Genomic DNA, 144,179 nt, shown 5'->3' with positions numbered 1-144,179 from the left:
GACTTTAATTGGTGATTGTATGAGGAACAAGTAGTTTAATATTATTTCCATTGGGTCTCAGTTTTTCCACTGCCAAAGCAACAGATTTCATGACCTGTTGTTTGCGTACATGAAGTATTGCCGAGGTGAGGGAGAGACTTACACCAGGATTGGCAGCAAGTTCTTTTCTCAATATGAAATTGGAGGGTACAAGCGTCAGTTTTATATCCACCTTAACATTGTGCGGCAACCATTGGGGTATATTAAATATTTCATGATATATTTTTCCAACTAGATGTAATTCGCTAGTTGTAGCATTTTTAAGTGCATCTGTACTATCAGTATTAGTAATATATTCATATCCATTGGAGGTGCCTCTCAATTCCTTGTATGACGTGGGTGTCATCAACATGATTTGCATATAGCTTGTATAATTTGAGAGATTGTTGCTTGTGCTCACCAGCGTGCCATTGATGTAGACACTGATTTGACGAAATAAATTATATAATATACAATTTTCATAGGATATTCCATCGGCCCAAATTGGCATTGTATTATCGGATTTCCGGACTTTTATTTGTAAATCTATAAATGATGAAGACATGTCCATAAAGTAGTCTTCATTGGAATAAATTTGAAAGTGGATATTATCGGAGAGAGGTTGTTGTGGATAAAATTGTTCATAGTATCCATGCTTGACACTCACATCAACATTTTCTGCATTGAATAGATTCAATGATGAGGTGATTGAAGGTTGGGAATCCTTATGTTGTAGGTAGGACATCTTAAGAGAAGAAATCTAGTTTCGATCTAACAATTCTCTTCCTGGGGCTTCTTCTTCTGTTTACACTACGTGTCGGCTTTTTCCTTCTTCTTCTTTGACAAGAGGGATGATGTCTTTCGTTTCTGACCTGAGTGGAGACTGATGAGTGATGCATTGTTTCTCGACCTTTTTAAACCTTTTCCATTTTGTTTTAATTTCTCGCCAAGGGTTCGCGCACTGGACCTGAGATTTTCCGAAGCACTTTTTTAAAATCCTTGCCAGAGCCCTAATCATAAAGTGTAGAAGATGCAAAATCTGTCACAGTCAGTACAGGATATTTTATAGCCAGATGTAGTGGAGAGCGAAAGAACTTGGCAAACCAACTGCCAAGACCGTAGCCATAAATTGACGAACGACCTTTTTAATATTCCATTCTATTGCCCTTTTGTCTTGGGCCGAGAGTATTAATATTGCACTCAATATCAGGATAAATGAATACCACTTTTCTATTAGATATCTTGTTGTTGAACGATAGGATAGAAATTACATGTAATCATAGCCAAACCTTTTGAAATTGCTAGGGGATCACCCAATTCAGTTCTTAGTGTTAACTGACAGAGTTTCAAATAGGAAGTGTTTACGGGAATATACTGAAGATGCTTTATATTGTAGTGGTGAATATGTTCTTGGCGCTAAGTCTAGTAGAACACTGCCTTCGGGAGTGATTTCCCAATGGGTATCATATTGGTTTAGTGAGATTAGTGCAATATTCTCAGTCAAAGGGTCGGCAAATGTACACTCTAAACGCACACTCCCCGTACGTACTATGCTCATATCCTGTGTGCCAGACAAATCCATAGCAAACATTTCTTCGGTTATATCATTTTCAAATAGTTGAGAGTCATGATCTAGGGTTTGCATGGTCAACTCATACAATGTTCTATAGGATTTATCAATAGATAGATTGTAGAGTGGGATACCGTTTACTTTGCACACAAGAGATGAAAGTCCAAACATCTCGAATTTGTGTGGGCATTCAGTCCACGATCCTAGTGCACTGGTAAATTGGACCAATACCGAAGTGAGCTTCGATAGAATTTTACACCTGATAAGCGATGAATCGATGAAGGTTGCGTAACCCCACGACACTATAGAAGTCTTTGGTGACTGTCTTAGGGCCGATAAGTTGAATATTGATCCTATTGGGTCTCAGTTTTTCCACTGCCAAAGCAACAGATTTCATGACCTGTTGTTTGCGTACATGAAGTATTGCCGAGGTGAGGGAGAGACTTACACCAGGATTGGCAGCAAGTTCTTTTCTCAATATGAAATTGGAGGGTGCAAGCGTCAGTTTTATATCCACTTTAACATTGGGCGGCAGCCATTGGGGTATATTAAATATTTCATGATGTATTTTTTCAACTAGATGTAATTCGTTAGTTGTAGCATTTTTAAGTGCACCTTTACTATCAGTATTATTAATATATACATATCCATTGGAGGTGTCGCTCAATTCCTTTCATGACTTGGGTTTCATAAAAATGAATTGCAAATAGCTTGGATAATTTGAGAGATTGTTGCTTGTGCTCACCAGCGTTCCATTGATGTAGACACTGATTTGACTAAATAATTATATAATATACTATTTTCATAGGCTATTCCATCGGCACGACTTTGCAATGTGTTATCGGATTTCCAGACTTTCATTTGTAAATCTATAAATGTTGAAGACATGTCCATAAAGTAGTCTTCATTGGAATACATTTGAAAGTTGATATTATTGGAGAGGGGTTGTTGAGGATAAAATTGTTCATAGTATCCATGCTTGACACACACATCAACATTTTCTGCATTGAATAGATCCAATGATGAGGTGATTGAGGGTTGCGAATCCTTATGTGGTAGGTAGGACATCTTAAGAGAAGAAATCTAATTTCGATCTAACAATTCTCTTCTTGGGGCTTCTTCTTCTGTTTACACTACGTGTCGGCCTTTTCCTTCTTTTCTTTGACAAGAGGGATGATGTCTTTCGTTTCCGACCTGAGTGGAGACTGATGAGTGATGCGGTGTTTCTAGACCTTTTAAACCTGTACCATCTTGTTTTAATTTCTCGCCAAGGGTTCGCGCACTGGACCTGAGATTGTCCGAAACACTTTTTGTAAAATCCTTGCCAGAGCCCCAATCGTGTAGTGCAGATGATGCAAAATCTGTCGCAGCCGGTACAAGGTATTTTCTAGCCAGAGGTAGTGCAGAGCGAAAGAGCTTAGCAAACCGGCTGCCAAGACCGTAGCCAGAAATTGACGAGCGACCTTTGTAATAGTCCATTCCATTGCCCTGTTGTCTTGGGCCAAGAGTATTAACATTGCAGTCAATATCAGGACAAATGAATACCACTTTTTTATTAGACATCTTGTTGTTGAACAATGGGAGGAAAATGGCATGTAATCACAGCCAAACCTTTTGAAATTGCTATGGGATCACCTAATTCAGTTCTTATTGTTAACTGACAGAGTTCCAAATAGGAAGTGTTTACGTGGATATACTGAAGATGCTTTATATTGTAGTTGTGAATATGTTCTTGATTGGTTTTTCGTTCAAGAACTCGTAGGAGGGGAACATTTGAATTACCAACCCGAGATGTTTCCACAAATGAAGCGTAGAGAAATATACAAGTGTCCGTGGAGAAGGCAGGTGGGTAGTCAGCGAAACTGAAATTAGTGTTTCCGGCACTTTTACCATTGATTATATTGAGCTTAAAGCCAAGAACATCCTTTAGGTTATCATTGAGAATAACCTTTTCGCTGGCAATAGGTGAACTAATGTAGATCTTACCCTCCTCCTTTGAATAGTTGAAATGAAAAGCTCCTTATTTACGAGCAGAAATTCTTTTATTTATAGAACGAAATAAATCAGTCATACAGGTGAGTTGCTCATAGGGTATTTCAATGTATGGATAGTCCATCCAATTGGTATTTTGAATCTGTTCTTGATCACTTGAGAATGGTGGTGGCAAATCGTAGGGTATAATTTTTATTTCATATTTACGATCCTTTCTCAGGATATCATAAGTCTTATTGAGAATACAGTCGACAAGAGCCACTTCATACTTTCCATCGAATTTGATGGTGGGGGAGAGTTTCGTCCAAAAATCACTTGTTCTATTCAAGTCATTGTAGAGAGGATCGGAAACATTGGACATGAAAGTCACATAGAAATCATTGGGCATTGTTAATATCTTCAGGACTGATCCAAGAATCAAAACCTGAGTTGTATCTTAGCCAACTAACAAGCACCTGTCTCTTGCACCTGCGAGTACAGCTCTTTAATATCTTTTCAATTTGATAATTTTCAACACTGTTTCTACCTTTTTGCAGTAAATATTCAGAAGAGCCGCCGAGAATATTATCATCTTTGATGTCTCGCAGTCGATATGTCGTGGGCTCGGTGTCCAAATTTTGGACACTTTAAAAAGTTCGGTGCTCCATAAATAATTCCCCTTTTCAAAAATATTGGTGGTTCTATTTATTCAAACAGTGTCACCAACATTGAATTTAATCTCCACATTTTTTTTCTTTTTCACCGTTGGAATATTGCTTTAGAAAAGCATCAAATTTATTTTCACTGTAATGAACTTCCCGAGGGCTTGAGTTGGACAGAGATCGATGAGGTCGATGGTTTTATATCCGCATGATTTTATCTAAATCATGAATAAAAGCCGATGTATTTTTCAGTGTACAATATCTTGAAATTAATAGACGAATCGTTCTTATTAATTGTTCAGCCAATGCAGCCTTTATCGGGCTGTGACTATGATAAAGTGTTGTATTATATTTCAATAGAACCTTTTGCACATGGGGATTAACAAATTCACTACCACGATCCGATTGAATACGAATCCTGTTCAAGGATACTTTCAATGGCTTGAGCAACTTCAACACCTCTCTTTGACCGTAATGGAATGGCACAGGCATAGCGACTAAAGACACTGATTGCCACCATAATATATTTGTTTGGTGCATTGTGATGCCACTGAATCGCGTCTAAAGTTAAAAGATCCGTTTGCATTATATGCAGAGGGAAAAAGGCTTTAGTTGGTTGATATTGTTTGCCACGAAGCCTGTGATTCCGATGCAGTGTATAACTCGGTTCATTCTCTAGATACTCTTTTGCTTTTTTCAATGTGCTGCCGGAGACAACTTTAGAAAGCGTTTTGGGGGAACTTAAACTTCCCGCTTCACCAATCTTTTCATAGACAACTTTCAGAACTTCATCCATTTTGAACGTAAACACGTAGTGTAATGTCCACTCCCCATTTGCACACTGGAGGGTGAATTAATTCGTCTTCGCTTTTGACTAGCAGCCACAGGTATTATAAAATCATTGCTGCTGCTGCTGCTGCTAGTATTTTCCAATATTGAATCTTCTTCTTTTTTAAATGGTGTTAGCGCTGGTGTTGTTGGAGGACTATATTCTCTTAGTTTCTTAAGAATTTGCTTATTGCCAATAAGACTTTTGGGAAAGTTTGATACACTTAGAAAGGTGTATAGATTATTGTCAAATGATAAAAGTCCTTTACGATTCGTCACCATATCACAAATTAAATCAACTAGATTATAACTTTTTCCCTGAATTACAATTCGTTTCCCTGTGCTGTTGACTTGAACTTGATCACCACCAGTTTCCAACATGAAATATGTTAATACTCTTTTACTCTGTTCTCCATAGGTCACTGGAAATAGGTTTCCAATTTTCGATACAATTGAATTCAATTCCTTCTCCTTTGATTGTGCAGAATCTTGAGATGTTTCCTGTTTGGAGGGATCGGTAACAGCGACAGCGACGGGTCTCTCACGATAAGGTTTATGTTTGTCCACACGTCTCAATGCATCTTGAAGTAAAAGCAGTTTTTTGTCATCGGCAATATTCCCATCATTACTGAATTTGCTTAGATTGTCTTCAAAATGTTCGACGGGCAAGGAGACAAGTTCAAATGGTGTCAACTTATTGGGTTTTGCCATCTAGAGGAAACTGTTTACAAGTCCTGCAATTATTGGCAGTAAAAGTGTGGAAAAGCTACCGCCCGCTTGAAGGAGGCGTGTTGTTCTTAAATATTTTACCTTGTTTTTAAAATCCAAGGCTTGTACAGTGCAAAGATGTTACTTTGTCCGTTGTCTAACATCTTCTGGCAGTTGAATAGTACCCTCGGTTAAATTTAAACAAAGTTCAGATACTAGATCAATGAAATCGTTTACAACACCATACTTGAGTGTAACTTTTCTAAGAAAGGGTTTTGAAGTGCTTAAAACGGAAAATAAATGCCGTTGTTCCTGTAGCTTCTTCATTGTCATAACGTCAACTAATAGCCTTTTCTACTGTTCACCGGATTATATACTGTAATTTCATTGTTGAAAATGTCGGTGACTACACGTAGCTCCTCGGGCGTGCTCTGATTAAGATCCAACAATATGTAACCGTAAGCTTTATTAGTCACCAGAATGTACGCTGACAGCAAAAATTTAGGAGTACTTGTATATATCTGTTTATTTAGATTAATTAACAGTCTAGAATCCAGAACAAATCGAGGGAAAACACTTACGGCGCCGTTCAATGGAAAATTTCGCATGCGTTTGCTCTGATGAAATAGATTGTGTAGAACTAGGGCAATGGAAATGTTCTCATGGTCAGAGACAACGGTGAATAGCTGTAGCATGTCCTGTGAGACCTGTTCAATGGATTCAGCCGAATCATCAATAATCAACCACGAGTTCGATTCAATACTATTGAAAACATCAAGCCCCCGTATGAATTGTATTGGTATGGTTGTGGCAATAGCTTTTATTTGATCATAGGACTCCTGCCAAATACTATAGCAATAGTAGATTTTTTTCGGCTTGTCCAAAAACATTTTTTGACAATTTTTAATTATTTTAGCTAAGAGTGTTGTTTTGCCCGACATTGAGGGACCACACAGAAATGATCTGAAGGGTGTTTTAAATTGATACATGTTGCTGCTGCTGCTGTTGACAACAGTCGGACTATAACTAACTGTAAATCATACGTGTCCAATGAATAAGTAGTAGCAATAATTTTCCCATAGATCTATCTACGTTAACAAGAGTAACAACAAAAAAACAATATTTCATGGTCATTTATTTGCAACATGAAAACTATTTGTTCAGCATGAACAACGATAAAAATAACACTTGTTCAACAAGAACTTGACAATATTTCATGGTCATTTACTTCGGCAATATAAAAACTATATTGTTCAAAATAACCAACGATAAGAATAACACTTGTTCAAAAAGAACATGACAACAATATTTTACGATACTTTAATTGCAACATGAAAACTCTATTTGTTGAACATGAACAATGATAAACAATGACAATGTATGTACAACATAAATAAAAACCCTTTTTGTCCATCAACAGCAAGAACAACACTTATTGTCTTTAAAAACACTTTTTTTGTCCAGCAAGAACACTTTTCTGTACAACAACAACACTTTTTTGTACAACAACAACACTTGAAAACAACACTTGAAAAAACACTTGAAAATTGATAGCACAGTTGAACATTATGAATATAAAAGGGGGCCCCCCGGGACTGCGGGGCCAAAGGCCGGCCGCGGGCGGGAACCCCCACCCCCCGGGGCAAAAGTCCGGCCGCGGGCGGGACCCCCCACCCCCCGGGAGCGGCTGCGGGAAGGGCCCCCCACCCCCCGGGAGCCGCGGTGGAAAAAAAACTGTATACAATAGTTGTCGTCACTGCTGCTGCTGCTACAGGTTAGGTTGGGTTAGGTCAATTTATGAAAGGGTTGGGTTAGTTAATTTATGAACGGGTTTGGTGGTTGGTTAATTTATGAACGGGTTGAGTGGTGGTGGTTAGGCTAGTTGGTGGTGGTTAGGCTAGTTGGTGGTTAGTTGGTTAGTCAGGTTCGGTTAATTTATCCAGACCAAGTTGATTGCGATAGTCTATGCATTCAACTCGGTCTGAAATACGGTAGTGGCCATGAGGCAGGACACTCACACCATTCTCGAGCACATAGACTTTGTTGGATATACACGACATTGCATTTTTTTTTCCACTCTTAAAGTATAATTTCTATACTGTAGAGAGCGAATTGCATGCACTTGTGCTCTCAGCACTAGGCTACTTTCTACACGGTCTCTGTACACGCTCTTGTTGAAATTGCTCTTTACAAAATGTGTAGGCACCCCTTTACACGCCTGCTTTTTATCCCCATTATGAGTTTTAACGCAATAAACTTTAGGACCCGTGAACACCCCCTGGATATCAAATCACTCCCCGTCTCTGATTTTAACATTGATAGTTGGTTGGGGGCTTGACGTTTCACCAACTCGGGGTAGAGGGACAGATTCCAGTTGGTGAAATCCATCCGCAAGCTGATGTGTTCCACCTTTTCCAGATCACCCAATAGCTCCTCGGTTTTTACCTTTAACAGCAGAAAATATTTATCCCCACAGTAAACTTGAACCTCCCCCTCCCGTGGCCATTGCACCTTGCACACATTGTAAAAAACGACAACATGAGCTTTTTGGAAATTTCTAGTACTGAAATACCTCCTGCTATATTCTTGTTCAGTACCACATTTCGCTTTTTCCTGTGTAGAAGAACCATGCCAGCCTCTATACTCGTGAACGATGTAAAATTGGGATCGGAAATAATTCTTGCACACTCTAGAGGATCAGTCATAACATCGCAGAGAGACCTTTTGCTTACGCTTTCACATATTTAGACAAAGACTGAATTTAGAATAAGTTTATAAATTTTCTTCTCTCCCCTGGAGTTTGCCCTTGATTGTATATCGACAAAAGTTTTTATCCATGTTTTCAAGTTTGGTTTCTGATCGAATTGTAGCCCTCTCAATATTCTGGTAACCTTGAAGCCCTTGCCTTCCATCCAACGAACAATCAAAATATCGACAAAAACTTTCTCCCTAAAGTTGAAATCCGCGATCAGTTTTTCCCTAGAATGAAGCCAATGAAGTTCTTACTCCCCGAAAAATGATTAATTGTTGGGGCTTAATGAGTTCCTGCTCACTGGTCGAGTGATTCAGGGACAAACAAAATCTCTGACTGAATCAGGAAGCGCAAAAGGAATGTGCCCATCGATTTCAAAGAACCATCCTTATGGCCCATTGTCCTCGACATTGGTACTGTTGAGAGACTTACAATAATTTCCAATCTCTTTCTAGCCACCGCCCACAACAGAGTAGTCAGACATTGCCAAGGTGTACAATGAGTTCATGTCCAAGAACACTGCATTTGACTTTGCACCGGTGCTTTGTCCACTCGGATCGGTTAACAAGACGCGGTCCCAATGAAAAACATACCCTCCCCTCATTGAACGCTCTACAAAAAGGTGCTGATCTACATCGGTGATTAGGCCTATTTCCTCCCTAGTAATTTTTAAAATCGAATCCATCACCAAATGTGGTGTGGAAAAATAGTATCCTATATCTAACCCGAACTCTGAATAGATTTGGTCTGTGTTCTTGCAGACTTTATCCAACAGAGTTAAAACGTCACTGGCCAAGTACAGTCTACAATAATCCCACCCATTTTTACAATTCCCCTTAGCCCACACCTTCTTGGCAAACTCATAGTCCCCGACTGTGCATTAACTACTGGTGAGTGAATTGTAAAAAGCTTCAATTGGAGGTAGTTTCACCTCGCTTAAGCGAGCGCCAGAACAGTAATAGTCGTATGTGTACACTCCTCTGCAGGTCAACAGGTCATACACGTAACAGTCTGGAAAGTGCTGGTTAAGCAAGGGAAAGCTATAAAAATTGTCGCTTTTCTGCACTTGAATCAATTGACTCAATGCCTTGGGAAGAAAAAACTAAAGAAATCTAAAAACCTGATTTTATTTCAACACGTATGCCCATTATTTACTACCTGCCATTTCAGCTCGAGAAGCAACAACTTTTCGGCCGATTTGGGAATAAAGTTATAGGTAAATGAATTATTTACCCATGGACTATCTACTCCCCCTCCCTCCCTGTGCATACGTGCCAGTGCCGGTAAAATAAATTTTAAGTCGTAATTTGCATTGTGAATAAAAACTGGAATAAAAAACTGCTGGCTAACATTTAAGTTACACGATTGATGCGCTACCCCTCTAAAATTACTACCCCCAGATGATATTTCCTGCCCCACGTGATTATGGTCTCTGACTTTCCCCCCTCCCTCTTTTCCCTTTAGTCCCTTTATCCCCCTCTACAAACTCCCCCTTACAAACCCAACATATTTTTTGATTTTTATTCTTGAGACGATCCTTTGCAGAAAACACCATTGGATAATGCGTATTTCTTAAACGAGAAATAGTGTCATAAGCTGTGCCAATTAATTTGGTCAGTGCTTTGACCATGCACTTCCCATCATCCAATGTTTCAACTATTTCTAACAACCGCATGGTGTTAGACTTGTCTCTTTGGGTAGGTACATAGGCGACTGCAATAGCTTGGTGTTCTTTAGTTCGGTTCGGAAATCGAGGATCGTTCAGCTCCACCAGCTTAGCTTCACAATCTAAAGATATTTTGTTGCACTGGAGGAGGGTATTTTGGAAATTTTTAAAACGTTAAATGACCCTCTCCCCTGAAACCGTTTCTACTACCTGGTAGCCATGCCGTCTGAAGTGCCCCATGGGATTTCGTAGCTTTAATTCAGTCCAAAATCTAGACAGGCATGTAGGACAGTAGAAACGTGTCCCCCTATTCTTACGCTCCCCCAGAACTCTACTGATGTCTGTGATCGGGTTAAAATGGACAATTGAATTGGCCAGGTCACTAGATGGTGGTGTGTACAACAACCAAACCCAGTGTTTGACCAAATCAATTGACGGGCCCTTTACAGGGAATACCACCCTCTTCTTTTTTGAACAAACCCCATCTTCAAATTCAGTTTCAAACTGAACCACAGTGACGGCGATATTTAAATGAGCATTATCCCTTCAAAAATATCAATAGATCTTAGCGTTACTGGGTATTTTCCCTCTAAACAAGAAAAATCTACAATGGGAAAATTGGACCCTTCCTTCCCATGTACAGCCCAATCGTCTAAATTCGTCTTGGTAGCGTCATCTGCTAGAGGCTGAAATACTGATATGAGGAAACCATACTTGAAACATTTTTGACCTGTTTCAAAACAGATCTTCTGGACACCACGACAACCTACTAAATCTGGATTATAATTTAAAACTATACCCTTATCCCAATGCCCCCCTCTTAAAATAAAATCTTTCTTAAATTTACAAATATTAACGATTAAATTTTCAACGAATAAAACTACAGAGCTGCTCCCAATTTCATTGAAATTCTCAAGATGCGCAATAATATGACCTATCCACTCGCAAAAAACACCCTCAAAATTTTCTAAATTCGGATAAATCAAACGCATCTCGGAGTGTATATAATGATGGTAAACTTCACTTTTCCCCTCATTTAAATAAAACATCTTTAAAGAAAATAGACGCCTTAATTGTATCCCTCCCCCCTCTCCATCCTTAAATTTGGTTTTCCAGCAATGCACGAATTTTATCTAAATGGTGATGCAAAATTTCTACGGGATCAAAAACCCAATTTTCCCCCATAAGTAAATTAAACAGGTCCCCAAAAGTTACAGTGTAGACAGCTATTGCATTTAAAATTGTATTAGATAATTGAAAATCGGGAAAAGTCGTAAATTGGACATTACCCCTCCCCCTCTTGTATATTATAAACAATTCTTCCCCTTTGTTCAATATTGGGGCTATGCGAATCCGCTTTAATCGTTTGAAGCAGAAGTATTTAATTATTGGGGGGAGGGTTCCCAGTTAATTCATTTATGACATAATTCAAAGGTTGCAGCGTATTTTGAGTCAAGTCTCCCTGCTCAAATGCGTTATAATCAACATTTAAAAGAAAATCATTTAAAAAATCATCGATATTGTCTGGTATTTCATTAACGATACCACTCCATGGCGAATTGTTGGAGAGCCCCATAGGTACGTCCACTCCTTCTCCAACTGATGAAGAGTGCGACAAGGAATGAGGGATAAATGGTCCAACCTATAAATGAAAAATAGCTTATTTTCAAAGTGTTCAAATCACCCCTACTGTTAATATTTACGTATTATTTAAAACATGCTTAGTAGTAGTAGTAGCAGTATGCACATAGTAGCATTTGGTTAATTCATTGTTCCCTACTCCATTGTTATTCTGAAAGCTCCAATTTTCAACTTAATATAAGATATTTACAATCTAAAGGATTTTAAATAGAATGGAATTTGATTTTGTTCAAATAGCTCCCCCCCTCCCAATTTCCACTATTTAATGCCCCCCCCCTCCGAGCTGTCCAGCGGGCCACCGGGCCCACAGCGCTTCCCGGGCTCCGCGGCTCCCGGCCGTTTACATAATGTCCAAAAAAAATTATTGTTAGACCATAAGTCGTTTCTCTAATTCCCTACAGGTTGTGAACTCATTAGCTTAATTATTGTAAGCCGCGTCTGTTCTGTTCCAAGACTGTTCAGCAGGAAAATACAATTAAATGGGAAACCGTTAACTCTTATTGAATGTTTCCCCCTAAAATCTTGGCAAGTTGTAAGGTTGAAAGCTGTCAAAAATATTACGCAAATTAGTATCCCTATGTGCAATAGATAAATGGGATAATCTCTGTCCTTCAAATTGAGTGGGGAGAAAACATCTTTATCGAAAAAAAATATCTTTTAATATCTCTGACACAATTTTACAGTGTTGAAAAAAAAGCGAAAAGAAAAGGCCTAAAAAGATGGAAGAAATAGGTAGAAACTAGAGGGGTAAATGCTTACATTTGCAAACTCTGGCTGTATTTGGGTACCGGATGGACCTGGCATAGCATGCTGGAGGGCAACCTCCTGACCTAGCGTTGGTGGGGCAGCTATTAAAGGTCCACGGAGAGCGGATGGGCAAGCGAGCGCAGATTGGGCTGCGGCTTGGGCAGGCAACACTTGTTTGGGGGGCTTCGGCCAGTGGCCGTATTGGACAACTGTTGCCTTCGCAGGGGTTTTATCTTGGACCCTAGCTCTCTTACTGGGAGGTGGCGGGCATTCTTCACAATTGGCCTTAAAAGAAGAGAAAAAAGTTAGTATGGAAAACAATTTCCCCCTTTTTTTACAGAAGAAAATTAGTACTCATAACCTAACCATAATTTTGTCTAGAAAAGCATTTATCACTAAGAAACCCCCTAAGCCAAAAGCAAAGCAAAAAGTAAAAATATACTAAACTCAGAAATCAAATGCTATTTTAATTAATTAAAAAAGCTTATTCATAGACATCCCAGCCCCTTACTTTTCACGCAAAGAAACACTTTGTTTTTCATTTTACAATGATGGCGATAGAATTGAGGCATGTTCCCCTCCCCCCTTTGACCAATGTCCTAAAAATATTGTTAGTAATTATTTTTGGAAATAATCCCGTTTCACTTCTCCAAATAGAGATTGCGTAGGCCTGCGCTTAATTATTGCAATTGTCTGAAAAACCGTTTTAATTTGATGGAGAAAAACAATCCCCCTCCCCCCTTTCAGCAAAGCAAAAAGTAAAATTTCGCGAGAAATGTACTAGGCTTAGAAATCAAACGTTTTTATTACACAACTTGTGAAAAAATAAATCTTGACAATCAGTAGTCTATAGCCTTAGGATAGAAATCAATGCTTCTATTTTTACCATTTAGAAAAAATATTTGAGTGTTCCAGTCTATAGGCTTTAAGTAAGATAAAAAAGATTGTTAACACACAGCTTAAAGGCCTAAAATTTGTAATCATAAGTTAAAAATGCTATTCAATTTCCGCATAATATAAGCTTCATGCAACTCCTAAAGACTTTTCTTTCTAGCCTTGCATATCAAATTTAAAAACCATAGTTTTCACACCCCCCCTCCTGGGAATATAAAAGAAACTTTATCGAAAGAAAGCTTGAAAAAAATTAAAAACATACGTAGAGACGCAACGCATATATTTACAAATTATTTTTTATGTCAAAGTGTGTACATGTCTACACAAAGAATCCCCCCTTACTTTTCATGCAATAATTAATTATTGCAATTTTCTGAAAGTGTTTTAATTTGACGGAGAAAAACAATCCCTTTGGCTAAGCCACAAACGTAAATACACAGGAAAAGGGGTGACAAAACTATTTATAATCTTGCGCGGAGCTTTATGTCAAAACAGAGCGACATAATGCCTTAAGAATTGACAGAAGTCAGTTACAGAAAAGATCACAATAACGAAAAGCAAGAATTTTATTGAAAAAACAGAAATATTTCAATTGGAAGAATTATACTTGTAAAAATAGTGGAGGGTTTTGAGGGGGGGGGTGATGTAGTAAAAAGAACATATTTTATGTTTTCTATCGAGTATAAAGATAGCATAGTGGAGTTTGTATTGTGGAGGAGGGGGGACTTACCTAAATATACTGGAGGGTGACCAAGGAAAGTAATTTTATTTGAAAATAAAAATGACAATGTACTCACATTGCTAATTGTGGCTGCCAAGGCTTCAAGCCCATCAATAATATTCATTCTTGTTCTTTCAACTGTGTCACAATACTTTTTGATAACTTAATCACATTGCATGTCCGTTATATACGAAATCTCAAGGGCGAATTGGTATGCAAAGGGAAAATCATATGTAAGCGATCCTCTGATTGGCTGAGAAGGAGATGTATCCGAGTCTCTGATTGGCTGAGAAGGAAACACGTGATCCTGTTTCCTATTTCTGGATCATAACATTCGCCCCGAGCGTGCACTTGGCCAAACAACAACAACAACAAATAAGACCGTTTATCCCTCAGACCTAAGATCAAAGAAGCCATATTTGTTTCTTAATTCTCCTTTCGTAAATCAATACATTCTCCCCACCGATTATGTAAATCAAGTTCTCGGAAATTCACTTCCCCCTCGAGTCCTAGATCAATACATTGCCCCTAGCGTGCATCTGGACGAACAATAACAACAACAACAACAAATAAATCGACCTGGAAACATCCATCAAAGTGAGAAAAATGCTGTTTTTCCATTCTCACTGACAAAAACCTTAAAACATCCATAAATTGCTGTACTCGTCGCTGTTTTTTTCATTCTCACTGACAAAAACCATAAAACAGACATAAATTGCTGCTGACATCCATGAAAAACAACAAATAAATTGACTAACACACATAACCGTCCAAGAAACATCCAAAAAAGTGAGAAAATCCCTGTTTTTTCAAGTGAGAAAAATCCTGTTTTTTCATTCTCAGTGAGAAAACCATCTCCCTAGGGACTCTATGCCCAAATAAGGAGTCCCGGTGGGACCTTTAGGGTCATTTCTACTCGTGATATGTATTCTGGCAAAAATAGCAAAATTCCACATTTTTGCAGATATGAGCGTGAAACTTCTACAGTAGGGTTCTATGGTACTCTGAATCTGATGGTATGATTTTCATTAAGATTCCTGTAATTTTAGGGGGTGTTTTCCTCCTATTTCAAAAATCATGCAAATTTTCTCGTAACTTTTGATGGGTAGCATTAAACTTGATGAATATTATATACTTGGAATCAGCATAATAAGCTGACTCTTTTGTTGTATCTTTTGATATTAAAATTCCGTTTTTTAGAGTTTCAGTTACTATTGAGCCGATTCGCTCCTTACTTACAGTTCGTTACCACGAACTGTTTGAAGATGAACTGAGAAAATACTAGCTTAAAGGGTTTGAACCGAAGAAATTAACTTAACCCGACAATTTTCCGGGTAGAACTTAGGCTGTGATTGTCTTTAGAGACAATCGTAGGCTGTTTAGCGTTTTTTATTGCAGCTATTTTTCAATAGACTAGGGCTATACTAAAAATCATTCAGGAGCCCTGGGATACAGATAGGTTAATAAATTTAAACCAATAGGATTTTTTCAGTCCTCTGTAATCGATTTGTTAGGGATGCATCTAGGAATATTAGTGAAAAGGCTTTATGTTTCACACAGAGGATGCTGGAATTGCAAAAAATGTCTAAGTGATAGATCATATGAAAATAAAAGGAGCGTAAAGAAAGTGGAGAAAGTGTTAAAATATGAGCTAAGAAGATATGAAGTGGAGACCATGGACAAAGTTGCCGAGGATCTGGAAGATGCAGCTAAATGGTATAATAGTAAAGTATTGCACTGACATGCTAATAAATTGAGAGGGAGTAGTCAATCTGGAATTGCCCCAGTAAAAAATAGGAATGGGGGCACACGTATTGTTAAGGAAAGAGTTAAAGAGAGATGGGTTCAATATTTTGAGAATGTGCTAAACCGAGATAGAGTTGCAGTAAAATATATAGAGGAGACACCTTGGATGTGAAAATTAGCGACAGTACTAAAAGGATTAAGAAGTAGCAAGACCCTAGGTGCTGATAGTGTGGTAAATGAGTTTCTTAAACATGGTGGCTATGATGTTAGAAATAAATTACTAAAGATTATGAATATGATTTTTGAGAAAGGGGAAGTACCTAGCGATTTTAGGAAAACCCTAATTAAACCCTGTATAAGGAAGGTGATGAGAGTAAGTGTGGTAATTATAGATTCAATAGTCTGGTCTCTGTACGTTCCAAGTTACTTAGTGTGATGATACTATTTAGACTGAGAGATGCTGTAGACCAAGTTTTAAGAGAACAGTGTGGTTTTAGGATAAATAGAGGATGTGTCAACCACAGTTTCTATCTTAGGTTAATAGTTGAAAAATGCCTGACTCATCAAGCATCTTTAATTCTCAGTTTGATATATTATGAGCTAGTGTTCGATTCAGCTGATAGAAGAGCTTTGGAGAAGGTCTTATCCCTGTATGGTGTACCAGACAAATACATTAAGATGATTAGTGCTATGTACGAAAATAACACTTCTGCGGTTAGGGTAGGAAATGAGGTTAGTAGCTGGTTTCGTATTAAATCAGGAGTAAAGCACGGTTGGGTTTTATCCCCATTTATTTGGATCATTTTGCTGGACTTTTTCTTAAAGAGTATAGGAAAGGCAATGGGAGAACACAAAATCAAATGGGGAAAAAACTTTCCTGGACCTAGATTATGCTGATGGTTTAAGCATTCTAGATGAAAATGTGTTCAAAATCAATAAATTTTTAGAGCTTTTGCGAGTTTAGGGTGCTAGAATAGGTTGAAAATTAATGTTAAGCAGACTAAGTCGCCACAGCCAGGAATAAATAAAGATGCAAAGGTGACATTGGGAAACGAAAAGATCGATCAAGTGGTAATTTCACGTACCTTGGTAGTATTATTTGTAAAGACGGTGGGAGTTGTGAAGATGTTAAAAGTAGAATAGATAAGGCTCAGGGTGTTTTTTTCGAAGTTGAAAAAAACCTTGGAAGAATAGGAAGATAAGTCTGTGAACCAAGATTAGAATAATGGAAGCTACAGTGATGACAGGAGTCAAACATGGTTTTGAAGCATGGGCGCTGTGAAAAGTGGAGGAAGATTTACAAGATGTTTTCCAGTGAAAATACCTACGAATTGTTTTGGGTTCCCGACTGACTGACCGTATTTCAAACAGTAGGCTTTACATAAAGTGTGGTTCAATCTGTCTCTCTAGGGCTATAATAAGAGGAAGGTTGAGATGGCTAGGGCACGTTCTGCAGATGAAAGATGACAGCTTGCCAAAGATTGTCCTTTTCGGCCAACTGTATGGGGCTAAACGAAAAGCAAGTCATCCGCGGTTTGGGTGGGAGGATGTTGTAAAGAAAAATATAATGCAAATGAAAACTTCCTGGGGGATGTAGAGGGAGGTTTTGAATAGATTAGGATGGAGGAGGATCGTGCGTAGCTGTGCTAGCCTTTGGCAGCTTGGTGCTGTGATGAGTTGTTAGTAATAGTAGTAGTAATCGATTTACACAGGAAGCCAACGCGGTACGCTTTTACGTCAGGTATCTATGCAACGACTATTTACCTTGATAAGCACCGAGCCACTCTTGTGATATTCAGCTAGCCATCGTTGATGGGGGGCATGGGCGCCCATAGGCTGAATTTTAGGGGGGGCTTACCTGGTCTAATCGGCACTTCTAGTACTGTATGATTGAAATTTCAAGACAAAATATCATAAGCAGCATGATAGCGCTGCCTAAGTAAAGACCAATGTGGGCCCAATATATTGTTTTGTTCTTTAGACCAGGGTACTTCTTACAGAAAGAAATATCATAGGAACTTAAAAAAGAGCTTATGGAGGGCAACCAGTTATAGTTCCTTTTTAAGTTATAGTGTTGCTTATAGTATTTTTAAAATTCAAAGTGATCGGAAGGCAAATAACCCCCCCCCCCCACACACACACGTTGCATTTTCCCAAAACGCATCTGATAGAAATTTTAATTTCTATCAGATGCGTCGTCGGTTCAGTCGGTTGGTAATTGAGAGGGCTAGTGCCCTCTTTAATAGTGAAAAGCGATTGGAGGGCAACCATCACCCCTCCCGCGGCCCATCATTTCCCCAAACACTTCCACTCAAAAATTTCGAGATAGTTGTTTTGTTTGACGTAGTTTAAAAGTCCAGAAATGATGTCTGAGGATGAGAACCCCCTCACAGGCCTCAGGGTAAGGGTTGTAAGGTATGCCCCGAGGGCATTTAAGGTTTTTATGGAAACGGTGGTCGTATAAACTTCGGAGGGGGCTCATTGGATTGGAAATCGGAAGTTGAAGAGCTATTTTAAGAGTCAAATTTATCGGAGGGCAGCTATATCCCTCTCACGTCATATTTTCCCCAAATGCATCCGATAGAAATTTTAAGATAGCCATTTGTTCAAAAATAGTCCAAAGATCTGCTAACACGGTCTTTGGGGTTGACACAACCCCCCAGAGTATAGGTGTAAGGGTTTTAAGTTATGCCCCGGGGGGATGTAAGGTTTTTAGGAAGAGATGGTCTTGAGAACTTTACAGGAGGCTCATTTGATTTGAAATGCATAGTTCTTGTTCCATTTTAAGAGTCAAGCTTGATGGAGAGAAAAAAGCCCCCCCCCCCCTGATATACTTTTTTCCCCAAACATATTCGATCGAAATTGGGAGATAGCCATTTTGTGTTCTCATATAACAAAGTCTTCAGTAAACAAATATAAGAAATATTTAGGCGGACGTTGAACTAAATAAAAAAAAAAAACTATTAGCATGTATACTTTCAAAAAGATGACAAAGCAATATCTCAAGAACAACTTATATTATTAAGTTAGATCTTTAAGAGTAAGTTGTGGGGGATTTTGAACTAGCCAGAATTTACTATGTGTATACTTTTAGTACTACAACTACGGTTACTGTAACTAATGACACCAAGAGTATTAAGGTAAAACTTCTAGGAAGTGTTTAGGGGGTATCGCAATTAAACGAAAAAACTGTATACATGCAGGTTTTCAAGAAGACATATAAGAAATATCATAGGCAGCACAACTCTATAATAGCTAGAAATATCATTGAAACATTTAAAGAAGCTAGCTCGATTTAAAATTAAAAGTTCTAGGGTCCTTTCTAAGACTAAAAAGAGATTGGAAGACAATCAGCCCGCCTCTCAAGCACAAATCTAGTCAAAATCTTAAGACAACTATTTTTTTCAGCATAGTAGAACGGTCCAGCAACTATTTCTTTAGGGATATTGGGCATGTCAAATCCTCACAATTATGCAAAACTATAGATTATTATACAAAGACGAAAACCAAAAAGATATAAAAAAAATTTTTCATGAAAATGACTGTATATAAAAAACGGACAGAAATTCATCTAAAAAAACTTTTTCCACAAAACAAGTTTTTCAAAGAAAACTGAAGTGCTCTATTAAGCCAAAAGTGGGCAGAAATGAAGTCAAGTAATCATCCGAGCGTAAAACTAATACAAATCACTATCAATAAATAAATGAAACTCACAATGAAAAAAAATTAGAATAAATAGCCTAGTCAAACTCGAAACGAGCAAACACTATCATTAGTAGCGCTGATAACCCCCATGCTTTCTCAAGAACAGAACACAATTTGCGCTTTACTGAAAACAATATATGTTTAAATGTTTTCACTTTTTCTACTTAAATAAGTGAAAAACTTATTTTACTCACTTTTTTTTACCCTTTTTTTATTTCAAGGAATAAATATCAGTATAGGTATATTAAACTGACAATCAACGGTCATTTATTATTTTTTTTTTTTTCAGTAAAGCCTAAGTTATGTTCTGGTCTTGACAAGGCATGAAGATTGTCAGCCCTAGTAATGTTAATTTTTCCTCGTTTTGAGTTTGACTAGGCTATGTATTATAATTTCTGTTCGCTTTGAATTTCATTTAATTGTTGATATCGATTTGTGGTAGTTTTACTCTTGGAAGATTATTTGACTTTATTTCTACCCATTTTTGGCTTAATAGAGCTCTTTAATTTCCTTTAAAAACTTATTCGGTGGAAATTTTTTTTTAAATTAATACGAATGTATGACACCTTTATTCAGCCAGGAGGGGGTGCTGGCCCCCCCCTTATGGGTGCCCATGATGGGGGGCTCAGGGGTACGGTCTCTGAATCATAAATGTTTCTTCAGTTTCTGGGCACTTTTTATTCAGCTTACAAATTAAAATTATTTTTATTATTGGTCCCCCTAGCCCTTCCTCCCCCTAAAAAACCTAATTATTGGTCCTCACCCCACCCCGAAAAAAATCATTTGTACGTGCCTCGGCCCAGGGTATGATAATCTTTTAGCTAGCAAATTAACCAATAAAATGAAAAATTTACCAATAAGATGGTTTTGCTCAAAAATTTCAAGATGAAATAATGCTACCTGTAATTCAGTATTGTCAATGCTTTTTTTGTTGTTTTTACTTGGGGTTTGACGCGTTCGACCAATCGGTCATAAGCAATCTCATATGTCATTCATTTTATACAAATTTCAATAAATTTCTTCCGACACAATCAGTTTAATTAAAATCCAACATTCGTTGGGATTCTTCGAGCATTTAAAACACTAAAAAGTGCCTTAAAAAAAACAAAATTAAATCGAAAGCCGCAGATGTTAATCTAAGAATTACCTTTTTCCTTTCTCTAACCTTAATTAGTTTTGTGATTGATTATTTCCCTTGAAGTTTTTGAAAAATAAATAATACGCTGTTCAAACAACACATCTGTTTCAGCAAAGCGGAAATCACAATGACCTTTGAGAGGTTTTGAAACGACTTCAGCCCTAATTTTATTTGAAACCTGACCTTGACTAGGATCCTGATTTTATATTTTTGTTGTTGCTCATGCTATTCTAATAAAATAAAAAAGTGTTCGAAATAGGTATCGTTTTTTGTGTAGTGCAAATAATGCTCTAAACTTAGAAAGTTTAAACATTTAGAATTCACTGCTCTTGTTTGTGGGAATCTCTACTCGTTCTAGTTGGATTTGACTGTTCATTTTTATTTCAGTCCTTTTCAGTTTCATTTATTATTCTGTAGAAACATATTTTATTCTAAGTTAACATGAATATTCGTTTAGTTCCTTTTTTCTAGCTCTGACTAATTTCTGTTTGTTGCAACTTTCAGTTTTTATATTACTTTTTTGACCTTTTAAGTTTTAATATCGCTATTATTCTCTCCAATTCAAAGGCAAATATGCTGAAGTGGTAATGCTAACTCTGGAAAAGCCATCTTTTTACTTCTGAAAAGACTCACAAGTTTTCTTGATACAAATAATTCCTTCGTGAATTTTAGTTTTGGTTTTGTACTGGTTATTTGATTCAGCAGGCATACATACCCCTTTATAGTATCATTGATTCGGCCTTAGATTCTGGGTTATTCCCAGCTGTTTTATTTTTGGATTGAAAGAATGTATTCGATTCCTCATCAAATTCTTTTTGAAAACTTGGCAACCTCGGACTGCAAGCAATTGTTCACTCTTGATTCCGTTTACTCCTTTCGAGTAGGAAGATTTTGTTAACGAGAACCCTTCAAGTTTCATAAGGATCTATCCTGGCCCCAAATCTTTTTGATTTATATAGATTACGTTTATATCCAGTAAAAACTTGCACTTCTAGGATTTGTTGTCATCTGTGTAGTCCTTTTCGTGCTGGTGAACTTGTATTCTAGTCAGATTCTGATGACAACAAAGTTTTATTCAATGATGACAGTACTTTATCTACGGTAGCATTTGACCAAGCTTTGTTATAGAAAAGTCTTCTTGCTTAATTTTAGACAGTTCTTTCATGGTTTCCTATGAACTATTTCGATCGTGTTGTTTCCAAGTCTTAACTTTGGTTTTCTTAGATTTTCTACGACTTTTCCGGGTATTCATGACACATGCACAATACTCTCTTTAAGATTAGAAATAAATAGGTTATCCTAACTGCCTTGGAATTCTTCCTGATGAGAATTTGTCTTACAAATTTCACATTAATGCAATGAAAGCAAATGATGTGTGCTCCCTCCATTTTCTGAAAGCGATAATTTTTAAACCGCACAATAAATAAGTAAATATTTAGAAAGAGAATAAGGTCTCTCATCTAGGATTTTAGGTTAAGACCACTGAAAAGTAACCGAATTAACAGGTAAGGCTAATCTATTAGGGTAGCCATGAGGCACGTTAGTTAACGCTGTTGTTTTTTGTTGTGACATCTATATTTCTGTTCATCAGCCGCTTATGAAAATCGAAAAAATTTAAATATTCAAAACCTGTTCCTGTAATGTGCGAAAATGGAACATACTATCCAGCCCATCATTGCAGTAACAAAGCCAAAACCAAAAAAGGGAGAAATTCGACATTAAGGAAGAGAGGCCTTTGTTGGACTCGTTGCTGGATCTTTCGGTAGCCTTAGTTTAATTTTGAATGCAATACCCCTTAAACACCTAGGGTTTTCTCTTATGATAAGTTTGTTTTCTATGCTAAGAAGGAAAAGAAAATTGAAAGGAGTGTGTTTAATGTGGTTTCATTTTGAATATACCATGTGAAAGTTTTTTTGGCATGTATATTTGCTAAAGTACCTTTTTTATAACTTGAGCTGGGGCTCACTATAAATAGTAATTAATTGTAAATATGTAAGAATATATACTAGTATCTGAGCAATAAACAGTAGTAAAGCCCTATAAGGTCCTACTGATACATTGTATAAGGCAACCACAACATTTTCTGCACCCCTATATTCCGACCATGAATATATATTTACAGGTGAACGTGACTCGAAACTAGATCTACGCAATAGCTTTTGACGTTTATCCACTTATGTAAGAAACTAGATCTAAAAATCGGTATCATAACGGGATTTAGAATGTGATATGACAGAAATTCTTACATAATAGGACTTAGAATATGTTATGATAGAAATTCTATTTTTAATAAGGTGACCAGAACAGCGTCACCACCCTATATTCCGGCCATGATTATATATTTACAGGTGAACGGGACTCCTAACCTAGACCTGCGCAATAGCCTATGACGAAAATCTACTCACGTAAGAAACTAGATCTAAAAATCGATAACATAACGGGATTTAGAATGCGATATGATGAGGGAGTTAGAATTCAAGTGACAAATTAAAGATTATTTCTTGCAAGGAATTTTGACATGAGATTTTTACGTGCACATAGAATTGGAAATAATTATTTTAAAAAGAAAAAAGGGTTGGAGTATTAATTGTTTTATCAACTATGGGATAAATCTCAGGGAATAGTAAGTCCATTAAGATACATATTATATTTTATTTTGGAGGAATGTTTTGATTCAAATTTCCAAATATATTTAACGTGGGAATTTTAAATGTATAAGTCTAGTCAGTATAATACACAACTACCAGACGGGGGGTATGGTCAACATTTATTTAAAGAGAGAGAAAGGCTTGAATTATTATTTGCTTATAAACTAAGCTATCTATGAGGGAATAGTGGCTCCATTAAGAGATACATATTATTTTTTATTTTGGAGGGATATTTTGATTTGGCGAACGAATATTCTTACGTGCATATAGAATTGGAAATAACTATTTAAAAAAAGGAAAAGGGTTGGAATATTAATTGTTTTATCAACTATGGGATAAATCTCAGGGAATGGTAAGTCCATTAAGATAGTGGTTTAGTTATGTGGTGGTTGAGTTGTTTTATGGTTGAATCTAAAGCGGTCGAGTTCAAGCTGATTGAGTTATTTGGTGGTTTACTTGTGTGGGGACCTTTCAAAGTCACGTAATAATATAAAAGAATATCTAACATAAAATGTTGCATATATTCAAACAAAATAGCCATCAATAGAGAAAGATCGTTAAATGAACTTTAATGCGTATATACAAGAAGGCTGCAGTTAGAAAAAATAACTTCCAAGCATTGCAAGTCACAACTAACACGCTAGAGCTATAAGCAAAAGAAGAAAAATCGGTATACTTTTTCTTCATACACATTTTCACACCTGAGCAATATTCCAATTTATTTGCGACTAAAGCAATTTTAGTTGCTTAGTCAAACAGTTTATGGAGTTGGCAAAATCCAACTTTATTGAGCAATTATATTATGTTTTTTTTTTACCTCGACAGCACCAGTTCCAAGATTTCTGAACAATTTAAAATTATATAAATTAAACTAATTTAATTAAGGAAATTAATTATCTATTAATAATATTAAATGTAATTAATTTATAAGGAACTCCAACAGCTGTTTCAGCAAGCTTTTTAAGTCCAGAACGATATTAAGTTCAATTCAGACCTATCGACTGGAGAGTTTGTTTGAACTTCTTGATTATCCTGGTTTGTGCAAATTAGCCATTGTTATAACTGCAGAACCTTGTAAAGTATAAAGCGAGTTTTTTTTAAAGAGAATTTTATATGATATCCTGACGTCATCATAGGTTCAATACGTTCACCCTTGAGAAATAAAAACGAATTTTCCCAATGTCGTGACCTATCTACATCGTTTTTTTCTAAGTAAGAAAATCGTCGCTTTGAAAAGTGCATAAATATTTGTCCTTTTTTTTAAAACTTCGGAATAGATTTTTTAGACATGTGATTTTTATTTAAATTTCATTTTTGACTAAATAAAGTGGAGGCTTCTAAACAGGTTTATTAAACCTCATTGTAAAGGACACAAGATTTAATAAGTTACGATGGTAAGTACAACACGTGTCGATGGAAACGAGTGTCGAATTTGTTTTGGTTCAGAAACTAAAGAGAATTTAATAAGTCCTTGCAATTGCAAAGGAAGCATAAGATATGTCCACGAAAGCTGCTTGACTAACTGGCTACAAATATCAAAACAAAATCACTGTAATTTGTGTCAGCTCGAATTAGGGAAGTGGACTATTACTTATAGCTATTATGTATATAAAGTGCGCTATATTCTGATAATCTTCCAGGGATTGTTGATGTCGTACATGGATTGGCGGTCTCTAGTAGATATTTCGAAACCATTACCATGGTTAGTTTGCAATATTTATATCCGTATTGACAATGTTATTGAAGAAAAGTTTTGGGAGTTTTTTGGAGTCGAAAGTTTTGTTTTCAACCAAAAAGGGGAATTGGCCTCGCAAAAGTATGTACAGTTCGATGAAAAATCTATTATCCCTGTAAAAAGATTCCTTAAGACTTGGCTCACAACCACAACTTTTGATTCAGCCAAAACTAAACAGCAACAACAAGAACACATCAAGAACTTTCTACTACGATTTGGACTTTTTCGACTATTTTTGATTGCCAAGGTTTTGGTTGTTATAATAAATCCACTTTTTCTGGCCTCTTATTTAATACTTCTAATTGGGGCTTTTTATTTATTTTAACACCCACTCAACATTCCCCGAAAGTTTCAAGTAAATTTCCTCAACCATCCCCATGCCCGAATACCCTATACATGAGACTTACAATTCCCTGACTTGAACAACAAGAAATATCACGTTTTTGCATGGGAGACACGTATGTGGCCCATTTCTCCGGTTTTTTTTTCCTCCATAAAATATTACAAAGAAGACTTTTTTTTTAGCTTATTGACGCTTTACAAGTTCAATTCAGAACAATCGACTGAAAAAAGTTCTTTTGAACATCCTGATTTGTGCAAATTATTCATTATTATAACTGCAAAACCCTGTAAAGAATGAGCATTCTGGTGTGTGCCAATAGTGTGAACCAGAAATTTTTTTCCCAATTTTCAGAATATATTATCAAGCCATTGAATTAAAGAATGAGCAAATGAACGAACTTTTAGAGGTTTTTTAAGTTCAGGGTGCTAGAATAAGTTTGAAAATAAATGTTAAGAAGACTAAGTCGCATAAGCTAGGAACAAGTTAAGATGAAAAGGTGATGTTGGGTAAAGAAAAGATCGATCAAGTGGACAGCTTCACTTACCTTGGTAGTATTATTAGTAAAGACGTTGGGAGCCTTGAAGATGTTAAAAGTAGAATAGCCAAGGCTAAGGGTATTTTTTCACAGTTGAAATTTTTTTGGAAGAATAGGAAAATAATGCAAAACTCGATTAGAATATTCGAAGCTACAGTGATGACAGCGGTCAATTGTGGTTCTGAGCTTAGGCTCTCCGAAAAACAGAGGATGATATGCTAGATGTTTCAAACAATTCGTGGTAACGAAATATAAATAAGGAGCGACTTGGCTCAATAGTAATCGAAACTCTAAAAAGACGGAGTTTTGATACCAATAGATACATCAAAAGAATCAAATTTTTATGCTGATTTCAAATATAAAGTTTCATCAAGTTTAATCATACCCATCAAAAGTTACGCATCTGAGAAACTTTGCCTTATTTTCGAAAAAAGGAGGAAACAACCCCTAAAAGTCATAGAATCTTAATGAAACCCTCACCATCAGATTCAGCGATCAGAGAACTTTGCTATAGAAGTTTCAAGCTCCTATCTGCAAAAATGTGGAATTTTATATTTTTTGCCAAAAGAAAGTTCACGGATTCGTGTTTATTTGTTGTTGTTTTTTCCCAGGGGTGATCATATCAATCCATTAGTCTTAGAATATCGTGAGAGGGCTCATTTAAACGGAAATTATAAGTTCTAGTGCCGTTTTCTAGGGACCAACAAAATTGGAGGGCAACTTGGCCCCCTCCCACGCTCATTTTTCTCCCAAAGTCACCCAATCAAAATTTTGAGATAGCTATTTTGTTCAGCATAGTCGAAAATCTAACAAATATGTCTTTGAGGATAACTTAATACCCCACATTTCCCGGGGGAAGGGCTGCAAGCTATGAACTTTGCCCATTGTTTATATATAGCATTGGTTAATGGGAAATATACAGACGATTTCAGGAGGGATTTTATTCTGGTGTGGGGGTCGGAGGAGGGGGTTACGGGGGAGGATCTTTCCATTGAGGATGTTTCCGAGGGGGAAGGGACATTTCTATGAAGGGGGCGCCGGATTTCCCAGCATTATTTGAAAAAGTTTTTTCCACTGAAGGTAAGGAGCCACATTAAAACTTAAACCGAACAGAAATTAATACTTATATCAATACCTCGCTCTTAACTGCTTTCACAGGGCTAATAAAAGATCTAAAGCCGAACTGGCCAGCCGTGACAAAAAAAAACAACAACAAAGAAACGAATATGAAGACGAAAAACGCATGGGCGCCCATAAAGGGGGGAGGGGGGGCCGCCCCCCTGGCTGAATGATGCCGCCTTATTTTTATATTTTTGTTCTGAAATTTCTATTATATAGCATTAAAAGTGCCAATTAGACGAGGTTTTCCCTCCCCTGAAATTCAGCTTATGGGCGCCTATGGAAAAACGGGTGTATGACCAGTAAATGAAGATACAGAGAACAAAAAAAATCAAATGAATATTTCACCCGTATACAACAAGGCATCTTCAGCGTAGAAATAAAAAGAACTAGAAAAGCTACAACTAAAAATGTAACTAAAAAATATATACATAACTAAAATAGACTACCATAAAATATATAATATACAATTACTTACATAGACAATTGGCAGCTACCTTCATGAAAGTTGTGTGGTTGCATGAAGATAGCTGCCAATTGTATATTTAAGTAAATGTATTTTATATATTTTATGTTAGCCTATTTTAGTTGCACATATATATTTTTAGTTATACTTTTTAGTTTTAGTTGTTCTCTTCGTCTTAATTTACTGGCCATAGACCCGTTTGTCGTCTTTATATTCGTTTTTTTGTTTGTTTTTTCACAGGGTTAGAAAAAGAACCGTCTAACGCTTCAGAATTGCCACGTTTCATAATTGTAATGTTATTCATTGACTCGAATTCTATGACTCGATTCAGGAACACCGATTTGTCTAAAGGTGGTAGCAGGTACTTACAGTGGGAATCATAATCTGACAATGGTGATGATAAGTTGGCTGGTTTTTCGCCGATAGTAACAAAATGCTGATTTAAAACATCGGCAATTTATTTTTCATCCTGTACGATAATCCCATCTTGGCCAATCATTTCACTTGGTTGTAAAGGCTTCTTCTGGTCTCCAACTAACGAATTAATTAACCTCTCTGTTGTTTTTGTCCCCTTGTGATTGCAAAAATGAGCCTTAAAATACAGCTTTTTTGCATTACGAGTCAATTTTTACAATGTGTTTTTATAATTACTAAAAATTGATTTATTCTCCTGATTCGGTTCTGAAACATATTTTTTTAAATAGTAAATTTTTTACCTATTTCAATCTCAAAATACCGGACGAAATCCACGGCTTAGTAGGCGTATCGTACTGTTTACACCAACGACACATGAACGAACATTCTTCGTTTAAAGTATTTTAGAATATTTCGAGGAACATCACTGTAGACTCTTCAGGGCACTTTGATTCTAGAATATGATTCCTATCCATTCCTGACAACTTATTTTTAAGATTAAAAATATCAACTTTACTAAAATTTCTCTTTCTAACGTTCACAACGTTTTTAGGGCGATTTTTAAGCATTGATCAGACACTACATTGATCACTCTCATGACTTAGAAGAACTCGTGTTTGGAAAAAATTAATTGATGTAAAAATATTATCTAATAACGTTGCAGTTTGTTCTGCTATTCTTCTAGGAATTCTACATGACGGAACCAACGACTTCGCAAAATTTTAACACAGAAAATCTAGCAACTTTTCTTGAGTGTATTGATTACCCAGCTCAGTATTATCCCAAGACAGGATATTAAAATTAGAATATCCCGTAATCGCAACCTGATATCCATTTTCATCAATCTTTCTAAAAACTGTTCATTCAAAAATTCAGGGACTGATGCAGAGGGCCGCTATTATGTTGAAGAATATTTTTTTTTTTTTTTAAGTATTGGCCATAATCTTAATTGACAGATTATCAAAGAACATTTCCCTGTTAAAACTAGACAATTCGTTATTAAATCCCCAAGAGATCCCGTTCTGAACAAAAAATGCTAGCCCTCCACCTATTGCTGTAAGGAACCACACTTTACAAGGTTTTCTCTTCTATTTATAAGAAAGGTTTAACATAAACCTAAAATTAAATATAAATTAAAAATAAAAATAAACCTTAAAAAGCAAAGGACTCTGAAAGATAGAAGGACTTCGTTCATAAGACCTCCGTACGGGACAACCTCCTGTCCCGTACGGCGCAGATCCCACATGTCCCGGCAAGCTGCGCAACTCACACTAAGGTGGTATGGCCACCTCTTCGGAATGCTAGAAAAAATACCTTGTCGCATCGTATGTGATTTCAAGTTTTCAACCCTGTCGCCGCTGGATGGAAACGGCCACACGGTTACCCAAGAGCAAGATAGTCCGGTAGTTTATATAATTTCCTATGCAATGCAAGAATAAGACTTGAAGATACACCTGCGACAGCTGAAGACGGAGTTTGCTGGTGGAGAATGGTATCTGCTCTCTCGACGCTGGTGCCAAGTTAGCAGGAGAATTAAGTTAAGGCCTATAAAAAAAGAAGAAGAAAGGGATGAAAAAGTACTAGTGACATTCCTCGTGACAGATTGATAGTTTCACACTGCACCTTATTCTGATATCAGACCGATCTGATATCAGACCGAACTGTTTCATAAACAACGCACAAACTTAATTGTCGAAGAATAAAATACGTTATCTGCATTTCTCCTAGTTGAGATTGGTGTCCTTTTTTATTTAGTCAGATTTTTGCATCCCTTTGTTTAACACGGTCATTAGGACATCACCTCTTTCACTTAATTTTTTCCCTTTAAGTGGGGGGCTGCTGCGGAGGTTTTTTTTAGCACTGGAGATAGGTCTGTTGAGATACATATCCTGGATCCTTTAAGCTTCGAAGCAGATTTAAAAACGCTTTGGATCTCAACTTCATTACCTAATGGGATCAGGACAGGTCTTCTTTGGGCCTTCTATGCATGGTAACTCCCATTGCTGATTTATCAGGAAGACGGTAACATTTTGTCATATGGACACTATCGGCTGCTAGGCCTAACATTTTTTTTTTTAATATTAGAACATTTGGTTCTTGTCACACCACACAGCGCTTTCTATTGAACTAATTTTTTTCGATAGATGATGCTAAGACTAAAAACCAAGATTTCTGCTTTAGAAAACTGGCTCAAAGAAAGCAGCTTCAAACTGCTGCACAGTCTGGTCACAAAATGGGCAAAGGTTTTTCTTTATTGTGTCGGCGAAGTTCTTAAAGTTTTTGTGCGCATAATTTAAGCCTTTTTCTGCAGGGATTTTGGCTTTATACAATGGTCTGGGACCGACGTTAGTACGGACCTTTCCTGCCACCGGGGCTTTGATTTTAACCTATGAAACAACGAAAAAATACATGAATGAAGCTATTGACACTTTGTAAGGGTTTACAGGTGGGAGTTGTCTTTTGAATGCGTACTTTCTCAATTTAGGGAGTTTTAGTTTTGAACTTTTATGGAATTAGTTAGAATTTTTAAAAGATTGGTAGGATCTATAAAGTCTTATTGTACTTACCAAAGACGGACTGAAAAATAGCTTGATATTTTATTTTTTCATTTAAAACTAGGGATTATTCCCTTGGATAGGAAATCATTTTTTCTTGAGACAGATATTGAAAAAAGGACATGACATAATAACATGATTATTTTTGTTTACTAATGCAGTATAGGTAGTTGCTAAAAAGTCATGTGAACAAATATAAAAGTCTTATATAGCAGTATTTTTTATAATAAAGTCAAATAAAAGTACAAAAAAAGTCATAAATGTGTATAAAGTCACATACATAAAAAGTCTGTATTTATGTAGCAAATGAAAAATAAAGTAAAATTTCCACCTTTAAATCCTCTCTTTGAAGACTACGGTGCCAAAACCTATAAATAGTGCTTTGTATTAGCCGTTATATGTACTTTCTTTTAACCTAAACTTTCGAATATGATTATGAGATGCTATTAAAAATAGAGGTAATATAAGAATTAATCAAAGAATTTGGGGACAGTACCCCTTGTCTGAAATCTCATGATGGCTCTAACACAAAAGTGCAGAAGCAAATAAATGAAATTAAAGAACTTTTTGCCCTAAAACTACAGGAAAATAGTATCTCTAGCTACAGGAAATATGAAATTAAAGAACTCTTTGCCCTAGAATTACAGGAAAATAGTATCTTCGGAATTACAGGAAAATAGTATCTATTTAACTTAGTCGAGTCTGAAAATTTTAATATTCATAAATATATAGCCTATCCATAAAATTAACAGCGTAATACAAAATACGAATAATAATATTAGTATTATTAAAAAACGAATTACCAGTTTCCTTCTATTTATTATAATATTATATATTTATTAAAATAGTATATGTTTTTAATATATATTTGTTTAAATGTTTCTTTGGAAAGATCATTTTAGGTTTTTAATAATTTATCTTTTTAGATCATTTAAAAAGATCTAAAATATTATCAGATTCTATAGTGTGTCCTATGATCTTTCTTTAGCACGGGAGAATCTCGCTTAGCTTTCTCTGGTAGGATCTAGTCAATAAAGTGGTTAGTTATTTTGCTATAAAACATTAGGTTTTTACTTTCCTGGCTAATTTTTTAATTTTGTCTAGAATAGCTATAATTTTATTTTGATGTTTACATGTTTTAAAAATATACAAGTTAATCTTATTTGTTTGTTTTTCACGGCTTGAATCTTCTCGATTTTGTCCAAGGCTTATGGAATGGCAGTCCAAAAGAAGAGGGAAAAACAACAAATAAGTGAGCCTACCATATTATATATACTAGTATGTATGTATGTATGTATAAATTTATTGCCCATCATAAATGTAAAATACAACACTGATGGAGTATAAAGAAAGAAAATGGAAAGAAACAAATAAATTCTGACAAATACAAACAAAACCAAAACAAGGAAGAACAGACAAAACAAAGAGGGAAAAACAACAAATAAGTGAGCCTACCATATTATATATACTAGTGGGAATAGGTATTATTCAATGCCTTGGGAATATTATGACGATTAATTAAAGCTGGCGATATGACTAGTAAAGATTGAATCTTAGCCTATAGTATCCAAAATTTAAAAGAATAAATTTGATAAAATTTCAAGATCCAAAATTTGAAGAAATTTTTTCATATTAAGTATTTATTTAGAATAGAATAGAATACGCTTTATTCTTAAAACTTTTCATAAGAGATAAATCACCTAATATAATTTCGTTTCATACAAAAAAAAAAAAAAAATGAAGTAAACAACAACCATCACAACCACTTCAATGAATTTATAATCAGGGACACCAAAACATTGAGAAATATAAACAGACAAAATACAGACAAATAGAAATTAAACACTTAAGAAAAATATTAAAGTAGCTAAAATAATATCATATCAAGCAGGCCATACATTAAAGGTAAAATAAAGTCATAAAACGGCATATAATAAAATAAGTCATAAATAAATAAAATAAGAGTGTCAGTAGAGTAAAAAAAAGAAGAATTCATTTAGAGGTATTGGAGGTGTTAAGGATTTGAGTGAAGGTTAGTATAAAGCTATCTAAATATCTTTTTGTTTTTAGTCTTTACAAAAACAAAAGTTTTTTTTGTTTTTAGTTCCTAGTTATATATTTTCCTTTCTAGTACTACTAATTGATTACAGAAATTCATTTCGGAAAAAAACAATGTAAGGCCCAATGTGCGGTATATTTTGAATAATATAAGAATTAGCTTTGTTCACGTTTGTACCGAAGCATTTAGCAGGTAAGTTTGAACTTATTGACACACGATCTTAAATAAACGATGTCAATAAAGCTCTGCGTAAGAGAACTTGAAAGTTTTATTGTTTTAAAAAGTAGAGTTGTGACAAAGAGTCAAACTTTAGCGTAAAGAGCTAAATTATTCCGTGTATAAAAGACAGCCCCTTTTATACACGGAATCATTTCTGTTCGTTTTAAGTTTTAATGTCGTTCCTTACTTTCATTTAAAAAAATAGTTTTTTTTAAATTTAATTTCTTAACGTTTTTCAACTAATGCAGGTTCGAATTTGGCTACCGTACATACAAAATAAAAAAAAATTGCATATTAATTTTGGCATATTTTATTCCGTATATGAAGGGTTGCCCCCTCGTCAATACCTTGCTCTTTACGCTAAAGTTGTTAGCACTTTTAAAAAAGCTTCCTATTCTAATTAAACGGCCCCCGTGTTTCAATAGACCCTCTTAAATAATTGGGACAAACAGTCAAACTTTAGCGTAAATGGAAAAGTATTGAGGAGGGGGTAACCCTTCATATATGGAATAATTTCTGTTCGTTTTTTAAATAATGCCGGTAAATCTTTCTTACCCTCTATGAAATATACCTCTCCCCCCACGGAAAACTTCACCGTGGAAATTTCATCCAACGTAAAGTGCACCCCTCGTCAAATTTTTCCAAAAAGTTCCATCCTCGCTGAGAATTCCCCCCCCCCTGTAAAATTGTGTGCCGACGATTCAGCCTGAAAAATTTTCCTTAGCATTCTTTCATTTGAATAACACTTCAGTCTCTAATCGGTTTCTTGATCACTCCAGAAATGTCCCCTTCCTTGGAAATTATTTCCCGGAAATCCAAACACGCTGAAAAAGTCCCCTGGATAATTCCACCGGAACATTTCCACATGAAAATTTGGCAAAGATAATATAAGAGGATTAAAAAGGATTTCGAATAGTAATTATGTCAAATCCCCCCAGTGTAACATTTCCACTGGAATATTCAGCCCCCATAAATTCCCCTCCCCTAAGGAAGATTCTCCTTATAGAAATCCACCCCAAGCACCCCCCCCCCAAAAAAAAAAATCTGTGTACTTCCCAATAAGAAATACTATACGTAAACAATAGGCGAATTTCATAACTTATAGGCCAGCCCCGACGGACTGTGGGGGGTCATTTTACACCTAGAGACATAACTATTTGATCTTTCAACTATTCTGAACAAAATGGCTATCTCAAAATTTTGATCAGATAATTTTGGGGAAAAATGGGCGTGTGAGGGGGCCCAGTTACCCTTCAATCTTTTCGGTCGCTTATAAAGGGCACTAGAACTTTTAATTTTCGTTCGAATGCACCCTCTCCCAATCTTCTTGGACTATTATTCTGATACAAATCACCCCTGGGAAAAAAAAAATAATAAACACGCATCAGTTATCTGTATTCTAGCAAAAAAAGCAAAATTCTACATTTTTGCAGATATGAGCTTGAAACTTCTACAGTAGGGTTCTATGATACTCTGAATATGATGGTATGATTTTCATTAAGATTCCTTTAATTTTAGGAGGTGTTTCCCTCCTATTTCGAAAATCATGCAAATATTCTCAGGCTCGTAACTTTTGATGGGTAGCACTAAACTTGATGAATTTTATATAGCTGGAATTAGCGTAATAAGCTGATTCTTTTGATGTATCTGTTGATATTAAAATTTCGTTTTTTAGGGTTTCAGTTACTATTGAGCCGATAAGGAAAGAGATAAAGAGAGATGGGCAGAACATTTTGAGAATGTGATAAACAAGGATAGGGTTGCAGGAGAAAATATAGAGAAGACACCTTGGGTGTCAAGGAAGATATAGTTTGTGAGGAAAAATTAGTGACAGTACTAAAAGGATTAAAAAGTAGCAAGACCCTAGGTGTTGATAGTGTGGTAAATGAGTTGATTAAACATGATGCCTATGATGTTAAAAATAAGTTACTAAAGATTATGAATATAATTTTTGAGAAAGGGAAAGTACCTAGCGATTTAAGGAAAACCCTAATTAGCCCCTGTATAAGGAAGGTGATAAGAGTGAGTGCGGCAATTATAGAGCCAATAGCCTGGTCTCTGTAGGTACCAAATTACTTAGTGTGATGATACTTTTTAGACTGAGAGATGCTGTAGACCAAGTTTCAAGAGAACAGTGCGGTTTTAGGAAGAATAGAGGATGTGTCAACCGCAGTTTCAATCCTAGGTTAATAATTGAAAAGTGCCTAATTCGTCAAATACCTTTAGTCCTAAGTTATATAGATTATGAGCAAGTGATCAATTCAGCTGATAGAAGAGCTTTAGAGAAGTTGTTATCCTTGTATGGTATACCAGACAAATACATTAAAGTGATTAGTGCTATGTACTGGAATAACACTGCTACGATTAGGGTAGGAAATGAGGTTAGTAGCTGGCTTCGTATTAAATCAGGAGTTAAGCAGGGTTATGTTCTATTCCCATTTATATAGATCATTTTTATGGACTTTGTCCTAAGGAGCACAGCAAAGGCAATGGGAGAACACGGAATCAAATGGGGAGAAAAAAGTCTCCTAGACTTTGATTATGCTGATGATTTAAGCATACTAGATGAAAGTGTGATCAAAATAAACAAACTTTTAGAGGTTATGTGAGTTTAGGGTGCTAGATTAGGGCTTGAAAATTAATGTTAAGCAGACTAAGTCGCCACGGCTAGGAATAAGTGAAGATACAAAGGTGACGCTGGGAAACGAGAAGATCGATCAAGTGGTAGTTTCACGTACCTTGGTAGTATTATTTGTAAAGACGGTGGGAGTTGTGAAGATGTTAAAAGTAGAATAGCCAAGGCTCAGGGTGTTTTTTTCGCAGTTGAAAAAACTTTTGAAAAGTAAGAAGATGAATTTGGGAACCAAGATTAGAATAATGGAAGCTACAGTGATGACAGGAGTCAAACATGGTTTTGAAGCATGGGCGCTGTGAAAAGTGGAGGAAGATTTACAAGATGTTTTCAGCGAAAATGCCTACGGATTGTTTTGGGTACCTGACTGACTGACCGTATTTCAAACAGTAGGCTTTACATAAAGTTTGGTTCAATCTGTCTCTCTAGGGCTATAATAAGAGAAAGGTTGAGATGGCTAGGGCACGTTCTGCGGATGAGAGATGACAGCTTTCTAAATATTGTCCTTTTCGGACAACTGTCTAGGGCTAAACGGAAAGCAAGTAATCCACGGTTGGTGTGGGAGGATGCTGTAAAAAAAGATATAAGGAAAATGGGAACTTCCTGGGGGGTGTGGAGGGTGTTTTTTTTTTAATAGATTAGGATGGAAGAGGAGCCTGCATAGCTGTGCTGGTCTCTGGCAGCTTGGTGCTGTGGTGAGTTGTTTGTAATAGTAGTAGTAATCAATTTGCAGAGGAAGCCAACACGGAACGCTTTTACTTCAGGTATCTATGGAAAGAATATTTATCTTGATAAGCAGCGGGCTTCTCTTGTAATATTCAGCTAGCCGTCGTTGATGGGGGGCCCAGGGGGTACGGTCTCTGAATCATAAATGTTTCTTGAGTTTCTGGGCACTTCTTATTCATCTTACAAATTAAAATTATTTTTATTATTGGTCCCCTAGCCCTCCCCCCCCAAAAAAAAAACGTAATTATTGGTCCTCACCCCACCCCGAAAAAATCATGTGTACGTGCTTTGACCAAGCAAACAAATTGACCAAGAAAATGAAAAATTTACCAGCAAGTTGGTTTTGCTCAAAAATTTCAAGATGAAATAATAATACCTGTAATTCAGTATTGTCAATGCTTTTGTTATTGTTGTTACTTGGGGTTTGACGCGTTGGACAAATAGGTCATAAGCAATCTCACATGTCATTGATTTTATTCGAATTTCAATAAATTTCTTCCGAAAACATTCAGTTTAATTAAAATCCAACATTGGTTGGGATTCTTCGAGCATTTAAAACACTAAAAAGTGCCTTTAAAAAGACAAAATTAAATCAAAAGCTGCAGATGTTAATCTAAGAATTACCTTCTTCCTTTCTCTAACCTTAATTAGTTTTGTGATTGATTATTTCCCTTGAAGTTTTTGAAAAATAAATAATACGCTGTTCAAACAACACATCCGTTTCAGCAAAGCGTAACCTAACAATGACCTTTGAGAGGTTTTGAAACGACTTGAGCCCTAGTTTTATTTGAAACCTGACCTTGACTAGGACCAAGATTTTATATTTTTGTTGTTGCTCATGCTATTCTAATAAAATAAAAAAGTGTTCGAAATAGGTATCGTTTTTTGTGTAGTGCAAATAATGCTCTAAACTTAGAAAGTTTAAACATTTAGAATTCACTGCTCTTGTTTGTGGGAATCTCTACTCGTTCTAGTTGGATTTGACTGTTCATTTTAATTTCAGTCCTTTTCAGTTTCATTTATTATCCTGTAGAAACATATTTTATTCTAAGTTAACATGAATATTCGTTTAGTTCCTTTTTTCTAGCTCTGACTAATTTCTGTTTGTTGCAACTTCCACTTTTTATATTACTTCTATTTTTGACCGTTTAAGTCTTAATATCGCTATTATCCTCTCCAATTCAAAGCCAAGTATGCTGAAATGGTAATGCTAACTCTCAAAAGCGCATCCAAGATTTTTGTTCAGGGTGGGGGGGGGGGTTACTAATTTTTTTCATTTTAGGGGGGGGGGGTACATAAAAACCTCAAAAAACGCATACAAAATTTGTTTATGTCCATTTTGTTTTGTTTTACGAGTCAAATAAACATTTCGGGGGGGGGGGTTGGTTCAAACCGGGTAACCCCCCTCCCCTGGTTACGGCCTTGCTAACTCTGGAAAAGCCATCTTTTTACTTCTGAAAAGACTCACAAGTTTTCTTGATACAAATAATTACTTCGTGAATTTTAGTTTTGGTTTTGTACTGGTTATTTGATTCAGCAGGCATGCATGCCCCTTTATAGTATTGATTCGGTCTTAGATTCTGGGTTATTCCCAGCTGTTTTATTTTTGGATCGAAAGAATGTATTCGATTCCTCATCAAATTCTTTTTGAAAAACTTGGCAACCTCGGACTGCAAGCAATTGTTCACTCTTGATTCCGTTTACTCCTTTTGAGTAGGAAGATTTTGTTGACAAGAACCCTTCAATTTTCATAAGGATCTATCCTGGCCCCAAATCTTTTTGATTTATATAGATGACGTTTATATCCAGTAAAAACTTGCACTTCAAGGATTTGTTGTCATTTGTGTAGCCCCTTTCGTGCTGATGAACTTGTATTCTAGTCAGATTCTGATGACAGCAAAGTTTTATTTAATGATGACATTACTTTATCTACGGTAGCATTTGACCAAGCTTTGTTATAGAAAAGTCTTCTTGCTTAATTTTAGACAGTTCTTTCATGGTTTCCTATGAACTATTTCGATCGTGTTGTTTCCAAGTCTTAACTTTGGTTTTCTTAGATTTTCTACGACTTTTCCGGGTATTCATGACACATGCGCAATACTCTCTTTAAGATTAGAAATAAATAGGTTATCCTAACTGCCTTGGAATTCTTCCTGATGAGAATTTGTCTTACAAATTTCACATTAATGCAATGAAAGCAAATGATGTGTGCTCCCTCCATTTTCTGAAAGCGATAATTTTTAAACAGCACAATCAATAAGTAAATGTTTAGAAAGAGCACAAGGTCTCTCATCTAGGATTTTAGGTTAAGACCACTGAAAAGTGACCGAATTAACAGGCAAGGCTATTCTATTAGGGTAGCCATGAGGCACGTTAGTTAACGCTGTTGGTTTTTGTTGTGACATCTATATTTCTGTTCATCAGCCGCTTATGAAAATCGAAAAAAATTTAAATATTCGAAACCTGTTCCTGTAATGTGTGAAAATGGAAAATACTATCCAGCCCATCATTGCAGTAACAAAGCCAAAACCAAAAAAGGAAGAAATTCGAAATAAAGGAAGAGAGGCCTTTGTTGGACTCGTTGCTGGATCTTTTGGTAGCCTTAGTTTATTTTTGAGTGCAATACCCCTTAAAGACCTAGTGTATTTCTCTTATGATAAGTTTGTTTTCTATGCCAAGAAGGACTTCCAAGCCTCTAGGCTATGACCCTTGGAGTCTGAAAAATGTTTTTTTTTCTCATGAAAATTGATTTATATGCTCATTGTATTCTAACTAGCCTAAAGATATAAATTTACAATTTCTTACCTTAAATTGCATGTCCAGCAAGATAAAGAGGTGATGAACCTCCTGTAGAACATCTTGCTGGTGGTGTGACATGATAATGGTTTGGCACCCCAGGTCAGCCTGCACTCTGCATTGGCCCAATCATAATCAACTCCTTTCTTGAATGTATCTATGGTTTGGGACTGATAGTGGATTTTTAGAGGCTGTTACAGTGAGGGACAGTGAAGACAGAGAAGAAGTACCAACACATCATTGACAGCTATAGGGGGCTTGCAACTTCTTTGTGTGACTTCTTGCTGTAGCCTACTTGCAAGGGATGAGGAGAAGACTTGACTTGAGAGATTGTTCCCAAGTAGTGATTGCATCTCCTCTCTTCCTTCAATAAACTAGGGTGGGGAGTTCTTGAAAATTTTACCTTTCACAAAATCTTCCTATCTAACCTAGCCAGTTAGATGTTAGGGCTTCTTGCAGGGCTGCAGTGCAAGTTATCCATCCCCAAATTTGTTTTCTGCTTGGTAATTTATAAAAAAAAGCTGGTGATTTTACTAGGCATATGTTTGAACTACCACTGTTTATGTTTGTCTAGTGCTGATGTCACTTCCCCACTCCACTGCCTCTGTAGAGAGACAATTTTATCTGCTGATGCTATTAAGTGCCTTCTAAGAAGTATTTTGGATCCAAGGACCATTTTTGTCTTATGCATGTACATAGGTTTGTGATGGATGCATCATTAGACATACCAGATGTCCTGATGCACTTGTCTCAAAGGTGAGAAAATGGAAATTGGAGAAGCTAAAGAAGATTAGAGATTAATACTCATGGAACTCAAGCATTTGTTTACATAATTAAATAAAATCATTGTTTTGTTGTCAATTCAAAAATTGTAGCCTAGTTTGCCATTTTTCCCTTCAGTTGCTTTCAATTTGAGAAGAAGTTGAAAAGTCTTATTTTACTCTTAATCTGTCAGGTCAAGAAGAAGTAGGAAAGTTATGGACATAAGGCACATCCTCTTTCATGCCCCCTTTAAAAAGTTCTAATTTTCTTCCATGAAAAAGAAATGATGTCTAGGTGATGATCTGTGAATCCTTCCTTTAGCCACTCATTCATTAGTTTATTTTTGTATAAAAGACAAGAAATATTTAAAACAAAATTGTGTAGAAAATCATGAGTTTATAATATTTTATTATTTGGATATCCCTCTATTTTTAAGCCATGACAGATTCTTTTGGCCAAAAAGAAATGATAGAATAAGGGAATAATATCTCTTTAAGTTTGCACCTGAATGTTTACCAAATTCTATTTATTTAGGATAATTGTCCAAGTTACTTCTAAGCAGTAATATAGCTAATGGATAGTTATTGGCAAGAAAAAAAACTTCACTTTTTATTTTCACATCTCTAAAACAAGGGAATTTAGGTGGTAAAAATGGCTCCAAGGTAAGATAATATGTTTATTTAGATGAAACATAAATGTTTTCAAGCACATAGAAGATCCATAAACACAATGTCCTATACCCCCCACAAGACTCTATGGCAGGGAATGCAGGCAGAAAAAAAACATTAAAGAGGAAAATGAGAGGCAGCCAGAGTTGAGGCTATATTTGTTGGGGATTATCACCATGCCAATCATTTTGTATAAACCTGGGTGAGGGGGTGGGGTATACTTTTAATCTTAAAAACTGACATGGCTTTAAATAAAAGGCTGAAACTTGTCACCTAATATCTTTCTGTAACTTGATATGTATGCTTAAAATTTGGACTGTAATTTATGCTAAAGGCAAAATTTGTGTATGTCTACCTCTTTTAGAGCTTTTGGTACAAAATAATGATAAAAACCAGTGTAGTCAGGGACATTTTTCTTAACCAATTTTCTCTATGCCTATGAGGTCAAAAAGTCTGAAGAATTGATAAATGGGGACTGTAATTAGTGCTGTAGACAGAATCTGTGTGAATGTATTATTTTAAGAGAATTGGTATTAAAAATGCTTCTCTTTGTTCTGGAGACCAGTGACAGACATACATTAATTTACATAAACATGCAAATATCAATAGCAAGCATAAGTTCACTTAAAAAAACAGGTTCAAAATGCATCCACTGGATAGTAATATAAAACATTACTCACTTTGGCATTTTTGAGCTGAAATTTGATTAACCTTAGAAAAAAAGGGTTGATAATTGTCTTTAAATGTCTTTAAAATAATTAAGGTCTTTAACACACAAAAAATCCTCATGTTGAAACATTTTTACTCAGCTATCAGAATGTTGAGGTAACTTGTGTGATGTTTGTACTCCTGTAGATGTTAGCACATGCATAACTACAGGCAAGTTCTACTCTTTTTAAATACTACCTTTTGTATTTTCAAGTGAAGATGCTCATTCCATTCCAGTAAACCTTACTGCATGGGGCTTAGATAATGAGGGCAACAGTATTAGCATCTGATAAATTACTACCAGTTACTAGACATAAATACCACTATCCTAATTGATTTACTTGAAAGATATGGATGTATTTGCTATACAGAGGTTTTTCACTGCTAATTTGTGTTTTGGTGTTTTTTTTTCTAAAAGTCAATGGTGTTTTTTTTCCTTTGGAGGCAACCCTGGGTGCAGAGTATCTGCTGCATCCTATTATTTAAGCCATAGGTTTATCTCACAATTCTTGTCAAGATTGAATTTGAACCTGTCTGCAGTTTTTGAACTTAAAGTTGTCTTGCTTAGACCATTCCACATGCTTACAATACAGCTGGAGAAAAATTGTTGGGTAAAATTCTAGTTTAGGGGCTTTTGTTGATATTGGAATGTAGTTAAGTTAGGTGATTAAAACTTTCAGGAATGGATCCAGGGTCTAATACATAAATCAGGAAGGTAGCATTGTTTACTGCTGACTTTTACACCATATCCAGAGTTGTTTCATATGCCTAAGAATATTTTCTTAGGTAGTTTATAACCTACTTACATAAAACTTAGGTTTCTTCTTCCATGTTGACTCTAAGGGAACCTAAAAAAATATCAAATATTATTCATCTGTTTAGGAATATTTTATTTTAAATAATTTATAACTTTACGTGAAACTGAAACTGTTTTCTTCCATGTTAGTTCAAAGGGAACCTGAAAAAGTAAAATATCAAATATTATTCATATGCTGAAGAAACAGCTTTTTCAAATTATTAATTTAAAAAACTTTCCAAAAAGAAGTTTTTCAAAGAAACATAAAGGCCATTTTAAATTAAGATCAGCAGATGCAAATACCTGTTAAAATTCAAGCTCAAAATGACCAGAAATTACTATTAAAGAATAAATGAAACCCAAAATGAACAGAAATTAAATAAACAATCATAGCAAAAAATAGAAGTAATAATAAAATGAATCAATAAATCTTAAAGTGAGTAATGCAAATCAAGCTTAAAACAAAGGAAAATGTTTTGCTATTGAAGTTTAAATGAAACCCAAAACAAACAGAAATTAAATAAACAATCAATGCAAATAAACATACAATAAATACTAATATAAATGCACAAATCAATCTTAAAACGAGTGAAACTTAAATTGAATATGCAAATTAAGCTTGAAACAAACAAAAATCACTGCAAACAAGAGTTTGGGTATTTCCTCCTTCTCTTGCTGTAAAAGTCTAAAACCTACTGCGTCATTGGCGCTTTACTGAAAACTATGTTTGTCTTGAACAGTCTTGGAAAGTATAAACAAAATCAAATTGAATGTTTGATATATAATTATATTAATTGTTGAAACATCCATCACTTCAAGATTTTTTTCACTGAAATTTTATTTTCATGTTCAATGCTGTAAGAACTGGAAAAGAAAATATTTGTAATATAATTCGTTTTCAGTGAAGTGCCAATGACACAGCAGGCTTTAGGTATTTACAGTTAAGGAAGGGGGCAGTATCCAGACTCTTGTTTGTAGTGAAACTATATTTGTCTTGAACAATCTTGAAAAGAACTAATAAATTAAACTGAACATTTGATGTATAATGAATTTAATTGCTGAAAGCTCATCAGTTCAAAATTTTATTGTAATTTTAATATTTATTTTCAATATTAAGTACAAAAGAACATATTTGTAATATAATTCACTATCAGTGAAGCGCCAATGATGAAGTAGGCTTTAGGTTTTTTGTGTCGACCCTGGAGCATGGGTGCCCATAAGCTGAATTCCAGGGGGGGGGGGGCAAACCGCGTCTAATTGGCACTTTTAATGCTATATAATAGAAATGTCAGAACAAAAATATAAAAATAAGGTAACATCTTTCAGCCAGGGGGAAGGGCAGGCGCCCCCCCTCTTATGGGTGCTCATGCCCCGGAGTTTTTGTTATATGATCTTTGAACTATTTTTAACAAAATGGCTACCACAAAGTTTTATCTGATGTATTTGTGGGAAAAAGGGCGTGGGGGGGGGGCTAGCTGCCCTTTGATCAGTTTTGACTCTTAAAAAGTGAAATAGAACTTTTAGTGTCCAATCAAATGAGCCCTCTCTGAAGTTCCCTTCAAGTTCGAGCATTCCTTCCAGAAGAACCTTATATGCCCCCAGGGCATAACTTACAACACCTGCCCCAGGGTCTGGGCAGTTGTGTTGTCATTGGAGTTTTGCTATCTGAGCTTTGAACTATTTTTAACAAAATGTCCATCTCAAAATTTTTATTTGATGCATTTGGGGAAAAGAGAGCATGTGGGACAGGGGGGGGGATAGTTGCCCTCTGATCTCTTTAGACTCTTAAAAAGTGAACTAAAACATTAAATTTCCATTTAAATGAGCCCTCTCTGAAGCTTATAAAAGCATCCCTTCTAGAAGAGCCATATTTACCCCCAGGGCAAAACTTACAACACCTGTCCCGGGCCCTGGGGGGTTGTGTCGACTCCGGATTTTTGTTATACGATTGTTGAACTATTTTTAACAAAATGGCTATCTCAAAATTATTATTGTATGTATTTGGGAAAAAAGGGCTTGGGGGGGGGGGGCTAGTTGCCCTCAAATTATTTTTGAATCTTAAAAAGGGCACTAGAACTCCCAATTGGATGAGCCCCCTCCAAAGTTAATGCAACAACCCCTTCCATATGAAGTGCCTCTGTGAAGAAAAATAATAATAAATAAATAAATAATAAAACATTGGAGCGGTATGGCCTTTACTGTAGGCAACGCTATAGCTTTGCCTCTGATTTAAAACCTATTTACGTGAAAGTTATTACGTGATGTGGTTAAGAACAATCTTTTTCAAATAATATATAACTTACTTACATGAAACTGAAGTTGTTTTCTTCCATTTTGACTCAAGGGGAACCCAAAAAAGAAAAACATCAAATAATACGTATGCGTAAGAACAATCTTTTTCAAATAATTTATAACTTACTTATGTGAAATTGAAGTTTTTTTCTTGCATGTTGACTCAAAGGGAACCTGATAAAAAAAAAATAGCAAATATTGGTCATATGCTTAAGAACAATCTTTTTTGAATAATTTATAACTTACTCATGTGTAACTAAAGTTGTTTTCTTCCATGTTGACTCAGAGGGAACCAGAAAACAAAAATCAAATGTTAGTCATATGCTTAAGAATAATCTTTTTCAAATAATTTATAACTTACTTACGTGACACTAAAGTTGTTTTCTTCCATGTTGACTCAGAGGCAACCTGAAAAAGAAAAATATGTTAGTCATATGCTTAAGAACATTCTTTTTCAAATAATTTATGACTTGTTTACGTGGAACTAAAGCTGTTTTGTTCTATGTTGACTCAGAGGGAATCTGAAAAAGAAAAATATGCAATAATAGTCATATGCTTAAGACCATTCTTTCTTAACTAATTTATAACCTGCTGAACTGAAATAGAAGTTTTCTTCCATGTTAACCTAAAGTGAACCAGAAAAAGAAAAATTTCAAATATTATTCATATGCTTAAGAACAATTGATTTCAAATAATTAATAGCCTATGTGAAACTAAAGTTGCTTTCTTCCATGTTGACTCAGAGGGAACCTGACAAAGAAAAATATAAAATATTAGTCATATAATTAAGAACAATCTTTTTTAAATAATTTATAACTTACCTAAGTGAAACTCGAGTTTTTTTCTTCCATGTTTGACTCAAAAGAGAACCTAAAAACGACAAATATCAAATATTAGTCATATGCTTAAGAACAATTTGTTTCAAATAATTTATAACTTACTTACGTGGAACTAAAGTTATTTTCTTCCATGTTGACTCAGAGGGAACCTGAAAAAGAAAAGTATCAAATATTAGTAAATGGTTAATAACAATCTGTTTGAAATAATTTATAATTTACTTGACTCAAAGCTATTGACTCAAAGGGAACCTGAAAAAGAAAATTATCAAATATTAGTCATATGCTTAAGAACAATTGATTTCAAATAATTTATAGCTTATGTGAAAATAAAGCTGTTTTCTTCCATGTTGACTCAGAGGGAACCTGAAAAGAAAAATATCAAATATTAGTTATATACTCAAGAACAATATTTTTCAAGCAATTTATAAACTTACTTACTTGAAAATAAAGTTGTTTTCTTCCATGTTGTCTCAAAGGGAACCTGACAAAGAAAAATATAAAAACTTAGTCATATGCTTAAGAACAATCTTTTTGAAATAATTTATAACTTACCTAAGTGAAACTCGAGTTTTTTTCTTCCATGTTTGACTCAAAAGAGAACCTAAAAACAGCAAATGTCAAATATTAGTCAAATGCTTCAGAACAATCTTTTTCAAATAATTAATAACTTGCGTGAAATTGAAGTTCCATGTTGACTCAAAGGGAAAATGAAAAAGAAAATATCAAATATTAGTCATTTGCTTAAAAACAATCTTTTTCAAATAATTTATAATTTACTAACGTGAAACTTAAGTTGTTTTCTTCCATGTTGACTTGCAGGGAACTTGAAACAAAAATTTAAAATATTAGTCAAATGCTTAAGAACAATCTCTTTGAAATAATTTATAACTTAGTAACGTGAAATTGAAGTTGTTTTCTTTGTGTTGACTTAAAGTGAACCTGTAAAAGAAAACATAAAATATTATTCATATGCTTAAGAATAGTTTCTTTAATTAGTTTTAACTTACTTACGTGAAACTGAGGTTTTTTCTTCCGTGATAGCTCAAAGGAAACCCGAAAAAGAAAAATATCATATATTATTCATATGCTTAAGAATAGTCTTTTTCAAATCTTTTATAACTTACTTATGTGAAACTGCGTGAAACTGATTAAGAACAATCTTTTCAAATAACTTCTAACTTATTTACTTAAAACTAATGTTGTTTTCATCCATGTTGACTCAAAGGGAACCTGAAAAAGAAAAATATCGAATATTAGTTATATGCTTAAGAACAATCTTTTTCAAATAATTTATAACTTACTTACGTGAAACTAAAGTTGTTTTCTTCCATGTTGACTCAGACCCAACTAATATTGGTCATATACTTAAGAATAATCTTTTCAAATAATTTCTATCCTACTTACGGGACGCTAAAGTTGTCTTCTTCCATGTTAACTCAGACGGAACCTGAAAAAGAAAAATACCTAATATTAGTCATATGCTTAAGAACATTCTTCGTGAAATAATTTATAACTTACTTACGTGAAACTAAAGTCATTTTATAACATGTTACCCAGAAAGAAACCGATTAAGCAAAATATCGAATATTAGATATATGTCTAAGAACAATATTTTTCAAACAATTTATAACTTACTTACGTGACGCTGAAGTTGTTTTCTTCAATTTTGACTCAAAAGGAACCTGAAAAAGAAAATATCAAATATTAGTCATGTTTTTAAGAACAATCTTTTTCAAATAATTTATAACTTATTTTAAACTAAGTTTTTTTCTTCCATGTTGAATCAGAGGGAACCTGAAAATGAAAAATATCAAATATTAGTCATCAACTTAAGAACAATCTTTTTCAAACAATACTTACTTACTTGAAATTAAAGTTATTTTCTTTCATGTTGACTCAGAGGGAACCTGAAAAACAAAAATGTCAAACATTAGTCATATGCTTAAGACCATTTTTCTTGAAATAATTTATAACTTACTGAAATAAAACTTAAGTTGTTTTTCTTCCATTGTTGACTCAAAGGGAACCTAAAAATGAGAAATATCGATTATTAGTCGTATGCTTAAGAACAATCTTTTTCAAATAATTTATAACTGACGTGAAATTGAAGTTGTTTTCTTCCATGTTGACTCAAAGGGAACCTGAGTCAGAAAATATCGTTTGCTTAGAAACAATCGATTTATAACTTACTTACGCGAAACTAAAGTTGTTTCCTTCCGTGTTGACTTAGAGGGAACTTGAAATAAATATAAGACATTATGCTTAAGACTAATCTTTTTCAAATAATTTATAACTTACTTACGTGAAACTAAAGTTGTTTTCTGCCATGTTGACCCAGAGGAAACATGAAAAAGAAAAATTCAAATATTAGTCATATTCTTAAGAACAATATTTTCCAAATAATTTCTAACCTACTTGCGTGACACTAAAGCTGTTTTCTTCCATGTTAACTCAGAGGGAACCAGAAAAAAATATCAAATATTAGTCACATGCTTAAGACTAATCTTTTCCAATACTTTCTAACCTGCTTATGTGATTCTAAAGTTGTTTTCTTCCATGTTGACTCAGAGGGAACCTGAAAAAGATAAATATCAAAGACTAGTCATATGCTTAAGAACAATCTTTTCAAATAATTTCTAACCTACTTATGTGACTAACCTGCTTAAGAACAATATTATTGGAATAATTTCTAACCTACAAAAAATATCAACTATTAGTCATATACTCGAGAACAATTGTTTTCAAATAATTTATAACTTATTTGAAAGTAAAGTTGTTTTCTTTCATGTTGACTCAGAGGGAACCTGATATAGAAAATTATCAAATATTAGTCATATGCTTAAGAACAATCTTTTTGAAATAATTTATAACTTACTTACATGAAAATCAAGTTTTTTCTTCCATGTTTGACTGAAAAGAGAACCTAAAAATGACAAATATCAAATATTAGTCATGTTCTTAAGAAGAATATTTTTCAAATAAGTTATAACTAACGTGAAATTGAAGTTATTTTCTTCCATGTTGACTCAAAGGGAACCTGAAAAAAAAAACATCAAATATTAGTCATTTGCTCAGAAACAGTCTTTTTCAATTGATATATAACCTTCTGGCGTGAAACTAAAGTCGTTTTCTTCGATGTTGGCTTGGAGGGAACTTGAAAAAATTATAAAAAATTAGGCTTAAGAATAATCTGTTTGAAATAATTTATAACTTGCTTACGTGAAATTGAAGTTGTTTTCTTCCGTGTTGACTTAAAGCGAACCAAAAGGAAAATATCAAATATTATTCGCATGCTTAAGAACAATTTTTTTTTAAATCGTTTTAGATTACTTACGTGAAACTGAGGTTTTTTATCTACCATGATGACTCAAAGGGAGCCTGAAAAGAAATATATCAAATATTATTTATATGCTTAAGAATATTTTTTGCTTAAAATACTTTAAAACCTGCTTACGTGAAACAGGTTTCTTTTCCCATGTTGACACAAAGGGAACCTGAAAAAACATCAAATATCTTTCATATGTTTAAGAATATGTTTTTTTTGATAATTTATAACTTACTTACGTGAAACTGAAACTGTGTTCTTCCATGTTGATTCAAAGGGAATCTGAAAAAGAAAAATATTAAATATTAGTCATATATTTAAGAACAATCTATTTGAAAAAATTTATAACTTACTCACGTGAAACTAAAGTTGTTTTCTTCCAAGTTGACTCAGAGGGAACCGGGAAAAACAATATCGAATATTGGTCGTATACTTAAGAACAATCTTTTCAAATAATTTCTAACCTACTTACGGGATACTGAAGTTGTTCTCTTCCATGTTGACTCAGTGGGAACTTGAAAAAGAAAAATGTAAAATTTTAGTCATATGCTTAAGAACATTCTTTTCGAAATAATGGATAACTCACTTAGATAAAATTTAAGTTGTTCTATTACATGTTTACTCAAAAAGAAACAGAATAAGAAATTATCAATTACTAGGAATATGCCTAATAACAAACTTTCTGAAATAATTTATAGATTACTTACGTGAAACTAAAGTCGTTTTTTTTAGTTGATTAAGAAAGAACATGAAAAAGAAAAAAAATTAAATATTTGGCATATGCTTAAAAATAATCTTTTTGAAATAATTTATAACTTACTTACGTTAAACTAAAGTTGTTTTCTTCCATAAAAAAGTTTTCCTCCTTTCTCAGAGGGAACCTAAAAAAGAAAAATATCAAATATTAGTCATATGCTTAAGAATAATCTTTTTAAAATAGGCCTAATTTATAACTTACTAACATGAAACTAAAGTCGCTTTCTTTAAGGTTGACTCAGGAGGAACCCGAAAAAGAAAATATCAAATATTAGTTATATGATTAAGAACAATCTTTTCAAATAATTTATAGCTCAATTACTTAAAAAAAAATTTTGTTTTCTTCCAATATGACTGAGAGGGACCCTGAAAAAGAAAAATATCAAATATTAGTCATATGCGTAAAAAAATCTTTTTAAAATATTTTATATATTACTTACGTGAACTTAAAGTTTTTATCTTCCATGTTATCTCAGAGGGAACCTGAAAAAGAAAAATATCAAATATTATTCATATGCTTAAGAACAATCTTTTTCAAATAATTTCTAACCTGCTTACGTGACACTAAATTTGTTTTCTTCTTTGGTGACTTAGAGGGAACCTCTGAGTCAATATGGAAAAAGAAAAATATCAAACATTTGCCCTATGCTTAAGAATAATCTTTTTAAAATAATGTATAACCGTTAAACTAAAGTCGTTTTCTTTAATGTTGACTCAGAAGGAAACTGAAATAGAAAAGTATTAAATATTAGTCATATGCTTAAGAACAATCTTTTTAAAATATTTTATAACTTACGTGAAACTAAAGTTGTTTTCTTCCATATTGACTCAGAGGGAACCTGAAAAATATCAAATATTAGTCATATGATTGAGGACAATCTTTTCAAATAACTTATAACTTATTTAGCTAAAACTAATGTTGTTTTCCTCCACGTTGACTCAGAGGGAACCTGAAAAAGAAAAATACCAAATATTAGTCATATTCTTAAAAATGTTTTTGAAATAACTTATAAATTACTTACTTGAAACTAAAGTTGTTTTCTTCCATATTCACTCATAGTGAAGCTGAAAAAGAAAAAAATATCAAATATTAGTCATATGCTTAAGAACAACCTTTTTCAAATAATGTGTAACCTATTTACGTGAAACTAAAGTAGATTTCTTCCATGTTGATTCAGAGGGAACCTGAAAAAGAAAAATTTCAAACATTAGTCATATGCTTAAGAACAATCTTTTAAGATAAGATAAGATAAGGGTTTATTCCAAAAACAACACAACGCAAAAAAACAAATGACCTTCCATAAGCTAACACTTGTTCGGAAGTATTTACCCTCTTAAAATTAACACTTATAATAACATAATAAAGAGAAAGAAGAGAAAAAGAAGAAAGAAAGAAAAAAAGAAGAAAAAATGAAAATCCTACACTCACTCAGCTCCTGGTTGCAAAAAAACAAAAATCAATACTTCACATACTCCAAAATTTCCTGCCTCCATCCCATAAATAATAAATAAACGAAAAAAAAAAAAAAAAAAAATATATAGGAAAAACGGGAAAAACGGGTTCCGGGCAAACCTGATAGTGACTCAACTAAACCACCCATTAAAAAAATTTATACACATTCATACCTATGGAAACGAAGGGTTTTAAGGTCCCGGCGGAATTCACATAGATTCGCTGAACTTTTTAAAGAAACAGGCATATTATTCCTGACAACTGGCCCCACATGACGTATTGAAAATAGCGATCTAGTACTAGTAACTTGAGGTGTCCGTATATCTCTAGCATGACGAGTAGGATAATTGTGTACATCATCACCAGAAATAAATAAATTTAAAAAACATTTGGGAACCAAATTAGAAAAATACTTAAACATAAATAACCCATGGTAAAATTTTCCAAGACCTGACACAGGGATAATATTTACCTGTACATATTGGGATCTAACCGAGGTTCTCCGATTATCTCCGGACAACACTCGCAGTGCCATATTTTGTATCACACGTAACTGCTGGAAATGCAATGAAAATGTGCTAGACCATATACTCACGCAATATACTAAATACGGGTGAACCAACGAAAAATAAATCAATCTCAAAATAGAATCATAGAATATGTTTTTTAACTTTCTCATCATTCCAACATTTCTAGCAATCTTACTACTAATAAAAGAAACATGAATTTTAAAACTAAGGCATTCATCCACAATAAGACCAAGGTATCGTATAGTATTTGTACGCTTAATTACATAATTCTCCATTTGCAAATCCAGAACCCAAGGGTAAAAATTTGATGATCTACCATATATAATAAAACCTGATTTACTATGGTTTAACAATAGCTTATTCACTCTCATCCACTTATCTATACCCAACATACCTCTTCTCATTATCTCTATTAAATCAGATTCAGTCTTTGCTGCGGCAATAAAATGGTTATCATCTGCAAAACTAGGAATAATCACACTACAATTGGAATGTGAACTATCTAATAAATCCAAAACAGAAAATCGTAAGTCATTGATATAAACCAAGAATAAAAGCGGACCTAAAACAGAACCCTGTGGAACACCATAATCAACCATTCTTTCACCAGACCTCACATTAGAAATTTCAACGCACTGGATCCTACATCTCAAAAAAGTTTCAAATAACTTCAACGCATTTCCTCTAATTCCACAATTTTCTAGCTTCATAATTAAAATTTCATGGTCAACTGAATCGAACGCTTTAACAATATCTAAAAAAATAGACGCCACCTTAAAACCTTGGTCCAAAGCATCATGCACAAACGTCGTCAAAAATAAAACTGCCTGCTTGGTAGACATCTCCTTACGAAAACCGAACTGATTAGAATGGAAAAAGGAAATATTCTCCAAAAACTCAGATACTCTAGAATTAATAAGTTGTTCTATTAGCCTAGATATAACAGAAAGGAGGGATTTCGATCGATAATGATTCACATTTTTCCTATCACCCCCTTTAAATAAAGGTATTACTCTGGCACTTTTAAGACACTCCGGATATATACCACATTTAAAACTAGCATTAACCAGGTACAAAATTTGTTGCAATATCACAGGAAAAATTGACTTAAAAACCTTTGTTGTAATAAAGTCTGCCCGGATGCACTATTTCGCATACCTTTTACCACATCACACAATTCTTTTTCAGTAACCAGTCGCAAGTACATAGAAACGTCACTACTTTCAGGCAAAAACTGAGTAAAATCACCATCACTTGCATGCTGCTGAACAGACGACGCTAACCGGCCCCCTACACTAGAAAAGTGCTCACACATACGTTCAGTAGTTTGGCGAATATTTTCACCATCAACAAGACTACTAACAATTTCAGGCTTATTCGGTTTAATAACAGAATTTATAACATTCCAAGTCTTTCTCGGGTTACCCTCCGCATTTTTAAAACTATCACTCAGGTAATCTAACTTAGCTTTACGAAGTATACTATTCAACTTATTACTATACGCTTTATAAATATTTACATCGCTAATACTATTACTTAATGCGGACTTTTTATACAATTGCTGTCGCCTAGCTAGAGAAACTAGAATACTCTTCGTAACCCAAGGCTTCTTCGACGAATCAAAAGACTTACGTTTCTTCCTAACTTGACTACAAGCAACTACCGTATCCTTAATCATCGAATACCAAAGTGTAAATTTATCATTCACATCCATATCATTACTATATAAGAAATCACAATTTTTTCCTCCAAGCTGATTTTTTAACTTCGGTACATTAATAACAGGAAAACAAGTTTTTGGTACTTCAGAACGTTCTGATCTTGGCCGGTTCAAAAGAGAAGGAATAGATACCAACAGATCGAAATGATCCGAAACGTCGTTTACAATGACACTCGCACTACTATATCCAGTATTTAAGTAAATGTTATCAATCAACGTAGCAGAATCATGGCTCACTCTTGTACATATATTAATAGAAGGCTGTAGTCCATAACCTAGCATAGTGTTTAGAAACTCCCTAGCTCTAAGGTTACTATTCACAGTTCTTAAATCCAAGTTGAAATCACCACAAATAAAACAAGGTCTAGTTGAAATTGGTAACTTATCCAATTGCTCTTCTAAAAGTGAGCTAAACTCACCTATATTATACGAAGGGGGTCTATAAACGACAATCATAAAACACTTAAAATTAAGACACTGCAATTCTAACACCATACTTTCAAACATCATTTCTCGATTAACTTATATCATCTCTCACCTTAACCTCAAAATCATTACGCATGTAAATTGCTAAGCCGACATGTTGATGCATCTCTCTATTTTTAATATACAGCTTATAATTACCAATCTCTAACAGAGAAGAACTATGGTTCTTCAACCAAGTTTCCGTTAAAGCTAAAAAATGAGGGGTTGATTGCAGACATAACTCATTCAAAAACTGTTATGAACTTCCAATCCCTTGACAATTTAAATGAAAAATATTAAACTCATTTTGACAACTAATAGAACTCAAATCACACAGAAACTTATAACGGGAATCAGGATTAACCTCATGAAACTCACCCACATCAAAACCTCTGTGAAGTACCCCTACCCCCAAATCATTCAATTTCATCGAGTCACTCTCAAGAAAACCCAGCTGGTCCCTACCTAAACTTGACATTCAAAATAATCAATCCGAAGGGATGGAAACCGGAATTTTGGAATGCGAAAAAATAGTAACCTTAACATGCAATGAGTGAAACGACCAAGAACCGAGAAGATCCAGACCAACAAATCCTGAAAGAAAACAAAAGATAAGAAAACATGGACCAAAAATACTAACACAAAAATAATCGCCAACATAGGGGACATAAATAACAAAAACAATAAATACTTCATAGCACACAAAAAAAAATGAATAAGTTAATATGTTAATAATAAACGCAACAACCGCTTATTTTAAATTTCATTACTGACACTAAACAATACTCACACGATTACAAACCATCCGTTCACAAGATTACCATATTGTCCAATAGGGACCCATATTAAACTCCTTCTTTACCTTCACCATCGCGTATACCTCTTCCCCTCGTTTGTCTACGCGGATGCACAGTGCTATCACTGCATTGTGACTTAAGTTCCGGAAGTATATCACTAGGTCAGAATTTGGCTCGCGAACGATTAGGACGATCAAAATAAAGAAAAGGTGGAACGGTTTTAGACACCCAAGCAGAAATACCTATATCCTTTAGCTTAGCCTTCTTCTCAAAAAGACTTTTTCATGCCTCCCGGACAGAAAGAGGGGCATCATCACTAATATAAATCTCTTTCAGATTCCTCGCAGATTTCCCTTTCAAATTCTTGCTAACTTTTAGTAAATCAATTTTCTTTTCCCTCGAAAAAACATTAACTTTGAAAAATTTCCGGTCTTTCATGTTTTGTAGCACTGTAAACTTGGGAACCTCACTTACTTCAAGCCCAGACAGACATACTTGCTTAAACGCTTCACTAGCGTCCTTACTGTCACAAGGCAAATTCCAAACAATAATGTTACTGTCAGATACCTGGTATTCACACATCATTAACCGACTTGCCAGATCAATATTGTTTTTCCTCAGTAAAGGTAAAAAGGTAAAGGATGCGGCACTAGACCCTTAAGGTCCAAACCGGCGGTGCTGATCTCCGTTTCGTGGCCCTTCAGCCAGGAAGTGCAATGGGGGGCTGGGGGCCAGCTAACCTATGCTTTCGCAAACCCTTCCTGTTTTACCTTCCCCAGATTTCTCCAGGTACCCATTTAGAGCTGGGTTGACTCTGGCTAAGCTTACAGGGTCACACCACTGACCCGCGTCCCAAACTAAGAAACTGACCACACCAGGGATCGAACCCGAATTCACGGATTCACGGAATTCACGGATTCACGGATTCACGTTTTTCCTCAGTGCCATTGCTTCACTCGTGATAACGCTTATCTGCTTTTTTAGGCTATCAGTTTCGCTTTCAACTGATACTACACGGGCTTGAACTTCCGTAACCGATGCGTGAAACTCAAGCTGCGCTTTTTCCACCGATATAACCCTTTGTTCCAGAGATCTCATACATCCATCAATAGAGTCTAACTTAGATCCGTTTTCTTTCACGATTGCCAGCATCGTAACAAAATCTTCGGACAATTTTAACAATGGTGACTAGGACTCCTCGCTAGAAGTGGCCGAAACATCTAAAACTGCTCCAGTTCCATCAGCTCCAGCACGCTGGACTTTACGCCAACGTCCCATCTTAGAAGTAATTAAACAAGACACGGCTTACCTCACTGGGCAACAAATATTTATCCACGGAGCTGCCAACGTGCGTTAAGCGTTAGCCGTTACAAGGGCACGGCAAACGCCAACTCCGAACTCAGCTCCAAGAACGACTCCTAACGCCAATCTCGAACTCAGCTCCAAAAACAACTTGAAATTTAAGCCAATAAGTCAACAACAATTCCTCTTCGGGATAATGCACCAAATTTTAACGAATAATTATAATTTGAACACTCGATCAAAAATCAGAATCACAGTTCAGAATGGTTTACATTCGGAATAAACTTGTAACCGTCACTGGATAGAAAAATAAGCGGCTCTCGCGTAATAGGTCTTACTCAATCATAAGACAAAACATTACAAATGTTAATTTGTTCCAAACTAACCAACTTGGCAATTCAAAAACTAGTCAGTAATAGATCGTAAATCATAATCCATTATTACAATTTGAGTTAAAATGTTCACTCATTCACTTCTATCGAACAAACACACCTTATTCCATTTAAGATTATTAACTCAGATAATTTTTTTTTAAATACACGAGTATCCAAACAATTCAAATTATAAGCAATCTTCAAAATTCAGGTGCATAACTAATCAGTGACGTCACCGATCCAGTAAAAAAAGTTCAATCTCTGATATTTGAGTGCATTCAGGTAATTGCGTAAGATTTAATCCATTACAAAATTGTGTCACTCTTTAATCCTTTATAAAATATATGTGACCTTCACTGGCGGATGCTGAATGAGAACTGAATTGAGAACTGAGAAATTATTTTCAAATAATTACTAACCTACTCACGTGACACTAAAGTTGTTTTCTTCCATGATGACTCAGGGGGAAACTGAAAAAGAAAAATATCAAATATTAATATTAGTCATATGAATATCAGTCATATGCTTAAGAACATTCTTTTTGAAATAGTTTATAACTTACTTTCGTGAAACTAAAGTTTTTTTCTTCCATTTTGACTCAGAGGAAACCTGAAAATATAAAAATATAAAATATTAGTCTTCCATGTTGCAACGGTAGCTGGCAACCTAGTAAGAGACAATCAGAAGAGACTGCAGTCTTTTCAAAGATATGTGATTTTTGAAGCAATCAAACAGTTCGTGGTAAAGTTATATTAAAACTATATATTCCATAGTCTGGGTTGCAGCGGTAGCTAGCAACCTAGTAAGAGACGATCACGTCCAATGTTAAGAAATATAAAAACCCATAACTCCGGGTTGCAGCTGTAGCTAGCAACCTAGTAAGAGACGATCACGTCCAATGTTAAGAAATATGAAAACCCATAACTCCTAAAAAAAAGAGTCAGATCAAAATAGAAAGTACACCATTAGAACCGCCTTGTCTGAAACCCCGGTATAGGAAACTTTCTGTCCCTTGGCTTGAACAGCAAGGGATATATATTGGCTTGAAAATCAAGAAAAGTGGCAGCTACTACAACATTCTGCCTAAATGGCATATTTTTTTTCGTTCTTTTCCACTGATAAAGCGACACTGGAACATCGTAGAGAGTTGTTCAATGGCTCATTTTAAAGTAAATTAATTGGGTTAAAAATCTTTGGTAACTAAAATAAATTATTTTTAAAAGAGAATAAATTTTTCCACTAAAAACTGCATTTTTGGTGTCTTTTCATACTGCAGTCTTTTCAAAGATATTTGATTTTTGTACATAAATCATAATCGTATAACAGCGGTAAGATTTAAACCCACGTCTCCGAAGACACTGGTGGCTAACACCAGCGCCTTGGACCACTCGGCCACGCTGCCTCTCATAGCTATATATGTGAATCCGGGCTGCAGCAGTAGCTAGCAATCTAGTAAGAGACGATCAGTCCAATGCTAAGAAATATAAAAACCAAGAACTCCTAAAAAAAGAGTCAGATCATCCGGGTTGCAGCGGTAGCTAGCAACCTAGTAAGAGACGGTCACATCCAATGTTGAGAAATATAAAAACCCATAGCCCCTAAAAAAGAGTCAGATCAGAACAAAAAGTACACCATTAGAACCGTCTTGTCCGAAATACCTGAATAGGAAACTTTCTGTCTCTTGGCTTGAATAGCAAGGGAAATATATTGGCTTGAAAATCAAGAAAAGTGGCAGCTACTACAGCGTTCTGCCTAAACGGCATCTGTTTTTCTTTTCTTTTCCACAGATAGCTTAGCTCTGGAACATCGTAGAGAGTTGTTCAATGGGTCATTTTAATGGAAATTAATGGGGTTAAAAACCTTTTGTAACTTAAAGAAATTATTTTAAAAACAGAATACATTTTTCCACTAAAAACTGCATTTTTGACGTCTTTTCATACTGCAGTCTTTTCAAAGATATTTGATTTTTGAATTATCCGGGTTGCACCGGTAGCTAGCAACCTAGTAAGAGACGTTACGTCCAATGTTAAGAAATATAAAAACCCATAACTCCTAAAAAAAAGAGTCAGATCAGAACAAAAAGTACAGCATTAGAAGCGCCTTGTCTGAAATACCTGTATAGGAAACTTTCTGTCCCTTGGCTTGAACAACAAGGGAAATATATTGGCTTGAAAATCAAGAAAAGTGGCAGCTACTACAGCATTCTGCCTAAATGCCATCTTTTTTTTTATCTGGGTTGCAGCGGTAGCTAGCAACCTAGTAAGAGACGATCACGTCCAATGTTAAGAAATATAAAAACCCATAGTTCCTAACAAAGGAGTCAAATCAAAACAAAAAGTACACCATTAGAACTGCCTTGTCCGAAACCCCTGTATAGGAAACTTTCTGTCCCTTGGCTTGAACAGCAAGGGAAATATATTGGCTTGAAAATCAAGAAAATTGACTTTAACCACGTTATTCTCCACAAACGGTATATTTTTTTCTTTTTTTCTTTTTTTTTGTATCCAGAGATAGCTTGGCACTGGAACATCGTAGAGGGTTGTTCAATAGCTCATTTTAAAGGAAATTAATTGGGTTAAAAATCTATAGTAACTAAAATAAATTATTTCTAAAAGAGAATGAATTTTTCACCAAAAACTGCATTTTTGATGTCTTTTCACACTGCAGTCTTTCAAACATAATCGTATACCAGCGGTAAGATTTGAACCCACGCCTCCGAAGAGAATGGTGGCTAACACCAGTGCCTTGGACCACTCGGCCAGGCTGCCTCTCATAAATAAATATGTATGTGAGTTTGGGTTGCAGCAGTAGCTAGCAACCTAGTATTACATTAAAAGACGATCATTGGAATAACAAACATTTGCATACATTGAAATTAGCTAGCTACTAGATGGTTTGAGGCTTGTCTCTTACTATTTCAAAGAAGAAAAAGCCGTAGGCTTTTTCCTGTTTGTAATCAGTTTTTATAATAAAGAACGACCTCTTGCCAATACTAAATTTTATAGGCCACTTAACTATTGTATAGGTTAGTAAAGTTTACATAAAGGACCAATATAGTTTATCATAAATGGTGTTTGTCAATACGGTTTCATTTTATAAAAATTTATTTGTTAACTGAAACTAGAATAATTTCTGAAAATTTTCCGGGATCCGGGTTGCAGCGGTAGCTAGTAACCTAGTAAGAAACGATCACGTCCAATGTTAAGAAATGTAAAAACCCATAGTTCCTATAAAAGGAGTCAGATCAAAACAAAAAGTACACCATTAGAACTGCCTTGTCCGAAACCCCTGTATAGGAAACTTTCTGTCATTTGGCTTGAACAGCAAGGGAAATATATTGGCTTGAAAATCTGGAAAAGTGGCAGCTACTACAACATTCTGCCTAAACGGGATATTTTTTTCTTTCTTTCTTGTTATCCAGAGATAGCTTTGCACTGGAACATCGTAGAAAGTTGTTCAATGGCTCATTTTAAAGGAAATTAATTGGGTTAAAAACCTTTTGAAACTAAAACAAATTATTTTAAAACAGGATAAATTTTTTCACTAAAAACTGTATTTTTAATGTCTTTCCATACTGCTGTCTTTTCAAAGACATTTGATTTTTGAAGCAATCAAACAGTTCGTGGTAAGGTTGTATTTTAAACTTTATATTCCATAGCTAGCTTAGCAGTGGAACATCGTAGAGAGTTGTTCAATGGATCATTTTAAAGTAAATTAATAACATCCAAGGACGTATCCAAAGGTTTTAGTGGGTTTGAACCCCCCTTCCCCAAAATGTTTTTCAGATTCATAATAACGATTACAATAATGAACGATCTCTCTCCCATAGTAACTGATGTGTTACATTAAAAGACGATCATTGGAATTAAAAGTTATTACATGCATTGGACTTAGTTAGCTACTTGATCGTTTGAGGTTCGTCTCTTACTATTTCAAAGAAGAAAAAGCCGTAGGCTTTTTCCTGTTTGTAATATTTTCCTGTTTGTTATCAGGGTTACAGTGGTATCTGGGTTGCAGTGTTATAGTAAGAGACGATCACACCCAATAGTAAGAAATAAAATAGTCCATAGCTTCTAAAACTAGAATCAGAAAAAAAAAGTACACTATTAGAACCCCATTGTCCAGTACCCCTATATAGGAGACTCGCCGTTCCTTAGCATGAAAAACAAGGAAAATATATTGGCTTGAAAATCAAAAACAGTGGCTGAAACCACGATATTCTGCATTGACAGCAGGTTCGTTTTTCTGTTTTTTCTCCTCAGCTAGCTCACCACTAGAAAATCCTAGAAATCTATGTAAAGGCTCATTTTAAAGGAAATCGATGTATTTAAAAACCTTTTATAATTAATCCGGGTTGCAGCGGTAGCTAGCAACCTAGTCAGAGACGGATCACGCCCCATAGTAAAAACTAAAGTAACCCATAACTCCTGAAAAAAAATTCAGATCAAAACAAGAAGTACACTATTAGAACAGCCTTGTTCAAAACTTCCATATATAAAACTTACCGTCTTTTGGCTTGAATAACAAAGAAAATATATTGACTTGAAAATCAAGAAAATTGACTTCAGCCACGATATTCTCCACAAACGGCATCTTTTTTTCTTTCCGCTTTTTCTTCCTCCTGATCTAGATGGGCACTAGAAAATCATAAAGCGCTGTATAATGGCTCATATTAAAGGAAATTGCTACATCTAGTGCCTTTTGTAATTAAAAATAAAATAGATTTTAATATAGAATCAATTTTGTCAAAAAACTGCATTTTTGATGTATTTTCGTACTGCAGTCTTTTCAAAGATATTTGAATTTGAAGCAGTCAAACAGTTCATGGTAATTAACTCTGTAATAATAATAGCTACTTGTCTCAATAGTAACCGAAACTCTAAAGAACGAAATTTTGATACCAATAGATACATCAAAGCAAACAATTCGTGATAACGAACTGCGTGTTGTATAGTAAGAGCGACTCGTCTCAATAGTACATCTAGTTCCTTCTCTAATTCAAGATAAAATATCTTTTTAATATAATAAAGAACGACCTCTTGCCTATACTAAATTTTATACGTTACATTAAAAGACGATCATTGGAATAACAAATTATTGTATCCATTCGATTTAGTTATCTACTTGATTGCTTGATCCGGGTTGCAGCGGTAGCTAGCAACCTAGTAAGAGACGATCACGCCCCATAGTAAAAACTAAAGTAACCCATAACTCCTGCAAAAAGATTTAGATCAAAACTAGAAGTACACTATTAGAACAACCTTGTCCAAAACTTCTATATAGCAAACTTACTGTCCTTTGGCTTGAATAACAAAGAAAATATATTGGCTTGAAAATCAAGAAATCTGAGCTCGGCCACGATATTCTCCAGAAACGGCTTCTTTTTTTCTTTCCGTTTTTTCTTTCTCCTGAGATGGATGGCCACTGAAAAATTTCAAAGAGCTATATAACAGCTAATATCAAAAGAAATTGCTACATCTAGTGCCTTTTGTAATTAAAAATAAAATAGTTTTTAAAGTAGAATCAATTTTGTCAAATAACTTCATTTTTGATGTATTTTCATATTGCAGACGTTTCAAAGATATTTGAATTTTGAAGCAATCCAACAGTTCATGGTAATGAACTCTATAGTAATAATAGCTACTTGTCTCAATAGTAACCGAAAATCGAAAGAAAAACGAAATTTTTATATCAATATATACATCAAAGAAAACAATTCTTGATAACGAACTTTTTGTTTTTTGTATAGTAACAGCGACTCGTCTCAATATTGTTACATCTAGTTCCTTCTGTAATTAAAGATAAAATATTTTTTTAATAGTTCCGGGTTTTTTCCGGGTTGCAGCGGTAGCTAGCAACCTAGTAAGAGATTTACATTAAAGAACGATCTTTAGTCCATAGTAACTGAAGTTATATTTAAAAAACGATCATTAGGAGATCATACATAAGGGATTGATACTGTAAATTGGAATTTTGTAAGTATCGGCGGTATTATGTTTTTATTGATAGCGGAATTACAAACTGAAAGAAATCGATCCCGTCTGGCTTTGAACACCAATTATATTAAAATTATAATAAAGAACGAGCTCTTGCCTAAACTAAATTTTATAGGCCACTTAACTATATCCGGGGGGCAGTGGTAGCTAGCCACCTAGTAAGAGACGATCATGTCCAATTTTAAGAAATATAAAACCCATAACTCCTTAAAAAGAGTTAGATCAAAACAAAGAGTACACCATTGGAACCGCCTTGTCCGAAACCCCTGTATAGGTAACATTCTGTCCCTTGCTATGAACAGCAACGGAAATATATTGGCTTGAAAATCAAGAAAAGTGGCAGCTACTACAGCATTCTGTCTAAACGGCATCTTTTTTTCTTTTTCTTTTCCACAGATAGCTTGTCACTGGAACTTCGTAGATAATCGTTCAACGGCTCATTTTAAAGGAAATTAATTAAAGTAAAGAACGACATACAGCCGATCTTAACTGGAAAATAAATGGGGATTATGTTTTACATTAAAGGACGAACTATAGCCGTCCGACTCAATATTTAGGAGTTATTTACATTAAACCATAGTAACTGGAATCCGGGTTGCGGCGGTAGCTAGAAACATAGTAAGAGACGATCACGCCCCATAGTAAAAAATGAAATAGTTAAATTAAAAGACGGTCATTGGAATAAAAACCATTGCATACATTGGAGTTAGTTAGTTACATGAAAGAACAAACTCTAAAACTTGGTTATTGCGGCATCCGGGTTGGAGCGGTAGCTAGCAACCTAGTAAGAGACGATCAGAAGAGACTGCAGTCTTTTCAAAGATATTTGATTTTTGAAGCAATCAAACTATTCGTGGTAAAGTTATATTAGAACTATATATTCCATAGTCCGGGTTGCAGCGGTAGCTAGCAACCTAGTAAGAGACGATCACGTCCAATTTTGAGAAATATAAAAACCCATAACTCCTAAACAAAAAGTCGGATCAAAACAAAGAGTATAGCATTAGAGCTGCCTTGTCCAAAAGCCCTATATAGGAAACTTTCTGTCATTTGGCTTGAACAGCAACGGAAATATATTGGCTTGAAAATCAAGAAAAGTAGCTGCTACTATAGCATTCTGCCTAAACGGCATTTTTTTTCTTTCTCTTTTCTTTCTTTTCCACAGATAGCTTGGTACTATAACATCGTAGAGAGTTATTCAACGGTAAATATAAAGAGCGACATAATGTTTGCGCTAACAGTTACTTATCTGGGCTATGATGTCATTTTCTCTCACAGACGAGCTACTTATTACTCATCATATATATTTTGAATATCCAAATTAAATACCTTGTAACAGCCAAGTGGATACTGCCACGTCTGGAAAAATTATCCAGGACTGAGGTTCGATCCCAGCTGTTGCAAGTTATGCAATCATACATAGCCTCATGAATGCCACAAAATTTCATACCAAGGAAGGTTTATTACGAAGGATTTCTCTTTTGTCAGTGATGGTAATAAATATTGCTCATTTATTATTTTTTCCAAATAATTAGTCAAATTTCGACCAGCAAGATTGAAGCTCAAACATGCATGTTATGGGGGCACACAAGGTGTTCATTGAAAGCTTTGTAGTAGAAGCTTGAAAAAGGGCTCATTTGATAGGAAATTCAAAGGGCTAGTGCCTTTTTTAATAGTCGAAAGTGATTGGAGGGCAGTTAACCCCTTTCATGCCCACCATTTTATCCAAACAGATGCAGTAAAAATTTTGAGATAGCCATTTTGTTCAACTTAGTTGTAAGTTCTGGAAATTAGGTATTTGAGGATTACAACCCCTCCCCCTCAGAGCCCTCGGGACAAGGGTTACAAGTTATGCCCTGGGAGAATATAAGGTTTTTATTAAAAGCTTTGTCGTAGAAACTTGAAAATGCGTGCATTCGATTGGAAACTCAAAGGGCTAGTGTCCTTTTTAATAGTCGAAAGTGATTGGAGGACAACTAATCCTCCTCCCACGCCCACCTTTTCCCCAAACATATCCAATAAACATTTTTAGATAGTCATTTTGTTCAATGTAGTTGAAAGTTTTGTAAATTAGTTCTTTAAGGATGACAAGTTATGTCCTTTCAAGTTAGGGTCTTTAAGGATTATAAGTTATGCCCTGGGGGCATATAAGGTTTTTATAGAAAGCATTGTCATAGAAACTTCAAAAAGGGCTTATTCGATTGGGAATTGAAATGGGTAGTGCCCTTTTTAGTAGTCGATAGTAATTGGAGGGCAACTAATCCCCCTCTCACGCCCACCATTTACCCAAACACATACAATCAAAATTTTGAGATAGCCATTTTTTCTACGTAGTTCTGGAAATTATGTCTTTGTGCATGACAACCCCCCCAGCCCTCAGGGCAAGGGTTGTAAGTTATGCCCTAGGGGCATATGATGTTTTTATAGAAATATTTGTCGTAGAAACTTCAAAAGGAGCTCATTTGATTTGAATTTGAAACGGGTTAAGCTCTTTATAATAGTCGAAAGTGATTGAAAAGCAACTGACCTCCCTCTCATGCCCACCATTTTCCCAAACACTTCGGATCATAATTTTGAGATATTAAATTTGTTTAACATAGTTGGACGTGCGGGAAAGTGGGTCTATGAGAATGACAACCTCCCCCTCCCTACAACCCTCAGGGCAAATGTTGTAAGTTATGCTCTGGAGGCATATAAAGCTTTTTTAAAAAGTTTTGTCGTAGAAACTTCAAAAGGGCTCATTCGATTGGAAATTGAAAGAGCTAGTAGCCTTTTTAATAGTCGAAAGTGATTGAAGGGCAACTAACCCCCCTCTCACACCCACCATTTCCCCAAACACTTCCAATCAAAATTTTGAGATAACTGTTTTGTTTAACGTAGTTGAAAGTTCTGGAAATTAATTCTTTGAGCATGGCAACCCCCCACGGCCCTCAGGGCAAGGGTTGTAAGTTGTGCCGTGGGGGTATAACTTACTCGCAAGGGGCGGTATATGGAACATTCTTCCATGTTTACTCATAGTGAACCTGAAAGAGAAAAATATCAAATATTAGTCATATGCTTAAGAACAACCTTTTTCAAATAATGTGTAACCTATTTACGTGAAACTAAAGTAGATTTCTTCCATTTTGACTCAGAGGGAACCTGAAAATGAAAAATTTCGAACATTAGTCATATGCTTAAGAACAATCTTTCAAATAATTACTAACCTACTCACGTGGCACTAAAGCTGTTTTCTTCCATGTTGACTCAGAGGGAAACTGAAAAAGAAAAATATCAAATATTAAATTAGTCATATGAATATCAGTGATAAGAAAAATATCAGTCCATATGCTTAAGAACAGTCTTTTAGAAAAAATTTATAACTTATTTACGTGAAACTAAAGTTTTTTTCTTCCATTTTGACTCGAGGGTACCTGGAAAATAAAATATAAAATATTAGTCATATGATTAAGAACAATGTTTTGAAATAATATATAACTTACTTACGTGAAACTGATTTTGTTTTCTTCCATATTGACTCAGAGGGAACCTAAAAACGACAAATATCAAATATAAGTTATATCCTTGCAAAATTTTTTAAAATAATTTATAACTTACTTACATTAAACTAATGTTGTTTTCTTCCATATTGACTCAGAGGGAACCTAAAAAAGAAAAATATCAAATATTTGTCCTATGCTTAAGAATAATCTTTTGAAATAATTTATAATTACGTGAAACTAAAGTCGTTTTATTACATGTTGACTCAGAAGAAAACTAAAAAAGAAAAGTATAAAACAATAGTCATATCCTTAAGAACAATCTTTTTAAATATTTTATAACTTTCGTGAAACTAAAGTTGTTTTCTTCCATATTGACTCAGAGGGAACCTGAATTAGAAAAAATATCAAATATTAGTCACATTGTTATGAACAATGTTTTCAAATAACTTATAACTTTTTTAAAACTAATGTTTTCTTCTTCTATGTTGACTCAGAGGGAACCTTAAAAAGGAAATATCAAATATTAGTCATATGGTTAAGAACAATCTCTTCAAATAATTTATAACTTAATTACTGAAAACTAAAGTTGTTTTCTTCCATGTTGACTCAGAGGGATCATGAAAAAGAAAAATATCAAATATTAGTCATAAGCTTAAAAAAATCTTTTTGAAATAATTTATAAAAACCTACGTGAAACTAAAGTTGTTTTTTTCCATTCTTATTTAATGGCAACTTGAAAAAGACAAATATGGGGTATTTGTTTTAAGTTTCAGAACAATATTTTCCAAATAGTAGATAACCTATACATGTCAAATTACCTTTGTTTTCTTCTATGGAGATTCAGAAGGAGCCTGAAAAAGAAAAATATAAAATTTTAGTCTTATGATTTAGAAAAGTCTTCTTCAAGTAGTTAATAGCTTATATATGGGACACTGAAGCTGTTTTCTTCAATGTTGACTCAGAGGGAACCTGAAAAAGAAAAATATCAGATATTAGTCATGAAAAAAAAATATCAAGTATTAGTCAAATGCTTTAGAACACTCTTTTTAAAATAATTTATAATTTACTTACGTGAAACTACAGTAGTTTTTCTTCCATTTTAACTCAGAAGGAATCTGGAAAAACAGAAATCAAATATTAGTCATATGCTTAAGAACAATCTTCAACATTGACTCAGAGGGAACCTAAAAAAGAAAAATATCAAATATTAGTCATATGTTTAAGAACAATCGTTTGGAAATAATTTATGACTTACTTACATTTAACTAAAGTCGTTTTCTTCAATGTTGACTCGGAAGGAACCTGAACAAGAAAAATATCAAATATTAGTCATATGCTTCAAAAAATCTTTTTGACATATTTTATATATTACTTACATGAAGCTAAAGTTGTTTTCTTCCATGTTTTCTCAGAGGGAAACTGAAAAAAATTACAAATATTAATCATATGCTTAAGAACAATTTTTTTCAAATAATTTCTAACCTGCTTACGTGACACTAATGTTGTTATCTTCCATGTTGACTCAGAGGGAACCTCTGAGTCAATATGGAAAAAGAAAAATATCAAACATTTGCCCTATGCTTAAGAATAATCTTTTTAAAATAATGTATAACCGTTAAACTAAAGTCGTTTTCTTCAATGTTGACTCACAAGGAAACTGAAAAAGAAAAGTATGAAATATTAGTCATATGCTTAAGAACAATCTTTTTCAAATATTTTATAACTTAAGTGAAACTAAAGTTGTTTTCTTCCATATTGACTCAGAGTGAACCTGAAAAAGAAAAATATCAAATATTAGTCATGTCGTTAAGGACAATCTTTTCAAATAATTTTTAACTTAACTACTTAAAACTAAAATTGTTTTATTCAATTCTAACTCAAAGAAAATCTGAAAAAGAAAAACATCTAACGTCAGTCAAAAGAGTAAGAACAATCTTTTTGAAATAATTCGTAACTTACCTCTATGAAACTAAAGTCGTTCTTTTCTTTGTTTACTTGAAAGAATTCCGAAAAGGAAAAATTTCAAACAAAAGTATTATCCTGAATAGTAATCTTTTCAAATAATTTATAACTTACTTACTTAAAACTAATGTTGTTTTCTTCCTCGTTGACTCAGAGGAAACCTAAAAGAGAAAATTTTCAAATATTAGTCATATGTTACAATCATATGTAACAATCTTTTTGAAAGAATTTATGACTTACTTACATGCATCTAAAGTCGTTTTCTTCAATTTTGACTCGGAAGGAACCTGAAAAAGAGATATATCCAATATTAGCTGTATGCTTAGAACAGTCTTTTTGAAATAATTAATAACTTATTTTCGTGAAACTAGAGTTGTTTTCTTCCATTTTAAAAATAATTTATAAATTACTTACTTGAAACTAAAATTGTTTTCTTTCATGTTTACTCAGAGGGAACCTTAAAAAGAAAAATTAAAATATTAGTCATATGATTAAGAAAAATAATTTTTCAAATAATTTCTAAACTACTTACGTGACACTAAAGTTGTTTTCTTCCATGTTGATGCAGAGGGAACCTGAAAAAGAAAAACATAAATTATTAATCATATGATTAAAAATAATATTTTTCAAATAATTTCTAACCTACTTACGTGACACTAAAGTTGTTTGCTTCCATGTTGACTCAGAGGGAACCTGGGAAAGAAAAATATCAAATATTAGTTATATGTTTAAAACCAATCTTTTTGAAATAATTTTTATCATACTGACGTGAAAGTCAAGTTTTTATCTTCCATGTTTGACTCAAAAGAGAACCCAAAAACGACAAATATCAACTATTAGTTATACGCTTAAGAACAATCTATTTCAAATAATTTATAACTTACTTACGTGAAACTAAATTTGTTTTCTTCCATGCTGACTCAGAGGGAAATTGGTAAAGAAAAATATCAAATATTAGTCATAAGGTTTAGAACAATCTTTTTCAAATAATTTATAACTTACTTACATGAAACTAAATTTTTTTCTTCCATGTTGACTGAGAGGGAATCTGAAAAAGAAAAATATCAAATATTAATCATTTGCTTAAGAACATTCTTTGTGAAATAATTTATAACATACTTGCCTGAAACTAAAGTTGGTTTCTTCCAGGTTGACTCGAAGGGATCCTGGAATACAAAAATATCAAATATTAGTCATATGCTTACAAACAATCTTTTTTAAATAATTTATAAATTACTTACGTGAAACTAAAGTTGTTTTTTTTCATGTTTACTCAGAGGGAACCTGAAAAAGAAAAATATAAAATATTATTCATATAATTAATAAAAATCTTTTTCAAATAATTTATAACTTACTTAATTGATACTAAAGTTGTTTTATTCTATGTTGACTCAAAGGGAACCTGAAAAAGAAAAATATTAGTCATATGCCTAACAACATTCTTTTCTAAATAATTTATAACTTACTTACGTCAAACTAAAGTTGTTTTCTTCCATTTTGATCCAGAGGGAATCTGAAAAAGAAAAATATCAATTATTTGTCATATGCTTAAGAATTACCTTTATGAAATAATTTATAGATAAATTAGTTGAAACTAAAGTCGTTTTCTTCAATGTTGACTCAGAAAGAAACTGAAAAGAAAAGTATGAAATATTAGTCATATGCTTAATAACAATCTTTTTCAAATGATGTATAACTTACGTGAAACTAAAGTTGTTTTCTTACATGTTGACTCAGAGGGAACCTGAAAAAATAAAAATATCAAATATTAGTTATGTGGTTAAGAACAATTTTTTCAAATAATATATATTTTACTTACGTGAAAATAAAGTTGTTTTCTTCCATCTTGACTCAGAGGGAACCTGAAAAAATAAAAATATCAAATATTAGTTATGTGGTTAAGAACAATTTTTTCAAATAATAAATATTTCACTTACGTTAAACTAAAGCTGTTTTCTTCCATGCTGACTCAGAGGGAACCTGAAAAAGAAAAATATCAAATATTAGTCATAAGTTACAAATAATCTTTTAATTAATTTATAACTTACTTAAGTGAAACTGAAGTTGTTGTTTTCCATATTGACTCAGAGGGAACCTAAAAAAGAAAAATATCAAATATTTGTCCTATGCTTAAGAATAATCTTTTGAAATGATTTATAATTACGTGGAACTAAAGTCGTTTTCTTCCATGTTTACTCAAAAGAAACCTGACAAATAAAAGTACGAAATATAATTAATATGCTTAAAAACAATCTTTTTGAAACATTTTATAATTTACGTGAAACTAAAGTTGTTTTCTTCCATGTTTTCTCAAAGGGAACCTGAAAAAGAAAAATATCAAAAATTAATCATATGCTTAAGAACAATTTTTTTCAAATTATTTCTAACTTACTTACGTGACACTAATGTTGTTTTCTTCCATGTCGACTCAGAGGGAACCTCTGAGTCAATATGGAAAATGAAAAATATCAAACATTTGCCCTATCCTTAAGAATAGTCTTTTTAAAATAATTTATAACCGTTAAACTAAAGTCGTTTTATTCAATGTTGACTCAGAAAGAAACTGAAAAAGAAAAGTATGAAATATTATTCATATGCTTAAGAACAATCTTTTTCAAATAATTTATAGCTTAATGACGTGAAACTAGAGTTTTTTTCTTCCATATTGACTCAAAGGTAACCTGAAAAAGAAAAATATCAAACATTAATCTTAAGCTTAAAAACAATATTTTCCAAATAGTTTATAAGTTACTTACATCAAACTAACGTTGTCTTCTTCCATATTGACTCAAAGGGAACCTGAAAATAAAAATATCAAATATTATGCGTATGCTTAAAAAAATGTTTATGAAATCACTTACGTGAAACTAAAGTTATTTTCTTCCATATTGACTCAGAGGGAACCTAAAAAAGAAAAATATCAAATTAGTCATATGAGTAAGAACAATCTTTTCAAATAACTTATAACTTATTTACTTAAAACTAATGTTGTTTTCTTCCACGTTGACTCAGAGGGAACCTGAAAAAGAAAAATATTAAATATTAGTCATACGCTTAAAAAATGTTTTTGAAATAATTTATAAATTACTTACTTGAAACTAAATTTGTTTTCTTCCATGTTGACTCAGAGGGAACCTGAAAAAGAAAAATATCAAATATTAAATTAGTCATATGAATATCAGTGATAAGAAAAATATCAGTCATATGCTTAAGAACATTCTTTTTGAAATAGTTTATAACTTACATACGTGAAACTAAAGTTTTTTTTCTTCCATTTTGATTCATAGAGAACCTGAAAAATAAAAATAGAAAATATTAGTCATATGATTAAGAAAAATCTTTTCAAATAATTTCTAACCTACTTACGTGACACTAAAGTTGTTTTCTTCCATATTGACTCAAAGGGAACCTAAAAACGACAAATATCAAATATTAGTTGTATCCTTGCAAAAATCTTTTTAAATAATTTATAACTTACTTACGTTAAACTAATGTTGTTTTCTTTCATATTGACTCAGAGGGAACCTAAAAAAGAAAAATATCAAATATTTGTCCTATGCTTAAGAATAATCTTTTGAAATAATTTATAATTACATGAAACTAAAGCCGTTTTCTTCCATGTTGACTCAGAAGAAAACTAAAAAAGAAAAGTATAAAAAATTAGTCATATTCTTAAGAACAATCTTTTTCAAATATTTTATAACTTTCGTGAAACTAAAGTTGTTTTCTTCCATATTGACTCAGAGGGAACCTGAAAAAGAAAAATATCAAATATTAGTCATATGGTTAAGAACAATGTGACTTATAACTTACTTATTATAAGTTATAAGTTTATAAGTTATAAGTTATAATAACTTATAACTTACTTAAAACTAACGTTTTATTCTTCCATCTTGACTCAGAGGGAACCTGAAAAATTAAATATCAAATATTTGTCCTACGGTTAAGAACAATCTTCAATAATTTATAACTTTACTTAAAACTAATGTTGTTTTCTTCCATGTTGACTCAGAGGGACCCTGAAAAAGAAAAATATCAAAGATTAGACATATGCTTAACAAAATCTTTTTGAAATAATTTATAAACATTTACGTGAAACTAAAGTTGTTTTCTTCCATTTTGACTCAGTTGGAACCTGAAAAAGAAAAATATCAAATTTTAGTCACATGCTTGAGAACAATCTTTTTAAAATAATTTATAACTTACTTATACGAAACTAAAGTTGTTGTCATCAACGTTGACCCAGAGGGAACCTGGAAAAGAAAAATATAAATTATTAGTCATATGTTTAAGAATAATCTTTTTCAAATAGTTTACACCTTACATACGTGAAACTAAAGTTATTTGCTTTCACGTTGATTCAACGAGAACCTGACAAAGAAAAATATCAAGTATTAGTCATGAAAAAAAAAAATCAAATATTAGTCATATGCTTAAGAACAATCGCTTTCAAATAATTTATAATTTACTTACGTGAAACTAAAGTCGTTTTCTTCCATGTATGCTCGGGGGGAACCTGAAGAAAAAAATCAAATATAAGTCATATGCATAAGAACATTCTTTTTAAAATAATTTATAAGTTACTTACGTGAAACTAAATTTGGTTTCTTCCAGGTTTACTCAGAGGGATCCTGGAATACAAAAAGATCAAATATTAGTCATATGCTTAAGAACAATATTTTTCAACTAATTCTAACCTATTTACGCGACACTAAAGTTGTTTTCTTCCATGTTAACTCAGTGGGAACCTGAAAAAGAAAAGTATAAAATATTAGTCACATGATTAAGAACAATCTTCCATATTGACTCAGAGGGAACCTAAAAAAGAAAAATATCAAATATTAGTCATATGCTTAAGAACAATCTTTTTGAAATAATTTATAACTTAATTACATGCAACTAAAGTCTTTTTATTAAAAGTTGACTAAGAAGGAACCTGAAAAAGAGAAATATCAAATATTATTTGTATGCTTAGAACAGTCTTTTTGAAATAATTAATAAATTATTTTAGTGAAACTAAAGTTGCTTACTTCCATTTTTAAAATAATTTATAATTACTTACTTGAAACTAAAGTTGTTTTATTTCATGTTTACTCAGAGGGAACCTTAAAAAGAAAAATCAAAATATTAGTCATATGATTAAGAACAATCTTTTTGAAATAATTTATAACTTACTTACGTGAAACTAAAGTTGTTGTCATCAACGTTGATGCAGAGGGAACCTGGAAAAGAAAAACATAAATTATTAATCATATGATTAAGAATAATGTTTTTCAAATAATTTCTAACCTACTTACGTGACACTAAGGTTGTTTTCTTCCATGTCGACTCAGAAGCTACCTCGAAATAAAAATATTAAATATTAGTCATATGTTTAAAACCAATCTTTTTTAAGTAATTTAAATCATACTGACGTTAAACTCAAGTTTTTATCTTCCATGTTTGACTCTAAAGAGAACCTAAAAACGACAATAGATAATTTCGGAGACCACAATGCATTTCCATGACGAGAAAATAAAAGTCCAAAATAGGGATAAAATTCTTCTTAATAGACAGTGCATAATAAATTTCACAAAAAATACCAGATATTTCGGTCACATATACAGTGACCGTCATCAGTAGTAAAACAGTTTATAGACAGTCATCAGTAGAGTTTTACTAATTTATAAGTTACTTACGTGAAACTAAAGTTGTTTCCTTCCATTTTTAAAATAATTTATGACTTACTTACGTGAACTTAAAGTTGTTTTCTTCCATGTTTACTCATAGGGAACCTGAAAAAGAAATATCAAAATATTATTCATATGCTTAAGAACAATCTTTTTCAAATAATTTCTAACCTACTTACGTGACACTAAAGTTGTTTTCTTCCATGTTGATGCAGAGGGAACCTGAAAAAGAAAAACATAAATTATTAATCATAGGATTAAGAATAATGTTTTTCAAATAATTTCTAACCTACTTACGTGACACTAAGGTTGTTTTCTTCCATGTTGACTCAGAGGGTACCTGGGAAGAAAAATATTAAATATTAGTCATATGTTTAAAACCAATCTTTTTGAAATAATTTAAATCATACTGACGTGAAACTCAAGTTTTTATCTTCCATGTTTGACTCTAAAGAGAACCTAAAAACAACAATAGATAATTTCGGAGACCACGCTGCCTTTCCATGACGATAAAATAAAAGTCCAAAATAGGGATAAAATTCTTTTTAATAGACAGTGTATAATAAATTTCACAAAAAATACCAGATATTTCGGTCACATATACAGTGGCCGTCATCAGTAGTAAAATAGTTTATAGACAGTCATCAGTAGAGTTTTACTAATTTATAAGTTACTTACGTGAAACTAAAGTTGTTTCCTTCCATTTTTAAAATAATTTATAATGACTTACTTGAAACTAAAGTTGTTTTCTTTCATGTTTACTCAGAGGGAACCTTAAAAAGAAAAATCAAAATATTAGTCATATGATTAAGAACAATCTTTTTCAAATAATTTCTAACCTACTTACGTGACACTAAAGTTGTTTTCTTCCATGTTGATGCAGAGGGAACCTGAAAAATAAAAACATAAATTATTAATCATATGATTAAGAATAATGTTTTTCAAATAATTTCTAACCTACTTACGGGACACTAAGGTTGTTTTCTTCCATGTTGACTCAGAAGCTACCTGGAAAGAAAAATATTAAATATTAGTCATGTGTTTAAAACCAATCTTTTTGAATTAATTTAAATCATACTGACGTGAAACTCAAGTTTTTATCTTCCATGTTTGACTCAAAAGAGAACCTAAAAACGACAATAGATAATTTCGGAGACCACAATGCCTTTCCATGACGATAAAATAAAAGTCCAAAATAGGGATAAAATTCTTTTTAATAGACAGTGTATAATAAATTTCACAAAAAATACCAGATATTTCGGTCACATATACAGTGACCGTCATCAGTAGTAAAACAGTTTATAAACAGTCATCAGTAGAGTTTTAATAATTTATAACTTACTTATGTGAAACTAAGTTGTTTCCTTCCATGTTGACTCAGAGGGAACCTGAAAAAATCAAACATTAGTCAAATGCTTGAGGACAATATTTTTTAATAATTTATAAATTACTTACTTGAAATTGAAGTTTTTTTTCTTCCATGTTGACCCAATGGGAACCTGAAAAAGAAAAATATCAAATATTAGCCATATATCTTTTTTAAATAATTTATAAATTACTTACGTGAAACTAAAGTTGTTTTCTTCCATGTTGACTCAGAGGGAATCTGAAAAAGAAAAATATCAATTATTTTTCATATACTTTAAAATAATCTTTATGAAATAATTTATAACTAAATTAGGTGAAACTAAAGTCGTTTTCTTCCATGTTGACTCAGAGGGAACCTGAATTAGAAAAAAAATCAAATATTATTAACAATGTTATGAACAATTTTTTCAAATAACTTATAACTTTTTTAAAACTAATGTTTTCTTCTTCCATGTTGACTCAGAGGGAACCTGAAAAAGGAAATATCAAATATTAGTCATATGGTTAAGAACAATCTTCAAATAATTTATAACTTAATTACTGAAAATTAATGTTGTTTTCTTCCATGTTGACTCAGAGGGACCAAGAAAAAGAAAAATATCAAATATTAGTCATAAGCTTAAAAAAATCTTTTTGAAATAATTTATAAAAACCTACGTGAAACTAAAGTTGTTTTCCTTTATTCTTATTTAAATAGAGCTTGAAAAAGACGAACGTGGGGTATCTGTTTTAATTTGCAGAACAATATTGTCGAAGCAGTATATAGCTTACACCTGTGAAACTAAAGTTGTTTTCTTCCATGGTGATTCAGAGGGAGCCTGAATAAGAAAAATATAAAATTTTAGTCTTATGATTTAGAAAAATCTTTTTCAAATAGTTAATAGCTTATATGTGGAACACTGAAGCCGTTTTCTTCCATATTGATTCAGAGGGAACTTGAAAAAGAAAAATATCAAATATTAGTCATGAAAAAAAAATCAAATATTAGTCTAATGATTAAGAACAATCATTTTAAAATAATTTATAATTTAATTAAGTGAAACTAAAGTTGTTTTCTTCCATGTTAACTCAGAGGGAACCTGAAAAAGAAAAATATAAAATATTAGTCATATGATTAAGAACAATCTTCAACATTGACTCAGAGGGAACCTAAAAAAGAAAAATATCAAATATTAGTCATATGTTTAAGAACAATCGTTTGGAAATAATTTATGACTTACTTACATTTAACTAAAGTTGTTTTCTTCAATGTTGACTCGGAAGGAACCTGAACAAGAAAAATATCAAATATTAGTGATATGCTTCAAAAAATCTTTTTGACATATTTTATATATTACTTACATAAAGCTAAAGTTGTTTTCTTCCATGTTTTCTCAGTGGCAACCTGAAAAAGAAAAATATCAAATATTATTCATATGCTTAAGAACAATCTTTTTGAAATAATTTCTAACCTTCTTACTTGACACTAAAGTTGTTTTCTTCTATGGTGACTTAGAATGAACCTGAAAAAGAAAAAATATGAAATATTAGTATCATTATTTAGAAAAGTCTTTTTCAAATAGTTAATAGCTTATATATGGTACACTGAAATCGTTTTCTTCAATGTTGACTCAGAGGGAACTTGAAAAAGAAAAATATCAAATATTAGTCATGAAAAAAAAATCAAATATTAGTCTAATGCTTAAGAACAATCGTTTTCAAATAATTTATAATTTACTTACGTGAAACTAATGTTGTTTTCTTCAATGTTAACTCAGAGGGAACCTGAAAAAGAAAAATATAAAATATTAGTCATATGATTAAGAACAATCTTCAACATTGACTCAGAGGGAACCTAAAAAAGAAAAATATCAAATATTAGTCATATGTTTAAGAACAATCGTTTGGAAATAATTTATGACTTACTTACATTTAACTAAAGTTGTTTTCTTCAATGTTGACTCGGAAGGAACCTGAACAAGAAAAATATCAAATATTAGTGATATGCTTCAAAAAATCTTTTTGACATATTTTATATATTACTTACATGAAGCTAAAGTTGTTTTCTTCCATGTTTTCTCAGAGGGAACCTGAAAAAGAAAAATATCAAATATTAGTCATATGCATTATAACAATTTTATTCAAATAATTTATAACCTACTTAGGTGACACTAAAGTTGTTTTCTTCCATGTTGACTCAGAGGGAACCTCTGAGTCAATATGGAAAAAGAAAAATATCAAAGATTTGCCCTATGCTTAAGAATAATCTTTTTAAAATAATTTATAACCGTTAAACTAAAGTCGTTTTCTTCAATGTTGACTCACAAGGAAACTGAAAAAGAAAAGTATGAAATATTAGTCATATGCTTAAGAACAATCTTTTTCAAATATTTTATAACTTACGTGGAACTAAAGTTGTATTCTTCCATGTTGACTCACAAGTAATCTGAAAAAAAAAAATATCAAATATTAGTCATATGCTTAAGAACAATCTTTTCAATTAATTTATAAATTACTTACGTGAAACTAATGTTGTTTTCTTCTATGTTTACTCAGAGAGATCCTGAAAAAGAAAAATATCAAATATTATTCATATGCTTAAAAAAATGTTTATGAAATCACTTACGTGAAACTAAAGTTATTTTCTTCCATATTGACTCAGAGGGAACCTAAAAAAGAAAAATATCAAATTTTAGTCACATGATTGAGAACAATCCTTTTGAAATAATTTATAACTTACTTACTTGAAACTAAAGTTGCTGTCATCAACGTTGACCCAGAGGAAAGCTGGAAAAGAAAAACATGAATTATTAGTCATACGCTTTAAAATAATGTTTTTGAAATGATTTATAATTTACTTACTTGAAACTAAGGGTGTTTTCTTCCATGTTGACTCAAAGGTAACCTGAAAAAGAAAATATCAAGTATTAATATCAGTCATATGAATATCAGTCATAAGAAAAATATCAGTCATATGCTTAAGAACATTCTTTTTGAAATAGTTTATAACTTACATACGAGAAACTAAAGTTTTTTTTCTTCCATTTTGATTCATAGAGAACCTGAAAAATAAAAATAGAAAATATTAGTCATATGATTAAGAAAAATCTTTTCAAATAATTTCTAACCTACTTACGTGACACTAAAGTTGTTTTCTTCCATATTGACTCAAAGGGAACCTAAAAACGACAAATATCAAATATTAGTTGTATCCTTGCAAAAATCTTTTTAAATAATTTATAACTTGCATACGTAAAACTAAAGTTGTTTTCTTTCATATTGACTCAGAGGGTACCTAAAAAAGAAAAATATCAAATATTTGTCCTATGCTTAAGAATAATCTTTTGAAATAATTTATAATTACGTGAAACTAAAGCTGTTTTCTTCCATCTTGACTTAAAGGGAACCTGAAAAAGAAAATATAAAATATTAGTCATATGCTTAAGAACAATCTTTTTCAAATATTTTATAACTTACGTGAAACTAAAGTTGTTTTCTTCCATATTGACTCAGAGGGAACCTGAAAAAGAAAAACATCAAATATTAGTCATATTGTTAAGAACAATGTGACTTATAACTTACTTATTATAAGTTATAAGTTTATAAGTTATAAGTTATAATAACTTATAACTTACTTAAAACTAACGTTTTATTCTTCCAACTTGACTCAGAGGGAACCTGAAAAATTAAATATCAAATATTTGTCCTATGGTTAAGAACAATCTTCAAATAATTTATAACTTTACTTAAAACTAATGTTGTTTTCTTCCATGTTGACTCAGAGGGACCCTGAAAAAGAAAAATATCAAAGATTAGACATATGCTTAACAAAATCTTTTTGAAATAATTTATAAACATTTACGTGAAACTAAAGTTGTTTTCTTCCATTTTGACTCAATGGCAACCTGAAAAAGAAATATGTCCAATTTTATTTACATGCTTAAGAACAATCCTTTTGAAATAATTTATAACTTACTTATGTGAAACTAAAGTTGCTGTCATCAACGTTGACACAGAGGGAACCTGGAAAAGAAAAATATCAATTATTAGTCATATGTTTAAGAATAATCTTTTTCAAATAGTTTACAACTTACTTATGTGAAACTAAAGTTGTTTTCTTCCGCGTTGACTCAGAGGGAACCTGAAAAAGAAAAATATCAAATATTAGTCATTAAAAAAAAATATCAAATATTAGTCAAATGCTTAAGAACAATCTCTTTCAAATAATTTATAATTTACTTACGTGAAACTAAAGTTGTTTTCTTCCATGTATGCTCGGGGGGAACCTGAAAAAAAATCAAATATAAGTCATATGCATAAGAACATTCTTTTTAAAATAATTTATAAGTTACTTACGTGAAACTAAATTTGGTTTCTTCCAGGTTTACTCAGAGGGATCCTGGAATACAAAAAGATCAAATATTAGTCATATGCTTAAGAACAATATTTTTCAACTAATTCTAACCTATTTACGCGACACTAAAGTTGTTTTCTTCCATGTTAACTCAGTGGGAACCTGAAAAAGAAAAGTATAAAATATTAGTCACATGATTAAGAACAATCTTCCATATTGACTCAGAGGGAACCTAAAAAAGAAAAATATCAAATATTAGTCATATGTTTAAGAACAATCTTTTTAAAATAATTTATGACTTAATTACATGCAACTAAAGTCGTTTTATTCAATGTTGGCTCGGAAGGAACCAGAAAAAGAGAAATATAAAATATTATTTGTATGCTTAGAACAGTCTTTTTGAAATAATTAATAAATTATTTTAGTGAAACTAAAGTTGCTTCCTTCCATTTTTAAAATAATTTATAATTACTTACTTGAAACTAAAGTTGTTTTCTTTCATTTTTACTCAGAGGGAACCTTAAAAAGAAAAATCAAAATATTAGTCATATGATTAAGAACAATCTTTTTCAAATAATTTCTAACCTACTTACGTGACACTAAAGTTGTTTTCTTCCATGTTGATGCAGAGGGAACCTGAAAAAGAAACACATAAATTATTGATCATATGATTTAGAATAATGTTTTTCAAATAATTTCTAACCTACTTACGGGACACTAAGGTTGTTTTCTTCCATGTTGACTCAGAAGCTACCTGGAAATAAAAATATTAAATATTAGTCATATTTTTAAAACAAATATTTTTTAAATAATTTAAATCATACTGACTTTAAACTAAATTTTTTATCTTCCATTTTTGAATCAAAAGATAACCTAAAAACGACAATAGATAATTTCGGAGACCATACTGCCTTTCCATGACGATAAAATAAAAGTCCAAAATAGGGATAAAATTCTTCTTAATAGACAGTGCATAATAAATTTCACAAAAAATACCAGATATTTCGGTCACATATACAGTGACCGTCATCAGTAGTAAAACAGTTTATAGACAGTCATCAGTAGAGTTTTACTAATTTATAAACTACTTACGTGAAACTAAAGTTGTTTCCTTTAATTTATAATTACTTACGTGAACTTAAAGTTGTTTTCTTCCATGTTTACTCAGAGGGAACCTGAAAAAGAAATATAAAAATATTATTCATATGATTAAGAACAATCTTTTTCAAATAATCTCTAACCTACTTATGTGACACTAAAGTTGTTTTCTTCTACGTTGATGCAAAGGGAACCTGAAAAAGAAAAACATAAATTATTAATCATAGGATTAAGAATAATGTTTTTCAAATAATTTCTAACCTACTTACGTGACACTAAGGTTGTTTTCTTCCATGTTGACTCAGAGGGTACCTGGGAAGAAAAATATGAAATATTAGTCATATGTTTAAAACCAATCTTTTTGAAATAATTTAAATCATACTGACGTGTGAAACTCAAGTTTTTATCTTCCATGTTTGACTCAAAAGAGAACCTAAAAACAACAATAGATAATTTCGGAGACCACACTGCCTTTCCATGACGATAAAATAGAAGTCCAAAATATGGATAAAATTCTTTTTAATAGACAGTGTATAATAAATTTCACAAAAAATACCAGATATTTCGGTCACATATACAGTGACCGTCATCAGTAGTAAAATAGTTTATAGACAGTCATCAGTAGAGTTTTACTAATTTATAAGTTACTTACGTGAAACTAAAGTTGTTTCCTTCCATTTTTAAAATAATTTATAATGACTTACTTGAAACTAAAGTTGTTTTCTTTCATGTTTACTCAGAGGGAACCTTAAAAAGAAAAATATCAATTATTTGTCATATACTTTAGAATAATCCTTATGAAATAATTTATAACTAAATTAGGTGAAACTAAAGTCGTTTTCTTCCATGTTGACTCAGAGGGAATCTGAAAAAGAAAAATATCAATTATTTGTCATATACTTTAGAATAATCCTTATGAAATAATTTATAACTAAATTAGGTGAAACTAAAGTCGTTTTCTTCCATGTTGACTCGAAGGGAACCGGAAAAAGAAAAATATCAAATATTAGTCATATGATTAACAACAATCTTTTTGAAATAAATTATAACTTACTTACGTGAAACTAAAGTTGTTTTCTTCCTTATTGATTCAGAGGGAACTTGAAAAAGAAAAATATCAAATATTAGTCATACGATTAAGAACAATCTTTTCAAATAGCTTATAACTTATTTACTTAAAACTAATGTTGTTTTCTTCCTCGTTGACTCAGAGGGAACCTAAAAGAGAAAAATTTCAAATATTAGTCATATGTTTAACAACAATCTTTTTGAAATAATTTATGACTTACTTACATGCATCTGAAGTCGTTTTCTTCAATTTTGACTCGGAAGGAACCTGAAAAAGAGATATATCCAATATTATCTGTATGCTTAGAACAGTCTTTTTGAAATAATTAATAACTTATTTTCGTGAAACTAAAGTTGTTTCCTTCCATTTTAAAAATAATTTATAAATTACTTACTTGAAACTAAAATTGTTTTCTTTCATGTTTACTCAGAGGGAACCTTAAAAAGAAAAATTAAAATATTAGTCATATGATTAAGAACAATCTTTTTCAAATAATTTCTAAACTACTTACGTGACACTAAAGTTGTTTTCTTCCATGTTGATGCAGAGGGAACCTGAAAAAGAAAAACATAAATTATTAATCATATGATAAAAAATAATATTTTTCAAATAATTTCTAACCTACTTACGTGACACTAAAGTTGTTTGCTTCCATGTTGACTCAGAGGGAACCTTGGAAAGAAAAATATCAAATATTAGTTATATGTTTAAAACCAATCTTTTTGAAATAACTTATAACTTACTTACGTGAAATTCAGGTTTTTATCTTCCCTGTTTGACTCAAAAGAGAACCCAAAAACGACAAATATCAAATATTAGTCATATGCTTAAGAACAGTCTTTTTCAAATAATTTATAACTTACTTACGTGAAACTAAATTTGTTTTCTTTCATGTTGACTCAGAGGGAACCTGAAAAAGAAAAATATCAAATATTAGTCAAATGCTTTTGAACAATCTTTTTCAATAATTTATAACTTACTTACGTGAAATTGAAGTTGTTTTCTTCCATGTTGACTGAGAGGGAATCTGAAAAAGAAAAATATCAAATATTAATCATTTGCTTAAGAACATTCTTTGTGAAATAATTTATAACATACTTGCCTGAAACTAAAGTTGGTTTCTTCCAGGTTGACTCGGAGGGATCCTGGAATACAAAAATATCAAATATTAGTCATATGCTTAAGAACAATATTTTTCAACTAATTCTAACCTATTTACGCGACACTAAAGTTGTTTTCTTCCATGTTAACTCAGTGGGAACCTGAAAAAGAAAAATATAAAATATTAGTCACGTGATTAAGAACAATCTTCCATATTGACTCAGAGGGAACCTAAAAAAGAAAAATATCAAATATTAGTCATATGTTTAAGAACAATCTTTTTAAAATAATTTATGACTTAATTACATGCAACTAAAGTCGTTTTCTTCAATGTTGGCTCGGAAGGAACCAGAAAAAGAGAAATATCAAATATTAGTTGTATGCTTAGAACAGTCTTTTTGAAATAATTAATAACTTATTTTCGTGAAACTAAAGTTGCTTCCTTCCATTTTTAAAATAATTTATAATTACTTACTTGAAACTAAAGTTGTTTTCTTTCATGTTTACTCAGAGGGAACCTTAAAAAGAAAAATCAAAATATTAGTCATATGATTAAGAACAATCTTTTTCAAATAATTTCTAACCTACTTACGTGACACTAAAGTTGTTTTCTTCCATGTTGATGCAGAGGGAACCTGAAAAAGAAAAACATAAATTATTAATCATATGATTAAGAATAATGTTTTTCAAATAATTTCTAACCTACTTACGGGACACTAAGGTTGTTTTCTTCCATGTTGACTCAGAAGCTACCTCGAAAGAAAAATATGAAATATTAGTCATATGTTTAAAACCAATCTTTTTTAAATAATTTAAATCATACTGATGTTAAACTCAATTTTTTATCTTCCATGTTTGACTAAAAAGATAACCTAAAAACGACAATAGATAATTTCGGAGACCACACTGCCTTTCCATGACGAGAAAATAAAAGTCCAAAATAGGGATAAAATTCTTTTTAATAGATAGTGCATAATAAATTTCACAAAAAATACCAGATATTTCGGTCACATATACAGTGACCGTCATCAGTAGTAAAACAGTTTATAGACAGTCATCAGTAGAGTTTTACTAATTTATAAGTTACTTACGTGAAACTAAAGTTGTTTCCTTCCATTTTTCAAATAATTTATAACTTACTTACGTGAAACTAAAGTTGTTTTTTTCCATGTTGTTTCAAAGGGAACTTGACAAAAATAAATAAAAAATTAGTCATATGCTTAAGAACAATCTTTTTCAAATAATTACTAACCTACTCAAGTGACACTAAAGTTGTTTTCTTGCATGTTGATGCAGAGGGAACCTGAAAAAGAAAAACATAAATTATTAATCATAGGATTAAGAATAATGTTTTTCAAATAATTTCTAACCTACTTACGTGACACTAAGGTTGTTTTCTTCCATGTTGACTCAGAGGGTACCTGGGAAGAAAAATATTAAATATTAGTCATATTTTTAAAACCAATCTTTTTGAAATAATTTAAATCATACTGACGTGAAACTCAACTTTTTATCTTCCTTGTTTGACTCTAAAGAGAACCTAAAAACGACAATAGATAATTTCGGAGACCACACTGCCTTTCCATGACGAGAAAATAAAAGTCCAAAATAGGGATAAAATTCTTTTTAATAGACAGTGTATAATAAATTTCACAAAAAATACCAGATATTTCGGTCACATATACAGTGACCGTCATCAGTAGTAAAACAGTTTATAGACAGTCATCAGTAGAGTTTTACTAATTTATAAGTTACTTACGTGAAACTAAAGTTGTTTCCTTCCATTTTTAAAATAATTTATAATTACTTACTTGAAACTAAAGTTGTTTTCTTTCATGTTTACTCAGAGGGAACCTTAAAAAGAAAAATCAAAATATTAGTCATATGATTAAGAACAATCTTTTTCAAATAATCTCTAACCTACTTATGTGACACTAAAGTTGTTTTCTTCCACGTTGATGCAAAGGGAACCTGAAAAAGAAAAACATAAATTATTAATCATAGGATTAAGAATAATGTTTTTCAAATAATTTCTAACCTACTTACGTGACACTAAGGTTGTTTTCTTCCATGTTGACTCAGAGGGTACCTGGAAAGAAAAATATGAAATATTAGTCATATGTTTAAAACCAATCTTTTTTAAATAATTTAAATCATACTTACGTGTTAAACTAAACTTTTTATCTTCCATGTTTGACTCAAAAGAGAACCTAAAAACGACAATAGATAATTTCGGAGACCACACTGCCTTTCCATGACGATAAAATAAAAGTCCAAAATAGGGATAAAATTCTTTTTAATAGACAGTGTATAAAAAATTTCACAAAAAATACCAGATATTTCGGTCACATATACAGTGACCGTCATCAGTAGTAAAACAGTTTATAGACAGTCATCAGTAGAGTTTTACTAATTTATAAGTTACTTACGTGAAACTAAAGTTGTTTCCTTCCATTTTTAAAATAATTTATAATGACTTACTTGAAACTAAAGTTTTTTTCTTTCATGTTTACTCAGAGGGAACCTTAAAAAGAAAAATCAAAATATTAGTCATATGATTAAGAACAATCTTTTCCAAATAATTTCTAACCTACTTACGTGACACTAAAGTTGTTTTCTTCCATGTTGATGCAAAGGGAACCTGAAAAAGAAAAACATAAATTATTAATCATATGATTAAGAATAATGTTTTTCAAATAATTTCTAACCTACTTACGTGACACTAAGGTTGTTTTCTTCCATGTTGACTCAGAGGGTACCTGGAAATAAAAATATTAAATATTAGTCATGTGTTTAAAACCAATCTTTTTGAAGTAATTTAAATCATACTGACGTGAAACTCAAGTTTTTATCTTCCATGTTTTACTAAAAAGAGAACATAAAAACGACAATAGATAATTTCGGAGACCACAATGCCTGTCCATGACGATAAAATAAAAGTCCAAAATAGGGATAAAATTCTTTTTAATAGACAGTGTATAATAAATTTCACAAAAAATACCAGATATTTCGGTCACATATACAGTGACCGTCATCAGTAGTAAAACAGTTTATAAACAGTCATCAGTAGAGTTTTACTAATTTATAAGTTACTTACGTGAAACTAAAGTTGTTTCCTTCCATGTTGACTCAGAGGGAACCTGAAAAAATCAAACATTAGTCAAATGCTTGAGGACAATATTTTTTAATAATTTATTACTTACTTAAGTGAAACTGAAGTTGTTTTCATCCATGTTGACTCAGTGGGAACCTTAAAAAGAAAAATATCAAATATTAGCCATATATCTTTTTTAAATAATTTATAAATTACTTACGTGAAACTCCAGTTGTTTTCTTCCATGTTGACTCAGAGGGAATCTGAAAAAGAAAAATATCAATTATTTGTCATATACTTTAGAATAATCCTTATGAAATAATTTATAACTTAGTTACGTGGAACTAATGTTGTTTTCTTCCATGTTGACTCAGAGGGAACCTGAATAAGAAAAAATATCAAATATTATTCACATTGTTATGAACAATGTTTTCAAATAACTTATAACTTTTTTAAAACTAATGTTTTATTCTTACATGTTGACTCAGAGGGAACCTGAAAAAGGAAATATCAAATATTAGTCATATGGTTAAGAACAATCTTCAAATAATTTATAACTTAATTACTGAAAATTAATGTTGTTTTCTTCCATGTTGACTCAGAGGGACCAAGAAAAAGAAAAATATCAAATATTAGTCATAAGCTTAAAAAAATCTTTTTGAAATAATTTATAAAAACTTACGTGAAACTAAAGTTCTTTTCCTCAATTTTTATTTAGAGAGAACTCGAAAAAGAAATTTGTGAGGTATTTTTTTTATGCTGAAGAACAATATTTTCGAAATAGTAGATAACTTACTCGCGTCAAACCGCAGTTGTTTTCTTCTATGGAGACTCAGAAGGAGCCCGAAAAAGAAAAAATATGAAATTTTAGTCTCATGATTTAGAAAAGTCTTTTTCAAATAGCTAATAGCTTATATACGGCACACTGAAGCTGTTTTCTTCATTATTGATTCAGAGGGAACTTGAAAAAGAAAAATATCAAATATTAGTCATGAAAAAAAATCAAATATTAGTCTAATGCTTAAGAACAATCGTTTTGAAAAAATTTATAATTTACTCACTTGAAGCTACAGCAGTTTTCTTCCATGTTAACCCAAAGTGAAGCTGGAAAATAAAAATATCAAATATTAGTCATATGATTAAGAACAATCTTCAACATTGACTCAGAGGGAACCTAAAAAAGAAAAATATCAAATATTAGTCATATGTTTAAGAACAATCGTTTGGAAATAATTTATGACTTACTTACATTTAACTAAAGTCGTTTTCTTCAATGTTGACTCGGAAGGAACCTGAACAAGAAAAATATCAAATATTAGTCATATGCGTAAAAAAATCTTTTTAAAATATTTTATATATTACTTACATAAAGCTAAAGTAGTTATCTTTCATGTTTTCTCAAAGAGACACGGGAAAAGAAAAATATCAGAAATTAGTCATATGCATTATAACAATCTTATTTAAATAATCTATAACCTGCTTACGTGACACTAAAGTTATTATCTTCGATGTCGACTCAGAGGGAACCTCTGAGTCAATATGGAAAATGAAAAATATCAAACATTTGCCCTATGCTTAAGAATAATCTTTTTAAAATAATTTATAACCGTTAAACTAAAGTCGTTTTCTTAAATGTTGACTCACAAGGAAACTGAAAAAGAAAAGTATGAAATATTAGTCATATGCTTAAGAACAATCTTTTTCAAATATTTTATAACTTAAGTGAAACTAAAGTTGTTTTCTTACATATTGACTCAGAGGGAACCTGAAAAAGAAAAATATCAAATATTAGTCATGTCGTTAAGGACAATCTTTTCAAATAATTTTTAACTTAACTACTTAAAACTAAAATCGTTTTCTTCCATGTTGACTCGAAGGGAACCTGAATAAGAAAAATAAAAAATATTAGTCATATGATTAAAAAAATCTTTTTCAAATCATTTAGAACTTGATGACTTACGTGAAACTAAATCTGTTTTTTTTCATGTTGATTCAGAGGGAACTTGAAAAAGAAAAATAATCAAATATTAGTCATATCCTTAATAACAATCTTTTTCAAATAGCTTATAACTTATTTACTTAAAACTAATGTTGTTTTCTTCCTCGTTGACTCAGAGGGAACCTAAAAGAGAAAAATTTCAAATATTAGTCATATGTTTAACAACAATCTTTTTGAAATAATTTATGACTTACTTACATGCATCTAAAGTCGTTTTCTTCAATTTTGACTCGGAAGGAACCTGAAAAAGAGATATATCAAATATTAGCTGTATGCTTAGAACAGTCTTTTTGAAATAATTAATAACTTATTTTCGTGAAACTAAAGTTGTTTCCTTCCATTTTAAAAATAATTTATAAATTACTTACTTGAAACTAAAATTGTTTTCTTTCATGTTTACTCAGAGGGAACCTTAAAAAGAAAAATTAAAATATTAGTCATATGATTAAGAACAATCTTTTTCAAATAATTTCTAAACTACTTACGTGACACTAAAGTTGTTTTCTTCCATGTTGATGCAGAGGGAACCTGAAAAAGAAAAACATAAATTATTAATCATATGATTAAAAATAATATTTTTCAAATAATTTCTAACCTACTTACGTGACACTAAAGTTGTTTGCTTCCATGTTGACTCAGAGGGAACCTTGGAAACAAAAATATCAAATATTAGTTATATGTTTAAAACCAATCTTTTTGAAATAATTTATATCATACTGACGTGAAAGTCAAGTTTTTATCTTCCATGTTTGACTCAAAAGAGAACCTAAAAACGACAAATATCAAATATTAGTCATATGTTTAAGAACAATATTTTTCAAATAGTTTATAGCTTATTTATATGGGAAACTAAAGTTGTTTTCTTCCATATTGGCTCAGAGGGAACTTGAAAAAGAAAAATATCAGATATTAGACATATGCTTTTGAATAATATATTTCAAATAATGTATAACTTACTTACGTGAAATTGAAGTTGATTTCTCCCATGTTGACTCAAATGGAACCTGAAAAAGAAAATATCAAATATTAGTCATATGCTTAGGAACAATCTTTTTCAAATAATTTATAACTTACTTACGTGAAACTAAAGTTGGTTTCTTCCAGGTTGACTCGAAGGGATCCTGGAATACAAAAATATCAAATATTAGTCATATGCTTACAAACAATCTTTTTTAAATAATTTATAAATTACTTACGTGAAACTACAGTTGTTTTTCTTCATGTTTAATCAGAGGGAACCTGAAAAAGAAAAATATAAAATATTAGTCATCTAATTAAGAACAATATTTTTCAAATAATTTCTAACCTACTTACGTGACATTAAAGTTGTTTTCTTCTGTGTTGACTCAGAGGGAACCTGAAAAAGAAAAATATTAGTCATATGACTAAGAACAATCTTTTTGAAATAATTTATAACTTACTTACGTGAAACTAAAGTTGTTTTCTTCCATGTTGACCCAGAGGGAATCTGAAAAAGAAAAATATCAATTATTTGTCATATGCTTAAGAATAATCTTTATGAAATAATTTATAAATAAATTAGTTGAAACTAAAGTCGTTTTCTTCAATGTTGACTCAGAAAGAACCTGAAAAAAAAAGTATGAAATATTAGTCATATGCTTAATAACAATCTTTTTCAAATGATGTATAACTTACGTGAAACTAAAGTTGTTTTCTTCCATGCTGACTCAGAGGGAACCTGAAAAAATAAAAATATCAAATATTAGTTATGTGGTTAAGAACAATTTTTTCAAATAATAAATATTTCACTTACGTGAAACTAAAGTTGTTTTCTTCCTTGTTGACTCAGCGGGAACCTGAAAAATAAAAATATCAAATATTAGTCATATGCTAACAAACAATCTTTTTGAAATAATTTATAACTCACTTACGTGAAACTAAATTTGTTGTTTTCCATATTGACTCAGAGGGAACCTAAAAAAGAAAAATATCAAATATCTGTCCTATGCTTAAGAATAATCTTTTGAAATGATTTATAATTACGTGGAACTAAAGTCGTTTTCTTCCAAGTTTACTCAAAAGAAACCAGACAAAGAAAAGTACCAAATATAATTAATATTCTTAAGAACAATCTTTTTGAAACATTTTATAATTTACGTGAAACTAAAGTTGTTTTCTTCCATGTTTTCTCAAATGGAACCTGAAAAAGAAAAATATCAAAAATTAATCATATGCTTAAGAACAATTTTTTTCAAATAATTTCTAACCTACTTACGTGACACTAATGTTGTTTTCTTCCATATCGACTCAGAGGGAACCTCTGAGTCAATATGGAAAATGAAAAATATCAAACATTTGTCCTATGCTTAAGAATAATCTTTTTAAAATAATGTATAACCGTTAAACTAAAGTCGTTTTATTTAATGTTGACTCACAAGGAAACTGAAATAGAAAAGTATTAAATATTAGTCATATGCTTAAGAACAATCTTTTTCAAATAATTTATTACTTAAGTGAAACTAACGTTTTTTTCTCCATTCTGACCTAAGGGGAACCTGAAGTATAGTAGTATATACTAAGAATCATAAGCATATGAGAAATATTTGCATAATGTTTATAAGTTACTTGCACAGATACGGAGTTGTCTACTTCGATTTTGAATCAGAGATAATATGAAAATAAAACTATCTCTCATTATTCATATTCTTAAGAAAAATGTTTATGAAATCACTTACGTGAAACTAAAGTTGTTTTCTTCCATATTGACTCAGAGGGAACCTAAAAAAGAAAAATATCATATTAGTCATATGAGTAAGAACAATCTTTTCAAATAACTTATAACTTATTTACTTAAAACTAATGTTGTTTTCTTCCAGGTTGACTCAGAGGGAACCTGAAAAAGAAAAATATTAAATATTAGTCATACGCTTAAAAAATGTTTTTGAAATAATTTATAAATTACTTACTTGAAACTAAAGTTGTTTTCTTCCATGTTGACTCAGAGGGAAATTGGAAAAGAAAAATATCAAATATTAATATCAGTCATATGAATATCAGTCATAAGAAAAATATCAGTCATATGCTTAAGAACATTCTTTTTGAAATAGTTTATAACTTGCTTACGTGAAACTAAAGTTTTTTTTCTTCCATTTTGATTCATAGAGAACCTGAAAAATAAAAATAGAAAATATTAGTCATATGATAAAGAATAATCTTTTCAAATAATTTCTAACCTTCTTACGTGACACTAAAGTTGTTTTCTTCCATATTGACTTAAAGGGAACCTAAAAACGACAAATATCAAATATTAGTTGTATCCTTGCAAAAATCTTTTTAAATAATTTATAACTTACTTACGTTAAACTAATGTTGTTTTCTTTCATATTGGCTCAGAGGGAACCTAAAAAAGAAAAATATCAAATATTTGTCCTATGCTTAAGAATAAACTTTTGAAATAATTTATAATTAGATGAAACTAAAGTCGTTTTCTTCCATGTTGACTCAGAAGAAAACTAAAAAAGAAAAGTATAAAACATTAGTCATATGCTTAAGAACAATCTTTTTCAAATATTTTATAACTTACGTGAAACTAAAGTTGTTTTATTACATATTGACCCATTGGGAACCTGAAAAAGAAAAACATCAAATATTAGTCACATTGTTAAGAACAATGTGACTTATAACTTACTTATTATAAGTTATAAGTTTATAAGTTATAAGTTATAATAACTTATAACTTACTTAAAACTAACGTTTTATTCTTCCATCTTGACTCAGAGGGAACCTGAAAAATTAAATATCAAATATTTGTCCTATGGTTAAGAACAATCTTCAAATAATTTATAACTTTACTTAAAACTAATGTTGTTTTCTTCCATGTTGACTCAGAGGGACCCTGAAAAAGAAAAATATCAAAGATTAGACATATGCTTAACAAAATCTTTTTGAAATAATTTATAAAAATCTTCTTTAAACTGAAGTTGTTTTTATCTATATTGACTCAAAAAGAGCCCGAAAAAGAGAAATACCAAATATTTGTCATATGATTATTAACAATGTGTTTAAAATACTTTATAACTTACTTACGTGAAACTAAAGTTGTTTTATTACGCGTTAACTCAGAGGGAACCTGAAAAAGAAAAATATAAAATATTAGTCATATGATTAACAACAATCTTTTTGAAATAATTTATACCTTACTTACGTGAAACTAAAGTTGTTTTATTCCATGTTGACTCAGAGGGAACCTGAAAAAGAAAAATATCAAATATTAGTCATGAAAAAAAAATATAAAATATTAGTCATAGATTTAGAACAATCACTATCAAATATTTTTTAACTTACTTACGTGAAACTAAAGTCGTTTTCTTCCATGTTGACTCGGGGGGAACCTGAAGAAAAAAATCAAATATAAGTCATATGCATAAGAACATTCTTTTTAAAATAATTTATAAGTTACTTACGTGAAACTAAATTTGGTTTCTTCCAGGTTGACTCAGAGGAACCCTGGAATACAAAAATATCAAATATTAGTCATATGCTTAAGAACAATATTTTTCAACTAATTCTAGCCTATTTTCGCGACACTAAAGTTGTTTTCTTCCATGTTAACTCAGTGGGAACCTGAAAAAGAAAAATATAAAATATTAGTCACATGATTAAGAACAATCTTCCATATTGACTCAGAGGGAACCTAAAAAAGAAAAATATCAAATATTAGTCATATGTTTAAGAACAATCTTTTTAAAATAATTTATGACTTAATTACATGCAACTAAAGTAGTTTTCTTCAATGTTGGCTCGGAAGGAACCTGAAAAAGAGAAATATCAAATATTAGTTGTATGCTTAGAACAGTCTTTTTGAAATAATTAATAACTTATTTTCGTGAAACTAAAGTTGCTTCCTTCCATTTTTAAAATAATTTATAATTACTTACTTGAAACTAAAGTTGTTTTCTTTCATGTTTACTCAGAGGGAACCTTAAAAAGAAAAATCAAAATATTAGTCATATGATTAAGAACAATCTTTTTCAAATAATTTCTAACCTACTTACGTGACACTAAAGTTGTTTTCTTCCATGTTGATGCAGAGGGACCCTGAAAAAGAAAAACATAAATTATTAATCATATGATTAAGAATAATGTTTTTCAAATAATTTCTAACCTACTTACGGGACACTAAGGTTGTTTTCTTCCATGTTGACTCAGAGGGTACCTGGGAAGAAAAATATGAAATATTAGTCATGTTTAAAACCAATCTTTTTGAAATAATTTAAATCATACTGACGTGAAACTCAAGTTTTTATCTTCCATGTTTGACTCTAAAGAGAACCTAAAAACGACAATAGATAATTTCGGAGACCACAATGCCTTTCCATGACGATAAAATAAAAGTCCAAAATAGGGATAAAATTCTTTTTAATAGACAGTGTATAATAAATTTCACAAAAAATACCAGATATTTCGGTCACATATACAGTGACCGTCATCAGTAGTAAAACAGTTTATAAACAGTCATCAGTAGAGTTTTACTAATTTATAAGTTACTTACGTGAAACTAAAGTTGTTTCCTTCCATGTTGACTCAGAGGGAACCTGAAAAATATCAAAAAATTAGTCAAATGCTTGAGGACAATATTTTTTAATAATTTATAAATTACTTACTTGAAATTGAAGTTTTTTTTCTTCCATGTTGACCCAATGGGAACCTGAAAAAGAAAAATATCAAATATTAGCCATATATCTTTTTTAAATAATTTATAATTAACTTACGTTAAGCTATAGTTGTTTTCTTCCTTCTTTACTCAAAGGGAATCTGAAAAAGAAAAATATCAATTATTTGTCATATACTTTAGAATAATCCTTATGAAATAATTTATAACTAAATTAGGTGAAACTAAAGTCGTTTTCTTCCATGTTGACTCAGAGGGAACCTGAAAAAGAAAAATATCAAATATTAGTCATGTGGTTAAGAACTATCTTTTTCAAATAAAATATAACTTACTTACGTGAAACTAAAGTTGTTTTCTTCCATGTTGACTCAGAGGGAACCTGAAATACAAAAATTTCAAATATTAGTCATATGCTTACAAACAATCTTTTTGAAATAATTTATAACTTACTTAAGTGAAACTAAATTTGTTGTTTTCCATATTGACTCAGAGGGAACCTTAAAAAAATCAAATATTTGTCCTATGCTTAAGAATAATTTTTTTGAAATGATTTATAATTTACCTACATGAAACTAAAAATTTTTTCTTCCATATTGACTCAAAGGGAACCTGAAAAAGAAAAATATCCAATATTAATAATATGGCTAAGAACAACTTTTTCAAATTATTTATAACTTACATACTTAAAACGAACTAATGTTGTTTTCTTACATGTTGGCTCAGAGTTAACCTGAAAAGGAAAAATATCAACCATGAGTCATTTGCTTAAAAAAAATCTCTTTAAAAAATTTATAACTTACTTACATGAAACTAAATTTGTTTTCTTTCATGTTGACTCAGAAGGACCCTGAAAAAGAAAAGTATGGAATATTTGTCATATGCTTAAGAACAATCTTTTCAAATATATTCTAACCTACTTACTTGATACTAAAGTTGTTTTCTTCTATACTGACTCAGAGGGAACCTGAAAAAGAAAATATTAAATATTAATCACATTATTTAGAAAAATATTTTTCAATTAGCGGATAGGTCATATACATGAAACTGGCGTAGTTTACTTTCATGTTGACTCAAAATGAATCTGAAAAGCAACAATATCAAGTTTTAGCCTTATGCTTAAGATAAATTTTTTTTAAATAATGTATAACTTAATTACGTGAAAGTAAAGTTGTTTTCTTCCATTTTGACTCAGGTGGAACCTGAAAAAGAAAAAGAATATCAAATATTATTCATATTCTTAAGAACAATCTTTTTCAAATAATTTATAACCTACTTACATGAAACTAAAGTTGTTTTCTTCTATGTTGACTCAGAGGGAACCGGAAAAGGAAAAATATCAAATATTAGTCATATGCTTAAGACAATCTTCTTTAAATAATTTATACCTTAATTACATGCAACTAAAGTCGTTTTCTATCCATTTTGACTCAGGTGAAACCTGAAAAAGAAAAAAATATTAAATATTATTCATATGCTTAAGAACAATTTTTTTTAAATAATTTCAAACCTACTTACGTGACAGTAAAGCTGTTTTCTTGAATGTTGACTCCGAGGGAACCTGAAAAAAATCAAATATTAGACATATGCTTAAGAACAATCTTTTCAAATAATTTGGATCCTACTTACGTGAAACTAAAGTTGTTTTTTTCCATGTTGACTCAGAGGGAACCTGAAAAAGAAAATTATCAAATATTAGTCATACGGCTAAGAACAATCTTTTCAAATAATTTACAACTTACTTACTTAAAAAAAACTAATGTTGTTTTCTTCCATGTTGACTCAGAGGGAATCTGAAAAATAAAAATATCACATATTATTCATATGCTTAAAAAAATCTTCTTGAAATAATTTATAAATTTTTTAAAATTACAACTAAAGATGTTTTCTTTCATGTTTACTCAGAGGGAACCTGAAAAAAAATCAAATATTATTTATATGCCTAAGATGAATCTATTTCAAATAATTTCTAACCTACTTAAGTGATATTAAAGTTGTTTTCTTGCATGTTGACTCAGAGGGAACCTGGAAAAGAAAAATAAAAAATATTAGTCATATGCTTAAGAACAATCTTTTTGAAATAATTTACGACTTACTTACGTGAACTAAAGTTGTTTTTTTCCATAATATTTGAAAGTTGAAAAATTTCAAATATTAGTCATATGCTTAAGAACAAAATTTTTCAAATAATTTCTAACCTACTTGCGTGACACTAAAGTTATTTTCTTCCATGGTGACTCAGAAGGAACCTGAAAAAGAAAGATATGAAATATTAGTCACATGATTAAGAACCGTCTTTTTCAAATAATTTATATCTTACTTACATGAAACTAAAGTTTTTGTCTTCCATGTTGACTCAGAGGGAACCTGAAAAAGAAAAATATCAATCATTTTTCATATTCTGAAGAATAATCTTTATGAATTAATTTATGACTAAATTAGGTGAAACTAAAGTCGTTTTCTTCCATGTTGACTCAGAAGGAACCTGAAAAAGAAAATTATGAAATATTAGTCATATGCTTACAAACAATCTTGAAATAATTTATAACTTACTTAAGTAAAACTAAATTTGTTGTTTTCCATGTTGACTCAGAGGGAACCTGAAAAAGAAAAAATATCAAATATTTGTCTTATGCTTAAGAATAATATTTTTCAAATAATTTATAACTTCCTTACGTGAAACTAAAGTCGTTTTCTTCCATGTTGACTCATAAGAAACCCAAAAAAGAAAATTAAAAAGACAAAAGAAAAATATCAAATATTAGTCATATGGTTAAGAACAATATTTTCGTAATAATTTATAACTTACTTACTTAAAACGAACTAATGTTGTTTTCTTCCATGTTGACTCAGAGGGAACCTGAAAAAATATCAAATATTAGTCATATACTTAAAAATAATTTTTTTGAAAAATTTATAAATTACTTGTGTGAAACTAAATTTTTTTTCTTTCATGTTTACTCAGAGGGAACCTGAAAAAGAAAAAAAATATGAAATATTGGTCATATGCTTAAGAACAATCTTTTCAAATATATTCTAACCTACTTACGTGATACTAAAGTTGTTTTCTTCCATTTTGACTCAGAGGGAACCAGAAAAAGAAAAACATCAAATATTAGTCATATGCTTAAGAACATTTTTTTTCAAATAATTTATAACTTACTTACGTGAAAGTGAAGTTGTTTTCTTCCATGTTGACTCAGAGGGAACCTGAAAAGCAAAAATATCAAATATTAGTCATATGCTTAAAATCAATCTTTTTGAAATAATTCATAACTTATTGACGTGAAACTAAAGTTGTTTCCTTCCGTGTTGATTCAGAGGGAACCTGAAAAAGAAAAATGTCAAATATTAGTTAAATGCTTGAGAATAATCTTTTTCAAATAATTTATAACTTACGTGAAATTGAAGTTTTTGTTCTTCCATGTTGACTCAAAGGGATCCAGAAAAAGAAAAATAATGGTTTCTTTCAGGTTGACTCAGAGGGATCCTGAAATACAAAAATAGTCGTATGCTCACAGACAATCCATTTAAAGTAATTTATAAATTACTTACGTGAAACTAAAGTTGTTTTCTTTCATGTTTACACAGAAAAATATAAAATATTAGTCATACGATTAAGAACAATCTTTTTCAAATAATTTTTAACCTACTTACGTGACATTAAAGTTGTTTTCATTCATGTTGACGCAGAGGGAACCGTAAAAAGAAAAACATAAAATATTAATCATATGATTAAGAATAATGTTTTTCAAATAATTTCTAACCTACTTCCGCACTAAAGTTGTTTTCTTCCATGTTGGCCCAGAGGGAACCCGAAAAAGAAAAAATAGAATATTAGTGATATGCTTAAAAAAAATCTTTTTCAAATAATTTATAACTTACTTACGTGAAACTCAAGTTTTTATCTTCCATATTTGACTCAAAAGAGAACCCAAAAACGACAAATATCAAATATTAGTCATATGCTTAAGAAAAAGTTGTTTTCTTCCATGTTGACTGAGAGGGAATTTGAAAAAGAAAAATATCAAATATTAGTCTTTTGCTTAAGAACATTATTTTTGAAATAATTTATAACATACTTACGTGAAAACACAGTTGTTTTCCTTCATGTTTACTACGAGGGAACCCGAAAAAGAAAAATATGAAATATTAGTCATCTAATTAAGAACAATCTATTTGAAATAATTTCTAACCTTCTTACGTGACACTAAAGTTGTTTTCTTCCATGTTGACTCAAAGGGAACCTGGAATACAAAAATATCAAATATTAGTCATATGCTTACAAACAATCTTTTTTAAGTAATTTATAAATTACTTACGTGAAACTAAAGTTGTTTTCTTTCATGTTTACTCAGAAAAATATAAAATATTAGTCATACGATTAAGAACAATCTTTTTCAAATAGTTTTTAACCTACTTACGTGACATTAAAGTTGTTTTCATTCATGTTGACGCAGAGGGAACCTGAAAAAGAAAAACATAAAATATTAATCATATGATTAAGAATAATGTTTTTCAAATAATTTCTAACCTACTTCCGCACTAAAGTTGTTTTCTTCCATATTGGCTCAGATGGAACCTGAAAAGAAAAAAAAAATCAAATATTAGTCATATGTTTAAAAACAATCTTTTTGAAATAATTTATAACATACTTACGTGAAACTCAAGTTTTTATCTTCCATGTTTGACTCAAAAGAGAACCCAAAAACGACAAATATCAAATGTTAGTTATATGCTTAAGAAAAAGTTGTTTTCTTCCATGTTGACTGAGAGGGAATTTGAAAAAGAAAAATATCAAATATTAGTCTTTTGCTTAAGAACATTGTTTTTGGAATAATTTATAACATACTTACGTGAAACCACAGTTGTTTTCCTTCGTGTTTACAACGAGGGAACCCGAAAAAGAAAAATATGAAATATTAGTCATCTAATTAAGAACAATCTATTTCAAATAATTTCTAACCTACTTACGTGACACTAAAGTTGTTTTATTGCATGTTGACTAAGAGGGATCCTGAAAAAGAAAAATATCATATATTAGTCATATGCTTACAAACAATCTTTTTCAAATAATTTATAAATTACTTACGTGAAAACACAGTTGTTTTCCTTCATGTTTACTACGAGGGAACCCGAAAAAGAAAAATATGAAATATTAGTCATCTAATTAAGAACAATCTTTTTCAAATAATTTCTAACCTACTTACTTTACACTATCGTTGTTTTCTAGTTTGTTGACTAAGAGGGAAACTTAAAAAGAAAATATCAAATATTATGCATATGACTAAGAAAAATTTTTTTAAAATAATTTATAACTTACTTACGTGAAACTAAAGTTGTTTTCTTCCATGTTGACTCACAGTTAATCTGAAAAAGAAAAATATCAATCATTTGTCATATGCTTAAGAACAATATTTATGAAATAATTTATAACTGAATTAGGTGAAACTAAAGTCGTTTTCTTCCGTGTTCACTCAGAAGGAACCTGAAAAAAATATGAACTATTAGTCATATGCTTAAGAACCATCTTTTCAAATAATCTATAACTTACGTGAATCTAAAGTTGTTTTCTTCCGTGTTGACTCAGAGGGAACCTGAGCAAACAAAAATATCAAATATTAATCATATGGTTAAAAACAATCTTTTTCAAATAAATTATAATTTAGTTACACAAAAGTAAAGTTGTTTTCTGTTGTTCTGACCGACAGAGATGCTTATATAGAAAAATATCAAACATTAGTCATGTGCTTAAGAGCAATTTCCTTTAAATAATTTATAACTTACTTAAATAAAACTAAATTTGTTGTTTTCCATATTGACTCAGAGGGAACCTTAAAAAAATCAAATATTTGTCCTATGCTTAAGAATAATTTTTTTGAAATGATTTATAATTTACTGACATGAAACTAAAGTTGTTTTCTTCTATATTTAGTCAGAGGGAACCTGAAAAAGAAAAATAACAAATATTAATAATATGGCTAAGAACAATCTTTTCAAATTATTTATAACTTACATACTTAAAACAAACTAATGTTGTTTTCTTCCATGTTGACTCAGAGGGAACCTGAAAAAGAAAAATATCCAACTTTATTCTTTTTGTTAAAAAAAATCTCCTTCAAATAATGTATAACTTACTCATGTGAAACTAAAGTTGTTTTCTTTCGTGTTTACTCAGAGGGAACCTGAAAAAGATGAAATATGAAATATTGGTCATATGCTTAAGAACAATCTTTTCAAATATATTCTAACCTACTTACGTGATACTAAAGTTGTTTTCTTCCATGTTTACCCAAAGAGATCCTGGAAAAGAAATATATAAATCATTAGTCATATATTTTAAAATAATGTCTTTCAAAAACTTTATAAGTTACGTAAAACAACAGTTTTTTTCTTCGATCGTGACTCAGAGGGAACCTGAAAAGGAAAAATATCAAATATTAGTCATATGCTTAAGACAATCTTTTTTAAATAATTTATACCTTACTTACATGCAACTAAAGTCGTTTTCTTCCATTTTGACTCAGGTGGAACCTGAAAAATAAAAAAATATAAAATATTAGTCATATGCTTAAGAACAATATTTTTGAAATAATTTCTAACTTTCTTACGTGACACTAAAGTTGTTTTCTTCCATGTTGACTTAGAGGGAACCTGGAAAGGAAAAATATAAATTGTTAGTCATATGCTTACAAACACTCTTTATTAAATAATTTATAACTTATTTACGTCAAACTAAAGTTGTTTTCTTCCATATTGACTCAGAGGGAACCTGAAAAAGAAAAAATATCAAATATTATTCATATGGTTAAGAACAATCTTTTCAAATAACTTATAACTTATTTACTTAAAACTAATGTTGTTTTCTTCCACGTTGACTCAGAGGGAACCTGAAAAAGAAAAATATCAAATATTATTCATATGCCTAAAAACAGTCTTTTTCAAATAATTTATAGCTTACTTACGTGAAACTAAACTTGTTTTCTTCCATGTTGACTCAGAGGGAACCAGAAAAATAAAAATAATAAATATTAGTCATTTGCTTAAGAAAAATCTTTTTGAAATATCGTATAACTTACTTACATAAACTAAAGTTGTTTATTTCCATGTTGACCCAAAGGCAACCAGAAAAAAAAAAGTATCAAATATTAGTCATATGCTTAAGAACAATCTTTTTAAAATAATTTCTAGCCTACTTACGTGACACTAAAGTTGTTATCTTGCATGTTGACTCAGAGGGAACCTGAAAAAGAAAAATATAAAATATTACTCGTTTGCTTAAGAACAATCTTTTCAAATAATTTCTAACCTACTTACGTAAACATATTGACTCAGAGGGAACCTGAAAAAGAAAAAATATCAAATATTATTCATATGGTTAAGAACAATCTTTTCAAATAACTTATAACTTATTTACTTAAAACTAATGTTGTTTTCTTCCATTTTGACTCAGAGGGAACGTGAAAAAGAAAAATATCAAATATTATTCATATGCTTAAGAACATTCTTTTTTAGCTAATTTATAACTTACTTACGTGGAACTAAGGTCGCTCTCTCCCATGTTGACTCAGAAAGAACCTGTAAAAGACAAATATCAAATATTAGTCATATTCTTAAGAACAATCTTTTTGAAATAATTTATAACTTACTTAAGTGAAACTAAAATTGTTTTCTTCCAAATTGACTCAGAGGGGACCTAAAAAAGAAAAAAATCAAATATTAGTCATATCCTTAAGAACAATCTTTTTTTAAATAATTTATAACTTACTTAAGCGAAACTAAAGTTGTTTTCTTCCATGTTGACTCAGAGGGAACCTGAAAAAGAAAAATCTCAAATATTAGTCATATGCTTAAGAACAATCTTTTTAAAATAATTTCTAGCCTACTTACGTGACACTAAAGTTGTATCTTTTTCAAATAATTTATAACTTATTTCCGTAAACTAAAGTTGTTTTCTTCCATTTTGATTCAGATGGAACCTGAAAATGAAAAATATCGGATATTTGTCATATGCTTAAGAACAATCTTTTCAAATAATTACTAACCTACTCGCGTGACACTAAAGCTGTTTTCTTCCATGTTGACTCAGAGGGAATGTGAAAAAGAAAAATATCAAATATTAGTCATATGCTTAAGAACATTCTTTTTTAAATAATTTATAACTTACTTACGTGGAACTAAGGTCGCTCTCTTCCATGTTGACTCAGAAGGAGCATGAAAAAGAAAAATATCAAATATTAGTTATATGCTTAATAACAGTTCTTTTGAAGTAATTTATAACTTTCTTACGTGAAACTAAAGTTGTTTCCTTCCAAATTGACTCAGAGGGGACCTAAAAAAGAAAAATTTCAAATAATATTCGTATGCTGAAGAATAGTCTTTTTTTAAATAATTTATAACCCACTGGCGTGAAACAAAAATCCTTTTCTTACTTGCTACTCTAAAGGGAAGTAGAAAAAGAAAAATAACAAATTTTTAACTCATAGCTACAAAATTTTCCCTGCGTATAATAGGTAAGTCGCTTATGGGAAACTAAAGTCGTTTTATTACACGTTGACTCAGAAGGAACCTGAAAAAGAGAAATATCGAATATTATTTATATGTTTAAAAACGATCTTTTTTAAATAATTTATAACTTACTTACTTGAAACTTAAGTTGTTTTCTTCCATGTTGACTCAGAGGGAATCTGAAAAAGAAAAATGTCAAATATTAGTCATTTGCTTAAAAACTATATTTTTGAAATAACTTATAACTTACTTACGTGAAATTCAGGTTTTTATCTTCCCTGTTTGACTCAAAAGAGAACCTAAAAACGACAAAGTAACGAACATCAGTCACGTGTTTTAAAAAATCGACTCGATAAAGAATACGGCTTACTTATATCAAGCTAGCGTTGTTTTCCTCCATGTTAACCGAAAAAAAATCATAAAAAGAAAAATATCATGCGCTTGTCGCGGGCATTGGTACAATCTCCTTTAAGTGGCGTATAGCTTAAGTGAGTGAAATTGAAGTTGGTTTTCTTCCGTGTTGACTCAAAGTGAACCTGAAAAAGAAAATGTCAAATATTTTTCATGTGCTTAAGAATAATTTTCTTTAATTGTTTATAACTTATTTACGTGAATCTGAGGTTTTTTCTTCCATGATAGCTCACAGGGAACCTAATAAAGAAAAATATAAAATATTATACATATGTTTTAAGTCTTTTTTTTTAATTATAACTTACTTACGTGAAACTGAAGCTATTTTCTTCCATGTTAGCTCAAAGGGAACTTGAAAAAGAAAAATGTCAAATACTATTTATTTGCTTAAGAAAAATCTTTTTTAAATAATTTATAACTTACGTTAAACTAAAGTTGTTTTCTTCCATATTGTACCAGAGGGAACCTAAAAAAGAAAAATATCAAATGTTACCTATGTGCTTAAGAACAATCTTTTTTAAATAATTTATAGTTTGCTTACGTGAAATTGAAGTTGTTTTTTTCCATGTTGACTTAAAATGAACCTGAAAAAGAAAATTTCAAATATTATTCATATACTTAAGAATATTTTTTTTAAAATTTTTTATAACCTACTTTCGTGAAACTGAGGTTTTTTCTTCCATGATAGCTCACAGGGAACCTAATAAAGAAAAATATAAAATATTATACATATGTTTTAAGTCTTTTTTTTTAAATTATAACTTACTTACGTGAAACTGAAGCTGTTTTCTTCCATTTTAGCTCAAAGGGAACTTGACAAAGAAAAATGTCAAATACTATTTATTTGCTTAAGAAAAATCTTTTTTAAATAATTTATAACTTACGTTAAACTAAAGTTGTTTTCTTCCATGTTGACTCAAAGGGAACCTGAAATAAAAAATAGCATCATATAGGTCATATGCTTAAGAACAATCTTTTTCAAATAATGTATAACTTAGCTACGTCAAACTCAAGTTTTTATCTTCCAAGTTTGACTCAAAAGAGAACCTAAGAACGACAAATATCAAATATTAGTCATATGCTTATTAGAATTTTTCTTTAAATAATTTATACCTTAATTACGTGAAACTAATGTCTTTTTCTTCCATGTTGACTCAGAAAGAACCTGAATAAGATAAAGAATATCGAATATTAGTCATATTCTAAGAACGATCTTTTTGAAATAATTAATAGGTTACTTACTTGAAACTTAAGTTGTTTTCTTCCATTTTGACTCAGAGGGAACCTGAAAAAGAAAATTATCAAATATTAGTCATATGCTTAAGAACAATCTTTTTGAAATAATTTAACTTACTTACATGGAACTAAACTCGTTTTCTTCCATGCTGAATCAGAAGGAACCTGAAAAAGAAAAATATCAAATATTAGTTAAATGCAATCTTTTTGAAAAGATTGCAATCTTTTTGAAATAATTAATAACTTACTTCTTAATAAAAAACAATCTTTTTGAAATAATTAATTAATTACTTACTTGAAACTAAAGTTGTTTTCTTCCACATTGCCTCAGAGGGAACCCGAAAAAGAAAAATATCAAATATTAGTGATATGCTTAAAAACAATCTTTATCAAATTATTTGTGACTCTCTGACGTGAAACTCAAGTTTTTATCTTCCATATTTGACTCAAAAGAGAACATAAAAACGACAAATATCAAATATTAGTCATATGCTTAAAAACAGTCTTTTTCAAATAATCTATAACTTACTTTTGTGAAACTTAAGTTGTTTTTTTCCTTGTTGACTTTCTTCCAAAGAAAATATCAAATATTAGTCTTATGCTTAAGAATAATCTTTTTCGAATAATTTATAATTTACTTAACTAAATTTGTTTTCTTCCATGTTGACTTAAAGGGAACTTGAAAAAAAACTAAAATCAAATATTAGTCATGTGCTTAAGAACAATCTTTTTAAAATAATTTGTATCTTACTTATGTGACATTGAAGTTGTTTTCTTCCATGATGACTTAAAGTTAACCTGAAAAAGCACATATCAAATATTAGCCAAATGCTTAAGAACAATCTTTTTTAGATTGTTTATAACTAAGTGGTATATAATCTACTTACGTGAAACTTGGGTTTCTTCTTCCATGCTTACTTAAAGGCTACCTGAAAAAAAAAAAATCAAATATTATCATTGAAGTTATTTTCTTCCGTGTTGACTCAAAGGGAACCTGATAAGGAAAATATCAAATATTATTCATATGCCTAAGAATAATTTTTTTAATTGTTGGTAACTTACTTACGTGATATTGAGGTTTTTTTCCATGACTCAAAGGGAACATAAAGAAGAGAAATATATCAAATATTGTTCACATTCTTAAGAACAATATTTTTAAAATAATTTGTAACTTATTTACATGAAACTAAAGTTGTTTATTTTCATTCTAACCCAGAAGGAACCTAAAAAAGATTAATATCAAATATTAATCGTGTTCTTAAGAACAATCTTTTTCAAATGTGTATCAACTTATGTTAAACTAAAGTTGTTGATATATAAGTCCTTATTGACTTATAATTTACTTAGGTAAATTATTTTTTCTTATTTGTTTTTTTTTCTTCCATGACTCAAAGGGAACCCAAGGAAGAAAAATCTCAGATATTATTCATATTTTTAAGAACAATCTTTTTCAAATTATTTATAACTTATTGACGTGAAACAGAAGTTTTTTTCCATGTTGACTCAGAAGGAACCTGAAAAAGCAATATATCAAATATTATTCATATGCTTAAGAACAATCTTTTTCAAATAATTTAAAACTAACTTACTTAAAATTGAAGTTGTTTTTTTTTATGTTGACTCAAAGGGAACCTGAAAAAAGAAAAAAACTCAAATAATATTCATATGCTTAAGAATCCATGTTTGACCCAAAAGGGAACCTAAAAAATTCAATTTTCGAATATTAGTCAAATGCTTAAAAAACAATCTTTTTCAAATAATTTATAACTTACTTACGTAAAACTAAAGATGTTTTCTCCCATGTTGACTAAAAGAAAACCTGAAAAGAAAATATAAAATATTATTCATATGCTTAAGAATATTAAAAAAAATAATAATAATTTATTGCTTACTTACGTGAAACTGAGGTTTTTTCTTTTTCCATGTCTACTCAAAAGGGGACCCGAAAGAGACAAATATCAAATATTAGTCATATCCTTCAGAACATTCTTTTCTCAAATGATTTATAAATTACTGATTTAAAATTTAAGTTTCTTCCGCCATGCCAATCAAAATTGAATTTAAAAAAGAGACATTTCAAATATTATATTAGTCATATTTAAAAACAAATGACTAAAAAAGAACCTTAAAAAGCAATGCGTTTATTATTGATAAAATAATAATTTCAGGTTGTAGTCTTACTCTAAGCAAAAATTGCCAATACCTGGCTAGTAATTAACCAAACCGGTTTCCTTACTTTAAGCATTAGCTTTTTGTATTTAGTATTTAACCCTTAAGTTATTTAAGCTTTGAATGTTTAACCCTTTAGCAATGGTTTTGTGTGTTGTTCTTCTTGTATCTGAGAAGTTACAAGTACAACCTTTCTCTTCATGAACATCTAAAGACTAAAGTGACGTGTACATTATTGCAGTATATAACCTTCCTCTTTAGTGTGACGTCATCTTATGGGTGCACCATGTGTTAAAGAGTTGATGTAATTAGTTTGTGATGTTTTCCTTTGAAAATGACGTCATTCCATTTTTCGAACGCATCATATAGATAAAACATGACTCATAATAACTTTGCTCTCTTGCTCTCACTTGAAATGGAAGTTTTTTCCTCAGTTTTACCACAAGCAAGAAATTGAAAACAGGAAATAACAGAAATTAATTTTACTCTAAAGAAATGGGAACTTCCTGGGAGGGTGTAAAGAGGAAGGCTTTCAATAGACTAGGATGGAGGAGGAGCTTGCGTAGCTGTGTTGGCCTCAGGCGGTTTGGTGCTGCGGTTAGTTGTTAGTAGTAGTAGTAGTAATCACTCGAAATTGAATTTTCTGCCTCTGTATTGACTCAACAACGAACGCGAATAGAGAAATTAATTTTGTCCAAAGTTCTTCTTCAAATGATTTATAACTTACTTGCTCGATAAGAAAGGTTTCTTCCTCGCGACGATTTAAAAGGTTCTGAACAAGAGAATTATCGAGTATTAGTCATCTGCTAAAGTCATGTGCTGTCCTGAAACGATTTTTAACTTAAAACGAGTATAATAGTTTTACCCTAACATAAAAGAGTCAGACTGTCATATTTGGTCGAAATTTGTTCTTAACTCGATAATAACTGAAATCCGAAAAAATGAAAATCAATTATGAGTCATATGCCAAACAAAATTGATTTCTTAAAAGAATTTTTATTTTTTAACTCGAATTTTAAATTTCTGTTTGTGTGTTGACTCAAAAGAAAACCTAAAAAGGAAATTTAAATATCCGTCGTTTGCTAAAATCCTGCATTTTTTTTCAAATAATTTGTAACTTACTCGAAATGAAATTTTCTTCCTCCAATTTGGATTAGGTAATATTTAGAAAAATGCTATACATTAATCATACACAAAAGCCCAATTGTTTATCATAAGCAGTTTTTTACTTACTAACTAGAAATTGAAGTTTCTTCCTCGGTGTAGATTCAAAAGAGAAAATTAAAAGGGAAGATGTAAATATTTGTCGTTTTCTAAAACCCTGGAGTTGTTTCTAAATAACTTATAATTTATTTGCTCAAAACCAAAGTTTTTTGTACGACTTTGGATCGAAAGATGTTATGGAAAAGAGAAACATCAGACACTAGCAGCTTGGTCCAATTATCTTGAGGCTAGCAAGCCTAGAATTTGAAAAACAGCTTCATCCGACGTTGCACTAGAAAGACGTTGATTTCGATCTAGAGTGATCTTCCTGAGGAAGTTATCCCTAAAAGTTTCTCTGTTGACTCTTTTAATTAAAAGAAGATTCAATAATGATTTTAAAACAATGATTTAAAAGACCAGCGGCAAATCTGATATTTAATTATACCTGGCGCCGTGTATTTAGAAAAAGAAAGAAGAAAAAACTAAATACTGTTAATTTCCTTTAACGATTTTTAACTTACCTACTGAAAATTAAAGTTTCTTCCTCTGTGTAAACTCCAGATATTAGCTGAACAGGGAAATTATGAGCATTAAGTGCAGGGTTGTCACCAAGGTCAGAAAGTGCTACAATTGCCCAAATTTGAGTGCTACAGAGCTATTTTCGGTGCTATAGTAACAAAAATTTACTGTAATAGTGCTAAAATAGTTTTTCGTCCTATTTTAGCAATCCTGAGCACATGGTACAGTGACAAACTTTACAAAATAGTTCAAAATAGCACTTTCATGTTACAGGTGGCAGCACTGACTAAGTGTTAGTCAAATACTAAAGCTGAATTATTTTTCTCAAACCATTTATAATTTCTTTACTCGAAGTTGAAGTTTCTTCCTCTTGGGTGGCTCAAAAGACACATAATGGGTACATTCTACCTTGAGAATTTATAATTAATGATGACAAGAGGAGGGTCGGTTATCTGTGTTTATTTATAATTGATTACAGTGTGGACACGGAACTTTAGGCATGTATTTTGAAAATTCAAAATATCGGTAAGAATTCATTAGGTTTTTGAAGACTAGGGGTGACTTAAAATCAAAATCAATTAAAGTGTCAATCAACCCACCTGTTGAGTAGTGTGTTCACTTGGTGCCAAGCTAAATAATGTAAAAAAAAACAACAATAACTACCATATTAGGCTTACAAAATAGCCAGCCTTCATTTAACTCCTTCTTTACAGGATAGGCTTAAGTCTAGCAAAGAGCCCCTTACCTAAAATGTCATAAAAATACATCCACTAAAAGTTGATGTTTACCCCATTGAATGGAGATACTTTTGGTTCAGTCAAACTTTAGTCAGTTGTTGGCTAATATCAAATATCTTTTGTTGAGATATGCTAGCAAGCTAATTTAAAGTCAAGCAGTTCGGTTTTGAAAGTGTTATTCATTTGGGGGGGGGAGGTGCTGGGTTTCAACCCCCCCCCCCACCCCGGAAGTTTTGTTCGACTCGTGAAAACGTAACTACACACATATAAACAAATTTTTTATGTGTTTTTAAACCTACCCCCCCCCCAAAATAAAAACAAAGAAAAATCCTGTATTTGCCCTTGGCGGTTTGTACTGCAGATTTCCGTTAAAAGTATAAAATTTTAATCATCCTTCATGGGTAAGAAATATCAAACAAAATCTATGAGAAAATATATTCATATAAATTAATTTCAAGATGCCCAAGTGTATTATTGTACGGAGTTCTATCAACTATCTATTCGGATAAGACTTATAATGTCTTGCCCATTCTTAACTCAACTATCGACCAGAATTAAAAATAACTTATTATTTTACAAACGCGGAACAGAAATTACTATTGGGCGGAGCCCTCCTCCCCTTTTTTTTCTTTCCGCGGCATGGAATAAATTTCAGCCCAAAAAATCAATCATCATTAATTATGATCGTGGCGCGGAATGCGCCCAATGAAAAGGGAAATTTCAAGTATTAGCTAGACGCTAAACCTAAAGTTTTTTTTTTCTCAGGTAATTTGTTACTTACGTAATCGAATCAGAAGTTTCTTCCTCTACGTTTACTTAAAAGAGAATCTGAAAAGGAAATTTCTAATATTTGTTAAAACCCTGAAGTTATTTTTAAAAATGAATTCATAACTTACTTACTTGAAACGGAAGTTACTTCCTCCATGTTGACTCCAAAGAGGACCTTAAAAAGGAATTTATCAAGTATTATTGTAGGATATGTTGTTCTAATCCTATCTATCACCTTTCTCTTCTACGGATCGCAAAAAAACTGAAGTGACATGAGCATTACCTCTGTGGTTATAGCTTTCTTTTGAATATGACGTCATCCTATCTTATGAGTGCATCTTGTAGGCAGTGTGACGTCATATTTTTTTGTCAAACAGTGGTTGTAATTAGTTTGTAATTACTTTCTGTGAATATGACGTCATCTAATTTTGTTAATACATCATATAGATAGTAGGCCCATGTGACTCAAAATAACTGTGCTCTCTTGCTCTCGCTTGAAACGGAAGTTTCTTCCTCAGTGTTGGTACAAAAGAAAAATTGAAAATAAGAAAATATCAGATATTAGTTTTACTCTAAAATGTACTAGGTTCATTGAATAGCCTAGAGTTTATTTGCGCGAAACTCGTTCTTTATTCCATAATAACTAAAATCTGAAAAAGAAAGTCAAATATCGCACAATTTTTGTCAGCACATTTTTTTTAAATAACCTTTAATGTTTTTACTTGAAACGGAGATTTTTTCCCGTATGTTGACCAAGACGGAAACTTAACAAGAGATATTTCAGATGTTACTCATATGTTCAATTGGTCTTTACAAATAATTTACTTATTTTATTACGCATTTGAAATTGAAGTTTCTTTCTCCGACAAATATCAAACATTAGTAACACGCTAAATTAAAACGTACTTTTCAACTAATGTTTTAATAGTTTTAGTATTTTTAAAGAAATATCGGAAATTGGTTTTACCCGAAAATACGATAGTTTTTTCAAACAGCTTGGAACTTATTTTGCTGGAAACTTGTTTGAACCCCCTCCCCCTGGGTATGTCTTTGTGCTGCATACTATAATTTTTTTTAAAGCTTATCTGTAAAAAGAATCTTCGATGTGCTCGTTAAAGCAAAACAGTTTGGGTTTTATTTTTTTGTTCATCGGTTACAGTTTTGAGCAATATTCTCTCGGCATTTTTTTTTTTGGGGGGGGGGGATCTAGGCCTTGATTTCAAAAAAGATGAAATTCTCAAGTTCGTTTTAACTTTTTATTCCAAATCCAGTTGTAATCAGATGCTTCCCTAGCACCTATATCATGGTCACATAGCAATAATTGAAGTAAAACAAGGTATTATACGAACTAGCGACTGACAAAACATTTCAAAGACCAAAGTATTGAGTTAACAACTCCGGTAACCCAATGAACACGTGGTTCGGTTTAATAGCCGTTTTTGCAAGTTGGCGCACTTGTAGATACTTCGTTATACATACAAGCATAAGGGACATATTGGAATGTATTTTATTTTCTTGCTTGAGTACTCAAAACCTATTTTCCAGTTTCTTAAATGTGATTCTTTCAAAGGAGTTTTATTTACTAATGTTTTTCCATTGTCTAACTGGTTTTATAATTTTGTGTCGTTTGTTTTAGAGCTAATTTCTACTCTCCAGACCATCATTTTGGCCGTATTAGCAGTTACTCCTATGTTTACTGGATTTATTATTGATTAAATAAAAAAAAAAATTTCAACTGAAAGTGAGGAGCAATGGTAAAACTCAAAGCAAACAGAAATTGTTTTGCATATGAAGGGATTGCCCCCCTCCTCAATACTTTGCTCTTCACGTTATAGTTTTTAGCGACATTAGAATAGCTTCCTATTCTAATTAAACGGCCCTTGTTTTTCAGGAATCGTTCTTAAAATATTTTGAAAACAGTTAAACTTTAAAGTAAAGAGCAGGGTATTGAGGAGGAGGGTAACCCCTACATGTACGGAATAATTCCTTTTTGTTTTGAGTTTTAATCTTGCTCTCTACTTTCAGTTGAAAAAAACTTGTTTTATTTGTTTTATCAACTTAAGGAGTTGCAATTATCGCTCTGGCATTATGATATTCAGTCTCCGGCGAGTTATTTTTATGGAGCACATATTCTTGTTACCCCCTTTCGCTCAATCACTTCATTGTCGGCTCGTTTTGGAGCGTATAGAATCCTCTCGGTTAACTGTGAAAGAGATAAATCATAGGCAGCGCAATCGCGCTGCCTAAGTAAAGAACTATGTTGGCACAATGTATTATTATTTTTTTGTTTCCCATACCAGGGCACTTCGTACCGAAGGTGTTGTCGTAGAAACTTCGAAAAGGGCTCATTCGATTGGAAATTGGAATGGCTAGTGCCCTTTAAAATAGTCGAAGGTGATTGGAAGGCAACTAACACCCCTTCCCCGCCCACCGTTTCCCCAAACACATCCAATCAGAATTTTGAGATAGCCATTTTGTTCAGCGTAGTTGATTTTCAGATAGAAAATATGTTTTTGAGGAGGACAGTCCCCCACAACCCTCAGGGCAAGGGTTTTAAGCTATGCCCTCGAGGCATATATAAGAACAAAGTTGGCACAATGCTTTATTTATTAACTTTTTCCTTTAGAGCAGGGCACTTCGTATCGAAGAAGTTTTCGCAGAAACTTCGAAAAGGGCTCATTCAATGGGAAATTGGAGTGGCTTGTGCCTTTTTCAATAGTCGGAAGTGATTGGAAGGCAACTAACACCCCTGCCACGCCCACCATTTCCCGAAACACATCTAATCAAAATTTTGAGATAGCCATTTTGTTCAGCGTAGTTGATTTCCAGATTGACATTATGTTTTTAAGGAGGAAACTCCTCACAGCCCTCAGGGCAAGGGTTGTAAGTTATGCCTTGGAGGCATATAAGGTTTTTATAGCAATCGTTGTCGTAGAAACTTCAAGAAAGACTCATTCGATTAGAAATTCAAAGGGCCAGTATCCTTTTTAATAGTCGAAAGTGATTGGAGGGCAACTACCCCCCCCCTCTCACGCCCACCTTTTCCCCAAACATTTCCAATCATAATTTAGAGATAGCCATTTTATTCAACGTAGTTTTAATTTCTGGAAATTAGGTCTTTGAGGATGAGGGCCCCCCCACAGCCCTCAGGGCAAGGGTTGTACGTTATGCCCTGGGGGCATACAAAGTTTTTATAGAACGCGTTGTCGTAGAAACTTCAAAAAAGGGCTCATTCGATTGGAAATTGAAATGGCTAGTGCCCTTTTTGATAGTCGAAAGTGATTTGAAGGCAACTAACACCCCTTCCACGCCCACTAATTCCCCAAACTCATCCAATCGAAATTTTTAGGTAGCCATTCCCGGGGGCATATAAGGTTTTTATTGAAATCTTTGTCGTAGAAACTTGAAAAAGGGCTCATTCGATTGGAAATTCAAAGGGCTACTACCCTTTTTAATATTCGAATGTGATTTGAGGGCAACTAACCCCCCTCTCACGGCCACCTTTTCCCCAAACACATCCAATCAAATTTTTAGATATTCATTTTGTTCAACGTTGTTGAAAGTTCTGAAAATTAGGTCTTTTAGGATGATAACCACCTCAAAGCCCTTAGTGCAAGGGCTGTAAGTTATGCCCTGGGGGCATATAAGGTTTATATAGAAAGTTGTTGTTGAAATTTCAAAAAGGGCTCATTTGATTGGAAATTGAAATTGCCCTTTTTAATAGTCGAAAGTGAGTGGAGTCAAACTCAAAACGAGCAGAAATTAACATAAGTTTGTTATCAAAACCCCTATGCCTTCCCAAGGCCAGAACATAATTTGCAATTTACAGAAAAAAATACAAATGAATGTGCATTGTCAGTTTAATATACATATACTGATATTTAGTAATCAAAATGTTAATATTATTTGATATACGAGCTATAAAATTATTAATTTTATTAAAGCTATAAAAGCTCGTATTAAAGCTATAAAAGTAAAAACACGTATATTTTTCAGTAAAGTGCAAATTATGTTCTGGCCTTGGGAAGGCATAGGTGTTTTGAGCCTAACTTATGTTTATTTCTGCTCGTTTTGAGTTCGACTCGGTTATTTATTGTAATTTCTGTTCGTTTTGGGTTTCATTTATTTGTCGATGCTGATTTGTGGTTGTTTAACGCTTGGTAGATTATTTGATTTTATCTTTGCCCATTTTTTGTTTAATGGAGTTCTTTACTTTTCTTTGAAAAACTTATTTTGTGGAAAAGGTGTTTTTAATTAATTTTCAATGAAATACCAAATCACTACTATAGCAAATAGACTTAAGTTAAATGCTAAACTTAAAAACCTTAATAGCCGATCACTTTTAAAAACTAAATTAGTAGAATATATTATTAACCTTTGATGACGGGGTGATTTTACTTGACAATTTGTTTTTTTAGCATTATTTTTGAAATTTGTCATGTTGGGGTAGCCTCCTTTGTCCTTTTTCTTCTATATGTCATGAGGTTTTTTGATTTATCCTTTTTATCTTTATTTTTGGTGTATTTTGAAATTAAGGTAATAACAGATAGCCTTCTTTTCGAGCTTAGCTCCCTGTTGGCTTTATCCAATTATTTGTGTTTGTTTATATTTGTGTGAAATAAAGATCTATCTATCTATTTACTAATCTGGAAAACTTTTTCCACTAAACAAGTTTTTCAAAGAAAAGTAAAGAGCTCCATTAGGCCAAGAATGATCAAAATAAAGTCAAATAACCTCCCAAGCGTAAAACTACCGCAAATCACTGTCAATAAATAAATGAAATTTGAAACCGACAGAAATTATAATAAATAACCGAGTCAAACTCAAAACGAGCAAAAATTAACATGAGTAGGGCTGACAACCCCTATGGCTTCTCAATACTAGAACACAATTTGGGCTTTAGTGAAAAAAAAAAAAACAAAAAAAAATGACCGTGGATTGTTCGTTTAATTGGCATATGATTTTTTCAGTAAAACTCAAATTATGTTCTAGTCTTGAGAAGGCATAAGGGATATCAGCCCTAATTTTGTTAATTTTTGCTCGTTTTGAGTTTGACTCGGCTATTTATTGTAATTTCTGATCGTTTTGAGTTTCATTTATTTATTGATAGGGATTTGTGGCAGTTTTACGATTGGAAGATTATTTGATTTTATTTTTGCTCATTTTTTGCTTAATGGAGTTCTTTACTCTTCTTAGAAAAACTTGTTTTGTGGAAAAAGTTTTTTAAATTAATTTCTGTTTGTTTTTTATTGACATAATCTTTTTCATGGATAAAATAATTTTAATATCTTTTCAGTTTTTTTTTCTATAATAATCTATAGTACTGGTTGCTATTTGTATGTCAGAGAAACTTTTCAACAATTTTTAATCCTGACACACGGTCTTTTTTAATTTAATTTTATAGCTTCTGAAGTTGACCTGAAAAATATACCTTAATATCATTCCCAAAAGATTCTATTTATGCTCTTTGACAACCTGGATATACTTAAACCACTTTTTATGTGTTTAAGTTGTGTGAGCAGAAATAGTAATAGTAGTATCCCCAAAAGTTTTAACTTAATAACACCACTTGTTCTAGATATATTGCTGAGGTATCTTATGGCAACCATAACTACAATGCCTTTTGATTTATTAAAAAGCAACATTTAGTTTTAAAGCATAATGGGTCAATTGCATAATTGTGGGTTGCATAATTGTGGGGGTTATGAGAGGTCTTTAAATAAATAAGTAAGGAGCATTCAAATGCAAGTTAACCTATTAAACTAGGTCTACATCAATCTAAAGTGCTATTAGACTTCTGCCAGAGCCTAATTTTAAGCCCCCCCCCCCCCAAAAAAATAAGAAGAAGAAGCATGTATAAACAACTATTTTCTTGCCTAGGTGGAATAGCTGATGTGTATGTTGGACAATCTCTTGATACAGTCAAAGTTAAAATGCAGACTTTCCCGGATATTCACAAAAATATGGTGTCTTGTTTTGTTGAGACATTCAAAAAAGAAGGAATTAGAGGACTCTATGCAGGAACTACTCCTGCCTTAGTGGCAAATATAGCAGAAAATTCAGTGCTATTTGGATTCTATGGAGTTTGCCAAAAGCTTGTTTTGAAGTTCACTAATCAAAAGGTACCGTAATCTCGAATTTCTAGATTTCGATGGTCCTATTTGAAAGAACAATTTAAGAGTTATGCGTCTTGCGTGTATTGTGTATTTTTTCCAGTCTTATCATATAGAATAGATGGTTGTAGAATGTTGGAATAGGTTTCATTCATTCATAAGTTCAAGGTGTATTCTTGTTCTAGAAGGCTGTGTTTGATTGAGAATACTAAACTTCTTGTTAAGAGACAGTGAGAGAGTTAGAGAAAAAAAAAACTTGTGAGTAAAAGAGAGAGAAGTCTAATGAGTTTTTAAATACTTTAAATTAAGTTTAGCTGGAGCTCTTTAGCAGTTAACATTGGTGGAAGGGGTGAAATTAATTTTGTAATTAATTTAGGGCTAATTTGTTGCTTTTGTTATTATTGTAAATTATGATCAGATACTTTTTCATTTCACCTTCATTTGCAACTTTATCAGAGAATCGATTTGTTATTAAGTAAAACATTTTTCTGAATGTTGGTGTAATTTAATTTCGATTATCTCTCTGACAGAAGCTCTTGTTAGGAAGAGAAAAATCAATCTTGTGATTTATTGTATTTTTATGGGTTAGGGGAACTAGTTCCGCTGGGCAAATTCATTGGGTATCCTTTGCTGCATTCTCTTGTTTATGTTCTGAACATCAGAACCCAGTGATTTATTTTCTTTTTGAGTTTGAAAATACGTTTCTTATAGTCTTTATTTTTGTGAACTTGGTTGAAATCAGTTGAAGCCTTAAGTGGTATAAGATGGGGGGAGGGGGCTGAGGAGTCTCCCCTTAGATTCTGAAACATACCTTTATTGTGATTCCGTTGAAAGTTTTTTTTGGTATTTTAATTTAAAAAGATGTTAAAAGATATTAGATTTTGATAATACATTTACCCCTCTCTATATTTTTTAAAATTGATACTACTGGAATTTATAATTGTTACAACTGTTATCTTTCTATACTCTTTGTACAGTTTATGTAAAGACTTAGTTAACTCAACTCAGTAATTTAGTTCATGGTGGTCAAATATATTTTTGTAATAAAGCATGTTTTTTATATAATAAAAGCTGTATTATATTTTCTTTCAATGTATTGTTAATGGTCATGGTGTAGGTAATTAGTTTACTAATTAATTAGTCAAAATTTTACTTAAAAATGTCTTTATCTTCGAAAAGCTGAAGAATGAGATCCACTACGTATTGTTTTGATTATGTTGTTTTTTATTGTACAAAACTTATTTTGCTTTTTCCCCATAGCACACATACCTGGTATTCCAATAATTAATTAATTAAATTGAGATTAATATTATAATTTTTTTTATTTTAGTGAGTTGAAAAGTTAAACCCACTATGGCTACATCTTTTGTGTTTTTTTTACATTGTGGCCAACAGAGCTAATTCATTTTAGGCTTGAAACATAAAGTGAAACTTAATTATTTATTCATATTATAATCAATCAATTACAATAACCATGGAGCTTGCAGTGTTACCTTTTCACTTTTTTTGTCATTCTTTTTCATACCGAACTATTGAGACTATATGGTGATTAATTACTGGTAAAAATTAAAGTTCAAATAGAAAGCATCAAAAGGAATTTATGTCCATTGCCTCTAGAGTCGTTTTTGTATTTTCTGGCTCTCTTCCTATTTTGAACACTTGTCCAAATAGGCCAGAATATAATTTTCTATATTCTAGTCTGTTCTTCTTACAATGGGCAAAACCAACTTTGATTCATATTGGTCGAAGCAACGAGACCATAACAGACACTTATATCTCAAGTGGTGCACTGGTGTTTCAGATTAAACTAGGTTTGTATGTTTGATTTGTGACAAAACGATAAAGGCCTATTCACTATGCGGTTTTACTAATGCAGAAATTTAGCTAGCATCCATAACTGGAACAAGCCAAAACCGAAGTTCAATCAGCTTGAACTTAGTCAAGGCCAAGCTAATCAGAGAAATTTATTACTAATCCTTAGGAGGGCAGAAAGAAAAACTGTATGGGAATTTAAGGTTATGGTGAACACTTTCTATCTTATTTATTCCGGAGTTTTCAATCCAATAATTCTTACTATGAAGGGGCTGGGTGTTAAGCAAAAATTTTGATGTTGACTGAATCTCAATGTTAAATGTATTAGTATGAGCTAAATCTTATTGTGAAGAAGCCTTAAGCTGTGCAAAAAGTTGAAATTTAACCCAAATCAATTGTTATTACTTGTTTGTTAGAATGCAGATGAAAACTTCGAAAATTATGTAAAACCTTTGAGTCTACTTTACCCCAAAGGCAACCGTTAAAGAGCTGACCTGGTGTAGGCGCTAAAAGTTGTAGACTCGAATCTTGAAGCCTCATCACAAAACATTGAAACATTTTTCTGGGCAATGTTTGGAACAGTAGTACCAGATGAGTTTTCTGTTGGACCTTAAGACTACTTTAGGAAGCACTTTCTCCGTATTTTAGATTGCTTGTGGTAACCAAAGTGTGATAGTCTCTTTTGCTCTTGTATAAAATGATATGACAAACACAGAGAGGCCAGAAGGATAATATTGCAATTTTGGTCTAAAGTGGGTTGGAGGAGGGTTATTACAGGCAATTGGAGACTGTTCTCATTGGAGCCCTGGTATTGATGGTCTTGCAGGCAAATTGATTAAGTGCATGTCCAAGGATTTTTTGTCTCTAGAGAGTATGTTAACTTTGAGACGAAAGTGTAAAAAATTCTTGGTATAGAAGTATAAAAAATAAAGAAGAAAGTATTTAAAATTCTTATTGAAACAAAAAGGATTACTTGTTGCTGAACTGGCTTAGTGAATATAAGGACTTGCAGAATCTACTCCACGCACAATGAGTTGCAGAAGTCTATGGAAGACCTGGAAGGAATTCCTCCGAACTAATCATTTTGTTCTACTGCTTGTTCAATGATGAACTAGCAGACTAGAGGAACTGCAAAAATTCCAAGAAGAAAAGAAGTTGCAAAAACCCATACGGATAAAGCACGTCCCAACGCGTTGGCTTACACTAGGTCTGGAAACAGATTGACTTCTGGAGAATTTGTTATCCATAAGAGGTTTGTTCCTAAAATTCATTCCAAACAGGAATTCTGCTGTTATGAAGGTGTCTGAGTATCCAGAGTTATGAATTTTTCAAATTGAGAGAAAATGAAGGCAAGACTCCACTTCAATTCAGACTGTTTCTTCTTCTTCTTCTTCTGCTTTTACTGCCACCTTTCCACTGGATGAACTTCTTGTCTACTTCTTTTGTGAAGAGTTGACTTCGATTGTGACGGTACTTGCTGAGAGATATCTCAGGAAAGACAGTCTTTCTAATTTCTGTAAACATTTGATTATTTGGAACTGAGACAACTGAAATCTATACGCTTCACTTTTGGAAGACCTCGTCAGCGAAATGGTGCAGAAACGCATCAGAAGTATACATGGAACTCTTTAATGGAATTTTTTGCTAAGAGTAAAAGATCTATTCAAGTCCAACAGCAAACATTTGCTAAAAGAACCTCTGGGTGACGAAAAGGCTTTGAACTTGTCACTATCTGGTAAAACTGTTAAAGTTGTAAGGACTGGAGCCAGACTATGTGCTCAATAAGTTCAAACTGCTGGACTTCAGAAATTATGTCTTTCTTTGTTGTCAAAAAGAATTGATTAGTCGACTATTTGGAAAATTTTGTTAGCATTAGGAATACATCAGATAGTTTGAAATTTCTGTCAATTGCTGAACTAGTTGTAATTAGTCCTTGCTTTTCCTAGAGAAGTACAGTCTTTGAGCTAGGTTTTTATTTAAAGTCAATTCAGATTCTTGCTTATGAAAGACACAGAATGAGCAAGAAGTCACTGAATGCTTGAATTGCTCTCCCCTATTTTATAAAGATCTTTGGATGATAGGAAAATGTCTCAATTACTAAAAGTTTACTTCATTTACGCTAGAAGGGCAAGGGCGAGCAACCTGGCTTTCCTTGAACAAGAAGCCAGGAAGGAAAAGTAGAAGACGCAACAAGAAACGAAGAAGGAAGCTATTATAAGACCCACATAAATTGAACAAAGGAAATAGACAATTATGAAGTTCCAAAAACGTCTCATAGAGCATAAAGTTGCTTTTCCTGCAAAACAGAAATTTTCAGATCTTTGAACAAGGGAAGTACGTAGCGACTTTAGGAAAATTTTAATTATACTTCTTCATTAGATGTATGTGATGATGATGATGATGATGATGATGAAATGAGATGAAATGAAATGATGATGATGAAATCAATCATGATGATGAAAGTGTGGTAGTTATAGAGGCATTAGCTTGGTTTCTGTTGGAACCAAAATATTTAGTATGGTGATATTCTTTAGACTGAGAGATGCTGTAGATAAAGTTTTAAAGAGAAGAGCTCTGGGGTTTTAGGTAGGGGAGAGGACGTGTCGACCAAATTTCCACTCTTAGACTAATCATTGAGAAGTCTCTGATTCATCAAATCCTTTTAGTCCTCAGTTTTGAATATTATGAACAAGGGTTTGATTCAGCGTATAGAAGAGCTTTAGTGAAGGTCTTGTCCTTATATGGTATACCAGTTAAACTATTGAAGTGATATGTGCTGTATATGAGGACAACACTGCTGCGTTTAAGGTAGGAAATGAGGCTTATTATTATTCAATCCGGTCATTATTGAGTCTGGGTTATTTGAATCCGGAGTTAAGCAGGGTCGTGTTCTATTTCCATCTGTATAGATCATTTTGGTGGACTTTTTCCTGTGGAACATGGCAAATGCTATGGGAGACCTTGGAATCAAGTAAGAAGGTGAAATTCTTCTGGACTTGTATAATGCAGATGATTTGAGTGTCCTATATAAAAATGTTAGGAAAATGAAGGGTCTTTTGGAGGTTTTGATATTTCAGGGTGCAAGAATAGATTTGAAATTGTGGTTATGAAGACTAAACCGCTTAGAGTAGGAATAAATGAAAGTGAGCAGGTGATATTTGGTAACGGGAAGATAGATTAAGTGGATAGCTTCACCTACCTTGGTAGTATTATTTTTATTGATGGTGGATGTATTGAAGATGTAAAAAGTAGAATAGCCAAGCCCCAGTGTGCTTTTTCACATTTAAAAAAAGTTTGAAAGAATAGGAAGATAGTCCGCGAACCAATATTAGGCTGTGTTGATGTGAAGGTCAGGCGGCTTGGTGCTGCAGTGACTTGTTAGTAGTAGTAGTAGTAACAGTAAGTAAAAATGCTCACAAAATGAATGGATTTTCGGAGGTTTTGAGAGTTTCGAAAAAAAGAATTTGTTTGAAAATTAATGTTGCTTCGACTAGGAAAAAATGAAGGTGAAGTTGAGTAACGAGAAGATTGATCAAGTAGATAGCTTTGCTCACTTGGGTAGTATTATTAGTAAAGATAGTGAATGTAGTGAACGTCTAAAAAGTAGAATAACCCATGCCAAAAGTTTTTTTTTAGCGTTAAAAAAGTTAGGGAGAATAAGAAGATAAGTTTGGAAGTACTAGAGTATTGGAGCCGACGACAGGGACAGTGATCAATGTTAAATTTATCACAGAGGAATGGTCTATGGATAGTTTTAGGTAGATTTTTGACTGACAGTCTGCCGAAGAACAAGCTGTACGAAGGTTGTGGTTCTATTCCAATTTCAAGCGCTATAATGAAAGAAGAGCTGAAATGGTTAGGACATGTTTTACGGATGTAGGATGTTAGATTAACAAAGATTGTTCTTGTTGCCCATCCATCTGGGGCAAAGTGAAAAGCACGTTGGAAGAAGTTGCAAGGACAAATTTAAAATAAATTAGACCTTAATGGGAGGAGGTAAAGAGTAAAGTTCTGAAGAGATTGGGGCGAAGGAACAGCATGTGTTGGCCTTATGGTGCTGTAGTGAGTTATTAGTAGTAGTAGTAGTAGTAGTAACACGAATTGTTAATTTTACTTGCATAATTAGTAACAATATTATAATTAGAATAATTAATTAAATGTGAATTAGATAACTAATTAATTAAATAAGTCAATAAATAAACAGTTAACTGAAATTGCTAAAGCATTTTTCTGAGTTTTAGACAGTGGAAGAGTTAAATCCACTTGGTAAGCCAACGCCGTTGTAGGACCCTTACCTGTGTTATTTTGTCCTCTTGCGTTGTGGCCAGAGGATTGAGTAAGTCTTGATTAATATTATAATTAATTAATTACGGTGCACACTGTTATAACTAGTGAAAAACTACACAAAATAGTTAAATAATTCATAACAGTTTAATGAACTTTACTTTGTAATTAGCATAGATAATCAATAATGGATTACAACTACTATTTTATAATTTAATGATAATTAATTTAATGATTGTGTTGCAACATATGATTTAATTAATTCAAAGCGTTATGATATTTTTGTTTGAATTTAGAGAGTGGAAGAATTAAATCCACTAGGTAACGCCGTTGCGGGAACTTTGGCTGCATTTTTTTGTTCTTTTGCATTGTGTCCGACAGAGCTGGTTAAGTGTAGACTCCAAGCACAAATGGAGATGGAAGCTATGAGACCAAAAGGCCATCCAAGAGTAAGTGTTCTACTCTCTTTCCATCTAAAGTCTTTCTTTTTTATTCTAAATTTGGCATGTTGAATGGATTGTTAAACATGTTTCTTGTCTTGTGTTTGGTTTGGATCATATAATTTATCATGATGTACGATGTAGGTACATAACAGGCTCAGAATAGCCGAGGATCAGTGTTTATTGGAAGATAGTCACTGATACATTTGCTTTTGCTTCCTGTGATGTCAGAGAACTTTATTTGTAATGTTTAGTCTCTCACTCTCATAGGCAAAAGAGCCTTTGTGGGAGTTTAAAGCTTTGTAATTTTTTCTGTGCTTTCTTTTGATAAATTGATTGAGTGAATTGATTGATATTGAAAGCTCTAAATGAAAAAATAAATTTATTAAAGACAGATCTATGCGTATAGTATATTAGTAAGTGCAAGTAAATGAGTGCTGCTTTGGTTGACACATCAAAAGTTTCTGGTAGGGTGGTTTCTAAGTGGGGCTACTTTAGGATTTTTTTTTCTGGATGCCTGAAACCCCTTCAAATAATATTTTGGCTTAAATCATGAGAGTTGCCATGGGAATTGTTTTTTTGTACGCTTCTCAAGATGAGGATGATTCCCTCCGTTAGTAAGAATAAAATAAGAAATACAAACACATACAACAACATATATGTTGTTGATAAAACAATATAGAAAAACAATGATAGAAATAAAACACATATATGCAACATAAAACAATGACGCAACATAAAAAAAACAACATAAACATAAAACATAAACATAAAAACATAATAAAAACATAAACATAAAAAAAAAAAAACATAAAATGCAACATAAAAAAACATAACGTGCAACATAAAACAATTTTTTTCTCTACGAACTTTCATCTTAGCCATGTGTTTGTTCCCTTAAGAGGCACTTGCTAAAATAGTATATAATGCTTTGGCTTAGAAAAATATTATATTTCTTAGATTTACAAATTCTTGTTGTGTTTTAGATAAGTGTAACTGTTTTTTTTAGGTTTTTTCCTCCTTCCACGATTAGTATTCTGTGGCAAGGAAATTGTAGGAGTTAAAGATTCGAAACTTTTTTCAAATGGAAATTGAAGAACGGAAATAAAGCTCTTCAGAACTTTGTGAAATTTGGCAGAATTTGCCATAAAGAGGGGAATGTTCTTTTCTATTCCTTCTAAAAGATGTTAGAAAGAAGAGAAGTTCCAAAGTTCATTTCCTAGGGTTTAGGGGGTCTATGAGTTTTGCTCATCAAGACGTCTACCGGAAAAGGTCATTGATTACAAGCGAACTTGGAGGGAATTAAAAGCTAGTGTTCTAAGTTACTTATTGCCTTTCGTTGCTGTGTACAGTCTGACCTCTTGGTGGGAGCGAAGGACTCCGTAAATTGTAGTTATCGTGATATATACCGGAAGGGGCTATCGTTTTACCACCAAATGTTTGGAGAATAACATTGAGTATCCTAAACATGCATTGTACAGCCCATACCTGATTTTACCCCTCTGGGGAGAAGAGGGGATGGAGGAAGAGGGCGCCCTAAGTTCTTGTCACCACGACATCTTCTAAAAGGTATCACTGGATCTCGATCCGGACTTTGTGAGAACTTAGGTTTATCACCCTAATTGTGTAGCTTGGAAGTTTGGGTCTAATATAACCCTTTTGGGCAACAGGGAAATGTTGCTCTCCAAATCTTGTCATTAGCTTATTTGAAATAGGAGGATGTTGGATTCTGGCCAAACCTTCTGATTCGGAAAAGCTAAAATTCTAATCGTGTCTACGGGTGTCTGGTCAGAGTATGACCTGTGCATAGGGACATAGACGAGTGACATAATTTCTTGTTATAAGGATATCTACCAGAAGAGGGGTTTAGATTTCAACGAAAATATGCCAAAAATAACATTTAGTGTATTAGTTCTATCTTTCTAAAGAAAGGGGCCAATCCAGCTCCTTTGGTGGAGAAAAATGGGGATTGGGATTTCTCGTTGTTAAAATATGTTCAAGCAGAGTGATGGGATCTAAAAAAAATCTTATTCTGGACAAGAGACAGCTTGCTAATTACACCCTATAAGATGTTAAGTCCGTCTCAATCTCTGTGGGGAAAGGGGTGTCCCCACAGGGGCTGTGGGCAGCCTCTGTGGAGGGGGTCGCTAAAGTCTTTAGACATCAAAGGTTATCAGTTGTTATTTTCTCGATGGCAGCATGCCCCATGTAGGGCCCAGGAGCCGTGAGCGGCCCAGCAGTACTCGTATTGTGTTTCATAAAGCTTTTTGAGAAGATGTTCCCTTTTTTTATTTTAATTTGCTCAAAAAGAATATAAAACAGAAAAAAACATTGAACATCTGGGTAATTTCTTACTATGGGTGTATACACAGACATAAATGTGAGTACGAATGTGAAAATTCAGATTGTTACCTTTTTATTGACACTTTTCGTTTACAAATTCTTGATGTATTGGTGTACTGTTTTAAAATTGATCCTGTTACTCTCTTTAGGTCCATTCGTTTTCTTTTTATTTATGTTTCGATTTTACTTTTATTACTGTTTTCTATAAAAATAAGCTGATAATCATATTTACAGTTGAAGTTAATTATAGTTTTAAAGAAAATAATATCAACACAAAATTTGAAAATACTGCAAAGAAATTATTGCATGGTCTGCTATTTTTGAATGTTTTTTTTTCTTTGTATTCGGTGCCTGTAACTCAGCCCTCGTTTATCTCAACCCATTTAGTTCAACCTCGTTCAACTCAACCACCTCCGTTGAACTCAAACCCCCTTTAACTCGTTAATGTGATCCTGTCACATTTAGTGTTATAGGATGAAGATGAAAAGAAAAGGAACAATATTTTCAAGGCAGTGATTGTTTTTTTTGGCAAATAAAAGGAGGTATATAAAAAAAATGTTCAAAAAGTGAGCTTTATATTTTATAATGAGTTTAAAAAAATGGTTAAAAAATGAGCTTTATATTTTATAATGAGTAAGTCATTGTGAAAAAATCATTTAAATTGTAGATTTAAAAAATAGCTTTGTATTTGATTTTTAGATTTTATTTGTGTTTTGTTGTTTAGTGAGTTAGAAAAGGAATGGAAAAAGGATTAACTTACCCCATAATTCTATACAGGGGATGATTCAGGGGGGGGGGTTTAGATGCATGTGCACCCCCCCCCCCCCGAAAATTAAGTGTTGCACTAATTAGAGGGATGGATGGGCGAAAGGTATCAATGGGGGAATCTATGTTTCGCTGGTGCCCAACTTAAACATTATTTCTGTATCTGCTCCTGGTATTATATCCTCGAGTATGCACTAAAACGGTATAATTTTATACTTCAGCATGGTTAATAAATTCTGCTATATTTTTTTATTAAGTAATGCTTGCCAAAGTGATAGCATGAAATATAAAGACTGAGGTTTGTTCCAAGACTTCTTGAAGTTGAAAAGTGTTAAATAGTTAAAGTTTGAGGGACCGCTTTTAGATGATTTATAGCTAGGTGTTTTGCACTGAGTGTGTTTTTGCTTCAAGTTCTCTATAGTCGCAGAATAAAAGGTACGAACTCGTAAATATAAAATACATTAAGTTTCAAATGCAAAAATTAAAAAAGAGGCAAAAAAGTAAAAAAAAAATCCAAAGTTAGAATAAGACGCTCTTTATTTTACTGTTCTCAGATTTGCTAAAACTGTAAAGTATTTTTTTTTTCTTACTACTGGGGAAAAGCGACAATTTAATGATTGCCTATTTTCACGAGACTGACTATTTTCAAAATACCAAAAAACTAGGGGGGAGGGGCAAATTAAACCTTTTTAATACTAAACATAAAAGCTTGAAGCCATGACATAATAGTTGTCTTTTTGACAAATATATATATATATATATATATATATATATATATATATATATATATATATATATATATATATATATATATATATATATATATATATATATATATATATATATATATATATATATATATATATATATATATATATATATATATATATATATATATATATATATATATATATATATATATATATATATATATATATATATATATATATATATATATATATATATATATATATATATATATATATATATATATATATATATATATATATATATATATATATATATAATATATATATATATATATATACAATCCATGGAATGGCGATATTCATCATCACCTAAAAAACTGTGCGGATGATTTTCCGGGCAGAAATTGTTTGCTTAAATTTCACTTTTTTGGGTGATGATGAATGTCGCCATCCCATGGATTGTTATTTTGATTCTCACCCATTTCCTTACCATTCCATCACTCATAATGTTTTGTCCGTAAACATCACAGATCTCACGATGAATATCGATCGGTTTTACGCCTTTAGCACTAAGAAATCGTATAACCGCCTGTACTTCATAATCGGCGGGACTCACGATTGTCGGAGGCATCTTAAACACTCAGTAAACAACGTATACAATTAAAAATCAGACTGTAATGGCGTCAGTGCGTAGACAAGAGATGTAGGTAACCAGCGTGCATGCGCAGAACGGCGACAGTAGTACTGTGGCGGCGTAATCGTAAAACGGTAGGCTACTTACTTAAAAAACATGTCTCGTATATATATATATATATATATATATATATATATATATATATATATATATATATATATATATATATATATATATATATATATATATATATATGTATATGTATATATATATGTATGTACATCAGTCTTGAAAATTTTCAGTTTTGCGGAGACCAAGCAAAACAAACTTTTTAGTTTTTAGTACTTTTGAATACAAAATAGTTTCTTTCTTAATTTTTGGATAGCTTTATCAAATTAGACTTGAGAGCCTAGGAATCCTATTGATAATATTTGATTTTTCTTGTAAGGTTTTATTCTTTAGGAGGACTAAACTTGTTACAGTTTAATTTTCTAGGTGAAAATTGGGCCGCTTAGCATGACTGAAAGTATTTTGAAAACTGAAGGTGTACGTGGATTATTCCATGGGCTCTCAGCAACAATAGCCCGAGAAATGCCTGGATATTTTGCTTTGTTTGGAGGCATGGAAGTCACAAAAAACTTATTAACTCCTTCTGGCAAAACAAAGGAGGAAATTGGTAAGTCGCTACTGTTCCGTTTCTATGAGCTTTAAAGTAATATCAGGGCTTGTGAAATGAACTTGGGGCCCTTTTATCGACTAGTCAATGCTGGCAATTGGCCTTACTACGTTGAAACATTCTCTTGGGATTATATACAAACATTTTAAAATTCCTTACTCCTTGCTCTGTAAAGCTCCTTGTCTTACCATCCTAAAAGATAAAAGGGATAGGTTTTCTACTACTACCATTACTGGTACCTCACTGGTAACTTACTGCAGTACCATGCCGCCTGAGGCCAGCACAGCCACAAATGATCCTCCTGCATTTCAATCTATTTAAAGGCTTCCTATTTACACCCTCCTAAGATGTTCTAATTTCCCTTAAATACTTCCTTATGACCTCCTTGCACCCAGTTCGGGAACGGCCTTTTTTTTGTTTGGCCCCTAATGGTTGGCCAAAAAGGACGATCTTTGTTAATCTGTCATTCTTCCTCCGCATAATACTTCACCCTTCATTCGAAATCTGTCATTACTAACACCTGTGCCGAGAGAAATTTTCCATAGTTTCAACCCCTTTACTTGTCTTTTTCAACTCTCCCAAATTATTAACCAACCTATTTCCTTACGAAAAAGTTTCCTCCCCTTAATAATAGTACACCATAATAAGTAAGAACCTGGCCCCTGAAAAAAATGTTGACACCTCCAAAAAAGTATTTTTTCGACTCGCCAATTGGTCGTAAAAATACAGGTAAAAAAATTCTTACTGCTAAAGTGCTGGTAGGAAGTTTTTGAATTGTCTTTAAAGTTTTAAACCATTATTTCAGACCATTGGACAAAGCTCATGGAAGGTTTCTGTCCAAAGATCGAATATTTGGTGTTGGAACAGTTGTTCTTGTCGTCGACTTAAAGAAATATAAATCACGTTGGAATGGAAGTATGTAATATTATATCCCAATTCAGCCAATTTTTATTAATTTATTTTAATATTTTTGAATGGTTTTGTATCTTTCTCACGGGCGGAATTTGTTAACTTTCTCGCATTCCCTTCTTAATCCAGGGAAGGGGTTGGGGGGATTGACCCCCCCCCACCCTGAAATATTTGTCCGACTCTTAAAAACGCAACAGAAAATTTATATTAACACATTTTTTATGCGTTTTTTTTTTTTTGAAGCCCTCAATGCCTTTAATACATTAAAAAGTTTGTTTTTTTCTTATTTGGGGAGTTATCTGCTCTTTTTCTTTCTTTTTTATTTTAAGGTCGTTCGATACTTCAAAGAATCGCTCTATCTCTTCCATTACGAATTTTTTTAATTTGTGTCGCTAAACTATTCAGAATTGATTTGGCGGTATTGTATAGCTTTGATAAGAGATCCGAATAAACGACAGAAAACTAAAAGCCGTTTGGGGGGATTTACTCCCCCCCCCACACCCTGAAATATTTGTCCGACTCTTAAAAACGTAACAGAAAATGTATATTAACACATTTTTTCTGCGTTTTTTGTTTTTTTATTTTGGCAGCCCTCAATGTCTTTAATACATTAAAAAGTTTTTTTTTTTATATTTGGGAAGCTATCTACCCTCTTTCTCTCTTTGTTTTTTTAAGGTCGTTCGATACCTTAAAGAATCACTCTATCTCTTCCATTACGAATTTTTTTAATTTGTGTCGCTAAACCATTCAGAATTGATTTGGTGGTATTGTATAGCATTGATAAGAGATCCTAGTAAACGACAGAAAACTAAAAGCCGGTTGGTGGGATTGACTCCCCCACCCTGAAATATTTGTCCGACTCTTAAAAACGTTACAAAAAATTTATATTAACACATCTTTTATGCGTTTTTTATTTTTTTTATTTTATTTTTTTTGCAGCCCTCAACGCCTTTAATACATTAAAAAGTTTTTTTTTTATATTTGGGAAGCTATCTACTCTCTTTCTCTCTTTGTTATTTTAAGGTCGTTCGATACCTTAAAGAATCACTCTATCTCTTCCATTACGAATTTTTTTGATTTGTGTCGCTAAACCATTCAGAATTGATTTGGCGGTATTGTATAGCTTTGATAAGAGATCCGAATAAATGACAGAAAACTAAAAGCCGACACCTTCTTTTCCGGAAATCTTGGAAAACAATTTAACTCTTCCAATTTTGTGCCAGAGATAGAAATATTTAGATTTAATAAAACATACAAGATTAGAAAGCGTGAATTTTGATTTTTTCGATTTAAGAGAGCAACATGAAATTGCTTGGAAAAACATGAAAAATCAGCTCCAAAGAAGTCTCATTGTATATTTAACCGCTTTGGAGGTTCCTGTTGTGCTAACTGTCTTTGTTGAAATTTTTGCGGACACAGGATACACATTATTCTATGGAGCCATGGGCATTCCATGGGCATGGAGCATATGCTCCATGCCCATTGATTAGACAATGTTTTGCTTCATAATTAGTAAGAGATTATAGATTTCCCTTTTTTAAACTAGCCTCTCTTTAGCTTTTCGAACTATAAACACAACTAAATCTCCGATCAGTTTATGCCAAAATTGCTTCGGATGTTCCCTGTGGTGCTGAACAAATTTAATAATAACCCCTTTGTCTTTGAAACTGTCAGTCGACACTGAGACTGGCAAAATAAAATTTTGTTATCGAACCTCCTTAATATGTGTTTTTTTCAATTTAGGCCCTGTAAGGACATGGGTGGCTGGAGGTATGGGTGGAATATACTTCTGGATAGTTATCTTCCCATTTGATGTTGTGAAATCACGGCTGCAAGTTGCAGGATCTGGGGGACGAATTTTTTCAGTCCTAATGAACATTTTCAGAAATGAAGGTACGTTCTTATGTCATTTTAGGGAGTATGATATTTGCAATTAGGGCACCAACAGACAGAAACAAAAAGGAGGGACTCAGTTAAAAGGAGAGACGAAAGGAGTTAAAAAACTAAAATGATGTTTTAAATCTAGTATGTAAATCTACTGCAGATCAGGAGTTTTTATTGTTTTAATCTTAAGAGTTTAAAGACAACGACAAGTAAATGATAGATTAAAGACAAGCAAATTATTTAAGCGGAATTATCATAAGCAGCGCAATAGCGCTGCCTAAGTAAAGAACGATGTGGGCACAATGTATTATTTATTTCTTGGTTTCTTGGTCTTAGACCAGGGCACTTCGTATCGAAGGAGTTGTCGTAGAAACTTCGAAAAGGACTCATTCAATTGGAAATCGGAAGGGCTTGTGCCCTTTTTAGTAGCCGAAAGTGATTGGAATGTGACTAACACCATTTCTACGCCCACCATTTCCCCAAACACATCCATATCAAAATTTTGAGATAGCCATTTTGTTCAGCGTAGTTGATTTCCAGATAGAAATTATGTTTTTGAGGAGGACACTCCCCCCACTGCCCTCAGGGCAAGGGTTGTAAGTTATACCCTGAGGGCATATAAGGTTTTTATAGAAAGCTTTGTCGCTAGACCCCGGCGCCGCGCCGATGAGGGAAGGCCGGCGACGGCGGGGTCAAAAACAGTGCGCCGTGCCACCGGTAAGATGTCGGCGGCGTGCCGACGGCGTGATCAATGTTGACCGCAAACATTAATGTTTTCATCAGTCTTTCTCAAATCACAGCTTAAATTTACAACAGATTCGAGGCTATTCATGAGTTCAAAAATTCACAAGTCGCTGGCTGGAAACTGGTCTTCTTTGTTATTCATCAAGAGAAGTAGAAATCTGGTAGAAACGAAATGGCTGTGGCGTTTCAGAACCCTTGCATAATACGAGTAGTTGAAGTATCTATTAGCTATGTATTCTTGACATAAATAATTATCAAAATTAGTAGTTTTTTTCATCGAGCATTACTGCATACAAAACTTCGAATGCTGTATCACAAAATTTGTCAGTTATCTGGGTAAAAACTTTGAATTTAAGTTTGAACTTAGAAGATTAATTTTTTCATAATGCCTTTTGCCTGTATCTGTTTTGCCACATTTAAAACAGTTTAATTGGGCGAATTTGATATTGATTGTTTTTTTTTTTTTGCTATTTTTGATTCCTAAGAATCCTTCTAGTATTAAAAAACTGTTTTTAATAACAATTAAAAAAAATTGCATTTTAAAGTTTTTTTTGGCTTCTTTATAGAATATATGTCATGTAGTCTAAGGCTGAACTGCTGCCTTTTTATTCCTTTTGGCTGCTATTTTGGATATTATTCATTTTTCCTTTTGGGGATTCATTCCAAATTATAAACTGATAAATACCTAATATCAGTCAAATTATAAACTGCATCTAAAAGCAGTAAATTTTACAAATTGAAAAATACACGATGAACACTTCACATGATAACACTTCAATTACAATGAAACAAAAACACTTAATGGTTTATTCTGCATGAAGAAAAATGAAGTGCCAGCTATTTTCTTAGGTAAAAAAAATGAAAAGCTCATCCGTTTTAAATGTAATTAAATGAAACAATATGCAGACTTAAGTAGCTCCAGTAAGATGTTGAGATTCTCATCCTAGTTCGTCACTTTTAATCCAAGCGAAATGTTAGGACACTTAGTATCAGTTATTGAGTTTAATCTTTGATTTCCAAATGCTCACAAAAATTACCAAATTTAAGAAAGTCGCCACAATAAGTCAGCTGAGGTCAAAATGCTCAAAGACTCCTCTTTAATCCCCACCCAGGTTCATAGTTTCTGCTATGGTCATTTCCATGGAAATCTCCAAAGAGTTTCTTTTTAAAATAGCTTTCAAGCGTAGTTAAGGATATTTAGCCTTTTTTGCTTTTCTTCAAGGCTTTGAAAATTTTTTTATAATATTTCAAGTGTTATATTTGTTAGATTTGTGCATATTTGTGGTAATCATTTGTGGGGTGATCGAATTTTTTAAACCACTGTAGATACGTAAGAACGTTGCAACATCTAGTACACAGAGGTCATAAGACTGTCAGAGACTCCTCCGTGAACCTCCCAAATTGAAAGCTTTTATTATGACCTGGCCTTTTAACGTAACTTGGGCACTGGACCAAGGGCGCCATTGTCACTTGAGCGCAACGTTAGGTGGGGATGTCGATATCGCTTTCGTCACACCAATTTGTTTTATTGTGAATCTGCCTGGTGCTTATGAATGAATGCTTTCAAAGTAAACCGGTGTCATCAATAAGAAAAAAAAACGGGTTGGACGCATATATCCCTTTCCCTTTGGACGATAAAACCATGCAAGTGCTATATCAAGTATAACTCACGAAAATCTTGTTAATTTTCGTCAACTTTTCAACTTTTTGGCATCCCTGCTTTAAATAAAAAAAAATCAAGGTAATCACTTAAATATAATAACTCCCTATGCCCCCCCCCTCTGGATACCACCTTGATAGGATGCCGTCTCTGCTTTAAATTAAAAAAAAATAACTTCTTGAGATCCCTGCTTTCAATAAAAAAATTCGAGATATTATCATTTAAATGTAATACCTCCTTACCCCCCACCCCTCTGGATACCACCTTGATAGGATACCATCTCAGCTTTCATTAGAAAAATAATTTACTTAATAATTAACTATGTCACTATATGGTTCAAACAAACACGCAAAATAACGTTAAACAGCTTAGTGTTCCTTGAAAATAAAATTGAGGGTATGAGTAAAGGGGTGCAAAGACAACAACAAAAAAGTCGAAATTATTCAGATATAACTCAAGTTATTGGAAAACTGAGTCATAGATTTGCCGTGGCATTCAATAAGATCCAAAGAATCTAATTAAAAGGGAGCACACAAAAAAGCCAAATTAGGCCAGCAGCCTATGAGAAAGCGCAAAATACACAAGACAATGAACAAGTCCTAATGGGGGGCCCTGGGTCTATCAATATATTTCAATGGTTTCCCAGGGAATTTGATATCATTTTCTTTTGTCTCTACTTAAAATGAAAAAAAAATAATTATCTTTTTGGGCTCCCTGCTTTCAAAAAAAAAATGAGGTATTATCATTTAAAAATGATAGCCCCCCTATCCCCCCTTCCCTATAGGCAATAATTTACAATTTATTTATGAATCATATTTTGGGGTAACTTCCGTTTCAATCTTTAATTCTCCAACCTTGTACATAGCTTAGTCTATAGCTAAATTTCGTCTCAATAGAGGGGGGTTCTTTGGGGGGGGGGGGGGGTAAAAATTTTTAAGAATAAATATCGTATTTTCTATCAGATGTTAAATAGTTGAGTATTAAAAATTAATAAAATCTTATCTAAAAACAGCAAAAAAAAACAAAAAAAACTGCAAACTTACAATTCAGCTGTAGAAACAATCTGTCGGTTGTCAGTTTCAAAATTCAACTGAAGGCTGAAGCTGTATAGTAGTGAATGCGTTCTATAATTCTATTCAACTTGAAAATAAAATTCTTGACTACGAATGATGCAAGAAATAGCGATTGGGAAACTGCATTCGAAATGATTTCAACTCATTTCATAAACACAATATTTTTTTTTGTCAACTTATGAAGAACTGTGTATATTGCAATTGCATATTGCATCTGTCTGGTTTTAATGCAAAGAAACAAAAGAGACAAAAACTAATGAACAAGAGAGTAGGGAAGAATTATGGTATGCAAAGTAATATTTGGCAGGGAAAGCCACTGGTGATAAATCGCTAGGGGTGGCACCGTGATTGTGTGATTTTCGGGGATTCGGGGAACCAAATTTTTTTTCGGGGTGACGCATACGATTGTCAGGGAAATACCCGAAAATTCGGGAATAGTGCAAGCTGTGCTTGATTTCTAATCAGGAAAATCGAAATACTAAACCATACGAGAAGGAAAAGCTCCGACTTTGCGGTTGACGCAATAAAGAATTGCCGCAAAATTAGTTTTTAAAGTCGACCGAACGCCGCCGCCTCTGCCGGCGGCAGCGCGCCTGCGGCGCGCCGGCAGCTTTCGACCGGGCCTCTCGTCGGCGGCGTTCGGTCGATCCACCGGTGCGGCGCCGGGGTCTATTTGTAGCAGAAACTTCAAAAAGGGCTCATTCGATTGGAAATTCAAAGGACTAGTGCCCTTTTTAATAGTCGAAAGTGATTGGAGTGCAACTAACCCCCTCTCACGCCCACCTTTTCCACAAACACATACAATCAAAATTTTGAGATAGGTTTTTTGTTCAACGTAGTTGAAAGTTCTGGAAATTAAGTCTTTGAGGATGACAACCCCCCCCCCCCCCACAGCCCTCAGGACAAGGGTTGTAAGTTATGCCCTGGGGGGCATATTAGGTTTTTTATTAAGCGTTGTCGTAGAAACTTCAAAAAGGGCTCATTCAGTTGGAAATTGAAATGGCTAGTGCCCTTTTTAATAATCAAAAGTGATTGGAGGGCAACTAACCCTCCTCTTACACCAACCTTTTCCCCAAACACATCCAATCAAATTTTTTAGATAGCTATTTTGTTCAACGTAGTTAAAAGTTTTAGAAATTAGGTCTTTGAGGATAATAACCCCCTCAGAGCCCTCGGAGCAAGGTTTGTAAGTTATGCCCTGGGGGCATATAAGGTTTTTATAGATAGCGATGTTGCAGAAACTTAAAAATGGCTCATTTGATTGGAAATTAGAAGGGCTTGTGCCTTTTTTAATTGTCGAAAGTGATTGGAGGCTAACTAACACCCCTCTCACACCCACCATCCAAGTACATCCAATCAAAATTTTGAGATAGCCATTTTGTTCGACGTATTTGAAAAGTCTGGAAATTATGTTTTGAGGATGACACTCCCCCCACAACCCTCAGGGCAAGGTCTGTAGGTTATGCCCTGGGGGCATATGAGGTTTCTTTATAGAAAGCTTTGTCGTAGAAACTTCAAAATGGGCTCATTCGATTGGAAATTGAAAGGGCTAGTGCTATTTTTAATAGTTGAAAGTGATTGGAGGGCAAGTAACCCCCTCTCACGCCCAACATTTCCCCGAACACATCCAATAAAAATTTTGAGATAGCCATTTTGTTCAACGTAGTTGAAAGGACCGGAAATTATGTCTTTGAGGATGACACTCCCCCCATAGCCCTCAGGACAAGGGTTGGAAGTTTTGCCCTGGTGGCATGTAAGGTTTTAATAGAAAGCTGTGTCGTCGAAGCTTCAAAAAGGGCTCGTTCAGTTAGAAATTGAAAAGGCTAGTGCCCTTTTTGATAGTCGAAAGTGATTGGAGGGCAACTAACCCCCCTCTCACACCCACCATTGCCCCAAACACATCCAATCAAAATTTTGTGATAGCCATTTTGTTAGACGTAGTTAAAAAATCTGGAAATTATGTTTTTGAGGATGACACTCCCCCCCCAGCGCTCAGGGCAAGGGTTGTAAGTTATGCCCTTGGGGCATATGAGGTTTTTTTATAGGTAGTGTTGTCGTTGAAACTTTAAATTGAGCTCATTCGATTTGAAATTGAAAGGGCTAGTGCCCTTTTTAGTAGTTGAAAATGATTGAAGGGCAATTGTTCCCCTTCAATCCCACGTCCACCATTTCCCCAAACACATCCAATACAAATTTTGAGATAGCCATTTTGTTCAACGTAGTTCAAAGGTCCGAAAATTATGTCTTTGAGGATGACACTCCCCCCGCATCCCTTAGGGCAAGGGTTGGAAGTTCTGCCCTGGGGGTATGTAAGGTTTTTATAGAAAGCTTTGTCGTTGAAACTTCAAAAAGGACTCATTCAGTTGAAAATTGAAAGGGCTAGTGCCCTTTTTGATAGTCGAAAGTGATTGGAGGGCAACTAACCCCCCTCTCACGCCCACCATTTCCCCAAACACATCCAATCAAAATTGAGAGATATTCATTTGCTCAGCGTCGTGTTAAATTTGGAAATTATGTCTTTGAGGATGACAATTCTCTCTACCGTCGTCAAGGCAAGGGTTGTAAGTTATGCCCTTGGGGCATATAATGTTTTTAAAGAAAGTGTTGTCGTAGAAACTTAAAAAAGGGCTCATTCGATTGGAAATTGAAAGTGCTCATTCGATTGGAAATTGAAAGGGCTAGTGCCCTTTTCAATAGTCGAAAGATATTGGAGGGCAACTAACCCCCCTCTCGCTCCCACCATTTCCCCAGACACATCCAGTCAAAATTTTGGGATAGCACTTTTGTTCAACGTAGTTGAAAGCTCTGGAAATTGGGTCTTTAATGGTGTCCACCCCCCGCCCCCCCGCCCTCAGGCCAATGGTTGTAAGTTTTACCCCGGGGGCATATAAGGTTTTTAATGAGAGCGTTGTCTTAGAAACTTCCAAAGGGCTTCTTTGATTGGAAATTGAAAGGGCTAGTGCCTTTTTTAATAGTTTAAAGTGATTGGAGGCTAACTAACACCCCTCTCACACCCACCATCCAAGTACATCCAATCAAAATTTTGAGATAGCCATTTTGTTCGACGTACTTGAAAAGTCTGGAAATTATGTTTTTGAGGATGACACTCCCCCCACAGCCCTCAGGGCAAGGATTGTCAGTTATGACCTGGGCGCATATAAGATTTTTTTATAGAAAGCGTTGTCGTAGACTTCAAAATGGGCTCATTCGATTGGAAATTAAAATGGCTAGTGCTATTTTTAATAGTTGAAAGTGATTGGAGGGTAACTAACCCCACTCTCACGCCCACTATTTCCCCGAACACATTCAATAAAAAATTTGTGATAGTAATTTTGTTCAACGTAGTTGAAAGGTCTGAAAATTATGTCTTTGAGGATGACACTCCCCCCACATCGCTCAGAACAAGGGTTCTAAGTTATGCCCCGGGGACACATAAGGCTTTTATAGAAAGCTTTGTAGTAGAAGCTTCAAAAAGGGCTCGTTCAGTTAGAAATTGAAAAGGCTAGTGCCCTTTTTGATAGTCGAAAGTGATTGGAGGGCAACTAACCCCCTCTTACGCCCACCATTGCCCCAAACACATCCAATCAAAATTTTGAGGTAGCCATTTTGTTAGACGTAGTTAAAAAATCTGGAAATTATGTTTTTGAGGATGACACTCCCCCCACAGCCCTCAGGGCAAGGGTTGTAAGTTATGCCCTGGGGGCATATAAGGTTTTTTTATAGGTAGTGTTGTCGTAGAAACTTTAAATTGGGCTCATTCGATTTGAAATTGAAAGGGCTAGTGCCCTTTTTAGTAGTGGAAAGTGATTGGAGGGTAAGTAACTCCCTCTCACGACCACCATTTCCCCAAACACATCCAATAAAAATTTTGAGAGAGCCATTTTGTTCAACGTAGTTGAAAGGCCCGGAAATTATGTCTTTGAGGATGACACTCCCCCCGCATCCCTTAGGGCAAGGGTTGGAAGTTTTGCCCTGGGGGCATGTAAGGTTTTTATAGAAAGCTTTGTCGTTGAAACTTCAAAAAGGACTCATTCAGTTGAAAATTGAAAGGGCTAGTGCCCTTTTTGATAGTCGAAAGTGATTGGAGGGCAACTAACCCCCCTTTTACACCCAGCATTTCCCCAAACACATCCAATCAAAATTTTGAGATAGCCATTTTGTTCAACGTAGTTGAAAGTTCTGGAAATTAGGTCTTTGAGGATGACAACCCCCTCACATTCCTCAGGGTAAGGGTTTTAGGTTATGCCCTGGTGGTATATAAGGTTTTTATAGAAAGTGTTGTCGTAGAAACTTAAAAAAGGGCTCATTCGATTGGAAATTGAAAGTGCTCAATCGATTGAAAATTGAAAGCGCTAGTGTCCTTTTCAATAGTCGAAAGATATTGAAGGGCAACTAACCCCCCTCTCACGCCCAACATTTCCCCAGACACATCCAGTCAAAATTTTGGGATAGCACTTTTGTTCAACGTAGTTGAAAGTTCTGGAAATTGGGTCTTTAATGGTGACAACCCCCCTCCCCCCAGCCCTCAGGCCAATGGTTGTAAGTTTTACCCCGGGGGCATATAAGGTTTTTAATGAGAGCGTTGTCTTAGAAACTTCCAAAGGGCTTCTTTGATTGGAAATTGAAAGGGCTAGTGCCTTTTTTAATAGTTGAAAGTGATTGGAGAGCAACTAACGCCCCTCTCGCGCCCATCATTTTCCCCAAACACATCCAGTCAAAATTTTGAGATAGGAATTTTGTTCAACGTTCTTGAAAGCTCTGGAAATTAGGTCTTTGATGATGAACCCCCTCCCCCCGTCTAGCCCTCAGGCCAAGGGTTGTATGTTATGCCCTGGGGGCATATAAGGTTTTTAATGAAAGTTTTGTCGTATAAACTTTAAAAGGGCTCATTCGATTCGAAATTTAAAGGGCTAGTTCCTTTTTTAATAGTTGAAAGTAATTGGAGAGCAACTAACGCCCCTCTCACGCCCATCATTTCCCCAAACACATCCAATCAAAATTTTGAGATAGCCATTTTTTTCAACGTAGTTAAAAGTTCTGGAAATTTGGTCTTTGAGGATGACAACCCGTTCACAGCCCTCTGGGCAAGGGTTGTAATTTACGCCTTGGGGGGCATATAAGGTGTTTATAGACAGCGTTGTCGTAGAAACTCAAAAAGGGTTCATTCGATTCGAAATTGAAAGGGCTAGTGCCCTTTTTAATATTCGAAAGTTTTTGGAAGGCTTTACATTTTTATAATAAATATCGATGTGGGTAAAATGTATTTTTTTTTTTTTTTTTTTTTTTTTTTATACCAGGGCACTTCGTATCGAAGCAGTTGTCATACAAAATTCGACAAGGGCTCTTTCGATTGAAAATAGAAAGGGCTAGCGGCCTTTTTAATAGTTGAAAGTGATTGGATGGTAACTAATCCCACGCCCACCCTCCCATGTGCACATTATGTTTTAAAACTAAATGTTGCCTTAAGATTAAATCAAAATGCACTGTGTTAATGCTAGTTCCCAATAAGGCATCTCAGCAGTATCCCAAGAACGACTGAGGGTATTATGTTCAAACTTTCGGTGTTACTTCTGCTCTTAAAATTTAACCAAATCAAAATAGCGTAAGTGTTTCCAAGCTATCAAAGAGAGTAAACAGATTCTGTTGCGAATCAAGTTTTCTATTTCAGGTCAACTAGAGGAGGTATGAAACTAAATTAAACACTACTATTTGTGTCCAGATTTTTAAAAGGGTGTATGTTAAAAATTGCTGAAAAATTTTCTCCACCCTACAAATAGCAGGCCAAACTATAAAGTCTTAAAAAACGAAAAGATTTATAGTATTATTTTCTTTTTCCCTGAAAAGACTATGTCAATATAAAACGACCAAACCGAACAACCCAAAACGAACAGAAATTACAATAAATAACCGAGTCAAACTCAAAACGAGCAGAAATTAACATAAGTTGGGCTCAAAACCCCTATGCCTTCCCAAGGCCAGAATATAATTTGCACTTTACTGAAAAAAATACAAATGAATGTGCATTGTCAGTTTAATATACATATACCTATATTTAGTACTCAAAATGTTAATATTATTTGGCTTATTAAAGTTATAAAAGTAAAAACAGTTATATTTTTTTCAGTAAAATGCAAATTATGTTATGGCCCTAGGAAGGCATAGGGGTTTTGAGCCCAACTTAAGTTAATTTCTACTCGTTTTGAGTTTGACTCGGTTAATTCTTGCAATGTCTGTTCGTGTTGGGTTTCATTTATTTATCGATGCTGATTTGTGGCAGTTTCACATTTGGCAGATTATTTGACTTTATTTTTGCTCATTTTTGGTTTAATGGAGTTCTTTACTTTTCTTTGAAAAACTTATTTTGTGGAAAAAGTTTTTTGAATTAATTTGTAACAGACCAGGATATCTTACAAGGTTATGAAATGTATAAGAACGTGCAACCCACTGCTATTAAGACGCTTTTGAGAAGTTTCCTGTTAGCTGCTTTTTTCACTGGGTAGAAGCTTATATATTCCCCGAATAGTTCAAGTGGGGCTTTGTATTTCGGACTCGGATAGGACTTTTGCTGGTTGAGGAGGGGGGTTCTTAAGGTATATGATGACAAAAATACTGTTGCCAGAAAATTCACAGAGTTTCAGAGAGCAGATTTCTCTAAACATTAAAGACTGGGCTCGACGTTTCGATGTGAAAATAGATAGACGTAAGAGAAGCTACAACCTTATCATCAAATGCAGCTTAAAGTCTTAAATGCAACAAACTATATCATAGAAAAGCTACATAGTTTTCTTCTTATCTTATATAGAGGATAAGAGATAAGAATCAACCCTTATCTGTCCAATCTTTTGGATACAAATAGAGAAAATAATCCTGATGTATGCTTTTCACAATTTAAGCGACAATTTTTGTTTACATGTAAGTGAAGTGAAGTTTAAATGTCCTTAACGTTTAAGTTTAAAACGTTAAACGTTCTTAAACGAGGTGTTAAAACGTCCACAGAGACACACGGGTAAGTGAATTTTGGGAGACTCCCCGCACAGGTGAATGTATTAGAGAAATCGGAAAAAAATTCACTTTGAAACCCTCCCACCTTAAAGAGTATGAGTAACATATAAAAACAGAAACTGGCGCTAATGTTGACAAAAAATCACTAATATCATCTAGTACTTGGCATCTCTTGGCATTTTATCAGTTGTAATAATATGGCAAGTTTGCAAAATTAGCATAGTAATATGTGTCTGACCTCAGTTTCTGAAAATTTATTTTTACGATGTTTGAAAAAATATTGGGAATAGCCAAATGCTAGATGGCGCTGGTGACTTTCTTTGTCGACACTAGCGCTAGTTCCCACTCTTGCAAGTTACCCATACTTTCCTCCCCCCCCCCTTTCTGTCACAATTATCACTAACTAGTGCATATAAAGATATGACGTACCAAATACGGGCAGATATAAAGCCTCTCAAGATAAATAAGTGTCAATGACTTGTATTACTTTTTCCTTGTCTTCTATTATACGTTATTAAAGTTTTGTAGGTTTAAAATTTATGTTGATCAACGCTAAATGTGTTGTTAAGATTTAGAGATTAAACGTTCTTAAAAGTTTATTTGACTTATTTTCAAACGCTTATCGAACTTTAAAAAATTGAGCCATCATAGCCGAGTGGTTAGCGTTCCAGAATTGAGATCCTGAGGTGAAGGGTTCGAGTCCTGGTGTCGCTGGTTAGTTGGTTTGGAACGGGGGTCAATTGTGTGACTCTGTAGGCTCAGCTAGAGTTGACCCAGTTCTAAATGGGTACCTGGAAAAATTTGGGGGAAAAGCATGGGAAGTGTGAAATGATTTGCCCCCAACCACGCATTGTACTCACGGCCGAAGGCATTGAATCAGGAGATCGGTACCTGCGCAACGCAGACCATTGCTCAGCATGCGAAAAAGTTCTCAAGTTCAGATCGAACTTCAATAAATTGGTATTGATAATTCTTTAGTGTGTTGGCAAAGTTAATAAGTTTTTTATTAATGTAATTTATGATTTTATTGCAGGGTTTCTGGCTTTATATAATGGTCTGGGACCGACGTTAGTACGCAGCTTTCCAGCCAACGGGGCCTTGATTTTAACCTATGAAACATCGAAAAAATATATGCACGGAGTTATTGATACGTTTTAAGGGTTTAAAGGTCTTAGGTGTCTTAGTTAATGTTAGGTTGTATGACTTCACGCTTCTGTTATCTTTTGAATACTTACTGGCTCAATTTTTGTGGAGATTTGAGTTTGAATTTCCGCGGAATTCGTTAAATTTTTGAATAGCTGGTACAAACTATAAAATCTACTTATATTTACTATATAATTATATTACTATTTATTCTACTATATAAATTACTTATATAAATAATATATAAATCTATACAAATTACTCTATATATTACAATGTAATTATAGGACTGACTGAAAGTAGCTTGATGTTTCCTTTTTTCATTTTGGAACTCGATTCTTCACTTGGATATGAAGTCAAAAAATTTTGATCAAATTTAAAACCTTGTTTATTTTCATCAAATTAATATCTAAAAATAGGCCAGATCATGAAAAATACATGTTTCTTTACTAATATATGGGCAGTGCAAAAAGTAATATGAAGTCGCTACCCTATCTTCTTTTATTGAGGATTGAATCTTAGCTGTGATAACTACATTTTTTCTTCATCCATGCTTTGGAATTTCTGAATATGACGATGATATATTGCTAAAATGATTTTTTAATTATTTTAATTTCTGTCGAATTAGTTGGAATTTTTCTTAAAATAATAGGTAGAAACTATAAAGTCTAATATATTAACGAAAGGTTGAATAAAAAATAGCTTGAAAAAAAAAGCTTGATATTTCCTTTTTCCGTTTAATAATTCTGGATTGTTCCCTTAGATAGGGAGTTACAAATTTTCAGCAAATATTGTTTTTGTTTTCATCAAACACATTGACAAAACGACATTATGTAATTTTTTTTTTTCTTTAATAATATATAGGTACTCGAAGGAAAGGCATAGCGAAGTTGCCACCCTTTAATATTTTTTTTATATACTATAGCTCTAAAACCTAAAAAAATTGCTTTGAAAATTTTCGTGATTTGAAAATTACGAAAATTTGGTAATTTTCATTGGTCATTTCATACATATCATCATATCATACATATCATGCATATCATGCATCATCAGCCGTGATATCTACATTTTTTATTTATTTTTTTTTATCTAAACTTTGTGGTTTTGGAATATAATGATGATGTATTATTGAAATTAGAGGTAATATAAGAACTAATAAGAGGATTTTGGGACAATATCTCTTGTCTGAAATCACGTGGCGGATCATGCAAAGAGAAACAGAAATAAACCAATGAAATACGGCAAAATTTACCATGGAACCATTGGAAGGTGTTTATTTCTATTTTACTCAATTCTGTAAAGTTCTGCCCTTATTTTATTATTGGGACCCAGTGCTCATCTCTGCCTCATTTCTGTTTGTAAGTGTATATAATTGGTCTAAAATCTTCGTAACTATACAAATTTCATAATACCCTCAGTTTTTAAATTCATTTTAAGTCTTTGCTTGTAGTGCCCTAATTTAAGTTATCCCGATTTGGCAGCTCTCTCCGCGTCTCCCTAAAAAATAATAGTCTGGAAATTCGTTTTTATCCTTGTTATATTGCTACAAGATTGTAAAAGAATGACTACGTCACAGTCCTTGGTTGAAGAATATACTTGAATACAGGCCCCGAATCTTGAATACAGGCCCAGTATCTTTGAAAGCAACAGTTCATCAATATGTACTGCGCTTGCTAGATTTTTTGTTCTCATCTTTTACCCAAACTGAAACTCTAATTCTTTGTTTCCTCTGCAAATTTGTTTTACCAGTTTGTCTTATGTGATCTTTAAGAAGATATGGCACCGTAAAATCATTTTTCAAGCCTCGACGTCGGCTTGTTGTCACAAAGTTGAAAGGACAATTAGTAAATTCCTCCATGGAACTGCCTATCATCGAGAGCTGTTGACTGAGAAATTTGACTGGAAAGACAGTGAATTTTTATGTCGGCGAGGTTGTCAATCAAAGCTAAAGCCCCTCTTCCCCAAACGCGCCCTCTAAAAAGCATGAAATAATTTTTTTTTCTCTCTCTGAGCCGCATCTGTGAAAACGTTGTGGTTACCCAGATTCTGAAAAGTAAGGATATGTTTTAGACATCACCACCCGAAAATATGTGTGTTTTGAAACAAAATACCCCCCCCCCCCCCAAAAAAAAGCGGAAGGAAGAATACCCATTGTTTTTGCTAATTTCAAGTAAAAGAGTTACTCGCTTCATTAATGAATAAAAAATCTGCTTTCAAGACTGGTGAAATAAAAACAATTTGGTCTAAAACAAGATACCCCCCCCCCAAAAAAAAAGGATAAAATCTTCGTTTTTATTCTTAATGCCTTACATAAGACACAATCACTTCCTTCACAATTAAAATTCTGTTTTCAACACAAGTAACATACTCTTTAAGGCAGTTTTCAAGTACATTAATATCAAGGCGAAAGTGAGTCCAAAAACAATTTTATTTATCAAGCCGTTTGTGGTAACGAACTGTAAGTAAGAAGCAGCTCGGCCTATTAGTAACTGAAACTCCCAACGGTCCAATAGTAACGGAATTTGAAAACAATAGATGCATTAAAAGAATTGACTTTTTATGCTGATTTCAAAAATATAAAATTCACTAAGTTTAATGTTACCCATCAAAGACTACGGACCTGAAGAAATCTGCCTGATTTTCCAAAAAGGGGGAAACACCCCTAAAAGTCAAGGGATCTTAATAAAAATCACACTGTCAGATTCACTACATCAGAGAACCCTTAATTCAGAGGTTTTCAAGCTCCCGTCTGCAAAAATGTAGAATTTTGTATTTTTTTTCTCTTAGAGATGATCGTATCGAACCAATGGTCCTAGAAGATCAAGAGAGGGTTCATTCGGACGGGAATAAAAAGTTCTAGTGCCCTTCTTAAGTGACCAAAATATTGTAGGGCATCTAGCCCCCCCCCACGCACCTTTTTTAACCAACGACATCCGATCGAAATTTTACGATAGCAATTTTATTGGGAAAGGGGAAGGGCTGTAAGTTACGCAATTCATATTTTTTCACGTATTGTATTTGCTATTGTGAAATATACGGAATTTATCCAGGGGGGGGGGGATTTTCTGCGGTAAGCAAAATCTCTGTGACAAATTTGTCGTTGAAAATTTTACACGTGGGGGGGGGGGGGAGATTTCCTGGCACAATTTGAAAAAAATCCTTTTGTAATCCTCCCCCTCCCCCAAACAAAAATCCTGGATACGGTCTTGATCAACACCCAGCGCATCAAATGAACAAGGGGGACATACATCTCTGAAATAAACATTCTGCGAAACTTTCAAAAAAGAGCTAATTAGTCAATTATGACTAATTTTAGTATTTTTAAAAATATATGTATTCATGTTATTAAAAGAGTAAATACCAGATTCTTTTTATACATTTATATATATTAATTCAAATATCTTTCTTTGAAAACATTATTTTAGATTCGTTTGTAAGATTCTAAAAATATTATTTAAAGACGAAAAATATTATTAGATTTTATAGTTTGTCCTATTGTCTTTCTTTGACACGAAAGCATCTCGTTTAACATTCCTTGGTGGGATCTAGTCTATATAGTGGTTTGCTATTTTGCTATAATTCCTTGTGTTTTAAATTTTGTGGTTAATGTTTATTTATATTTTAACCAGAACAGTTATCATTTTATTTTGTATTTACAAATATATAAATTAATCTTGTCAGTTTATTTTTCAAGGCTTCGTAAATAGGTATGGTTCGAAAACAGGAGAACACGAGACTAGGAAAAAATTCAGCAACTAGACTTTCAAATAATGTTGGAATAGAACGCTTTGGAAGTAAGGTCAACTAGAAGTATTAGATTATAATATTCCAAGTT

At 32.6% G+C, this 144,179-nt stretch overlaps 1 protein-coding gene across 3 annotated transcripts; it reads left to right on the top strand.

Annotated features, from left to right (window-relative positions):
- The first annotated feature begins 23,280 nt into the window (after positions 1-23,280).
- On the top strand, positions 23,281-143,944 carry LOC148951859 (mitochondrial ornithine transporter 1-like). Of its 3 annotated transcripts, none has more exons than XM_089089371.1 (6): positions 23,281-23,390; positions 114,033-114,274; positions 120,658-120,810; positions 125,749-125,929; positions 128,582-128,731; positions 140,235-143,944. In XM_089089371.1, exons 2-6 carry the CDS (start codon positions 114,086-114,088, stop codon positions 140,357-140,359), a joined length of 798 nt encoding a protein of 265 aa, XP_088945497.1. In that variant the 5' UTR covers positions 23,281-23,390; positions 114,033-114,085; the 3' UTR covers positions 140,360-143,944. The 3 variants fall into 3 exon arrangements, with proteins under 3 accessions (XP_088945497.1, XP_088945496.1, XP_088945498.1); XM_089089370.1 differs by lacking the exon at positions 23,281-23,390 and adding an exon at positions 38,667-38,814; XM_089089372.1 differs by lacking the exons at positions 23,281-23,390; positions 140,235-143,944 and adding exons at positions 38,667-38,814; positions 126,735-126,844 and having other exon boundaries at positions 128,582-128,689.
- Positions 143,945-144,179: the final 235 nt, after the last annotated feature.

The sequence above is a fragment of the Artemia sp. Qi Xiang Cuo genome, chromosome 5 (assembly GCF_049724085.1).
Source record: "Artemia sp. Qi Xiang Cuo chromosome 5, ASM4972408v1, whole genome shotgun sequence".
Classification (NCBI taxonomy): domain Eukaryota; kingdom Metazoa; phylum Arthropoda; class Branchiopoda; order Anostraca; family Artemiidae; genus Artemia; species Artemia sp. Qi Xiang Cuo.
This window is presented reverse-complemented; position numbering and strand designations above follow the sequence as displayed.

Excerpts from the sequence above, each read along its gene's own strand:
- LOC148951859 (XM_089089370.1), top strand. The coding sequence starts at position 38,703 with ATGGAAAATACTATCCAGCCCATCATTGCAGTAACAAAGCCAAAACCA. Across the intron at positions 38,815-114,032 it reads ACTCGTTGCTGGATCTTTTG|GTGGAATAGCTGATGTGTAT; the intron begins GTAGCCTTAGTT and ends TTTCTTGCCTAG. Across the intron at positions 114,275-120,657 it reads TGAAGTTCACTAATCAAAAG|AGAGTGGAAGAATTAAATCC; the intron begins GTACCGTAATCT and ends GTTTGAATTTAG.